Source organism: Bufo gargarizans, chromosome 7, assembly GCF_014858855.1.
Source record: "Bufo gargarizans isolate SCDJY-AF-19 chromosome 7, ASM1485885v1, whole genome shotgun sequence".
NCBI lineage: Eukaryota > Metazoa > Chordata > Amphibia > Anura > Bufonidae > Bufo > Bufo gargarizans.
In genome coordinates, this window is record NC_058086.1 from 17,248,934 (window position 1) to 17,393,112 (window position 144,179).

At 45.0% G+C, this 144,179-nt stretch overlaps 2 protein-coding genes across 3 annotated transcripts; one reads left to right on the forward strand and one right to left on the reverse strand.

Annotated features, from left to right (window-relative positions):
- The first annotated feature begins 5,015 nt into the window (after positions 1 to 5,015).
- TEX33 (testis expressed 33) lies at positions 5,016 to 33,854 on the forward strand. 2 transcript variants are annotated; one of them, XM_044300461.1, is made up of 5 exons: positions 5,016 to 5,098; positions 23,928 to 24,199; positions 24,281 to 24,431; positions 26,444 to 26,563; positions 32,173 to 33,854. In XM_044300461.1, the coding sequence occupies exons 1-5, from the start codon at positions 5,080 to 5,082 to the stop codon at positions 32,439 to 32,441; spliced, it is 831 nt and encodes a 276-aa protein (XP_044156396.1). In that variant the 5' UTR covers positions 5,016 to 5,079; the 3' UTR covers positions 32,442 to 33,854. The 2 variants fall into 2 exon arrangements, with proteins under 2 accessions (XP_044156396.1, XP_044156397.1); XM_044300462.1 differs by lacking the exon at positions 32,173 to 33,854 and adding an exon at positions 29,105 to 32,061.
- Positions 33,855 to 33,994: 140 nt separating this feature from the next.
- On the reverse strand, positions 33,995 to 112,625 carry CSF2RB (colony stimulating factor 2 receptor subunit beta). The gene is made up of 14 exons (XM_044300460.1): positions 112,504 to 112,625; positions 109,745 to 109,817; positions 106,481 to 106,610; positions 105,591 to 105,760; positions 104,106 to 104,260; positions 102,568 to 102,733; positions 100,674 to 100,830; positions 97,769 to 97,929; positions 95,614 to 95,744; positions 94,865 to 95,057; positions 86,610 to 86,700; positions 75,978 to 76,044; positions 65,287 to 65,369; positions 33,995 to 35,058 (listed from the first exon to the last, which is right to left on the reverse strand). The coding sequence occupies exons 2-14, from the start codon at positions 109,803 to 109,805 to the stop codon at positions 34,323 to 34,325; spliced, it is 2,301 nt and encodes a 766-aa protein (XP_044156395.1). The 5' UTR covers positions 109,806 to 109,817; positions 112,504 to 112,625; the 3' UTR covers positions 33,995 to 34,322.
- Positions 112,626 to 144,179: the final 31,554 nt, after the last annotated feature.

A 144,179-nucleotide genomic window follows, 5' to 3' on the forward strand; every position in this document is an offset into this window, starting at 1 on the left:
TCTGGTTGCCAGATATAGAGCTTCCTGCCTGGACATCTATTCTGACCCACTGGAGCTGTGTTGCTGCGTTCTCTGATTGTTGCTTTAGAACGCTACCCTCCGGATCCCTGTTGGACCTTTGTGGACAGTTGTTGTCGTCCACCTGGGTGTTTGTGTTTGTCTGTGTTTGTCTGTCCTCTCCCTGGTGTTTCCCTCTTAGTGCAGTGGTGAGGACTAGCGATCCCACCGGCCCGTTCATTATCTACGGTTCATTTCAGGGAAAGCCAGGGTTTAGGCACGTGATCGCCGCACGGGTGAGGAACCCATCTAGGGACGTCAGGGCAGTCAGGTGCCAGCCGCAATGAGAGTTAGGGGTCACCACCTTTCCCTCTCCCTTGGGCAGGACTTTCCCTTTTTCCTCCCTGTGCGTGTTGCCGGTCATTACACAGGGGGATCGTGACCGATAAGCGCACTCGCCTAGCTCACGACAGTGTGGGCTACCTCACATTTCTGAAAATGAATTGGGCATGTATCTCGGAGGAATTCAACATCTGTGAAGACCACTTGTAATTGAATTTCCTCATGCCAGCCCACACATATCCACCACCACACAGAACAAAGAATGGTTCTTGTCTTATATACACTCACCTAAAGAATTATTAGGAACACCATACTAATACGGTGTTGGACCCCCTTTTGCCTTCAGAACTGTCTTAATTCTACGTGGCATTGATTCAACAAGGTGCTGATAGCATTCTTTAGAAATGGTGGCCCATATTGATAGGATAGCATCTTGCAGTTGATGGAGATTTGAGGGATGCACATCCAGGGCACGAAGCTCCCGTTCCACCACATCCCAAAGATGCTCTATTGGGTTGAGATCTGGTGACTGTGGGGGCCATTTTAGTATAGTGAACTCATTGTCATGTTCAAGAAACCAATTTGAAATGATTCGAGCTTTGTGACATGGTGCATTATCAAGCTGGAAGTAGCCATCAGAGGATGGGTACATGGTGGTCATGAAGGGATGGACATGGTCAGAAACAATGCTTAGGTAGCCCGTGGCATTTAAACGATGGCCAATTGGCACTAAGGGGCCTAAAGTATGCCCAGAAAACATCCCCCACACCATTACACCACCACCACCAGCCTGCACAGTGGTAACAAGGCATGAAGGAAACATGTTCTCATTCTGTTTACGCCAAATTCGGACTCTACACTTTGAATGTCTCAACAGAAATCGAGACTCATCAGACCAGGCAACATTTTTCCAGTCTTCAACAGTCCAATTTTGGTGAGCTCGTGCAAATTGTAGCCTCTTTTTCCTATTTGTAGTGGAGATGAGTGGTACCCAGTGGGGTCTTCTGCTGTTGTAGCCCATCTTTCTTTCCCATTCTGACATTCAGTTTGGAGTTCAGGAGATTGTCTTGACCAGGACCACAACCCTACATGCATTGAAGCAACTGCCATGTGATTGGTTAACTAGATAATCGCATTAATGAGAAATGTAACAAGTGTTCCTAATAATTCTTTAGGTGAGTGTATATACAGCAGCATAAAAGGCCTTTTCTGTCAGGTCAATGCCTAATTTTTGGGGCCTCCACTAAAATTTTGGGGCCTACAGTAAAATTGTTATCAAGTGATCGCCTAATGTACCTCCAGCCACATAATCACTTGTCATTTTCTGTAAGGTGAATGCCTAATTTTTGGGGCCTGTACTCCACTGGACGACAGTAAAATTGTTATTCAGTGACCGCCTAATGTACCTCCAGCAACATAATCACTTGTTCTTTTCTGTCAGGTGAATGCCTACATTTTGGGGCCTGTACCCCCGTGGCCTAAAATAAAATTTCTCTAGGCTCCAGCAGGGCACATTTTTGAGAGTTTCCCTTTAAGGCTACTTTCACACTTGCGTTTGGTGCGGATCCGTCTTGTATCTGCACAGACGGATCTGCACCGATAATGCAAATGCTTATATCTGTTCATAACGGATCCGTTTGCATTATTCATTCAAAAAAAGTCTAAGCCAAAACGGATCTGTCTTGACTTACATTGAAAGTCAATGGGGGATGGATCTGTTTTCAATTGCACTATATTGTGTCAGTGAAAAAGGATCCATCCCCATTGACTTACTTTGTAAGTCAGGACGGAGCCGTTTGGCTCCGCATAGTCAGACGGTCATTAAAACACTGCAAGCTGCGTTTTAGTGACCGTCTAAAAAACGCAACGGAGACCAAACGCAGCCAAATTGATGCATTCTGAACATATCCTTATCCATTCAGAATGCATTGGGGCTGAACTGATCCATTTTGGGACACTTGTGAGAGCCCTGAAACGGATCTCACAAGCGGACACAAAGTAGCCTAAGACGCATAAAAATGGCCCCTGATTAAAATACATATTTTTTATGGGAATTTTTGTCATTGATCCCCCTCTGGTATATCACTGTCCATGTTGTGGGACTATTTGTGCACTTCTAATAAGTATTTGGTGGCTGCAAATATGACCTGAAGGTTATCACAAAACATCCCGTCCGATGTTCGTTCATCACTATTTGGCATTGGCAACTCACCAAAAACCAATATCCACATCCTGTTGGGAGAATATACTCAGGACACCCAGGACCCCCACCGATCAGCTGTTTGAGAAAGCAGCGGCGCGGCCTTCTCGCTGTTTACCGCTGGCCCAGTGATGTCACGACTAGTATAAACTAGCGTGGGCGGGGCTAAGCTCCATTCAAGTGAACAGAGCTTAGCCCCGCCCATGCTAGTTGATACTAGTCATGGCGTCACTGGGCCAGCGGTAAACAGCGAGAAGGCCGCGCCGCTCCTGGAGCGCCGCTGCCTTCTCAAACAGCTGATCGGCGGGGGTCCCGGGTGTCGGACCCCTGCCGATCAGATGCTGATGATCTATCCAGAGGATAGATCATCAGTTAAAACAAAGTGCAGAACCCCTTTAAGCAAAAAGCATAGATGTGGTAGGCAATAACAAGTGCTCGGCGGCACTAAATCAGGTGCTCATGAATCCCGGAGGTAAAACAAAAAACATCCATCCCTGGGCAAGATGATGATTTGGTATTGAAGGACAGGGTGGGCAAAGAGCTGTCCCTGATATTGCCCTACAGGGGGTGCTATTCTGGCCCTGATAGCCTAACCACAGACCACCAGCCCTGATAAGAGCGACCCCGTCCGGAACCTTACCCTATATAAAAATGGCCCCTGACTTCCAGGTGATCACTATATAGATCTATGTGTTTTTGACTCATTATAAAAGTATATTATAAGTATATCGCACCCCTCTGTGTATCACACCTATCGATAGCACACCTATACCAGTCCTTAAAAGGACTTTTTTGGCCCTATTAGCTAGTGATTTGTGTCCCTAACAGCCTGTCCCTGCTCCACACAGCAACCTCTCCCTACACTGGCAAAACACTGAATGTAAAATGGCGGCCAGATCGGGTTTATTTATAAGGTAGGGGGTATGTCCATGTGCTGAAACGTCTTAATTGGCTGTCCTGCACCACCTGATGGATGTGTCATGGGTCAAAGTTCTTCATAATGTAAAAGAATATGGCGGGTGCAAATTTCTCCATATGTTTGCATGTTCGGCAAATAGCGAACACGCAAAGTTCGCCGCGAAACGACCGCCGGGCAAACCGCAAGGCCATTTCTATTCAGGAATAGTGCCTCAACACAGCAACAGTAATCAACTTTGTGTCTGCACACAGTAGTAGTGCCACTAATACAGTAGGAGTGCCCCACACGGAGAAAGTGCGCTTCCCACATTAACAATGCCCCTTACTACCCCTACACAGAAATGGTCATCACTAACAAGACATGTGCCCTGTTTGTGAATATTGTGTGCGCTACATAAAAAATGTTCCAAAAGAACTAGTACTGTATATTGTAATTTTGTAATTACTAGTTATAGTTATAGGTCCTGAAGACCTTAACTGGTGGCAGGGCCATATTTAGGAGGGGTTTGGTGGGTCATTTGCTGTGTGTGCAGGGTGCTGGGGGTGCCAATAAGCCACTCTCTGTTAAAGGGGTTATCCAGGAAATAATAATGATGACTTATTCTCAGGATAGGACATCATTATCACATTGATGGGGGTCTGAGTCCTGGCACCGCCGCCGATCAGCTGATTCAGTGAGCCGTGGCGCTCACCAGAGCTCTGCGGACCCCCGTTAGCTTTCCAACCACATCGCTGTACACCGTATAGTGGCTGTGCTTAGTATTGCAGCTAAGCCTCATTCAATTCATGGAGCTGAGCTGCAACAAGGCGATGTGACCGATGTATGATGATGTTTCGTGACTCATGGATCGCCTGGCCTCTTCTAACAGCTAATCGGTGGGGTCATAGGAGTCGGACCTCCACCGACCTGATATTGATGACTTATCCTGAGGATAGGTAATCAATATTAATTCCCGGATAACCGCTTTAACCAATGTTTTTACATATATAGTGGGCCATGGGCACCAAGTAAAGGAAAGCGCCTAGCCCAAATGGTGGAGTTGCTGTTGCCTGACTAGAGTTTGCTGTACTAGAAGTGGACACGAACTCCTGCAGTGTCTACTGGATTCAGATGTATTTACAAACTTGTTGGGAGCTTAGGCATGGTGTTGGCGGTGTATGGAGACTTTCTAGCGATGCATCATCGGAAAAAAATATGCAAAGAGGTATCTCCCAGGGAAAAAGAACCATCTCACGAGTCTGACTAGTCAACAAGCCTTGAAACATGACAAACCTGTTGGAAAGTAAGTATAGCCTTACTTTCAGTGTGTGTGTTTTTTTGTCAAGTAACTAATAGACAAAATGGTTACTTTTATTAAAAGCGACTTAACTTTTAATAAAGTTTGGGGTTACAATTCCCAGAACAATCTTCTCGAGGTCTATGAGCAGTTGATCAATGACTCTGCCTTTTCCTGCTATGAGGCAGCGCCATCTAGAGGTAACTGAGAGAATTGTGCTCTCACCGACATTTATTCCTGTTCTGTCCTTTTTGCCGTAACAACCACAACAAAATGGTTTCCTAGCAACAAGCTTAAAGGGCAAAAGAGAATGAGCATTGTGCTGAATGTCTACAGACGTCGTCGATGGAGTCTAAAAGCTCAGGTGAGATAAGACTCTGGATCATACTGTCCCTCTCTTGTCTCAGTAGGAAAGCCTATGCGTGATTGAGTTGTAATGCTATCTGAACCAATGCTATCTCACGAACAAGTACATTCGCTCACACAAATGGCTTCATGTAAAGGTTCTCTATAAAAGGACATTGGGTATGCATGTCTCCACCTGTTACAGTCTTCAAAGTACCAGATTTGGTCAGTCTATACCGCCAAGAATCCTTGTATTAATATTTCAGACGCCGTGTGTCTATCCGTGGTCTACTGGATTTGTGTATGCTCGTAGAGATACTGTGGTTTTTATAACAAATCAATTAAAAATGTCCCCAATATACACCCCTCTTTTATTTGGTTTATTAAAGGGGTTGTCTCACTTAGGGCTCATGCACACGACCGTATGTATTTTGCAGTCCGCAAAACATGGATGCGCAAAAAATACGGATGACATCCGTGTGCATTGTGAACGGAAGAGCTGGCCCCTAATAGAACAGTCCTATCCTTGTCCATTATGCGGACAATAATAGGACATGTTCTATTTTTTTGCAGAACGGACACAAGGAAACGGAATAACTTCAGTTTTTTTGCGGACCCATTGAAATGAATTGTTCTGCATACGGTCCACAAAAAACCCGAACGGACACGGAAAGAAAATACATTTGTGTGCATGAGCCCTAAAGCAAATGCCATTTATTATGTACAGAAAGTTAATACAAGACACTCACTAATGTATTGTGATTGTCCATATTGCCTCCTTTTCAGGCTGGATTCATTTTTGCCATCTCATTATACACTGCTCATTCCCAGGGGTTCTGGCCACCGCTGCAGCACAGATATGATGTGGCTGGCCACCAGAGAGGCTGGCGGTTTTTCCTACAGTGTGCAAGCATGACCACCGATACTGGATTGTAGGATGGTCCTAACCCCTGGAAACGAGCAGTATATAGTGTGATGAAAAAATGAATCCAGCTAGCAAAGGAGGCAATATGGACAATCACAATACATTAGTAAGTGCCTTGTATTAACCTCTTCTACATGATAAATTCAATTTGCTGAAGTGAGACAACCCCTTTAATGGATTTCCTTAAAGGGTTTCTACCACCAGAAATACTGTTATGTAGCTGACTGACATTAGCAATTCGCTAATGTCAGCACTACATAACAGTATGTTTCTAACAGTAGTTCCTGCAGCCGTTTTTGTTAAAAACGTACTTTTATAGATATGCTAATGAGCCCCTAGGTGCTATGTGGGCGTCATTAGCACCTAGAGGGCTCCGTCCACTAACCATTTCAGCCGCCCATCGCGTCCCTCCAGCCTGCCCCGCTCCTATTGATTGACTTGAAACTTCTCAGTATCTCGTACCAATTCCCGCGCCTGCGCCGTGCGCTTCTGTATTCGGCACAGGCGCAGTGAGTGAATGCTGTGCTCCTGGTGCCGGCTTCCTCATTGTAAAGTAGTTGGCGCAGGCGCAGTGAGGAGGCCGGCGCCGGGAGAATACAGAAGCGCACGGCGCAGGCGCGGGAATTGGTACTCGATACTGAGAAGTTTCACGTCAATCAACAGGAGCGGGGCGGGCTGGAGGGACGCGATGGGCGGCTGAACTGGTTAGTGAACGGAGCCCTCTAGGTGCTAATGACGCCCACATAGCACCTAGAGGCTCATTAGCATATCTATAAAAGTACGTTTTTAACAAAAACGGCTGCAGGAAATACTGTTATGTAGTGCTGACATTAGTGCATCGCTAATGTCAGTCAGCTACATAACAGTATTTCTGGTGGTAGAAACCCTTTAACTAACAATAAGGACTCATGTTCTGGCCATGCCCGTGTTGCCCGTGTTGGTGCGTGTTGGTGCGTTTTGGTGCCGGATGCAAACAACTGCAAGCTGCGGTTTTGTCTCCAGTTTGCGAAACAAAACGGATCCGGCGCCCATTGACTTGAAACAAATGTATCCTGATGTATTAAATGGCACAGATTCATTTAATTCTAGTTTTGAGACCCTCCGCTGGAGGATTACAACGCAGATGTGAAAGTAGCCTTACTCAGTCATCCACAGGGACTAGAGTGTCTGCAGATGCACACCAGGAGGACCACACCTTCTGAAACTTCTGTCGGCATTTCCAGTTCTGGTATATTACCTTCTCAAAAGGAAAGATGTTATTAATCAGGGCCTGCCTTTGTGTCAAGAGTATTTGGTGCTATGATTGCTATCCATCAGAGGGCAATAGTCTTTCTGGCCTTAAACAGTGTTGCTCACAGAAATTCTTTTGGGTGGTACAACCATTAGATGTCACCCAGTAAGCAAAAAATGCAGAATTTAGCATCTAGTGTAGAGCTTGCCCCCATATTAGAGCTTAAACAGAGGATAAAATCCTCTCAGAATTGCGGGTAAATAGAGCCTGACTAACATCAGTCAGGGTCTACCCACCCGCTTTATTTGTGAATAGTATTAGTAGGGGAGCGCTGGGGCCTGACAGGTGAATCCCCTGGTGGGCCCCTGAGCGAGGTGGGCCCCTAGTCTCCCACTTCCTGCACAAGTGGCACATAACACAGTAGACTCACTGCACTACAGACATATATTCAATGTACAGCACCTCAACCAGCCTATGTTCTTATAAAAAACTTTATAGATTATTAAATAAACTCCCCAGTTTAATATTATAGACACGATCAGAGCTGAGATGACTTCTAGGTATAGAGGAAAGCTACCAGTATCCTCTTTTCTCCAGAACCTACCTTCTCTAAGTTTCTGCAGGGAGCCCCATATTCAATCATCTGCTAGAATCTTTCTGCTGTTTGAGCAGGTAATATTTGAATGTATCCGTATGGTGAGCTCCCCAAATAAATTTTACTGTTGTGCCCTAGGCACCCCAGCCTGATACTGGGCCTGACAGATACTGGATCCTGCAGCTGAGATGAGCGCTTTGATGGGGCCCAGCTCCGATGGGGCCTGTTACATGTGAATGAAGACTGGGGGCAGTGGAGGACATTACTGGGGCAGTGGGGGACATTACTGGGGGCAGTGGGGGATATTACTGGGGCAGTGGAAGGACATTACTGGGGGGGAGTAAGGGACATTACTGGGGACAGTGGAAGGACACTACTGAGGGCACTATAGGGATATTACTGTGTACACTATAGGTACATTGTGGCAGACACCACAAACACATGGAAGAAGGTTCTCAGATGAGACTAGGGGCTCATGCACGCAAATGTATTTTTTGTCCGTGCGTGTTCCATTTTTTTCTTGCTGCCCGTATGTGGAACCATTCACTTCAATGTGGCCGCAAAGTAACGGAAATGACTCTGTGTGCATTCCATGTCCATATGTCTGCATAGCTGTTCCTCAAAAAAATAGAACATGTCCAATTATTGTCCACATTACGGGCAAGGATAAGACTGTTCTATTAGGGGCCGGCCATTCCATTCAGCAAAATGCAGAAGGAACACAGTCGGCATCCGTGAAAATTTTTACCATCATGGAATGCTATGTGGGGAATACACTCACCTAAAGAATTATTAGGAACACCATACTAATACGATGTTGGACCCCCTTTTGCCTTCAGAACTGCCCAGGTAGCCCGTGGCATTTAAACAATGGCCAATTGGCACTAAGGGGCCTAAAGTGTGCCCATAAAACATCCCCACACCATTACACCACCACCACCAGCCTGCACAGTGGTAACAAGGCATGATGGATACATGTTCTCATTCTGTTTACGCCAAATTCGGACTGTACCATTTGAATGTCTCAACAGAAATCGAGACTCATCAGACCAGGCAACATTTTTCCAGTCTTCAACAGTCCAATTTTGGTGAGCTCGTGCAAATTGTAGCCTCTTTTTGCTATTTGTAGTGGAGATGAGTGGTATGTAGGTAAAAATACCGGCTCATGTTTTTTATGATATTTATATCCGCGTGCTCGGTGTCCTAGTTTTTTCAAAAACTCCTTTACAGGTATGCAGAAACAATAGACAAATTTTCAGACTCCAGCACTCACTTTTTGTTGAAGTTTCAAGTTCTCCGGCTTTATTATCAAACGTGCACAGATAATACAAGGTTCAATTCTCATAGGTGTAAGCTGTTGACGCGTTTCGAAAGTTCTTATTCGTAACAGTAGTGTGTTTGTGGTGTGCTCTGGTATATATGTAGGAAAGTCAGGTGTGCACAAACCCAAAGGGATTGGTGAGAAACTCCCATTTTTTGGGGGGAAGGAGGGATTAAATTTGATGGTATTGATTCCACCTTTGTGTGCAGCTCCTGACGTTCACAGATATCACCTGAGACACCCAATTCCTATCACTTTGTTATTCTGCCTGCATAAATAACTTTGTATTCTAACGTGATTTAAAATAAGCATGATCCAATATGAGTTCATTGGCTTTTTCTAACATAATAGTACTTTTCTTATCATGTAGCATGCAATAAAAAACGTGCAAATATTATAAAATACATAACAGTATTAGACATATAGGAAAAAGAGAAAGGAAAAGGAAAAAAGAAAAAAGAAAAAACCCTGTTTGTAAAATGCCTTTAGGATAGGTATTCGTTCACATTGCTATTGCGTTATTTATATCCTTGACTGAAGGGAAAAATGCTGGCAATGTATTAGAACATATAATATGTTGGTCGCTGGACACATATAAAATATTATTTATATATATAAACCTATTGGTTTGAAAAAAGAAAAAAAGAAAAAAAAAAAAAAACCATGAAGAAAAGAAACCATGAAGAAAAGAGACCAGAATCACAGTTTAAACATAACAGTGTGGATGGAAGGAACCTTTCCCTCTGGCTGCTTTTTGAGTAGGTGTCCATACACACTGATAATGCGTTACTTCCATTTTTATCCTCCTTAGTCTTCCCAGAAAAGGTCCCTAATTTCGCTCTTGAGCATGTTATGCAGTGATGCAGGAGCACAAAATATGGAAAGAATAAAATATATAATATATATACGGACCTTTATGGTAAGGGAAAAGAGGAGAAAAAAAAAAAAAAAAAAAAAAAAAAAAAGGAGAAAAAAAAAAAAAAATGACTCATAGGTAGAAATCTTGTATATAGTTTTGCGGTCATTGTTGGAATAGTCAGTAGAAGTGCATAATTTCTTTTCGCATATTCAAGCCTTTAGGGTATCTGGTTTCTAATTTAAAAATCCAATACGCTTCTCTTAAGTTAACTTGATGTTTTATGTCTCCCCCCCTTATATGGGTTTTGACCTGCTCTATAGCATACGTTTTCAGAAATTTGGGGCTACGGTTGTGTTTTTCTATGAAATGTTTTGCCACATTGGAAATATTGACATAGGCTGGGTTATCTATATAGTTTAGGTGTTCTAATAATCGGGTTTTGAATTTCCTTATTGTGCATCCTATGTACATTTTGTCACAATATTCACATTTAATGATATAAATCACTGCCTGTGAATTGCAGTTAATATATGTTTTAATATTGTAGGTCTGTGTATGACTCGTATTGTCAAAAGTTTTTGTATTTTGTGCATAATTACAGGTGCGGCACCGCTGACTACCGCAGCGTGTGAACCCCTTGTATGTAAGCCAGGTGTTTGTAAGTGGACTGGGCTCCTTTGTAAACAAGGAGGGTGACAGGACGTTTCCTATACTTTGAGGTTTTTTTGGCACTATCCTGCAACCCTCTTTTAGCACTGTGTTGAGTACATTATCCTCATAAAGTACAGGAAGATATTTTTTTATGATATTTTGAATTGTGTTATATTGTCGACTGTACGTCAAAACTAGTGTAGGTTTAGAATTTTTCTTTTGATCCTTCTGTATACTTATTTTGTTATTGTTATTTGGGCTTTCTTGTTCAGGGGATTGTTGTATTTCATTATACATTTCCTGATTTTTAGAGATGTTTGTATTTTTGTTTTTATTGTATTTATTGCTTTTATTTTTGTTTTTAAATACCAAACATTCTCTGGACTTTTCCCTTGCAATTCGGAAGCCTCTAAAAATCATCCATTCTGGATATCTTCTTTCTAGAAGTCGTTGCTGTATAATGCGACATTCTTTTTTAAAGGCTTCCAATGTGCTACAGTTTCTTCTAGCTCGTATGAATTCTCCTACTGGAATGGATTTAATAGTGTGGTGACAATGGTGGCTGTCTGCTCGTAATATTGTGTTTCCCGCAATTTCTTTTCTGTAAGTTTCTGTCTGAATTTTTTCATTTGGTGTACCCACAAGTTTTAAATCCAAAAAGTTTATCACACTGGCATGTTTAGTGTAAGTAAACCTTAGATTATAGGTATTATTTTGTAGGTATTGGATGAAATCTAGTACGGCAGGCACATCTCCACTCCATATTATGAGTAGGTCATCGATGTACCTGCCGTACCAGTTAAGACAGTGTGCATATGGATTGTTTGTACTGTATATGTATTTTTGTTCCCAGTACATCATTGTCAAATTAGCAAGAGCTGGGGAGTATTTAGCTCCCATAGAAACTCCTTGTGACTGGAGATAGAATACTTTGTCAAACAGAAAATAGTTATGGCACATGAGAAAGCGGGTTACATCCAGGACATATGTAATGAAATTGTCTCGATAGCCTGTGAGTCTGTGGAGATAATACTCCAGAGCCTCTAGGGCTATGGGGTGGGGGATCGACGGGTATAATGCTACCACGTCTACTGTCAGCCAGCTAAAACATGGTTCCCACTGTTTATCAAAAAATGATTTTAGAACTTCTGATGTGTCCTTGATGTAGCCCGGAGCTCTCCTGACCATAGGTTGTATAATGCAATCTAGCCAGTTCCCAAGTCTTTCTGTTAGTGACCCTATACCACTAACGATTGGACGCAGTGGTGGTGGATTAAGTTTTTTATGTACTTTGGGAACTGCATGCATTATTGGAGTAATGGGATATTTCACATTCATATAATCATATTCCTTTTGTGTGAGAAATGCATAATTTAAACCAATTTCCAAGATTTGCATATACTCTACTTGATACTTAATGATAGGGTTATGTGGAAGTTTGATATATGTGTTAGTGTCTCCCAAAATTTCCAATACTTGGTTATAATATACAACCTTGTCAAGGACGACAACTGAACCCCCTTTGTCTGCCGTTTTTATTATTATTTTTTTATTATCTGATAGCTCTTTAAGAGCTTTTTTTTGAGATTTGGAGACATTGTGGGATATGTTGTCGTCATTGAGAGAGTCATGGATCTGTTTCAGATCCTTCTCCACCAGATCTTGAAACAAATCCATGTTCTGGGTACGTGACATAATGGGGTAATAATATGGGTTAGATGTTTTAAACACTTGAATGGTATCTGAGTCAGACTTTTGTTCATATTCCCCCTGAAGATCCTCCAGACATGTCAGAGCAAGTTGTTCTTGAAAACCCATGCTTGCATATTGATTGTGCATGGGAGAAATGTCTGACACGCTTGGGGGGTATTCAGGGGGATGGGCATCAAAAAAGTGCCTGGCCACTGTAAGTTGTCTAATGAATCTATTTATATCCAGTAGTGTCAAAAATAGATCAAAGTTTACACTAGGTACAAAGTTCAAGCCCAGCTTTAACACTTGTATCTGTTCTTGTGTCAAAGGCTCTTGAGATAGATTGATCACATCATTGTTGCTTGTTGCTTGGGTTGAGGGTGCATTAGTTACCTCCTCCTTTGTCGCGTTGCCATACTGTGTCCTTTTTCTGTGTTTGCGCCCCGCTCTCCGGACTCGTTTTTTGCCGGTGTTGTATAGGAATTTTTATTCGGTTTATTCTTTCTATAATATGAGGTTTTGGGCGTTTTTTCATTGTAGCTTTCTTGTAAGGGTTCTTGTGTGGAGTCCTGTGATAGGTCACTGACTTCCAGAGTATCCAGTTCTGTTGTGAAGTTCACTCTTGAAGGATTCCCTTGTTTTTTGCCTTTTTTGTTGATTTCTTTCTTTAATATAGATTTTGGTGTTGAAAAGGGATTTTCTCTCCTCCCCCATTCGTATATCTGATCATGCCTATAGTCATATAAGTCTCTTTGAAACTTTTTGTGCTTCATTTCTATGATGTTTTCCTCCAATTCTTTTATACTTGTAGTTATGTTTTTCTGTAAAGTTTCATACTCCAATGAATTTTCTGTTTTATTCAACTTGGTTTTTAGTGCATTAATATTGAATTGTAAATCCTGTAGTTTTTCCCCCTCATATTTGACAATCAGGGTCATAAGTTTAGTGGAACAATCTGTGAGTATTTGGTTCCATTCCAATACAAATTGTTGTGAAAAAACAGTAGTTGGGATTTTCTTAATACGTAAACCTCTGGGGATCATATTTTTCTCTAGATATTTTACTAGTGTTGTGTGATCCCACCAGAGTCTGGTTTCTTGGTTCAAGGCTTTTTCCAGTTGATACATGTCCGTAGCATTCAATAGTTCTTGTGATACATATTTATCTGAATCAGAAAATACCTGATCTGCTTTTGATCTTCGTTCCGGTGACAGATAGTAAGCCATAACAGGGTTCACACTGATCAGCTTCACCAGGATTGTTTGAGGAACCTTGTAGGTCTGCTTGATGTAGCTTGTGCACAATGCTGAGAGATCTTACTTCATAGCGGATGGGTGAGTCACGGTACAAGGAAGTCCTTTTTAGGGATTAAGCATGTAGGTAAAAATACCGGCTCATGTTTTTTATGATATTTATATCCGCGTGCTCGGTGTCCTAGTTTTTTCAAAAACTCCTTTACAGGTATGCAGAAACAATAGACAAATTTTCAGACTCCAGCACTCACTTTTTGTTGAAGTTTCAAGTTCTCCGGCTTTATTATCAAACGTGCACAGATAATACAAGGTTCAATTCTCATAGGTGTAAGCTGTTGACGCGTTTCGAAAGTTCTTATTCGTAACAGTAGTGTGTTTGTGGTGTGCTCTGGTATATATGTAGGAAAGTCAGGTGTGCACAAACCCAAAGGGATTGGTGAGAAACTCCCATTTTTTGGGGGGAAGGAGGGATTAAATTTGATGGTATTGATTCCACCTTTGTGTGCAGCTCCTGACGTTCACAGATATCACCTGAGACACCCAATTCCTATCACTTTGTTATTCTGCCTGCATAAATAACTTTGTATTCTAACGTGATTTAAAATAAGCATGATCCAATATGAGTTCATTGGCTTTTTCTAACATAATAGTACTTTTCTTATCATGTAGCATGCAATAAAAAACGTGCAAATATTATAAAATACATAACAGTATTAGACATATAGGAAAAAGAGAAAGGAAAAGGAAAAAAGAAAAAAGAAAAAACCCTGTTTGTAAAATGCCTTTAGGATAGGTATTCGTTCACATTGCTATTGCGTTATTTATATCCTTGACTGAAGGGAAAAATGCTGGCAATGTATTAGAACATATAATATGTTGGTCGCTGGACACATATAAAATATTATTTATATATATAAACCTATTGGTTTGAAAAAAGAAAAAAAAAAAAAGAAAAAAAAAAGAAAAGAAAAAAAAAAAAAAAAAAAAAAAAAAAAAAAGAGAAAAAAAGAAAAAAAAAAAAAAACCATGAAGAAAAGAAACCATGAAGAAAAGAGACCAGAATCACAGTTTAAACATAACAGTGTGGATGGAAGGAACCTTTCCCTCTGGCTGCTTTTTGAGTAGGTGTCCATACACACTGATAATGCGTTACTTCCATTTTTATCCTCCTTAGTCTTCCCAGAAAAGGTCCCTAATTTCGCTCTTGAGCATGTTATGCAGTGATGCAGGAGCACAAAATATGGAAAGAATAAAATATATAATATATATACGGACCTTTATGGTAAGGGAAAAGAGGAGAAAAAAAAAAAAAAAAAAAAAAGGAGAAAAAAATGACTCATAGGTAGAAATCTTGTATATAGTTTTGCGGTCATTGTTGGAATAGTCAGTAGAAGTGCATAATTTCTTTTCGCATATTCAAGCCTTTAGGGTATCTGGTTTCTAATTTAAAAATCCAATACGCTTCTCTTAAGTTAACTTGATGTTTTATGTCTCCCCCCCTTATATGGGTTTTGACCTGCTCTATAGCATACGTTTTCAGAAATTTGGGGCTACGGTTGTGTTTTTCTATGAAATGTTTTGCCACATTGGAAATATTGACATAGGCTGGGTTATCTATATAGTTTAGGTGTTCTAATAATCGGGTTTTGAATTTCCTTATTGTGCATCCTATGTACATTTTGTCACAATATTCACATTTAATGATATAAATCACTGCCTGTGAATTGCAGTTAATATATGTTTTAATATTGTAGGTCTGTGTATGACTCGTATTGTCAAAAGTTTTTGTATTTTGTGCATAATTACAGGTGCGGCACCGCTGACTACCGCAGCGTGTGAACCCCTTGTATGTAAGCCAGGTGTTTGTAAGTGGACTGGGCTCCTTTGTAAACAAGGAGGGTGACAGGACGTTTCCTATACTTTGAGGTTTTTTTGGCACTATCCTGCAACCCTCTTTTAGCACTGTGTTGAGTACATTATCCTCATAAAGTACAGGAAGATATTTTTTTATGATATTTTGAATTGTGTTATATTGTCGACTGTACGTCAAAACTAGTGTAGGTTTAGAATTTTTCTTTTGATCCTTCTGTATACTTATTTTGTTATTGTTATTTGGGCTTTCTTGTTCAGGGGATTGTTGTATTTCATTATACATTTCCTGATTTTTAGAGATGTTTGTATTTTTGTTTTTATTGTATTTATTGCTTTTATTTTTGTTTTTAAATACCAAACATTCTCTGGACTTTTCCCTTGCAATTCGGAAGCCTCTAAAAATCATCCATTCTGGATATCTTCTTTCTAGAAGTCGTTGCTGTATAATGCGACATTCTTTTTTAAAGGCTTCCAATGTGCTACAGTTTCTTCTAGCTCGTATGAATTCTCCTACTGGAATGGATTTAATAGTGTGGTGACAATGGTGGCTGTCTGCTCGTAATATTGTGTTTCCCGCAATTTCTTTTCTGTAAGTTTCTGTCTGAATTTTTTCATTTGGTGTACCCACAAGTTTTAAATCCAAAAAGTTTATCACACTGGCATGTTTAGTGTAAGTAAACCTTAGATTATAGGTATTATTTTGTAGGTATTGGATGAAATCTAGTACGGCAGGCACATCTCCACTCCATATTATGAGTAGGTCATCGATGTACCTGCCGTACCAGTTAAGACAGTGTGCATATGGATTGTTTGTACTGTATATGTATTTTTGTTCCCAGTACATCATTGTCAAATTAGCAAGAGCTGGGGAGTATTTAGCTCCCATAGAAACTCCTTGTGACTGGAGATAGAATACTTTGTCAAACAGAAAATAGTTATGGCACATGAGAAAGCGGGTTACATCCAGGACATATGTAATGAAATTGTCTCGATAGCCTGTGAGTCTGTGGAGATAATACTCCAGAGCCTCTAGGGCTATGGGGTGGGGGATCGACGGGTATAATGCTACCACGTCTACTGTCAGCCAGCTAAAACATGGTTCCCACTGTTTATCAAAAAATGATTTTAGAACTTCTGATGTGTCCTTGATGTAGCCCGGAGCTCTCCTGACCATAGGTTGTATAATGCAATCTAGCCAGTTCCCAAGTCTTTCTGTTAGTGACCCTATACCACTAACGATTGGACGCAGTGGTGGTGGATTAAGTTTTTTATGTACTTTGGGAACTGCATGCATTATTGGAGTAATGGGATATTTCACATTCATATAATCATATTCCTTTTGTGTGAGAAATGCATAATTTAAACCAATTTCCAAGATTTGCATATACTCTACTTGATACTTAATGATAGGGTTATGTGGAAGTTTGATATATGTGTTAGTGTCTCCCAAAATTTCCAATACTTGGTTATAATATACAACCTTGTCAAGGACGACAACTGAACCCCCTTTGTCTGCCGTTTTTATTATTATTTTTTTATTATCTGATAGCTCTTTAAGAGCTTTTTTTTGAGATTTGGAGACATTGTGGGATATGTTGTCGTCATTGAGAGAGTCATGGATCTGTTTCAGATCCTTCTCCACCAGATCTTGAAACAAATCCATGTTCTGGGTACGTGACATAATGGGGTAATAATATGGGTTAGATGTTTTAAACACTTGAATGGTATCTGAGTCAGACTTTTGTTCATATTCCCCCTGAAGATCCTCCAGACATGTCAGAGCAAGTTGTTCTTGAAAACCCATGCTTGCATATTGATTGTGCATGGGAGAAATGTCTGACACGCTTGGGGGGTATTCAGGGGGATGGGCATCAAAAAAGTGCCTGGCCACTGTAAGTTGTCTAATGAATCTATTTATATCCAGTAGTGTCAAAAATAGATCAAAGTTTACACTAGGTACAAAGTTCAAGCCCAGCTTTAACACTTGTATCTGTTCTTGTGTCAAAGGCTCTTGAGATAGAATTGAACCTTGTATTATCTGTGCACGTTTGATAATAAAGCCGGAGAACTTGAAACTTCAACAAAAAGTGAGTGCTGGAGTCTGAAAATTTGTCTATTGTTTCTGAGATGAGTGGTACCCGGTGGGGTCTTCTGCTGTTGTAGCCCATCCGCCTCAAGGTTGTGCGTGTTGTGGCTTCACAAATGCTTTGCTGCATACCTCGGTTGTAACAAGTGGTTATTTCAGTCAACGTTGCTCTTCTATCAGCTTGAATCAGTCGGCCCATTCTCCTCTGACCTCTAGCATCAACAAGGCATTTTCGCCCACAGGACTGCCGCATACTGGATGTTTTTCCCTTTTCACACCATTCTTTGTAAACCCTAGAAATGGTTGTGCGTGAAAATCCCAGTAACTGAGCAGATTGTGAAATACTCAGACCGGCCCGTCTGGCACCAACAACCATGAAATGCTCAAAATTGCTTAAATCACCTTTCTTTCCCATTCTGACATTCAGTTTGGAGTTCAGGAGATTGTCTTAACCAGGACCACAACCCTACATGCATTGAAGCAACTGCCATGTGATTGGTTGACTAGATAATCACATTAATGAGAAATAGAACAGGTGTTCCTAATAATTCTTTAGGTGAGTGTATATCAAACCCTGCACTTCATAATTCTGGCTCAAAAGATGCAAAATAGGGCTTTTACAATGTTTAGGGCCTACTTGCACAAAACAATTGCAACTTTTTGTTGTTTTGTACTACTCAGTCTAGTTTTGAAAAGTGGGTGGGAAACTGGGTGTTATTTGCTACATTAATTATCTTCACCCCAGATTTATCATTTCAACTTTTTAAAAAGTTGCAAACTGGTTCTGGTAGTGGAGGGGTTGTGCAAAACACTGGAGTAACTTGGCACTAGAACTGGAGATCGGGTGCCTTAGGCTACTTTCACACTCGTGGCAAGCTTTTTCTGGAAGGGGAACAGCCTGCTGGACCCGTACTACCGTTTGCACACGTGTGCTGCCGGAAGTCCGGCCCAGTCCTATTCACTATAATGGGAACTGGCCGCAGCAAGACAAACATGCAGAGAATCTATGGCATAACTTGAAGACCGCTGTACACCAATGCAGCCCTTCTAGCGTGAAGGAGCTGTTTTACCATGAAGAATGGACAAAAATCTCAGTACCTAGATGTGCTAAGCTAATAGAGACCTACTCCAAAAAACTTAGGTGGGTACTCAAAGTACTGACTTTCAAGGGTTGAATACTTATGCACAGAGGTGTAGCTAGGCTTTCCAGCACCTGGAGCAAGGGTTCAGCTTTTGAACACCAGGAAGTCGCTGGTGTGTCTGCAAGATGTCCACTGGATCCTGAACAAGATCCAGAGCAAAAGGAATAATCACATAAGGAAGGGATGGTAGCTGCCCGTTTGAAATCCTCAGCGGGGGGACTCTGTGCTGCCCTGTAAGACCGAGCCATCCCAATGTATAACAAGGTAATCTAGGGCATTTACCCTTAGTGCTAGCACACAGTACTAATGACCACATTATGCCCCTCACAGTTAGTATGCCCACATAGTGCCTTCTTTACAGCAGAAATGCCCACATTGTGGCCCCTCTCAGTAGTTATGCCCACCTTGTAGCCCCTTCACGGTAGTTATACCCACCTTTTTACCCCTTTTAAAGTAGTTATGCCCACCTCTGTGCCCTTTCACAGTAAATATGCCCGCCTTTGTGCCCCATCACAGTAGTTATGCCCACCTTTGTGCCCCTTCACAGTAGTTATGCCCACCTTTGTGCCCCATCACAGTAGTTATGTCCTCCTTGTGTTCCCTTCACAGTAGTTATGCCCACTTTATGGCCCGTTTACAGTAGTTATGCCCACCTTTGTACCCCTTTGCAGTAGTTATGTCCACCTTTTTGCCCCTTCACCGTAGTTATGCCCACCTTTGTGCCCCATCACAATAGTTATGTCCGCCTTGTGTTCTCTTCACAGTAGTTATGCCCACCTTATGGCCCCTTTACAGTAGTTATGCCCACCTTTGTACCCCTTTGCAGTAGTTATGCCCACCTTTTTGCCCCTTCACTGTAGTTATGCCCACCTTTGTGCCCCTTCACAGTAGTTATGCTCTCCTTTATGCCCATTCACAGCAGTTATGCCCACTTTTGTGCCCCTTCACAGTAGTTGTGCCCCTTCACAGTAGTTATGTCTTCCTTGTGGCTTCTCACTGTAGTTATGTCTTCCTTGTGCCCCCCTTTGACCCCTAGTGCCCTCTCCAGCTCCATAAAAAAAAACACAAATACTTACCTGCTTCCCTGATGATGAGGCACACATCGTGCTGCTGGCTGTGCAGGAGGCTGATTCCCGGGCTTTGACAGCTCCTCCCACAGTCAGCAGCACGATGTGTGGACTGTTGGGAAGAGCTGGAGACCAGCAGAACGGTAAAGCAGCGAGTGGACGGCTCACCATGGAAATAAACCACCTGGTTGGTGTGCCCCCCAGCCTCTTCACCCAGGGCATGTTCCCCAGCTGCCCCCCCCCCCCTTTCCCTGCTTATGCACATTAAAGTCCTCTTTTTTTGTCTTAATTGTTGTTTGTGGCACAGGAGAAAATGTTTTGCACCTTCAGAGTGACAAAGTGATCACCCCCCCCCCCCCCCAAAAAAAAAAAAAAATAATAATAACTCCAGGTTGTAAGGCAACCAAAGAGAAAAAATGCTAAAGGAGGGGGGGGAGAAGTGTATACTTTTAAAACTATGTAGAGCTGGGTTGGCTTATTCATAGCTGCACAATCAGATGAGACCATAGTATGGAGGCAAGCATGTGCATCCTGCTGGAATTTGCTTGCACCTTTAAAGGGGTTGTCCCACTACAACAACTTATCCTCCATACACATAATAGGGGATAAGTGTCTGATCAATGGGGGTCCAATTGCTGGGGCCCCTGATGATTACGAGAATGGGGGTCCATGTTTCCTTGTTTGAATAGAGTAGATGACAAGCATGTGTGCTGCGATTCCATTACATTCTATGGAGCTGACAAAAATAGCTGAGTACTTGTACTCAAATGGGGGATTTGCCTCTGTTCTTGTGGTCAGCTGGAACCCCAGCAGTCGCACCCCCTCCGATCAGACACTTATCCCCTAAGGGATGTTGTAATGGGACAACCCCTCTAATTGCAGCTTATGGTTTTCCAGAAATCTAAAAAATTTAAAGGATCAACGAGTTTTCAAAAAAACTTCTGATATCAAAAGTTTTGATTGGTGATGGTCTGAGTGCTGAGACCCCCACTGATCCATAAAACGAGGAGAGAGAAGCGCTTGCATATCACTCTCTCCTCACTGCAGAGAATGGAATCAAGATGGGACCATAGACTTTCTATCAAGGCCATGTCCGTCAGCTTGGGGGGAAAGCACGATATGCGAGCGCTTCTCTGTCTTTGTCTTAGTGATCGGTGGGGATTACAGCTCTCAAACCGTCACCAATCAAAACTTTTCATATATATCTATGACATCAAAAGATTTTTTAACACTTAGTGACCATTTAAAAAGTATATATAGGGATATTTACTGATTATCTATGGAAAATGCCTGCAAAATACAAAGGAAATAGTAACAGTTTGTTATCATGATGTTCCTCGGGACATCATTTATTGCACATTAATAAATATGGCCTTGTGGTTCGCCTGGCAGTCGTTTTGTGGCGAACTTTGCACATTCGCGATTCGCCGAACAAGCAAACATATGGCGATGTCCACCGGCACCATATTCTTTTGCATTGCGCCGAACTTTGACCCATGACACACACATCAGGTGGGACAGGACAGCCAATTAAGACGTTTCTGGCAGCCATTTTACAATCTGTGTTTTGCCAGTGTAGGGAGAGGTTGCTTTGTGGAGCAGGGCCAGACTGTTAGGGACACCAAACGCTAGCTAATAGGGCCACAAATGTCCTTTTAAGGACTGGTATAGGTGTGCTAGCTATAGGTGTGATATACTGAGGGGTGTGATAGCCTTATAATATACTTTCTAACATAGAAAGTATATTACAGTGCATTTGTATTGTGCAGCAGTTGTGTGCAGTTCTGCTGCGATACCGCAGCTCTATAGAGGGACAAACGCTATTGGAATAACTATTTGCAACAAGTGTGATATACCTGTTGTCTCCCCCCCCCAAAAAAAAACTGATTGAGGGGTGTGATTTACCTGCTTCCACAAAATACTGATTGAGGGGTGAAATATACCATACCTGCTTCCACCAAATATTGATTGAGGCCTGCGATATACCTACTTCCACAAAATACTGATGGGTGCGATATACCTGCTTCCACCAAATATTGATTAAGGGGTTCTATATACCTGCTTCCACAAAATACTGATTGAGGGGTGCGAAATACCTGCTTCCACAAAAAAATGATTAAGGGTTGCAGCAGGACAGTTTCTGGGGAGCTTGGATTCTTTTTACCGAACCAGTGGCTGCTCATGCACGACGCATGCAGACTTCTGCAGCCATTTGATGAGATCACTCAAACTGTTCAGTCGCAGCCAGGGTAACATCAGTGACATTGTACCTTACACCTTCTTTATGAAGCATGCATTGCGTCAAGTCATTGATCAAGTCGTCGAGGAGCAGAAGCTGGAAGATATGGAAGTCGCAATGCTGAATGAATTCCCAAGGGGGGGCTACTCCATCTGAGACAAGTCAGCAGGAGTCTGAAGAGTAGTCAGAGGAGAATGGTGGCTGGGGGGGAGGAGGAGCAGGATTTGAGGGGGACTTTAAACTTTTCAGGGATCACTGGTGTTGTCTGTGGCTGGGGGGAGGAGACCGAGGACGACATTCTCCTGGGCGATAAGCAGGAGCCAGGGCGCTCCACTGCTTCCAATTTAGTGCAAATGGGGGCCTTCATGCTCCAGTGTTTGAAGAGGGACCCCCGTATAAAAAGCATAAAGGGCAAGGACCATTACTGGGTGGCAAGGTACTTAGACCCCCGGTACAAACACAAAATGGCAGACATGTTACCAGCATCACAGAGGGCTGTCAGAATGCAGCATTTCCAGGCCTTGCTGCAAGAGATGCTGCATTCTGCTGTTGTGGGTGCTGGCAGAGGAATTTCCACCCACAGCAAAACAGGTGCGGGTACCAATCCTACCGCGCCTGCAAGAAGAGGGCGGTTTGAAGATGCGTTCTTCACTTCGGATATTAGATCATTCTTGCAGCCAACCTATCGACAGCCGCCCTCCGGATCCAGCCTCAGGGAACACTGATTACATCGGGTTAAAGGCCAATGTGGACACTCCGAGAAGCAAGGAACCTCTGGACTACTGGGTGTGCAGGTTTGACTTGACAGAGCTGGCACAATTTGCCATGGAACTCTTGGCTTGCCCCTCGTCAAGTGTCCTGTCCAAAAGAACATTCAGCGCAGCAGGGGGATCGTGACCGATAAGCGCACTCGCCTAGCTCACGACAGTGTGGACTACCTCACATTTCTAAAAATGAATGAGTCATGGATCTCTGAGGAATTCAACACTGTGACACCAGGTGTTATTGAATTTCCTCATGCCAGCCCACACATATCCGCCATCTCCCAGAACAAAGAATGGTCCTTGTCTTATGTATATACAGCGGCATAAAAGGCCTTTTCTGTCAGGTGAATGCCTAATTTTTGGGGCCTGTACTCCACTTGCCTACAGTAAAATTGTTATCCAGTGACCGCCTAATGAACCTCCAGCCACATAATCACTTTTCTGTCAGGTAAATGCCTATTTTTTGGGGCCTGTACTCCCGTCTCCTAAAATAAAACATTTCTAAGCTCCAGCAGGGCACATTTTTAAGAGTTTCCCTTTAAGACGCATACAAATGGGCCCTGATTAAAATACATATTTTTGTGGGAATTTTTGCCATTGATCCCCCTCTTGTATGTCACTGTCCATGTTGTGGGACTATTTGTGCACTTCTAGTAAGTATTTGGTGGCTGCAAATTTGACCTGAAGGTTTTTCAGGTTCGCCTGCCATTAAAGTCAATGGGGCCTGCCGCAAATGCGCAGTGTGTGAATATTTGATCACTAACGCGCGTTCACAAATTGTCCCAGCCAATGTTCGTCCATCACTACACGTTACCCCCCCCCCCCATGTACTGAGTAAAAACTGTAGAATGCATATACAGTCCATTAGACTACAATCATTTCAGCACAGAATACCATTTTATTATTCAAGACATGTTTAGAAGTGCTGCATTCTCTTTCAGGAAACGTCCATCACTTACCAGTGAAGGGAAAATGTTCTGCAGCTGTGTGTGTCATTATTTATTGCTTGACTTTTAGATCTCAAAGCTTTTAAAACATCACATTTACAGTATTGCTAAATGGCACCGCATTGTCAGATTTCACTTGTGCCTTAAGTGACACATTGAAGTGTTTCATATAATTCAGAATCTCTGGTTATCCTTTGCTTCCAGTTAGCAAGTGCTATCCGTCTTTACCCACCACAAAATCCACACCCTCCCATGCAGTCCATCTTCCTAATGAGAAGCTTCAAATGAGCTCAGCAAAATTATACAAGACGAATCCACACTCTAAGAGAAGCCAAAGTGGAAACTGTGGTAGAAGAAGGAACACCTCTGAAGGTCATATAGAAGCTCAACAGGAGGATGTCATGAACCTGATACCAGCTAACATTAGACACAAGTATGGCAGCTCTGTGGTTGCCCAGCTTATCTCTCCAGAGCAGGTAAGATGTGTGGTGTAGAAACATTTCCTTAAGTCTGCTCCATAACTTTTTAAATTAATCTTTTCTTCTTGTCCCACATAGGCAAGAAGCTGTTTGAATGTGGAGGAGAGAGCACATTGCCACCAAGGGTATTGCATACCAAGAATGAGAATAAAACCATGTTTCATTGAGGACTATCGACATAGGATCTATTATGAACTGGGACATTGCCTCCGCAGTAATCTGTTCCCAGGTCTTGCTCAGTCTCTTGTCGCCTACCTTCAACTTTCCCTCCTCTTTGGACTTCTTGTACTTCTTATGATTTTGTGTTTTCATAATGTTCAAAATTGTTCCCTAAAGTGACCCTCTGGTTCAGGAGTAAAAAATCACATTAACTAAAGAACAAACAGAACACTTACCTGGTGCCTTCTTTTTCATATTTTTTTTCAGCAGATCCATCATTTCCCAGGCTCCACTACTGTCATCCAGGTTGTCCGCACCACTTCTCAGACTATCTAATGCATATTGTGTATTTGGTAACCCAAGGCACTTCCTGCTGCCCTTGGATTGGCTAGCACTGCTCACGTGAACAATGCTGACCAATCCAAGGGCAGGGCTGGACAAGTAAGATGTTTCTTGGGCTAACAAGTGCTCAGGGTGCATCAGGTAGTCTGGGAAGTGGTGCAGCCATTTTGGATGGTAGAAGAGGAGTCAGAGAATTAGCAGATATGCAAATAAAAAGATGAAAAGGAGGGTACCTGGTAAGTGTTCTGTTCGTTCCCCAGATAATATGAATGTTTTTTTCTTGAACCATACAGTCGCTTTAAAGGGGCATTGTGGTTATATCTAGTTATTCCCCACATAAAGGATAGGGAATTACTATCAGATCAATAGGGGTCTGACCGCTGGGACCTCTTCAGATTGCGAGAACTTGAGCCCCGTACCCCATGTGGCCCTCTAAATGAATAGAGCAGCCAATCAAGCATGCACACTGACGCTTCCGTCATCTCTATGGGACTGCCAGAGATAACTGAGTACAGTGCTTGGCAATCTTGGTCACATCCATAGACTTTAAATGGACGATCAGCGTCCATGCTCAACCACCACTCCATTCAATCTCCTCCTTACTGCAGTCATACAGTACAAAGGAATGAGGGTCTCCGAACCTCTGTTCTGCTGATCGTGGGGTCCTAGCAATGGAGTCCCTAGCAATCAAACATTTATTACCTATTTTGTGGATAGGTGCTCCATGTCGATTGTAGGACATCTCCTTTAATGCATTCTGCTATACATGTATGACATCACCTTGTAGTGAACATATGGAGCGGGCTCACACTTTGAGCTCACGCTGTACTTGTTGGGTACTGGCTTTATAATACAGCTGACACCCACTGGCAGTGATCCTAGATTGGTGATGATGTCGATCTTGTGCGGTTAGACAAAGGGAGGGGGCTCCCTCTGTCCTCCGATTGGAACCCCAGCCTTGAGAAGACTCCCAGCACTGCTATAGCAAACTGCCTGCTAAACTGTGCCTGTGCTTAGCAGGCAGCCTGTCAGAATCACATAGACTGCAATAGTATTGTACTGCAGTCTATGGTACAAGTGATCAGAAGATCGTTTATAAAAGTCCCTATAGGGGACTACAAATGACAGTAATTTTTTTAAGTAAAAATTTTACATATTGGTACTGCCATGTCTGAAAAATCTCCCAAAATATTTTTCCTGCATGGCAAAGGCCATAATAAAAAATTTTTGGTCACCTTGTCCACACAAAAACTGAATAAAAATGTGATCAAAAGTCATACATACCCAAAAATGGTACCAATAAAACTACAGATTGCCCAGAGAAAAAAGCCCTCACACAGCTCTATAAAAGGTAATATAAAAAAGTTATGGGTGTCAAAAATTGCGATGCAAAGAAATTTTTTATTTGTTTGCCTTTAGCCTCTCTCAGGCACTAGGGGCCAGGTGCAACATCAGGAGAGTCTATCTATTTTCAACCAGGATAGCATGCTGTCTCCAGTCAGTGGGTGACAGAGCATCAAAGCCTATGATAAGATACTCCTTTCTATTGCTCACTTGTTACATTTTGCAATGTTATTTTCTCAGCCGGTGTATGCGAAGCTGCCACTTGTCAGCGAGTATATTAAAAGCTGTCACTTGTCTGACTTGTGCTGTCTGATGTTGTAAATCAACCTCTGTTCTGACTTCCCAATCTAGTTCAGTTCTCCACTCTTGTAATATATGATGTCATACTTCTTGCAGGGGCGCCCGTAAAACATAATAGCTTGGTGCATGACTCCTATACGGGAGAAGTGAATGAGAAGGGAAGGCTGGAAAGACACAATACTCATCAGTGGTATGGAAGGAGGACCGACGAGTTAGGTATGTATCATTTTAGTTAAAACCAATATGTTTGAGACTTTGCTTGTGTGCCTAGAGACGCAACTTGAAGCCCCTGGTAGACTCTGCTTGTGTGCTTAGAGAAGTAACTAGAAGTTCCTGGAACCCGATGCTTAATCTGTACCAGGGTACCCAACTATCATGTGATAATATTGGATACCACTTGTGTGGTAGAGGGAATGTTTTGCCCTGTATGTAACTGCGACTTCTGTGCCCCCTATAGTGTGCCTATTATTTTATTAGGCTACTATACTTGTATTTATAATACACCTATCTATAGCTTTCTCCTCTGCAGTTACTGTAATTGAGCTAGGCGTCTTCATATCCTTGGGGAAAAGAATTGACAAAATAGACTGCTTAGAAAAAACTGCTGTGTAACAATAGAGGGTCCTGAGATACAATTGCACCCAGGTCCCTTTGCCAGCAGGTTTAGGAGCTTATACATAAAGTCATACTTTATTTCTCATAACTTCTTCATAGACATGAACACTCCTGACCCTTCATACCCCCTACATCTGTTACTGGGTGAGAATTAGACATCAGCATTAAACATAAAATTATTGGTGATCCCACTGAAATCAACAATCAAGAGTATTGTCCCAAGATCTATATTTATCTATATTCACAGGATCAGTGATAAATGTATGATCCCTGGGGGTCCCACCACTTCATTTTCACCACATGGCCGCAATGAGTACAAGTTTGAATACAATATTGGTCGAACGTGCTGGACTGCTACTCCATTTGACCTCCTCACTCGAGGGTTGGGGGGGTGGGTTAGGATGATGCACTAAAAAGGAACGAAAGATAAGGGCCATTGTTCTAGTGACCCAGCAATCAGACACTTATGGATAAGTGAGAAATGTTGATCTTAAGAGTACAGCCCCTTTAGATAGTGGACCCAGAAGCTTCAAGCGACTCCTCTGAATACCAGTACAGACTTACAGCTGCTGGGGGTTGCTGTATCAGCAGCACAAAGGTGCCTGGCAAAAGACAACCCCTGAGGTCTATATTGTGAAACATGGGGGCACATTTATTAAGACCGGCATTTTAGACGCAGGTCTTAATAAACCCCCTAAGCTGGCGGTGGTTTTGCCGAAGTTATGAAGAAGTGCTGATCCTCTGCCTTTTTCTACTAGCACATGAATACAAAAATTGGATTAAAGGGAACCTGTCATCGGGATTTTGTGTATAGAGCTGAGGACATGGGCTGCTAGATTGCCACTAGCACATACGCAATACCTAGTCCCCATAGCTCTGTGTGCTTTTATTGTGCAAGAAAAACGATTTGATACATATGCAAATTACCCTGAGATGAGTCCTGTCCCTGACTCATCTCACCTACAGTAGAGAAAAGAGGTTCTGCGTCGGCGCGAAATCACTGGTGGAAGCGGTCTTAAAGATGAATTCTTCTTTTATTCAGAAACAACGCGTTTCGGGGATCAAAGACTCTTTGATCCCCGAAACGCGTTGTTTCTGAATAAAAGAAGAATTCATCTTTAAGACCGCTTCCACCAGTGATTTTGCGGCGACGCAGAACCTCTTTTCTCTACTACAAATTTATTTTGGGGGACTGGACATCCCATCCGAGAGACTACAAAATCTGCGGCTGCAGTCCTGGTCTAGAGGTCTTATTTTGATTAAGCTCCAAGTAGAGTTGTGCCTGCCGGAGCACAACTTCGTAAGGTGAGTCTGGATATTTCTCACTTTGATATCCTTATCCGGTTAATCATACTACACTATTGTGCGCTCTCTCTCTTCTGTTTCCCTGCTCTCGAGGGGGAATTAGATTTGTCCGTGACCTACACTCATCTCACCTACAGGACCCATCTCAGGTTAATTTGCATATGTATCAAATCGGGTTTTTTTAGACAATAAAAGCACACAGAGCTATGGGGACTGGGTATTGCAGATGTGCTAGTGGCCATCTAGCAGCCCATGTCCTCAGCTCTATACACAAAATCCCGGTGACAGGTTCCCTTTAACACTCAAAAATTGGATTAGCCAACCCATCAAGTAGATATACTCTACTTTATCTACAATACATGTAGATGGTCATTTTATGCATTTTATTTTTATCCACAATACATGTAGATGGTCATTTTATGCAGATTTTTATTTTTATTTTCAGAACAGCATTACGGTAAATTGTAAAATAACCAATGAATATTTGTGAAGGTTTAGAGAATAAGGGATTTTTTATAGAGTGAATTTTGTGACTGTGAAGATGAGTAGAAATAGTACCTTCTATGTACTGATAGCAGCAAAACTTCTGAATTGTTTGAACCAGGTTTTCACTGTAATGTCAAAGGGCCAAAACAATTTTCCAGTTTTTCTAGTTTATCTATGTCCCTATTGACATGACCTTCACCGGACTGCAGATATCTTCAGTGAGGACAATTGGAAAGGCAACCACATACGCTACGGTATAGCAGAATTATAGTCTAGTGGGATAATTCTGCATGACGTCATTTTAAATATGGCAGTGATCCTGTGGCTGACCGGTGTCCTCTACTTTTCCAGGCAGGTGGCATGAGAGGAACTTTAATTACCTCAACCTAAAGAAGGCTGTAGAGCAGAGAACCAGGGAGACTCAGAAGTGATACATGACAATAAAACAACTTCCCAATCTGACTCTTTTTATAATGAATGCACCATATTTCAACTTTGACGTAATTTTTCTCAACCACTGTTTCACAATTGTTTCTCATTCTAATTGTATTTTGTCTAGTAGTTTTCTTTACCGTCAAGTATGAATTCAGGTTTTTGCCCATAAAGGGACTAATCTCCCAACCTAATCAACAAAAAAAATATTATATGAAACCGACAGTGGACATGGACCCACTGAGCCAACTAAGCAATTTGACTTTGGGCTAAACCCTTTTAACCCCTGTACAGAGATCTGGACTTCACTGCAGAGAACCAACCAGGCTGTTACCTCCTGGAGTAGTCCTGGTGTATTTGGAAGCTGACCCATGGTGGTTAGAAATGCCAGTGCGAAGCACAAGGGATCAGGCAAAAGGGTTAGTCTAAATTTAAACCAAGGTCAGGGCAGGCTGAGTATGCATATAATCTGGATAGCAGATCCAGTCAGGCGGCAAGAAGCAAAACAAGACACAGACCAAGGTCCGGACATGTGATGTGACAGCAGAATCAGTAGTCAGGCTGAGTGTGGTACACAGGTAGTCAGACATTAGAGCACACCTACCTGTACACTAGTTACTAAATACCAAAACAACCTAAAGCTCAGACACCCTTCTTCTAAGGAGGGCATCTTAAATACCCAGGGAGAACCAGCCTTTGGGTGAGTACACATTTGAAAGGCAGAAAAATGCGGTGTCCGTGGCCACAGAAGAGGGCAGGTACCGACTGCCAGCATATCAAATTGACTTTGAGCCGAATTTCAGGAAAAATATGATTGGCCACAAAGCCGAATTTCCTCCCACTTGGCAATTAATCAATTTTCCCTAAAATGGCATTAAAAATAAATAAATACATACTCACCTAATCCATTTGCGCGTGAAGAGGCTGTAGCGGCTATCTTGATTAAAGATATCGTACAAAATCTTGCGCGGGGAGATGAATGACTTCAACACACCAAGCACGGTGATGTCATCAGCAGTGTCTTCAATCAAGATGGCTGCGATGGCCTCTACATGAGCAAATGGATAAGGTGAGTATTTATTTATTTTTACCCTGATTAACCCTTAAAAGGCCTAAATGGTAGCCTCAGATGCCACATTGATGGGGGATAGCGCGAATCGCGTTCGCCGTTCCTCGTCATCGCGCCTGCTACATACAAAGAAATGCACTTTGTGACAAAATAATTTGTCACAAATTGAATTTCTTTGTGTAATTCAGCGAAGCAGCCAAATCGAATTTTTCATAACTTCGCTCTCTACCTATGATATTATGCCTTGAGGGACCCTAGGGAAACAGAATTTTGGAGATGATGAATATCAAGTTTGGTCAGACTCTGTCGTTTTTTTTTAACAACCATTACATACAATATATTCAATGTTCTCTTCAGAAATTGTGAATTTCCCCGAGAAATTCAGAACACAACTCCAGTTATATTCATGGGGTGTTGATTTGGGCTGCTCTATTTTGGATTTCCATACTGAAGAACCAAATTAGCTGAATTGATAAGGCAGGTAGCCACCAGCGAGTATGGTCAACTAAACTCAATGGGGGAAATGTATCAAGATGTGACTTTTGTAAGTGAGTTTTGCTTTGATGTAGGATTGGTGCAGGACTGCAGGGTGCAACAAATTTATTAAAAGTTGTGTGATTGATAATTTTGGTGCATTTGTAAACCATCTAGAAATGCTTCTCCACCTTTCACTTGCTGGTGTGCGTTTGCAACTTTCTTAGCAAGTTTGCAAGTTTTGCAAGTTTTTGCAAGTTTGATAAATGTGTAGAAAGCCATTACCACACCAAAGAATGGCAGCCTTCGTGACACTTTTCAAAAGTGGCGAACATGATGTGCAATGGCAAAAAGTCGCAAATTTTAGGGCAAAATTTGCAACTTTTGTACTACAGTTTTCCAGCATACAAAGTTGATGCCTTCCCTTTAGAAATTTTTGCTCATTAATCATGTATGGCCATTCATTTAGTAGACAGTGAAAAAATTCAGTGGTGAAAAACAGACATGGGTGTCAACTAAAACTGCCATTGAGTGAGGTTCCTTCTTACAGCATTACTGATCTCTGCGAGTATGACTGTGACAGTAGTGCCATATTGATTTTGGTGTCAGTAAACCCTTAGGGGGTCATTTATCAAACTGGTATAAAGTAGAACTGGCTTAGTTGTCCATAGCAACCAAATGAAAATGAAAGGAAGAATCTAATTGCTTGCTATGGGCAATTAAGCCAGTTCTACTTGACACCAGTTTGAGAAATAACTCCCTTAGTTGTTAGAGGGAGGTAGAGATGAGTGAATTGTTTCCACTGGTTCAAAATTCATTCAGAATTTCCCAAATAATTTGGATTCTAACGTACCCAAATTTCTGGTGAAGAACCACATGTAATACACCACTGGAAATGAGATTTGCAATCCAGTTCTTCTTCCGAAAGGACAAGATTACTGGGTGTCCCAGTATTATGCTTCTCTGAGTGAGACATGCACATACATTCTCCTTTCAAAAGGACAAGAGTACTGGGTGAAATTTGTCCTGGTTAGCTGAGTGGCCCTGGGGGTACTCTTGTGGGTGCTCTTTCTAATTAGGGAGACCAAGTATGCATGAGAAGTATTGTAGTCCAGCCAATGCTGCTCAAAGTTTCTAGAAAACAGTGGCGTTCTCTCTCTCTCACTTTCTCTCTCTCTCTCTGAGCATATTTCATTTGGACCAGAAACATCTTTCAAGACATTTGCTCATCTCCAGTGAGAGATATACTTTAAAATTAGGAACTCCATTTAAAATGTTTGAAATGTTTTATTAAAGAGATTTTTAATCTTATGTAATAAACTTGGTAAATGGGTTCAGATTATTTATTACGTTTTTTCTTCCCTTACTCTTCAGTGATCTTACTCTCATTACTTATCATCTTCTGATATCATGTCGCTAACTGCTTTTATTCTTATTGTGTAAGCCATTTGGTCTGAAATGTTAATGAGAAGGAAGGCCATAGCCAAGATCCTGCAGAGCCAACTTAAACCATCTTGTGCTTTCCCACTCCCCATCCGGACTAATGTTCCCAAAGATGTTCCTCCTCCAACATCTCCACCACTACAACAACCAAAGAAACCAAGAAAACAGAAACACCAGACAAAGAATGGGAAGCCAGAGGTGCATCTTCCTCCAGTCTCACTACCCAAAGAAGAGGATTACTTTTGGGACTTCTATGATAAATCTATTTAGTAGTCTCAGACAAACAGACAGAACTTTATTACCTGACAATCTTCAGGAACCACCATCAATGTTCATTTGGCTAAAAACTGGTCCTCGTCATATAAATGGCATATAGGTGCTTGGCTCATTACAAGACAAACCTCTGAACTATAACTCTAAGATTCCATTCAAATTATGCTGCTGATTTACATTTGGAGTATACTCCCGATGTGTGTGCATAACTTTAACTCCCAACATATACAACTGTATGCCAATTTTGAAAATTGAGCTATGTTCATGATATAATAAATATAGGCCAAAAAACCTGCTCTATAGAGAGGTTTCAGTAAACTTACTGCCTGTTGAGCTGCTCGAAACAGAAGGTGAATAGTGGCCACAATACTGATGTAGAGATTATGCTAGATGACTATTTATTAAAAATGTTCGCTGGGTATGATTTCAAAAGACCGCCAGCAACCTGTCCTAGAATGTTAGGAGGTCTGGTTGCCTCCACTTGCAGAGTTGCCTAGGGGTGTGTGAGGGAGTAGGGACTCGCCACTCACTACACTCTGGCACTTGCATATACTAAATATTGGTGAGTGTTACTGTCAGGCTGTTTAGCCATGATGGCATATAGTAGGCAGGATCACATCATTACCATCTATTGTAGAGCAGTGTAATGAGGACCCGGCCACTTACACTCTCCCAGGCAATTCTGGAAGCCGAGGCAAGCAGTTCTTTTCACATTCTAGGACAGGTTGCTGGCTGCCATCTGAAATCATTCCCAGAGAGCCCATTTAAGGTTGGTGCCCGATAACTGCTCTGTTGGAATATACAGTTATTTTGGCACATACATATTCATACATTCATATGCCACCATTGTGAAGTAGTAAGAATCCAATGTGCATAGCGTTATGCAGCTTCCAGATGACATTTTGACTGCACATTCACTGCTGACCCATGGCTGAATGTGACTGACCAGAATGTCCTATTGACTTTATTAGTCTCTGGAATACCTTACTGCATCTTATGGCATATTATTAGTGAAGTGCTTGATACTTCCCGTTCCCAGGCCAATACCATTATGTTAGAAGGGTTCCCTGAGACTATCACAGGGTGTCCAACTACTGGGAACCCATGCATTCAGCTGTAATCTGAGCTGGGCCAAGCAGCATTAGGTCTATTCCCATGCACAGGACATGCCATAAGTGTCTAACTTTGCGATCCGCATTTATCTCGACAATGGGGCCACCTCTCCACTCACAGTGACACTCTCCATTCACTTCTATGGGCGTTCTGAAAATAGCTGAACATGCTTATTTGGCTATTTTAAAAACTACCATAGAATGCAGTGGAGAGAACTGTGCGTGCCAGGCACCTCTCCACTCACAGCAGCCATGAGGCCGGACCCAATTTTCAAGATAGGTGCGGATCCCAGCGGTGGGGCCTATCAGACATTTATGGATTGCTCTGTGGAGATGACATGAATGTGGAGATAGGAATAATCCTTAAGTATTACACAGTTCTTACTAAGCCCTTCATGGCTCTGTCTAATAGATGAGAGTTTTGAATAGAGGACCCCCTTTATGAACACAAAATTCTTTAATAGGGTATTTGAAAAAGTTTTCCTTAAACCAGACAACATCTTTAAGTGTAGACTGATTTACATTAAAGCATGCATACAATAGGTACACTGTATAAAAGGGCACTTGCTGCCATGCTCTACCAGAAACTCTAAAATGTATGGTTTCTCATCTCACTGTCCATCAAGACATCTATGCAAGTTTTATTGTCTTGGACATATCTCAGCAGTAGTATAAAGTAATTTCTTCGGGCTATACTGTTCTACAAAATGCATTATTCATTCTTTGCTAGTTCTGAAGATATAGTACATAATTTCACCATAGCTTGCTAATTTTGTGGTAAAGCAAAGTAATCTCTTTGCATGACTTTGAATTCTTGCACAGCAGGAAGAGATGGATCTTTTGCCATCTGTGGAGGCACTTTGTCATTTACGGGCGTCATCTTCTTTTCTAAATTCTCTTGACTTCCATGAATTCCAGGGAAGAAGCAATAATCTCCCACCTGCTTCAACACAAGAGGACCAGTCCCATCAGGATTAGTGATCATCAAAGGTCCTTCTTGGGGAACTTTGACATCAGAGGGTGATGGAATGGTAAAGTAGCTGCTTTTCTTAGGATCATCATCCTTCTGGGGTGTCTGCAGAGTAGGATGTTTTTTCATATTCAACACGTAACACATTTCATTTACAGGGGATATAGTCTGACGAGATGGGATGAACTCCTTTGGAGGACTCAACATCTTGCTGTTACATTTAGGTAGCATAAAATAATCTGATGACTTTGATTGTTTTGCAATTAAATTTGACATTGATTGTGCTTGAGTAAAAATGAAGTATGGACTGTTGTGGTCCATCTTGGAAAGATGTTCTGTAGGTTGTGATAAGAGTGGTGCTTTTACTTCATGAGCAGCTTCAATGTCTAGCAATTTGCAAGAAGCTTGGTGATGCTGGACATTTTCTGCAGTTGGTGGAGCCATTGAGTATGGTCCCAATGGAGATGCATTAGGCTTTGCTGGTGTTTCCACTACAAATGCTTCTGAAGTGGATTCCGGTGATTCAATTGGACTGTGAAGGATAAAGTAGAACACATGTTTTTAAATTATTTTCACTTGAAAATACATGACACATCATAAAGAATGACACGCTGAGTTAAAGGTGTATTCCAACACAATAAACATGCTCTTCCATGACCTGCAAATGGTTAAAAAATAATCTGGTTGCCACTCAACCAATCACTGGCTGTAGCGATGACCCACCTCAACCAGCCAATGATTAAGCACTCCCAGTCAAGAACAGGAGAGGAGCAACTGGGACCTGTGCACTATTGGACTAGCAGTGATAGGGAAAAGTCAAGGTGTTTTTATTTTAACCATTTGCAGGCCATGATACAGCTTTTTGATTGTGCTGGAATACCCCTTTAAACTTTTGTTATCCTCTATATAAGACAACCAGTTTATATAGTTTACCGGTGAATGCAGTGCTTTATTAAATTGTAGGCATATTGGGTCATTGACTGTGGGAAGAGATTACTGATCATTTAAAACATTCTAAGAAAAGGCCCTGACACATATTTCACTGCACTGCACCTTACACTGGTTCATAATCGAAACTGAAAAAAAAAGTTCCTGGATAAACCTTTTAAGGTGGAAGTGTTTTTGTTTTATTAGTGTGGAAATATGCCATGGAGAATCGTACCATTGGTTGAGTGCCTATGTTCTATTCCCTTATGCTTGTGAGCTGCATATTACCTAAAGAGTTAATGAGTTTTGAGAAAACTTTTGATATGTCATAGAGAAACATCAAAAGTTTTGATCAGTGGGGGTCTGAGTGATGGAACCCCCAACGATCGCTAAAATTAGTAGAGAGATCGCATATCACTCTCTCCTTACTGCAGAGCACGGGGTCGCAGTGGACCTATAGGCTTCTATTGAGTCCGTCTCGCTTCCTCTCCTGCAGTTAGGAGAGACAGCACACGATGCCACCCCCGCCACCCCAAAAACCTATTTAAATTGTTTATAATTATTTAGTTAGAATTAATAACATGTATAGTATTTTCACAATTCGGTTTATTAGATATATCAAGGGTATTGATGTTCATACCTGGAGGTCTGGACTGTGGGAGTCACTGTGCCAGCTTATAACTGGCATAGATTTGTTTTACTGGCACAGCGCCCACAGCACATCATGATGGTGATTGCTAGTATCACTGCCATGGTTTCCTTGGCAAAGAAGATAATATTAACTGAGTCTGGTTCTGATTTTGTCTGTTGCCCCATCCCATGCAATGACTGTGTATTTTCATGCTTAAGTAATCTTGGCTGGAATACACAGGCAGTTCTGGAAGTTCCATCTGTTCACCCAAGACGCTGTATGCCCTGTGTTTGGGTTTTATGTACAGAACGTGTGTAGTTGGCATTCTTCATCTGGGAGTTCAGCCAGCAACAAAAAAATCTGTTCAACAGTCTAGATAACGTATGAGCACTGCGGCTTAGTGAAAACTGAGACCTACAACAATGGCTTCCTTTCTAAGGCTACTTTCACACTAGCGTTCGGGCGGATCCGTTCAGAACGGATCCGCCCATAATAATGCAGACGGAGGCTCCGTTCAGTACGGATCCGTCTGCATTATTTTAGCAAAAAAAAGCTAAGTGTGGAAATAGCCTGGGACGGATCCGTCCAGACTTTCAATGTAAAGTCAATGGGGGACGGATCCGCTTGAAGATTGAGCCACATTGTGGCATCTTCAAACGGATCCGTCCCCATTGACTTACATTGTAAGTCTGGACGGATCCGCACGCCTCCGCACGGCCAGGCGGACACCCGAACGCTGCAAGCAGCGTTCAGCTGTCCGCCTGTCCGTGCGGAGGCGAGCGGAGCGGAGGCTGAACGCCACCAGACTGATGCAGTCTGAGCGGATCCGCCTCCATTCAGACTGCATCAGGGGTGGACGGCTGCGTTCGGGTCCGCTCGTGAGCTCCTTCAAACGGAGCTCACGAACGGAATACCGAACGCTAGTGTGAAAGCAGCCTTATAGATATTCATCACGGAATGTGCATCTTTATACATTCAATTTCAGCTCTTTATAGACACATCCAACCTCTAATACATAAAGACACCTGCTCAGAGAAGAGAAAATAGATGGTTTTCCCAGCAACGAAATTTGAACACAGTTCATTTAAAAATTGTCAGAACCTATTGATGTCAAGAAAAAAAAAAAAACACATTTGAATGCTACGCTACATCCGCGTTTGTCCTTTTGTTGCTCCAGTGCATCTAAAAAAGTAACAAACTTTGCAAACAGCCAGGGTAAAAAAATATTCTGCTCTCTTCAGGGTACCTGCACACGGTGCAGATTTGTGTGCCAAAATATTCTGCATTAACTCCAAACACCAAAGTCGCGCACAAAAAAAAAACAGACATAAATCTGCACTATTTATTGTGGTTTTGGTGTGGTTTATGTTGTGGATTTTGTTCAGATTTTCTGTTTGTGTAAGCAACCCCATTGAAGTCTATGGAAAAAAAACATCCACGGAAGGAGTGGAATCGCACAAACAATTGACACGTTGCGATTTTTAAAATTCGTACAACAGGTCATTTTCCGCACCTAAGAAAAAAAGCATAGATGATTTTCTGCATTGTGTGCAGCCTCCCATAGAGTGCCTTAACGCATGACAGATTATGCTCCGAACATTTCTGCGCCTGAAAATTGGGTCCATTTAACTGAATGGGCCTGTTTTGGCAGCAAGCACATGGATTTCTGCAAGTCACATTTAAGTGAATGGAACAGATTTTCAGTTGTGAATGGAACACATTAGTGTTGTGACATAAGCTAAAAATAAAGGGGGTCATTTACTATGCTGATTTACGCCTAAGGGTACTTTCACACTAGCGGCAGGGCAGATCCGACAGGCTGTTCACGCTGTCGAATCCGTCCTGACGCTATTTCGCCGTGCCGCTCCGTCCCCATTGACAGCAGTGCGCGGTCAGAGGCCGCCGGACTAAAAAGTCAGACATGCAGTACTTTTAGTCCAGCGGCCTCTCGCCGTGCACTGCCGTGCTGCGCCGGAGCTCCGTCCCCATTATAGTCAATGGGGATGGAGTGGCAGTCCGGCGGCACGGCGAAATAGCGGCAGGACGGAGCCAACAGGGTGAACAGCCCATCTCATTTGCAGTTTTCTATGCCTTTTTCAAGTGTAGAAAAAGGTCTAAATGTAAGACAGCTCAGAAGCTGTCTTACATTTAGAACTGGCGCTGGATGTGCCGAAGTTATGGAGAGGCCTGGACCTCTCCTGGACCGCCAGGTTAGGGCTTTGTTAAGATCAGCGCCTAAAATGTCAGTCTTAATAAATGTGCTGCAAAATAATTATTTTAGGCCAGATTCACACATGACAGTTTGTTGCAATATTTGAGTTGTGTTTATTTATTTTTGTAGCTGATGGTGAATCCTTAAAGGGGTATTCCCATCTTAATGATCACTGTTAAATCTTTTAATGATTTAACAGTGATCATGACTTAGGGAGGTAAGACCTTTCCAGACCCTTCACACCACCCACCACCAACCAACCCCATAAACACACGTAGACCGTAATTGTTGGTGTAAAGGCCATAGCAGCCGTTTATTAAACAGCCAAAATACTCCACCATCATTTTTAAATATACATTAATACATATCAACCAATAAATAAAAACATATAAATACAATGTAATAATAACATTCACTTATTGGAAGGATCCTAGAAGGCAACCCTAGCAAGCTGCGATCTTCACTCCACACATCTCCATCCTTACCCTCGACCGCACTCGCCGACCCAAGGGCACCAAATCCTCCAAAACCATATATTCCTCTACCCCTGTAGGCCTTCCAGCCCAACAGGAGCCCCCAGCTTTCAGCTTACCGAACCACATAGATGCACGTTCCAACGTGTCATGCACCTACTAAACATAGTATTGCCTTCCAGGACCCCCCCGTTAACCAGCCACAGACGCAGATAGGAGACACCTCACTTATGGGCGTCCCGCCACACCCTGAACGCTGTCTCCAAACCATCCTGCAGCCCTAGTGCCCACAAATCAATGCCGATCTCAGTCAAATGCACCCCGTCCGATCTAAGGAACTGAGGCGACGCCACCTCCAACTCCCTATGTCGAACCACAAAACCACCTTGCCGCCGCACAAAACGCCCCACCTCCTTATTCAACTTCGCCCTAGCCTTGTTGATCCGGTCTACTGACCTCGCAAAACACCACGAACTCCTAGCTACCACCTCCGACCACACAACCAACAAATCTGGGAATTCCTCCATCAGGCGTAACAAATCCAGCTTGATGTCCCTGATAACATCCCTCGAGCGGCGAACGCCCAAGTCATTCCCGCCTACGTGAAAAACCACAATATCCGGGCACCTATCCAATGAGACAAAAGCATGAAATTCAGGCAACACGCGGCCCCACAACATACCCCGCACACCAATCCACCGGACCTGCAACACATCCAGCTGGAAACCCAACTGCCGACCACTTCTCCTCACATCCGCTCTCAACGCTCCCCAGTAAACATAAGAATGGCCAAAAATCCACGCCAAACAAGAACGCGAACCTGTAAAAAAACAAAAAAAAAACGAAAGGAAAACAGTTACCCCAAATGCAAGTAACATACATCACAACCCAGCTCGCTCCCTCCACCAACCTCACAACAAGTGAGGACGAATATATGAACGAAAACACGCAGACTCCCACCGGCCAATCCGCATAATAGCATCCTCGCCCAAACCCCATCTAGCAGCCTCCGTCACCGCACCAATGCGAAAAGAATGAGACGCAAACTCACTCGCCACAAAACCCGCCGCTGTCAAACATTTACGAAAAATCGCCACAAACTGATAACGGGACAAGGCAGAGCCATCCCGATGTACCAGCAATCCCGCTCCTCCAAGCGGTCGAAGGGCCACATACTCCTCCAAACAACGAACCGGGCACACCACTGACCCCGGCAAAGGTCGCAACAAAATGCACACCCCCTTTCCTACCTGATCCGTCTTAGACCTGCGTAACACAGACCGTAAACCCTCCTCACCAAAACTCACATCCTCACGTAATAAACCTCCTCCCCGCACCCGACTGACCGCTACCAGCTCCGAAACCCGGAATGCCCCAAAGAAAGCCAAGGCAAAAGCTGCTCGAAACAAACACACCTCATACTCCGACTCGCACACACTCCCCACCCGATCCCACAACAACTGCAGCACCTGAAAAGACACCGGACGCCGGGAATCCTTCTTCACCACACTGCGACGATACCCTTTCAAGGCTTGCCTCACCAAAAAACTCCGAGACACATCCTCCAAACCCCGCATCCGTAACTGCCCAGCACCACAGAGGCACCGGCAGGTGGCGACATCCTGGATCCACTACTCCGCCGCGCACCAGACCCCCGCCGCCGGCCAGTAGACAGGGACTGCAGGGCCGCCCTCCGACTCCTAGACGAATCCCCCGCCGCAGCACCCACGCCAGCTGAATGAGCCGCCTCCAGCTCTGGACTCCGCGATGCCTCCTGACTCCTCCCATGCTCGGCCGCCGCCGCCCGATCCTCACCTGGGGTAAGTGAGACCGCATCACCTAGGCCACCATCACCGCCAGCCGCTCGAGACCTGAGACCCCGTCCGCCTGCACGCGCCTCACACCGATCAACCTCACCGCGCCGCGCACTCCTAGCCAACCTGAATGTATCCTGACCCTGGCCCCTCCGAACCTCAGACGCACATGCGCGACGCTGCGCCGAACTCCTCCCGCTGCGCCGGCAGGCAGGTACACTCGCCACTCCAGCCGGAGCAAGAGGAGGGTTAACAGAGTGACTCCTAAGCCGGCGCCTTAACCGGGGTGTCACCTCCGGACTCAAGCGCTCCGGAGGGACAGATCTCCTAGCCCTCACTCTCCCTGCCACCGCCACCGAAGGAACAGCAGGAGCCCCTACCGCCGCCCGCAAACTACTCACCAGCCAGTCGGAGCCATGCTGCTCCGCTGCTGCACGCACCGCTACCAATAACTCCTCAAGCGCCGTCATGCTCCTAAACTTCGCCTGCGCCAATGCAACTGCTAACTTCACCGGAACAATAATGGCCTCTGGTGCCGCCCTCACCACAGCCTTGCATATAAACTGCCCGCGAAACTGCAGCACCTCCCCCCCTGCACGTCCCCAGCAACACTCCACCCACCCACTAGATTAACCCTATACTGATCTTCCACTTTCCCCCTCAGTCAGTTCTCACTGCGCTACGTCTGCGCCCCGCTCCGTTGTCCTGATTTTTCTAAATATATTTAATTAACTAATTCCCAACACTTGTCTTCCGTCTCCCCTGGTTACGACCACCGCTCTTCTTCGGAATCGCGGTGGCCGCGCTTGCGCAGACGATTTCTTCTTTTATCCCGGCCGGCCGTGCGCAGTCCCGAAAGCGCACGCCGAGGCCGCGCATGCGCTATGGTGATTTCTTCCTGGCCAGTATAGTGCACTTGCCAGGAAGAAGTCACCAGGGCGCATGCGCAGCGGCATGCGCGTTCAGCGCAGCGCGCGGCCCGGCCGGGAGAAGACTTCAATCAAGATGGAGCCCGCCCTCTGCCGAAACCAGGAAGTGGACAGCGCGCCGGGAGCAGGTAAGTATAAAACAGCGTGATGGGAATACCCCTTTAACAGAGAAAGAGTCTAAAAAATAGCACATCATGAAAAGCCCTGTGTTATTTACTCTTAGGCCTCTTTCACATGGGCGAGTTTTCCACACGGGTGCAATGCGTGAGGTGAATGAATTGCTCCCTCACTGAATCCAGACCCATTCATTTCTATGGGGCTGTGCACATGAGCGGTGATTTTCACGCATCACTTGTGTGTTGCGCAAAAATCGCAGCATGCTCTATAGTGTGCGCTTTTCACGCAATGCAGGTCCCATAGAAGTAAATGTGGCTGCGTGAAAATCGCAAGCATCCGCAAGCAAGTGCGATTTTCACGCATGGTTTCTAGGTGACGATCGGGATGGGGACCCGATCATTATTATTTTCCCTTATAACATGGTTATAAGGGAAAATAATAGCATTCTTAATACAGAATGCTAAGTAAATTATGGATAGAGGGGTTAAATTTTTTTTTATTTTATTAAACTCACCTCATCCACTTGTTCGCGCTACCCGGCTCGTCTTCTTTCTTGTTCTTTGATGACCTGGGAGGAAAAGGACCTTTGGTGACGTCACTGCCCTCATCACATGGTCCATCTATATTAGGAATGTTATTATTTTCCCTTATAACCATGTTATAGGGGAAAATAATAAAATCTACACAACACCGATCCCAAACCCAAACCCAAACTTCTGTGAAGAAGTCTGGGTTCGTGTCTGGGTACCAAACATTCCGCATTAAAACGTTTTGCACTCATGCGGAAAAATCGCACATTGTCCCGCGACGCACCCTCATCCTATCCAGCCCTCACATGCGACGCCCATGTGAAAGAGGCTTTATACTTCTTTTTATGCTGTAATGGCCCAATCTGCTGAATATATTGGGGCTGACCAAATTATCCGTGTCTTAAAGAGGTTTTCCAGGATTTTTTTATTGATGAGTCATAATAATAATCTTTATCATATTCTGCAGCGCCTTACAATTTAGAGGGTTCATGCACAAATCAAAAGACATCACAAAATGATGGTAATAAATAAACAACTAAAACACTAGGAGTGAGGGCTCTGCTCGCAAGAGTTTACAATCTATGAGGGAATATTGGGACACAAAAGGTAAAGTGGTTTACCCAACCTATGTACTAAACAGAGTTGTGTAGGCTGAGCTGCATGAACTACTGCATTGGACGTAGGGATTAATGTCAGAAGAAGTTGTTCAGTTCACAATGGGAGTTCGAGGGGGTAAACGGTGAAGAGTCAGTTTACTGAACATGATAACTAGAGATAAGTGAATTTCTCAAAGATTTGATTCGGCTGTTTTGCCGAATTTTCCTAAAAGATTCAATTCAATACAAATATATTCGTAGAGAATAGCGTTAGAAAACACCTATTTCCTGGCTGCAGAGAGCCTTTATAGTGCTGTAGATTTGTAGAACCCTGTGCCTTGCAGTAACACACATAGGGAGTCTGCTGTGGTAGTGAAACAATACTGTGAGTCAGTATGACACGCAGATCACAGGAGTCGCTCTTAGAATCAATGCACGCTCCACTTATTTGGGCAGTTACGGGGCCAAAACTGACCAAATAACTCAAGTGTGAACTCAGCCTTACAAGTCGATGTTAGCGTCAAGAAGAAGCGCACTCCTTTTACACCATCGTCAGCTGATTCCACATAGATGTCTACAGAATCTGTTCTAATAAAGGCTTATATAAGTAGAGCCCCCTCCTGACAGAGTGGAAAGGGTGTCAGCAGTAAGTTTGTGTTGACATCACTGATTATGTTGCCCTTCCTCTGATTTGTCAGAACAATAACCCCCAAAAAACAGATCCTGTCTGTTGATCATCCGCCATCACTTGGTCAGAATTTGGTCAGTAATCCATCAGTATTGCTAAAGCAAAAAAAACAAGAGTGGATCCAAAACAGAGATGACACGTAAATAGAATATTTGCATATCTTCTGTGTTTTGAACCCACTCCTGCTTTTGGCTATCAAATCATAACCCAATTCTGATGGGACCATACAGGCCTTACAGCTGCTACATAGACAGGATCCATTTTGCGTCAAATTTTTCCTTCCTTCTCACAGATCAGAAAGAAGGGTCAAATAAATGATGTCAACCAGGCCAAAAAGGCAAAATAGTGGCCCAGTCATGAAGTGGGAAAAGTAAGAACAGCACAAGAAGTCCACAGAGTGGCCCAATTACATAGGGGTGAGGTGGAAGCAGCATGAGAAGACCACAGAGTTGCCCAGTGACATAGTGTTGAGGTAGTAGCAGCATGAGGAGACCACAGAGTGGCCCAGTGACATAGTGGCGAGGTGGCAGCAGCATGAGGAGACCACAAAGTGGCCCAGTGACAGTCTTGAGGTAGCAGCAGCATGAGGAGACCACAGAGTGGCCCAGTTACATAGTGTTGAGGTAGCAGCAGCATGAGGAGACCACAGAGTGGCCGAGTGACATAGTGGTGAGGTGGCAGCAGCATGAGGAGACCACAGAGTGGCCCAGAGACATAGTGTTGAGGTAGCAGCAGCATGATGGGACCACAGAGTGGCCTAGTGATATAGTGGTGAGTTGGCACCAGCATGAGGATACCACAGAGTGGCCCAATGACATAGTGTTGAGGTATCAGCAGCATGAGGAGGCCACAGAGTGGCCCAGTGACATAGTGGTGAGGTGCCAGTAGAATAAGGAGGCCACAGAGTGGCCCAGTGACATAGTGGTGAGGTGCCAGTTGCATGAGGAGACCACAGAGTGGCCTAATGACATAGTGTTGAGGTAGCAGCAGCATGAGGAGACCACAGAGTGGCCGAGTGACATAGTGTTTAGGTAGCAGCAGCATGAGGAGACCACAGAGTGGCCGAGTGACATAGTGGTAAAGTGGCAGCAGCATGAGGAGACCACAGAGTGGCCCAGTGACATAGTGTTGAGGTAGCAACAGCATGAGGAGGCCACAGAGTGGCCCAGTGACATAGTGGTGATGTGGCAGCAGCATGAGGAGACCACAGAGTGGACCAGAGACAGAGTTGTGAGTTGGCAACAGCATGAGGAGACACAGAGTGGCAAGGTAACACAGTGTGGAGGTGGCAGCAGCATGAGTAGGCCACAGAGTGGAACAATGACAGAATGTGGAGGTGGCAGACCTGAGGGGTGAAGTGGCAGCAGCATCAGGAGACCACAGAGTGATCCGGTGACAGAGTGGGGAGGTGGGTGGCAATAACAGTACCCATTGACGATGGTGGGTGTAAGAAGGAGAAATTAGCATCCATCAGATGTGTGGCATCAGGCGGGTGGCAGCATCAGAATAGTAGCTGAGGCAGGTAGCCAGAAGAAACCAGTCTCTTTTGTCAAGGTTTGGATGAGGCAGCATGGATGATCTAATCTGATGCATCAGGCATTGGTGGATTGAAATCCTGGCTGATCTACGCCTGATTCATCTTGACAAAGGTCCACATTTTGGGTGGACAGACGAGTTCTCCTTGGGGTAACTATGGCCCCCGCCACACTAAACACACGCTCTGATGCCACACTACTGACTGGGCAGGACAGCTTTTCCAGGGCAAACTCGGCCAGTTGCGGCCACAAATCCAGTTTGGCTGTCCAGTAGTCCAGCGGATCTTTAATGTGGAGTGGCAGGGTGCTGTCCAAGTATGCCACCACCACCTGCTGGTTCAGGTTCTGCTCCAGGTCTAGCTGCTGGTGAGTAGTTTCTTCACTAGGCGGGTGAAGAAAGCTGCTTATCAGTGACTCTAGACTCAAGTTGCTGCTGATGGAGCTGGTGCTGCTATTACCCACACACCCACCCCGCCACAGCAGCCATGGCAGTGGAACGTGAGCGCAGAGGTCCCCCCTGGTCAGACCTGCGAGAGGACGGGCGATGGCGCACATAGGCAGCAACCAACTGACTACATAGGATGTCGCTATAGTTGTTCAGTTTATACTCACTCTCAGCTGTGTAAAAAAGGCCCCCATTTTGGACCAATAGCGAGTGTCCAACAAGGTGGAGAGACAGAAGTCATCCCTCTGCCAAATGGTGACAATTCTGCTGTCACTACCCAAGCAAGTGAGCATGTAGCGGGCATTTGCGCAAGTGACTCGGAGGGACTCCCTGTCTCTGTCTGCACTGCATACTGCCATGGTTTGCCTGGATCATCTGCCTCATCTTCCTCATCTCTCTCTTGCTCCTCCGTATGCTCCTGCTCCTCCTCTCCTGTCACCTGTGTAGAAAAAACACCCATTTCGCTACACATTGTTTGTGCTCCAATGTCCTCCTCCTTCAGTTCAGCCCCCACAGTGCTCATGTGGCTGTGAGATGTAGGCACCACGTCTCCAGTCCCCTGACCAGCCAGATTTACCAGCATCTGTTCCAGGATATATAGTAGTGGAACGATGTTGTTCATCCCGTAGTCCTAGCAACTGACAAATAACGTGGCATCCTCAAAGGACCTCAGCTTACGGCAGGTGTCACGCATGAGCTTCCACTGGCTAACATCGAAATTACACAGGGGAGTTGTCACGATTCGGTGTGGGAGCAATCAACTAACCAAAATCCTGACTGACTACCAGTATTAAAGGACCCCAAAGGTAGGTGAGTTCATATGCAGAAATACCTAGAGTCCTATCTAGCCCTATAGGACCCTGGTACTAATGGCAGGGACGAGACTACCTGTTCCTCCAAAAAGGAAGGACGACCAGGAGTCTACTTTAGACCTAATACAAACAATAGGAAAATGCAATGCACAGAAACAAAATGCAACAAAATACAAAAGGGAAAGGAAAGACTTAACTTCAAAGAGGCTATGAAAGCACCAGGATCTCAGCCAAAATCCAACCACAAACAATCCACAGGCATAGAAGCTATAAACCGCACAGCATATTGGGAGAAGCAACTATAAATAAGGAAGGTTAAATAACCACATAAGCAACACCTGGAGGCAAGGGGTGTGGCCATTACCAGAAACAACACAGACGCCTATTGATCCACAAGGAAAACCTGTCAGATCAATCTCCTGCCACTCACTGTCACCGAGACGTCCGTATGTCTCGGTACGTCCGTGACAGGAGCACCTCTGTCCGCCTGTATCATCAAGAAATGGTTTATGACCTTTCTCTGTTCATATAGTCGGTCCAACATATAAAGGGTGGAATTCCAACGAGTTAAAACGTCGCATATCAGCCTATGTTGGGGGATGCAGTTCTGCCGCTGCAGCTCAAGAAAGGTGTGCTTGGCGGTGTACGAGTGGCTGAAGTGTATGCAAAGTTTCCTGGCCATTTTTGGGATGTCTTGCAGATGATTGGAAGACTTCAGAAACCACTTGACAACCTGACTGAACACATGCACCATGTAGGGTGTATGGCTCAGCCTTCCTTGACACAGCGCCGACACCATGTTCTTTCCGTTGTCGGTCACCATTGTTCCGATTTTGAGTTGTTGCGGAAAAAGCCAGGATTAGATTTCTTGATTAAGGACGCAGAGAAGTTCCTCCCCCGTGTGACTCTGTTCGCCCAGGCAAATGAGGTGTAGAACAGCGTGACAACACAACATATGGTATGCTGGAGGGGCACTGTGAATTGTCCCTGCAGTGGAGGCTGAGGACACTGTGGAGGATGAGGAGGCGGACATTGTCAAAGGACCAACAGCGTGAGAACATGGAGGCGGAAGTGGCGTCACCTGGCCAAATTGCTGGTGTGGCTGTGCAGGAACCACATTTACCCAGTGGGCCGTAAGGGACATATATTGTCCTTGCCGTAGTTACAGCTCCACACGTCGGTGCTGCCGTGCACTTTGGCAGACACTGACAGGCTCAAGGACTGGCCCACCTTCTGTTCTACATATGTGTGCAGGGCTGGTACTGCCTTTTTGGCAAAGAAATGACAGCTTGGGACTTTCCACCTCAGCTCGGCACAAGCCATCAGTTCTTTGAAAGGTGAAGAGTCCACCACTTGGAAAGGGAGGGACTGCAGCACCAGCAACTTGGCCAGGAGCACGTTCAGCTTCTGCGCTGTTGGATGATCACACGCGTATTGCTGTCTCTTGCCAATCGCTTCGGTTATCGACTGCTGATGAAATGCATGACGAGGAGTAGGAGGATGAGGAGCAGGAGCATCAGGACCGGTAGATGATGGGAAGGACAGACAGCTCCCTTCGGCTGAGCTGGTGGAGCCTTGACAGCCTGAAATAGGGTGCATGCCACTGGGTGATGCAGCGGTTGCTGCAGCAGGCTGGACCACCACATTGGAGCTACGGTTCTCCCAGGCCACTTTATGTTGACGCTGCATATGTTGACGCAGGGCCGTGGTGCCAAAATGTTGGCACCCTGACCACGCTTCACCTTCTGCCCACAGATCCGGAAAATGGCTATGTTAACCTCCTCCGGCAGCTTACCCAAAAACTGCCACACCACCAAGTAGGTGATTTTACCCCCAGCACTACGCACTGACTGACTTCTACGGCTTCTGCCTCCGTGAACCCCTGCACCACTACTTTACGGGCAGGTAGGCTCCTGCGAAGCGGGTGGTCTACCCCGGGCACGTTTGGCTCCCGACCTCCCACTGCTGTCACCCTGCTGACTCCCGGCCACGCTACCGATTTGCTGGCTCTGCCGCTGTCTCACGCGCAAGCTGCCTCCCTCTTCTCTCGATGATGATGAAGCCCCTTCGTCACCCGGCTCCCAATTGCGATCGGCTACATCATTATCGAGTACTGTCTGCACGTCACTGATGTCCTCCTCAATGGTCTCTGAGCCAGGAGCCTGACCGCTCGCAACACCAGCTCCCACGCCATCTTCCTCATCACTACTTGCCAGCCTACTGGAGGAAGCGGCGGATGTCTCCTCCAGATGTTGGCTGGGCAGTAGCTGCTGACTGTCTTCTAGTAGCTCGTCCTCGCTGTATAGTGGAGCTGAGCCCACAGCATATAATACTTGTGTGGCTGAGGGAACAGAAAAGGACAGAGGCAGGTTGAGGACAGGTGAGGGCACAGGGCCTTGCCAAGTAAGGGTTGTGTCTGACAAACCCACCGACTCTTGGCTGGGGGTGTCTGATGTCACTTGGGATGAAGTGGATGACCGAGTCAACCATTTAAGCAACCCTGGGTTGCTGGTCAAGACACAACTGCTAGATGACACCGGGAGCTCAGGTCTCTCGAAGTGACCCCTGCTGCCATGCCCCCTTAATCTGCTGCGACCTGTCCCCAGTGCAGGGCCTGTCACTTCTCTGTCTGACATATAGTTAGATCAAATAAATTAATAAAAAGGAAATTAATACACCCCAAAAAAGGCTTTAGAACATATAACTGCACCGCTGAACGGAAAATAATACATTTTTTCCCCACTAATACACCCCCAAAAAGGTTGTAATTTTGTAACTTCACCACACAAAAGCAAATAAGCCCTTTTTTCCCACTAATACACCCGAAAAAAGGCTTAAGAACAGATAACTGCACCGCTGAATGGCTAATAACACTTTTTTTCCACTTATACACCCCAAAAAATGCTTTAGAACATATAACTGCACCGCTAAACATCTAATAAGCCCCTTTTTTCACTAATATACCACAAAAAAGGCTTTAGAACATATAACTGCACCACTGAACGGCAAATAAGCCCTTATCTTTTTCCACTTATACACACCAAACAGGCTTTAGAACATATAACTGCACCGCTAAACGGCAAATAATACTTTTTTTTTTACCACTAATACACCCCAAAAAAGTCTCCAGAACATATAACTGCACCACTGAACAGCTAATACTACTTTTTTACCCACTAATACACCCCACAAAATGCTGTAATTTTGTAACTAATACACAATAATTTTTGTCACTTCACCGTACAAAGGCTAATAAGCCTTTTTTTTCCACTAAGACACCCCAAAAAAGGCTTCAGAACATATAACTGCATCGCTGAACGGCTAATAACACTTTTTTCCCCACTAATAGACTCCAAAAAAGGCTGTAATTTTGTCACTTCACTGCACAATGGCTAATAAGCCCTTTTTTCCACTAATACACCCCCAGAAAACGTATTTGGGAAAAGGGATAATCAATTAAGCTTACAAAGACAAAACCCTCTAAAACATAACCTTTATTATGACATAACAAAAATCACTAATTATAGATACCCCCACAAAATATAACAAACATATAATTTAAAGTGTGCCCACAATTAAAGTGTGGCCAGATCCGAAAACAGATACTGAGGCATTTCCTGGACACATATGCATAGGTGGTACCTTACGATGGTAGTGTGGACCACGAGGGTCTTACTCACGGTTCCTGTGTTTTTTTCTGATAATACATTCAATTCACCGCAATAGATGTTGGGAGATGAATTGTCCCTGGGTGTCCCTCTTAGGCTATCCCTGCCTAAAAGCGGAGCAACCCCACTTATTGGTGGCTAGACCCTAAGTGACCCTGGAAATTCCCCATTGAAGAAAGTCATCGGTTCCTCAGGGGACAAAATACAGCAGATAAGGTGTAGATAGTGGCAACCAAGATGTTATGTTTTAGAGGGTTTTTTCTTTGTAAGCTACACTAATACACCTCAAAAAAGGCTTCAGAACATATAACTGCACTGCTGAATTGCAAATAATACTTTTTTCCCCACTAATAAACCCTAAAAAAGACTGTAATTTTGTCACTTCACCGCACAAAGTCTAATAAGCCCTTTTTTTCACTAATACACCCCAAAAAAGGCTTTAGAACAGTGGTCCCCAACCTTTTTTGCACCATAGACCAGTTTTATGCAAGACAATTTTCCCAGGGAACGAGTGGGGTGTGGGGGTTCTGGGGCAGGGCTTAGGGGGTGGGAGTGGCTTAGGGGTGCTGGTCGTCGCTAACTGATGTCCGATTAATATAATACACCGTTTTGAGGGTGAAACACACTTTGTGCTGGGCTGGTCACCTGTGAAAAAAAAGGCAGAGCAAGCAGAGAGAGACTGAGGCCAGCAGCAGCCATTTCAGTCAGATTAGAGCCAAAACTGCAGAATGGCTGTAATCTGACTAAAATGGCTGCTGCTGGCCTCAGTGAGTCTCTCTGCTGCTCTGAGTGCCTCTCACTCACACATCCCACTACCCTGCCCTGCTGCCCCAAAATTTACTATTGATGGAGATTTGGCTGCTGCTAGTCCTCCTTTTTGCTGCTTTCTTAGTTGCCACAATGACACTTCTAATCTGCAGCCGCCCACAGACCCAGCCGAAGCTGTGCTGGCACTGAGAAGACTGGGGATGGGCACATCGGCGCTGGTGGGCACAAAGCACTGTAGCTTCAACTTCTGTGCCGGATGTTGCAGAGCTGCCTGAAGTGAGTGACTGAGTCACGGAGCCCTCCTCTCCTCTCTTCCACCGCGGCGCTGATGAGGGTGGGACCAACCCGGCTGTTAGAGTCTGCAGCAGACAGCGGTAAGTGAAGCGGTGCTGCTGCAGATATGTAATTTGCTATTACTGTGGCGCAATCGCAATGTCGGTGATGGGCCCTTTTGCCGTGGCCCGGCAAACAATCTTCCAGGGCCCGGTCCTGGAAGATTGGTTGGGGACTGCTGCTTTATAACATATAACTGCACCGCTGAACGGCAAATAATACTTTTTTCCCACTATTACACCCCAAAAAAGGCTGTAATTTTTTCACTTCACCGCACAATGGCAAATAAGCCCTTTTTCCACTAATACACACAAAAAAAGGCTTTAGGACATATAACTGTGCCGCACAAGGGCTAATACAAGACGTACAAATATTTACTAGTGTAGTGTCCCACTAGGTATGGGTGGGCACTACACAAGGGTCAATTGGTGTGCGCATTACTCTTACTCACAAGGAACAGGAATGTCATATTTTATTCTGTATGTTTTACTGTGTTGTCAGATGCAATGTACCCCTGTCTAATGCAGTGCAGCAGGCCTAGTTGGGTGTAGTTAGACATCCCAGACACTAGAGGGAGATAGGGAGCCCCTAGTATAAATGTCCAGGCCCAGACAGGGAGAGTTAGTGCAGAGTCAGGAGTCTGAGAAGACACAGGTTAAGAAGCCTGCTCCTGACATGCAGCTGGATAGCCCTGGCTGCTAGTGATGTCCAGGAGGCTGTTGAGAAGCTCCAGCCTGCCTGAAGAACAAGAGAGCCTAAGTTAGCTCTGAAGAGATACCCCAGTTGCAGGATTCAACCTCCTGGGAGAAACCGACAGTTATCCACCTGATAGGAGGAGGCGTCCCAGGGTAAGCCACGTGCCCCTGATAGGCAGAGGAACTTAGGAACCATTGCAAGCAGTATAATACCTGAGGAAGGAAGTAACCAAGGATATAAGCCACCCTTTTAGGCATCCGGGCCTTGGGAATTATCAAGCCAGAGTAGGAGTTCTATAAAGGACAGTGTAAAAGTGCAACCTGCTGCTGAGTGCTTGTGGAATTTACCCTCAGTGTAACTTGCATGTCTATTGCCTGCCATACTTGTGAATAAGCCCCTTTTTGTGGAACTGTAATCTGAAGACTATACTACTCCCTGCTGTACAAAGTTGGATTGTCCAGTAAAGTTTACGTTTGGTTCACTGCATACTTGTGTACCGTTATCTTTCCAACCACCCACCGGCGTGCCACCGTCCAAAGGCACTGGCGTCACGAATACCACAGGGACCTTGCCCCAGGCACACAAAATACCTGTAACATCCAGGGCACCTCAACTACCATCCGGCCTGGTCCCTATCTACAGAGCGTGCCCCAGAGGAACTGTGTCCACCTCTCCTTCACTGCCACGCGCCTGCCCAGGGTTCTTCAAATATAGTGAGTACCCTCGATTGCCCATAACTGTGACCTCACTTCGTCCTACCCTGCAGGTCTGGCGTGTTGCATAAATTGGCGTCACGAACAGGATCCGAATATTCCTGCGCCATAGCGGATTTAAAAACTGTGTGCTGAAAGTTATCTTAAAGTGACAAGCCCTAATTATTTTATTGCAAATTGCTGGGCCAAAGTGAACTGTAATATTTGCGGTGTGAAGATTGCATTGTATGGACTGTTTTCTGCTTATTTAAGCCACCGCTTGCTGTCAGTGAATAGACAGCTATTTTGCTCAAAGATGGCCGCTGAGCTTGCTTGAAATTGTTTGCTGTGTCATCTTCATCATAAATTGGCGGTAAAAATTGGCGCTTTCTGCTAAAAAGTGCGGGAAGGCTGTATGCTGGCGCCACCGCCCTGTCTGGACATTTGCATGTCTGCTGTGATGGACTCCGCCTCCCCAATACTGGAGTACCTGGGGGGCGGCCTCCCAGTGCAATGGGAGGATCTGTCTGAACTTATTGGCGCCACCCTGTCGCTCTCCAGAGAAGGATCGAGCATGTTGAGGAGTGAGGACTTTTCTGATGATATGTCCGCGCCTGACTTATTAAACATGAATGTGACTGGTGTTGAGCGAGAGGACGCTCCACCGGCCTACTCTCCGGGACCGGAGAGACCCGCCTGCCCGCCACAGAGGACGCAACCGGAGACCTATTATGGCTCCTGGAGAGACTTCTTCCAACCCTCGTTCAAGTGGTCCGCATTGATGGCAGAGATCCGGGAGGCCGCCATAAAGAAGACAACCAGAACCAAGATTTACTACGAAGAACTGGCAAAGACCGTTCACGAGTGCCACACTGACACACAACCCCGCCTGGAAAGGAGGATGGGGTTGGTTGTGGCCTTTGACAAGGACCGAGGCTTCGGTTTTATAAAAGACTATGTCAACAGGAGGTCCGTCAAGCGGAGTTACCTCCCAGAACGTCTACACAACCTCCGCGAGGGAGAGGAGGTTGAATTTACCCCTGCTGAGGGCCTGCGAGGCCCCTACGCCACTGCCGTGTCCCGTCCTAAGAAGAAGACAGAGGACTGGGACTTTGATGAGGACTACTCTGGCTGCGAGCGTGAGTCTGTGCGCTCTCCGGAGGACAACCCTGGCTGCGAGCGTGAATCTGAATGCTCTCCAGGACCGGCCCATCACGCCTTCCAAGAACGGGGCTCTTTCATTGGCCCAAATGTGTTCTGGCAGCCGACAGTGGTAGAGAAGAGGGTTAGCCCATGGCCCTCACCTGAGTTGCCTCGCAGGGAGAAAACTGTCCGTGAGCTTCAGGATGCAGAGAGATTCAAAGCTGCCCTGGAGAATATCCGCAGAGGGAGGAAAGCGGACGCCTCGCCTGAGCCTGCAGCGGCTGCGCAGGACGAACCACCCACCGCCCAAGTGCCGACAACGACAGCGGAGACCAGCGATCCCGACTCCGAAAGCCTGGACGACCAGATCGTGCGGCTGGAGCTGAAACTGCGGGAGCTACGCCAGCTTGCCACCGCCAGGATCCGGACTCCACCTGGCCTACAACGTAAGGACCCGGACGTCTCCGGGCCAAAGGTGAGAGTACCTGTCCCTGCCAGTCGTCCCTCCTTAGTACCGGCACCTGCGGTGGGATCCTCTTACGCTGTGCACCGGCGCACAGAGCCAGTCGTCCCAGAACCCACCGGACCGCTTGCAGCAGCGGTACCCAGGCCAGTGCAGCAGCCTACGATTGTCATGCCTGCTCCGGTGAGGTCAGCGACTGTGATTACCCCTAGGCCTATGGGGCCTATACCTATTAGGGGTCCGTTTATGCTACAGTTGCCCCCCAATACTGTGTTGTGGGCACATCCATCGATTGAACCTCAGTACAGGCCCAATATACAAATGGAGCTAGGGAGCACCACTGAGATGCAAAGTGGATATGATATGCCCCTGTGAATTGGCCTGCTAGGCCCTTGATGTTTGCTTATTTTGCCAAGGGATCCTAAAGAAGAGTTAACCCTTTCAGGACAGGAGTCCTTCGTTGTTTTGGCCCTCTGTTGCTGCTGCCAGTTACCCACGGCTCAGTGGAAGGCGGCAAGCCACTGAAGTACCACGTGCAGCAAGGCCATCTTGTTTACAGGACCTCCTGCCTGCTTTCTCAGAGTGAAAACCCAGTTGTGCCTGTTTTCATGTTGCACCTTTTAACCCTTTAACCCCCTTTTCAGGTTGATTAAGGGTATTACAGCACTTGTTTTATATGTATGCCATTTGAATAATGTGGACTATTTTATGTGCTGTTATTTTATTATGCAACTGGAATTTAAAGGAATTGGGCCCAGGGATAGACTCAAATGCACATGAGCCTCTGAGATTTTGCTACTATTTTAAAGTATTGTGCCCAGAGATGGACTCCACCCCGTGAAAGCCTCTGTGATTCTTACTGCCCTTTATGGTCGCTTCTGCCTATATCTCTACTTAGCTGTGGAATGAACGAAAAGAAAAGAAACTGGGTACGGACTCATTTTAAATGCTTTGAGCCTCCAAAGAGCTGTTATTTAATGTTTTAAATTTTCCATGGACTACAACTGTTATATCATGGACAATTTGCACTTAAAAAAAAAGTATTATATGGACTATCCTGGTATTTATTGGTACGCTGTGCCAGGTCAGCGCCCCTGTTCCCATTGTTTTATCCTGAGAGAAGAGAACGACGCCCCTTTTCACCATTACTTGTTCCTAATCCAGTGGAACTGCCTAATATATGTATACATATAATGTATATTTTGCAAATGTAGATGTGTTTTCCTGCTTTGCTTTATTGTCCTCATTACAGGTGCAGTATCCAGCTGTGCAGGTACCCTCCATGTTGCGCCGAGGACGGGCAACGTTATAGCGTGGGGGTATGTAGTGTCCCACTAGGTATGGGTGGGCACTACACAAGGGTCAATTGGTGTGCGCATTACTCTTACTCACAAGGAACAGGAATGTCATATTTTATTCTGCATTTAATGTATGTTTTACTGTGTTGTCAGATGCAATGTACCCCTGTCTAATGCAGCAGCAGGCCTAGTTGGGTGTAGTTAGACATCCCAGACACTAGAGGGAGATAGGGAGCCCCTAGTATAAATGTCCAGGCCCAGACAGGGAGAGTTAGTGCAGAGTCAGGAGTCTGAGAAGACACAGGTTAAGAAGCCTGCTCCTGACATGCAGCTGGATAGCCCTGGCTGCTAGTGATGTCCAGGAGGCTGTTGAGAAGCTCCAGCCTGCCTGAAGAACAAGAGAGCCTAAGTTAGCTCTGAAGAGATACCCCAGTTGCAGGATTCAACCTCCTGGGAGAAACCGACAGTTATCCACCTGATAGGAGGAGGCGTCCCAGGGTAAGCCACGTGCCCCTGATAGGCAGAGGAACTTAGGAACCATTGCAAGCAGTATAATACCTGAGGAAGGAAGTAACCAAGGATATAAGCCACCCTTTTAGGCATCCGGGCCTTGGGAATTATCAAGCCAGAGTAGGAGTTCTATAAAGGACAGTGTAAAAGTGCAACCTGCTGCTGAGTGCTTGTGGAATTTACCCTCAGTGTAACTTGCATGTCTATTGCCTGCCATACTTGTGAATAAGCCCCTTTTTGTGGAACTGTAATCTGAAGACTATACTACTCCCTGCTGTACAAAATTGGATTGTCCAGTAAAGTTTACGTTTGGTTCACTGCATACTTGTGTACCGTTATCTTTCCAACCACCCACCGGCGTGCCACCGTCCAAAGGCACTGGCGTCACGAATACCACAGGGACCTTGCCCCAGGCACACAAAATACCTGTAACATCCAGGGCACCTCAACTACCATCCGGCCTGGTCCCTATCTACAGAGCGTGCCCCAGAGGAACTGTGTCCACCTCTCCTTCACTGCCACGCGCCTGCCCAGGGTTCTTCAAATATAGTGAGTACCCTCGATTGCCCATAACTGTGACCTCACTTCGTCCTACCCTGCAGGTCTGGCGTGTTGCACTAGTAATACACCCTGTAAATGGTTGTATCCTGTATCACACAGCACTTGCACCCCAATAACAAGCAAGGTTTGCTAGAATTACAGAGGTATCATCTATTGCAAACCTAAAAGCAGCAGAATAATTCCTCCCTATACTTTCCCTACACCTAGACTAATCTTTCCCTGAACTTCTAAATATTTTTTCCGCATAATAAAGTATTTCGTAGCACTGTCCCTAGCGCCTGCTGACGTCTCTTCCTGCACTAAGCAAACTGGAAAATGGCAGAATCAAAAATGGCTGAGGCTTTTTATAAGGGCTGTGACATCACAGGGACTGGCTGCTGATTGGCTGCATGCATGGCATTGTGGGTGATCCCTTGCTCCCAGAGCTCCATGTCCTAACACGTGCAGCAACCATTTTAGGAGAAAATGTGATTCGTTACCACAAAGCGTGAGGAAATTCGGATTTGGTGCAAATCACATTTTTCCTGAAACTCGGTTCTAATTCCACTTCGTCAACTTCGATTCGCTCATCTCTAATCAGTGGCGTAACTACCGGGGAAGCAGGGGAAGCAGCTGCTTCGGGGCCCGGCGCCCCAAGCAGCGTGTGTGACAGTTTATTTTCAAGTTAGATAAATATCGTGTTCAGGGCCCCTTCACAGCCGCTAGAGTGATCTAATTTTACTGTCTGCTAGAAGTCTCCTGGTTTGGGATTCGAACCCACAACCTCCAATCTATAAGTGAATCAGTGGCAAAGCATTTACCCTCACAGCCATAAAGGCTGCATTACAACTGACTGTAAAAAAAAAAAAATACATCTATACACATGACAGCTGCCCAAACACACCTAGCACTGCTATATCTGTATATGACAGCTGTCCCTGCACATTCAGCTCTGCTACATCTCTATATATGAACAGCTGACATGTGTATAGATGTACACTTAGCCAGCTATAACAGTAGAAGTCTCATATTTTTTCACTCAGCCTCAAGGCAGCTCTTATGGTCTAGTGGATAGCTGCTCTGCCTCTGAAGCAGAAGGTCCTGGGTTCGAATCCCAGCAGACTCTTTTCTGAAATACAAGCACTGACTCCATATAAGGGCATACAGGGCGGGACACAGGAAGAGGCTGCATCGCATCGCTGACATGGAGGTAAGTAGAAGTGTTTATTTTTTTTTTTTAATACCCGACTGTTACTGCCATGGGGGAGCGGAAGGCACCTGATACTGGCACATGGAGGGAGGGGGGTTGGCACCTGATACTGGCATGGGGGGGGGAGGGAGAGAGGCACCTGATACTGGCATTGGGGGGGGGGGAGGGAGAGAGGCACTTGATACTGGCACTTTTTTTGTGGTGGTGGTGGGGGGGGGGGGGAGATGGCACTATGATACTGGGACATAGGGGGGGGGAGGCACCTGATACTGGCACCTGGAGGGGAGAGGGGGGGTTGGCACTTGATACTGGCACATGGGGGGGGGCACCTGATACTGGCACATAGGGAGGGGGGAGAGAGGCACTAGATATTGGCACTTTTTAGTGGGGGGGGGGGGAGATGGCACTATGATACTGGGACATGGGGAGGAGAGAGGCACTTGATACTGGCACATGGGGGATGGGAAGGAGAGAGGCACTTGATACTGGCACATGGGGGGAGATGGCACTATGATACTGGGACATGTGGGGGGGGAGAGGCACTTGATACTGGCACATGATAGGGGCACTTACTGGCACATTATTGGGGGGCATTATGGGGGACACTAGGCCGGCAGCCTATCAGAGGCCGGACACTGAGCGGCATCTACTGGGGCACTATATATGGGGCATTTTATACTGGTACATTTTGGGGGGGCACTAGCAGGAAGGGGGGAGAGGAGCACTATGGGGGAAGTTACTGGGGGCACTATATAGGGGTATTTTATACTGGCACATTTTTTGGGGCACTATGGGGACATTAGCTCAACTGGGGGCATTACAAGGGGGTATTTTTTGCACTGTCACATTATAAGAAGAATTATTACTACTGGGGGAGGGGGGGGGCATTATGGTGGGTTTTATTACTGCCCCATGGTATGACCCCCTAGTAGCGGCACCAGCCTCTCCCTGCTCTGCTATCCCTCTGCCCCTTCTCCAAATCCTTATTATAAAATCTTTCTCATTAGGATAAAACACAACATCAGCTCCGCCGAGCCCCCGGCCAAAGTGTGGAAGTGGTGTCCGAGATCCCCAAGGACCAAGCCATGTAACTGTAAGTGTTCATGTGGAGTATGTTTATGTTATACACATATAGCCTACACTGTGCCACACAATATACAGTATACCGCTACACTGTGCCACACAATATACAGTATACCTCTATACTGTGCCTCACAATGTACAGTATACCGCTACACTGTGCCCCACAATATACAGTATACCGCTACACTGTGCCACACAATATACAGTATACCTCTACACTGTGCCTCACAATATACCGCTACACTGTGCCACACAATATACAGTATACCGCTACACTGTGCCTCACAATATACCTCAACACTGTGCCACACAATATACAGTATACCGCTACACTGTGCCTCACAATATACCTCTACACTGTGCCACACAATATACAGTATACCGCTACACTGTGCCACACAATATACAGTATACCTCTATACTGTGCCACACAATATACAGTATACCGCTACACTGTGCCACACAATATACAGTATACCTCTATACTGTGCCACACAATATACAGTATACCGCTACACTGTGCCACACAATATACAGTATACCGCTACACTGTGCCACACAATATATAGTATACCTCTACACTGTGCCACACAATATACAGTATACCGCTACACTGTGCCAAAGGAGTGGGGTTTACACAGGAGGAGGGAGGTGCGAAGCGCGCTGAGGGGGGCCCTTACAAATATTTGCTGTGGGGCCCAGTCACTTCTAGTTACGCCCCTGTCTCTAATGATAACTCTGCCTGAAAGGATGTGTTTTTAAGACACCTTTGAAGCTAAGGAAATTTGGAATTAACCTGAGTGTCCGGTGAAGTGCATTCCAGACAGCAAGTGCAGCTCGAGAAAAGTCTTGAAGACGGGATTGAGAGGTTCAAATTATGGAGGATATTAATCTTAGATCATTGGCAGAATGGAGTAGGGTGGTAGATGAAAATGAGGGTGGAGATGGAGGTGAAGCACTGTGGAGGGCTTTGAGGAACTGTATTCTGTGGTGGATGGGTAACCAAGTGAAGTGCCTGGCACAGACTAGAGGCATCGGTGTAGCAGATAGACAGATAGATGAGCCTGGCTGCTGTATTTAGGACAGACTGAAGGGGAGAAAGTTTACTGAGGGGAAGATTGATTAGTGAAGAGTTACAGTAGGGAGGACGAGGATGAATCAAAGCAACAACAAGAGTGATGATCAAGGTACTGTATGTCATCAATATCAGATTGGCAGCGGTCCGACACTCCGCACCCCCGCTGATCAGATTTTCTGGAAATAGGCACTGAAACTACACAGCTTTGTCAATTGTGAAGTGCATACAGCTGGTTACTGCAGCACTGTTCTCAGTGGGAGCAGCACTGCAGTAACCAGCTCTGTCCACTGCACAATGGACGGACCTGTGTTAATAGAGTTGTGCAGGCTGAGCTGCATCATAGTGCTTTGGGCTTAATGTCAGAAGAAGGTGTTCAGATCAGAATAAGAGTTGGAGGGGGTGTAGGTCCTTCACCGGGGATACTCAGGAACTAATTTATCACAGTGGTACCTGCTATATGATAGGTTTGGGGCATATCTTAGTTCATGTTAGACACTTTTCACTTTGTTTTGCTACTTCTTTGTTGGCATACTTTAGACCATTATTGTGAGCCCCTATTTTAGGACTCCACTTTGTTACGCCTTCGCCAATATAATAAATGTGGCGTACGGCATGTGCAGAGCGATGGCGTGCTAGATCTACTAGGTGAGGAATGGTTCATTCTTAAACTTTGCCTATTTCTCATCATTTCCTGCCAAAACCAGACTAACCCTTAAAGCTACATACTTTTTGGCTTCCTAAAGTGGTGGGTTCATATGTGATTGTGGTGTACTGTAAATTTGGTTATGTCAGACATTTAAAGGGGTTGGCCCATCTTGTACATTGGGGGCCTCCAATGTCTGATGCCTCCAGAGGCGTAACCCGCACCTATCTTTAGAACAGAGTCCGCAAAGTGAATAAGGGCGCACCATGCAAGTGTGGCCACCCTCCATTAACGTCTATGGGAGTGCCGAAATGAATAGGAAGCGCTCCGGGCAAATGTGACCGCTCCATTCATCTCTATGGGGCTGACGAAAATAGCTGATCTAGCACTGGACTATTTTCGGCAGCCCCATGGAAATGAATGGAGAGTGGCTACACAAGTGCGGTGAGCCTTCCTTCACTTTGGAGGCTTTGTTCTAAAGATAGGTAGGACCCGTACCTATCAGACATTGGGGTAATTTCCTAGAGATATGTACCCAATGTACAAGATGGGCCATCCCCTTTAATATTCTGATACTTACAGGTGTATAGTGTCCAAGCACCTCATATGGCACTGTATGGTGTCCCCATAATATGGCATGTGATGGAGCAACCTCCACGTGTTTTATATATAAAATTGAAGGCATACGATGGTAGAGTATTGGTCCATGGCAGTCTACGGTGCAATATTGGTTCGCAACAGTCTATGGACGCCGTAATAGGTATCGTCTGTAACGTTCGTAATATAGCCGTGAGCATAGGCCCAAAAGTCAATTACACTAAATCATATATCTCACTTTACAGACATACACTAGATTCAGTCAAGCAAGTCTCTGCAAAGTGAAAGGGGTGGCAGATTTCGCTTTTGTAACTGACCGTCAGGGGGACTCAGGGGGTCAAGTACCTTGTGGTGTCTAAGTGACAGAGAAATTATGCTATGAACTCACCTTTATAATGCTGTTAAAAAAAACTTAAGTGCAACATAACTAGGACTCACTTACTCCCCGTTTTTTTTAAATAATTATATGAACAGTGTGGTATGGGACTTGTACCCGTTTTTCGGCATGTATCCATCTGCACTGACTCATTTCTATAGTAAAGCGTCTTGTGAGAAGCTCTGTTCTGCACATCACATGACAGAACATGTTTTTATTTAAATTATTCAGTTTGTAATAGGTCATGCACTGCTGGGTGTGCGCTTCCGCTTGAGACTAGAAAAAAAGTACAAAATGTCACACGAGAAATGAAGTATGGGCCAAAAACAGGAACTTGTGAGTGTCAGGTTTCTGCCTGGTCCCGTGCTGTAGCTTGCTTTGCTTTATGACAGTATTATAGTATTATGCAGCTAGAGCAGCAGGTTGAGAAGAGGAGTGGAGGACAGGAGTGGTGGTAGCAACAATGGAGGTAGTAGACACATTGGTGGTCCTTACACTGGCGCTCCCTGGAGCTGTGCAGTGATGGGAAAAAGGGAAGTCTTGGTGGAGATGGCTTTTGAGGTGCATGACGGGGTTCCCTGCAGCTTCAGGCAGTGCTCTGACAATGCAGGTGTTGGTGCGTGGCATAGCAAGTAAGGTTCAAGTACATCAGTTGCAGTTCTCAGGATCCTGCATAGTTTTGGCCTATGGGGAGGGTGAAACATCTCCATCTAGCAGCACGTACACAGGAAACGCACAAAACACATTTTTCCCACCTAAAGAGGTTGTCAAGGCTTTTTCATATTGATGACCTATCCTCAGTGTAGGTCATCAATATCAGATTGTCTGGGGTCCGACACCCGACACCCCCGCCAATCAGCTGTTTGACATGCCGTCTCCCATCTCTCTTCCTGTTTGCTGCTGCTGTCCCATAGACATACAGCGGAGAGCAGGAAGAGAGAACGGAAACGTCACATGCGCACAGTACGCTCCGTCTCCTCAAACAGCTGATCGGCGGGGGTGCCAGGGGTCAGACCCCCGCCAATCTGATATTGATGACCTATCCTGAGGATAGGTCATCAATATGAAAAAGCCCTTTAAGCAATGGACCACTGCACTAGGAAAACAGTTCCACCTACCCACAGACCACGTTATCCTCTATCAATCACCTATATAAATATATGGCATCTATAATATGGCACCTTTAATATTGTACCAAGAATCCTCATTAGTAGGGCACATCTCCCTAGGTAAACAGGACTGTGCAACTGACAAACTACAAAACTTATGGCTGAGAACAATCACGGTAACATCTCCGTTCCTTGCTGGATGTAAATGCAACTGACAAGAGAACAATGATCAAGAACAGATTTTCTCATCCTCGATCAGTGCCCCCTTTGTTGGTCCGTGTAAAAGAGCCCTGAGGCCAGCCATACACATAAACATGGGCGGACTGGCCATAGACCCTACAGGAAAATTTCACGGTGGGCCGACACTCAGAGCGCCACCCAAGACCTGCTCTTGGCCGCCGGCCAGTTACATAAAGATCTGATGCTCTCAGAATAAGCTGCAGTGAAAAACAGATTCCATCCGGATGCAATGCGTTTTTCACTGATGGTTGCTAGAAGATATAGATTGTTATTCTTTTTTTATTTTACGTGCGTGAAAACCACATTAAAAACTGATTGCACCTGCGCAGAAAAAAAACAAAGACTGAACGTAATCGCACACAAACTGAACTTACGTGCAAAACCATCAGTTTTTTCCTGAACAGACCCTGACAGAATCTGTAATGTTGTGTGAAAGAGGAGTGCTGCAGCAGAAAGGACACCCCCCTGAGCTGTGATAAGGAGAGAGCTGCAGCAGAAAGAACATGCCCCCGACAGAGGCCACACACCCCTGTGCTGCCAGATTAAAATAAGGGCTTGTTCACACGACCGTTGCACCTCCGTGTCCGTGCTGTGGACCGCAAATTGCAGTCCACAATGCACGGGCACCGACCGTAGGCCAACCGCATGCGGATCGCGGACCTATTCACTTGGATGGGTCCGCGATCCATCCGTTCCGCAAATAGATAGAGCAAGTTCTATCTTTTTGCGGTGTGGAGGCATGGATCAGAAACCCAGGAAGCACTTCCATTTCGTTCTGCACCCCATCTCCAGATTTGCGGACCCATTCAAGTGAATGGGTCCACATCCGTGATGCGGAATGCACACAGCTCGTGCCCCGTGTATTTCGGACCCGCCGTATGCGGGCCGCAATACGGCAATGGAGGGGCATGGGATGTGTGAATGAGCACTAAATCTAGGAGAGCAGTTGGAGCAATGAATGAGGAGATCTCTGGATCCATGTGAGGTACAGGGCTGGTTCTAGCTTTGTTAGAAAGAGGTTGTCATGTGATATATGATGTCTGGTTTTCATTTTTTACATCAGTCATTAAATAACCCCCTGTGAGGAATATGGATCATTATTTACTGGCAGCCATGATTTTCATCTGATTCACCTTTGTCAGTGTACATGCAAAATAAGTTCTTCTCACTTCAACCCTCTGCTTGTCAGATAGCGGAGGTAGTGATCTCCTCAGGGGTTCTGGCTTCAAGGAGGCCACATGCGTACGAATTCACACCTCACCCAGTCAGCAAGGAACCAAGATGATGTGACAGGAAGAATCTCTCAGCATGAGGTCTAGTCCATTCCCCAATTCAATCAAATCTAGAAGACCCCCTTTAGGGTACATTCACACGACCGTGTGTAATCCTTTTCCGTTTTTCGGTCTGCAAATAACGGAACCGTGTGTCCGTAATTTGTTTCCGTTGTGTTTCCGCATCCGTTCCGTGTGTTTCCGCATTTTGCAATAGTAATATCAGAATATTTTGCACCAAGGTCAGGGAGCAGGAACTTCAATTACACGGAAACAGATCCGCAAAAAACAGATGACATACAGAATGGTTTCCATATGTCTTCCGCAATTTGTGGATCCATTGACTTGAATGGGGCTGCGGATCGATCTGTGTGGACAATAGTAGTACAAGCTATTCAGACAACTGAATATTGTCTGCATATTTTATTCACCCATAGGAATGAATAGATCCGCATCTATTCCGCAAAATACGGAACAGATGCGGATCAGAGGCGGATAAAATGATACGGTCATGTGAATGTACCCCCGTAGTGTATAGTGGATCGGAAAATTGCGGATCCATAATACACCCGGCCGGCACCCCCAGAGAACTGCCTATTCTTGTCTGCAATTGCGGACAAGAATAGGACATGTTCTATTTTTTTCTGGAGCCACGGACCGGAACATCGTGGGCACGCTCCGAAAATGCGGATGCGGACAGCACACTGTGTGCTGTCCACATGCATTCCTGCCCCATAGAGAATGAATAAGTCTGCACCTATTCTGTAATTTGCTGAACGGATGCGGACCCATTCTGCGGCCGTGTGAACCCTTAAGACCAGCAAATGGCCCTTTTACGGGGCGATAGAGAAGCAATAATCAGGAATGAAAAATGTTTGTTCCCAATCACTATCTGTTCATTAACTGTAATGAGGCTACAATCGTTGGATGGAATCTGATTGGTTGCGATGGGCAACTGAGTTTTTCGTTACTCCAGTTTTGATAAATCTCTCCCCATGTTTTAGGGTCCATTCACACATCTGTAGTGTATTGCGGATCCGCAATACACCCGGCCGGGACCTCCATAGAACTGCCTATTCTTGTCCGCATTTGGGCACAAGAATAGGACATGTTCTATTTTTTGGGGGAGCCGCGGACCGGAAGATTGGTGCCGCACTCCAGAAATGCGGATGCGGAGAGCACATAGTGTGCTCTCCACATCCATTCCATCCCCATAGAGAATGAATGGGTCTGCACCCGTTCCGCACAATTGCGGAACGGATGCGGACCACACTTGCAGACGTGTGACTGGAGCCTTACAGTATAGGAAATCTCCACAATGTTGGTTTCTTACCTGATTTGAGATACCAATGGCCCTTCCACATCTGCAAAGAAATCCTGACTAATGAACGGGGGGAAATTTGTACCTCCGTATCCCTTATAAATATAGAAAAAAAGCATTAATTATTATTTCCATATTCATATACTTTCAGAACCTATAGTATGTATACATGAAGCTAATTCAGCATTTCCAGAATATCATGAACATGGTTATGAGAATATATGAAACACAGGAGATGACCCAATACTAGACTCCATACTGGAATATTTTTGGGTCAAATCAGGGACAGGAATTAAATAAAATCCCCCAAGGCTTTAACTATCAAGTTTAATCCTTTGTCATATATTAGTAGGCCTGAAAACGGTGGTGGAAACACAATGGGGGAGATTTATTAAAACTGGTGTAAAGCAAAACTGGCTTAGTTGCCCATAGCAACCAATCAGATTTAACCTTTCATTTTTCAAAGCTGCCTTGGAAAATGAAAGATGGAATCTGATTAGCTGCTTTGGGCAACTAAGCCAGTTTTCCTTTACACCAGTTTTGATAAATTCCCCCCAAAAAATTTCATCCAAATACCTATTTACTATTCTAGGTCCATCAGCTATGCAAACCATGTGCTTGCAGGGCCATTATTAGGAAACTCAGAAATGAAGGGGGCGTCACCGAGAACTTAAAGGGCTTGCTTGGCTTAGGAGAGGTGACAGGTGCTGTTTTACCACCAAAACCACAGCTGGAAATTATCAGTAAACTTTTTTTTCTTGGGGTCTTAAAGTACTAGTATAATAGTACTCCAGAGAATGTCAAACCTAATGTGATAAAAAAAGATTATTTAAAGGGGTCGTCCAGCATTTTGCTATTGATGGCCTATCCTCAGGACAGGTCATCAATATCTGTTCAGTGAGGATTTGACTCCAGGGACCCCCTCTGATCAGCTGTTTGAAAAGGGCGATCCGGTGAGTGCTGTGGCCTCTTCCTAGGCTCCAGTCAAATAAATGGGCCTGAGCTGCAATAACAAGCAGAGCCACTATACACTGTACGGCGCTGTCACTGGAGTATAGTGGCCTCTTTGAACAGCTGATCGGAGGGATGTTGGGAGTCAGACCTCCACCGATATTGATTGTGCCGGCATACATACATAATTCCTCTGGGTAGCCATCTTATATGCTTCTGGCCTATGTAAAAAACTGTGAACTCTCATCTTCATAAAGCCTGGGTCGCCTATGATATAGATGGACACTTTTATTACCACTACTCTTTGAGGCCAGCAATAAAAGGTCATAAAGGCTACACCAGGCCCAGCTCATCCTGTCCTATAAGATAAGATCAGCTCGCTGTCAAGCCTGGCTGGAGCGTGACGTCATTAATTTCCAGGTCTGGTTTGAGGAGAGCTGATAGCCCTTAATTAGCTCTGGGCATAAAACCAGTCCACTTTCATATTTCATTTATGAATCAACTTATGCCCTTTCTGACACCAGATCCAGGCTCTACAGAGTATTGTGGTTAATTGGGTATCAAATATGACTAGAGGATGTGATTCCTTAGCTGACCTATGGGTGGTAGAAGAACTACAGGTCCCAGCATTACCGTGTGTGGTCTCATTCTGTAGGTAAATAAATAAGGATCGCAAATATGTATTCTGTATAAAAATATGCCGATGTATCAGGGAGATACGAGCTTAAGTATAATCCTCATTGTAGGAACTGAACTTTGATGGGGTCATAAAACACTTGGAGGCCAATCCCTAGGATTGACAGTCACTCTGCTGCCATTGGCTGACAGGAGTAAGTCTCCTGCCCATGGGAGAGTTCATAAAAATCTGTGCACAAGGACAGAGGAGAGAGACCCATGGAACATCACCAGACACTTAATTGGACATTGACGGCATATCCCTGTATCAGAAGAACTTTGAGGGTCTCCCCTGATACATACTGAAAAGGGGTTTGCAAGGATTCAAAAAGGACATATGAACGACCATCTGAAACCCTCCAGAGAAACTAAGTATTCTTTCATCTTTTTCTCTTTCATTTGAACTGTCGTGATTATTTATATTGTTATTATTATTCTGTAGATTTATAGTCATTGTCATTAGACTTGTATGCACTGCTTTTTACCGCTTATTAAAGATTATAAAATCTAAATAGCCAAGTCTTCCATATTCTAAGCTGCTGAACAACGTACCTTGCCTTTGAAGAGACGTTACCAGGTAGTTAGTTAAATTGTATTTAGGAATTGTAGCTGGGGGTGATTGACTGTGGTTGGTCAGTAAGTGATATCCGGTTCATCCACTGATCTGTGTGATAGTGAATGACCCGGATAGTCGGCTCGTGGACCGGGAACCCACGTGGTGGCAGTTACCGAAGTATAGTGGGGGGGTGTTAGCCGAGTGGTAATACCCCGGTCACGTGAGGTCTCTGTGTGTGCGCAGACTCCGTCACAGACCACTACGTCAGAGCTGTGGGATCCGGAGCGATCGGATCCATAGTTCGTGACATTTTTCTGGTGGCAGCTTACGGGATTCTGTATGCTTAGAATATTAGTGCATGAAGTTATGTCCATAACTCTGTACTAAAGGATTGAAAAATTCTGGAAGACGAAGCACAGTGCATTAGTTTTGATAGAATAATAATTCACGACAGTACCCTCCCCTCTCTCTTGTTTTCTGTCCTATCTTTTATTTGGCAATAATGTCCGAATCCGTGAATTATGACGCCCTGAGCGTGGCTGATATCACAGCTCTGTGTGAGCACAAAGGCATCCAAGTATATGGGAAAAATAAGACTGTCCTTATCCAGGAGTTATGTGCACGGAGGAGTCAAGAGTCATCCCTGCAGGATTCAGAGAATGGAGGAGACTCTGGGGCCCCTGAGCCAGGTGACCCCTTCCAGAATGAGGATGATGAACTGGGAGGAGGACAGCCTGCTGGGGCTTGCAGTCCTCTAGCTGGACATAACTCTGTCTCTATGCCATCCCAAAATGGTCTGGACCAACTAATGCTCAGTAACCCGGACTTATATTTTCGGCTGCTGGAGGCACGTCGTGCAGAGCGTAAGGCTGAGCTCGAGGCTGCAGAGCGCAAGGCTGAGCGCGAGGCTGCAGAACGAGAACGGGAAGCTGTCCGCAGGCATGAACTGGACCTGGCCCGAGTACAGCTTCAGGGGTCCGACCGGCATGCTACATCCACAGGCCCATCCCTGATGGTCAAGCCAAAACTGCCTGTGATGGAGTCTGAGAACTGTGACATTGATCTTTTCCTGCATGCTTTTGAAACCTCATGCCAGCAGTACCAGGTACCAGAGCCACAGTGGACGGGACATCTAATGTCCGCACTGAAGGGCAAAGCTATGGAGGCCCTGGTCGGACTACCATTAGCAGAGCGTACCAGTTACGCGGTCATCAAAAAGGCTATTCTGGTCAAGTACCAGCTGACTCCAGAGACTTACCGTTTACGGTTCCGGTCCCTGCGGAGAGGGCCCGGAGATACTTTTATGGACCATCTGGGCAAGTTGCAGACCACCTTCCAACAGTGGTCTGATCCCCTCACAGAGGACACCAAGCAGTCCCTGGCGGATCTGATGGTCCGAGAACAGTTTGTCTCCAATTGCCCCACAGATGTGCAAAAATATGTATGTGAGCACAAGCCGAAGAGTGCGCGAGAGGCGGCTGAGCTAGCCGATGAATACGTCGCCATGCCCAGCACTCGGGCATTCAAAGACACTCTGTCCCGTCTGGGAGGAACCTCTTCATCTGCTTCTTCCTCACGGCCAGCTTTGTCGGTTCCTGTCCAGCGACCCTTTCACAGGCCTGCACAAAGACCGGAAGGAGTCAAGCCAGCACCGACAGACGCGCGCAAGTGCTATGCGTGCGGCAAGCCAGGACACCTCAGCCACTCGTGCCCGGAGAAGAAGACAGCACCTCCTGGCAAGCTTGCCCGCAACCCATCATCTGTGCTGTTAGTGAATGGAGCTGCAAGACACACCGCAGACAACCTACAGTCGGTTACTGTGGGCAACCGGTGCACCACAGGCTTCCGCGATACAGGAGCCGAAGTCACACTAGTTCGGCCTGAACTAGTGGATGACGCAGACCTTATTCCCGGCAAAAGCCTCACCATCACGGGAGTTGGGGGGGTGAGCCCTAATGTTCCCCTAGCTCGTGTTTTCCTTGATTGGGGGGCTGGGAGTGGAGTAAGGGAGGTGGGAGTCTCTGCGGAGATCCCCACAAATGTTTTATTAGGCACTGACCTAGGACGATTGGTCTCGTGCTACGTGCCCCCTGGAAGCACACAGGACTCACCCGTCCCTATGGAGGTCCCTGGACATCCCGAGGTACTGTGCAAGGATGTTTGCGTAACATCAGATAACCTTGGGGATGGACCGCGGGAGGTGGGAGGTGGGGTGTGTGGGAGCAGTTCTCCTATGACAGGAGATGTAGAGGGGATGGCGGGTGTATGTACACAGGTAGCAAACATGTGTTTAACTGATTCAAGTTGTGCAAATGTTAAATGTGATGACAGTATTGTGCCTGTGTTGCCCGTCACTCGCAGGGCTGCAAAAGCCGCAGCGGAACGCTCCATTGGGGAAAAGCAAGTGGAAGTGTCCCCTTCCACCGGTTCGGACCCCGTGGACTTAACCGCGTCAGAGCCTCAGCCACTGTCCCTGTTCGCCACAGGACAGCTGGCTGGGACTTGTAGTGCCGCCTTTGAGCAGGCCCTGCGAGATGACCCTACCTTGGAGCAGCTAAGAGGGTTAGCTGCCAGCCCTCCCACTGAGGGAGACAAATACCGAGTGTGTTGGGACAATGGGAAACTGTATAAGGAGGACATCTCCCACAGTGACAGTAGGGTGGGGCCACTCAAGAGGCAGCTCATTGTACCTGTGCAGTTCAGGGAACAATTACTGCAAGTGGCTCATGAGATCCCCTTAGCTGGTCACCTGGGAATAACCAAAACAAAGTCCCGGGTGATGCAGAATTTTTTCTGGCCTGGCCTCGGGGCAGATGTCGCCAAGTACTGCAGGTCCTGCGACACCTGTCAGCGAGTTGGCAAAGCAGGAGACCGTCACCGAGCTCCATTGAATCCCTTACCAATAATTGATGAACCCTTCAGGAGGGTGGCCGTGGACATCAGTGGTCCCCTGGCCATCCCCAGCTGTTCGGGTAAACGGTTCATATTAACCCTGGTGGATTACGCGACGCGCTACCCGGAAGCAGTGGCGTTATCCTCCATTAGGGCGGACAAGGTTGCAGACGCCCTGCTGGGGATCTTCACGAGAGTGGGGTTCCCAGCTGAGCTTCTCAGCGACCAAGGACCTCAGTTCATGTCTGAACTAATGCAGGGGCTCTGTAGGAAAATACAGGTGAACCATATCGTAGCCAGCCCTTACCACCCACAAACAAACGGCCTCTGTGAGCGCTTCAACGGAACGTTGAAGCAGATGCTGAAGACGTTTGTGGAGGCGCAAGGGAAGGACTGGGAACGATATCTACCTCACCTGCTATTTGCCTACAGAGAGGTTCCCCAGGAGTCAACCGGGTTTTCGCCCTTTGAACTCCGGTATGGTCGACGAGTAAGAGGTCCCCTAGACCTAATCAGAGAGTCTTGGGAAGGCAGGGTTGCCGGAACTGAAGTCTCAGTAGTAGACTATGTCCTCAGGTTCCGAGACAAAATGGAGTTGCTGGTAGGTCTGGTACAGGAGAATATGGTGCAGGCCCAAAGCAAACAGAAGCAGTGGTACAACCGCACTGCCCGAGAGAGAATCTACCAGGAGGGGCAGAAGGTCTATGTCCTGCTGCCAATGCGGCAAAACAAACTGCAAGCTGCATGGGAAGGGCCGTACCCCATTGTCAAATGTCTGAGTAAGGTAAATTATGTGGTGGGCCTTGGAGAGGGAGGTAGGAGACAGAAGACGTTTCACGTCAACATGCTCAAGGAGCATCACGAGAGAACGCCACATGTTATGCCGGTTTGCAGCCTGCCCGAAAGGGAGGAGGCCGACCCCCTACTAGATCTGCTAGCTGACACTCGAGAGTTGGAGGTGGACTTAACCCTCAACCCTCAACTCTCGTCCCAGCAGAGATCTCAGCTCTTAGAAGTGTTGACGGCTCACCGTGACACTTTTACAGGGAAACACGGGAGAACTCACCTTGCAGTCCATCATGTGGACACAGGTACACATGCTCCCACAAAGCAGTCCGCCTACCGTGTCTCACTGGAGGTCCAGGCAGACCTCAGGAGGGAGATCGAGGAGATGAAGCAGCTCGGGGTCATTCAGAAATCCCACAGCGCTTGGGCCTCACCGGTGGTTCTGGTCCCGAAGAAAGATCAGACAACCAGGTTCTGTGTGGATTATCGGAAACTGAATGCCATCACAACCTCGGATGCTTACCCCATGCCCAGGATTGATGAACTGTTAGATAAGTTGGCAGGAGCCAGCTACCTGACAATCATGGACCTGAGCAGGGGGTATTGGCAGATTCCCCTGACCTCGGAGGCTCAGGAGAAGTCGGCCTTCATCACCCCTTTCGGCTTATACGAATTTACTGTAATGCCGTTTGGGATGAAGAATGCGCCAGCCACCTTTCAAAGGCTTGTGAATGACTTGCTGGAAGGACTAGAAGAATGTGCTGTCGCCTATTTAGACGACATTGCCGTGTATAGCCCCACGTGGAAGGAGCATCTGGTGCACCTGTCGCAAGTACTGGACAAACTTGCTGCGGCTGGACTAACTGTTAAGCCTAGCAAGTGCCAGCTGGGCATGAATGAGGTCACTTACTTAGGACACAGAGTAGGAGGAGGCACACTGAGGCCTGAAATAGAGAAGGTGAAAGCCATTACGAGATGGCCAACACCTTCACCAAGAAGCAGGTCATGTCTTTCTTGGGAACGGCCGGGTACTATAGGAAGTTCATCCCGAACTATAGCGCCCTGGCCAAGCCTCTGACAGACTTGACCAAGAAGAAGCTGCCCAGGATGGTGTCATGGACGCCGGAATGCGAGCAAGGCTTCCAGGCCCTGAAGGATGCACTAGCCAGTGCTCCTGTGCTTCAGGCCCCAGATTTCACTCGGAAGTTTGTGGTCCACACGGATGCTTCCGCCTTTGGTCTGGGTGCAGTCCTGAGTCAGGTGAACCAGGCCGGGGAGGAGCATCCTGTACTATACCTGAGCCGTAAGTTACTGGCCAGGGAGACCAGCTACTCCACAATAGAGAAGGAGTGTTTAGCTATTGTGTGGTCCCTGCAAAAGCTACAACACTACCTGTATGGACGCAATTTCACAGTGATCACTGATCACAATCCCCTAAGCTGGTTGGCACGTCTCGCAGGAGACAATGCGAAACTGCTGAGATGGAGCCTGATTTTGCAGCAGTACAACTTCACCGTGCAGCACAGAAAAGGTAGTTTACATGGAAATGCCGACGGGTTGTCGCGGCAGGGAGAATTGTCCGGAGACGGCTGGGTTGCTGGGGAATAGGCTTGTGGCCATTTCCCCAGGCAACCTTTTAAAAGAGGGAGGTGTGCCGGCATACATACATAATTCCTCTGGGTAGCCATCTTATATGCTTCTGGCCTATGTAAAAAACTGTGAACTCTCATCTTCATGAAGCCTGGGTCGCCTATGATATAGATGGACACTTTTATTACCACTACTCTTTGAGGCCAGCAATAAAAGGTCATAAAGGCTACACCAGGCCCAGCTCATCCTGTCCTATAAGATAAGATCAGCTCGCTGTCAAGCCTGGCTGGAGCGTGACGTCATTAATTTCCAGGTCTGGTTTGAGGAGAGCTGATAGCCCTTAATTAGCTCTGGGCATAAAACCAGTCCACTTTCATATTTCATTTATGAATCAACTTATGCCCTTTCTGACACCAGATCCAGGCTCTACAGAGTATTGTGGTTAATTGGGTATCAAATATGACTAGAGGATGTGATTCCTTAGCTGACCTATGGGTGGTAGAAGAACTACAGGTCCCAGCATTACCGTGTGTGGTCTCATTCTGTAGGTAAATAAATAAGGATCGCAAATATGTATTCTGTATAAAAATATGCCGATGTATCAGGGAGATACGAGCTTAAGTATAATCCTCAATGTAGGAACTGAACTTTGATGGGGTCATAAAACACTTGGAGGCCAATCCCTAGGATTGACAGTCACTCTGCTGCCATTGGCTGACAGGAGTAAGTCTCCTGCCCATGGGAGAGTTCATAAAAACCCATGCACAAGGACAGAGGAGAGAGACCCATGGAACATCACCAGACACTTAATTGGACATTGACGGCATATCCCTGTATCAGAAGAACTTTGAGGGTCTCCCCTGATACATACTGAAAAGGGGTTTGCAAGGATTCAAAAAGGACATATGAGCGACCATCTGAAACCCTCCAGAGAAACTAAGTATTCTTTCATCTTTTTCCCTTTCATTTGAACTGTCGTGATTATTTATATTGTTATTATTATTCTGTAGATTTATAGTCATTGTCATTAGACTTGTATGCACTGCTTTTTACCGCTTATTAAAGATTATAAAATCTAAATATCCAAGTCTTCCATATTCTAAGCTGCTGAACAAAGTACCTTGCCTTTGAAGAGACGTTACCAGGTAGTTAGTTACATTGTATTTAGGAATTGTAGCTGGGGGTGATTGACTGTGGTTGGTCAGTAAGTGATATCCGGTTCATCCACTGATCTGTGTGATAGTGAATGACCCGGATAGTCGGCTCATGGACCGGGAACCCACGTGGTGGCAGTTACCGAAGTATAGTGGGGGGGTGTTAGCCGAGTGGTAATACCCCGGTCACGTGAGGTCTCTGTGTGTGCGCAGACTCCGTCACAGACCACTACGTCAGAGCTGTGGGATCCGGAGCGATCGGATCCATAGTTCGTGACCGAACTGGTAAAACCCTTTAAATACTGCTTTCCACTAAATTGACACATTGAATGGACAATTAGGTGCGCAATATGCCGGATGCTATAGACCATACAGCATGTGGTGGCTTCCCCCTATCTAGCAGCCAGAAACACTACGAAGACTCACTATAGTTACTAGGAGCATCCTTGTGACTCCTTCATTCATATGACTGATAGGGATCCTGAAACATCACCCGATCACATATTTATTGGCCTAGTAATATATCATCAACTACTAATAGCACCAAATCCTTCCTTTAAAGGGGTTGCCTCATCTCAGACAATGGGGGCATATTGCTAGGATATGCCCCCATTATCTGATCGGTGCTGGGACCTTCACCTATATCGAGAACGAAGCCCCGATAGTGGTGGAGGGTGCACAGCACATGCGCAACTGCCCTCCATTCATTTTCTATGGGGCCGCCGAAAATAGCTGAGCACTGGCTGGGCCAGGGGCGTCGTTAGGTCAAAACATTCGGGGCTGGAGCTCCGGATCTTTTGTCCAGTGCACCAAATGCAGGGCTGGCGGGGGCCCCCGGCACCGTCAAGTGAAGTGCTTCCAACGCACCTCGTTCGACGATGCCTCTGCCAGTGCGCCTGTGCGAGATTAAGGCGCTTCTCTGCAATTACACAGAGGCAAGTGAAGTGAATAAATTAGCTAGGAGGCGGCGCTGGGCAGGGAGGGGATCTGTGGATGACACTTAGGGGGATCTGTGGATGACATTTATGGGGATATGTGGTGGATGGCATTTATGGGGGATCTGTGGATGGCACTTATGGGGGATCTGTGGATGACACTTATGGGGATCTGTGGATGACACTTATGGGGATCTGTGGATGATATTTATGGGGGATCTGTGGATGACATTTATTGGGGATCTGTGGATGACACTTATGGGGATCTGCGGATGACACCTATGGGGATCTGTGGATGACATTTATGGGGATCTGTGGATGACACCTATGGGGATCTGTGGATGACATTTATGGGGGATCTGTGGATGACATTTATGGGGGATCTGTGGATGGCACTTATCGGGGATCTGTGGATAACACTTATGGGGGATCTGTGGATGACACTTATGGGGGATCTGTGGATGATATTTATGGGGGATCTGTGGGTGACATTTATTGGGGATCTGTGGATGACACCTATGGGGATCTGTGGATGACATTTATGGGGGATCTGTGGATGACATTTATGGGGGATCTGTGGATGGCACTTATGGGGGATCTGTGGATGGCACTTATGGGGGATCTGTGGATGGCACTTATGGGGGATCTGTGGATGGCACTTATGGGGGATCTGTGGATGACACTTATGGGGGATCTGTGGATGACACTTATGGGGGATCTGTGGATGATATTTATGGGGGATCTGTGGATGACATTTATGGGGGATCTATGGATGACATTTATGGGGGATCTGTGGATGACACTTATGGATGATCTGTGGGGTTGCCCAGGTGGCTAGGCCCTTCACTGTAGTTATTAACCCCATTCAGCAGTCCCCCATTCACTGAAGGGGGGACTGCTGAAAGGTGTTAATAACTACTGTGAAGGCCCCCCTCCCCGGTGGTGATAAGGGCATGGCTTCATGGGATGGGGGGGTGGCTTCATGTGGATCTCTTCAGACTCTACCAACGCCCCTGGGCTCGGCTATTTCTGTCAGGCCCATAGAAATGAATAGGAGCTGTGGCTGCTCATGCGCAGTGATCTCTCATTCACCCATATGGGGAGCACGCTTGGGATGAGACAATCCCTTTAAGATGTGCTATTCATCTAACTTCGCATACTTACCAGTAGAAACTTGCTGAGTTTACTTTTTTTGGGGTCCGGGATGGAATTCTCCCACTGCTGTTTTAGTCTGAAAAAAAAAGAAAGCACAATAAGTCTGGATGAAGCCCACCGTCACACGGTCAGTATTTGGTCAGTAGTTTGCATCAGAATTTGGACGCCGAAACCAGGAATGAGTCTTAAGAACAGAAGAGGCGCAAATGTTTCCATTTCAGGATTTCTCTGTTCAGGTTCCACTCTTAGTTTTTGGCTTACAAATATTTACAAAACACACAGGTGTGAAAGGGGGTTGTGTCACTTCAGCAAACAGTGTTTATCATGTAGGGGAAGTTAATACAAGGCACTGGGCTCTTTCACACTTGCGTTCTTTTCTTCCGGCATAGAGTTCCGTCGTCGGGGCTCTATGCCGGAAGAATCCTGATCAGTTTTATCCTAATGCATTCTGAATGGAGTGAAATCCGTTCAGGATGCATCAGGGTGTCTTCAGTTCCGGAACGGAACGTTTTTTGGCCGGAGAAAATACCGCAGCATGCTGCGCTTTTTTCTCCGGCCCAAAATCCTGAAGACTTGCCGCAAGGCCGGATCCGGAATTAATACCCATTGAAAGGCATTGATCCGGATCCGGCCTTAAGCTAAACGTTGTTTCGGCGCATTGCCGGATCCGACGTTTAGCTTTTTCTGAATGGTTACCATGGCTGCCGGGACGCTAAAGTCCTGGGAGCCATGGTAAAGTGTAGTGCGGAGCGGGGGAGCAGTATACTTACCGTCCGTGCAGCTCCCAGGGCGCTCCAGAGTGATGTCAGGGCGCCCCACGCACATGGATGACGTGATCGCATGGCACGTCATCTATGCGCATGGGGCGCTCTGACGTCATTCTGGAGCGCCCCGGGAGCCGCGCGGACTGTAAGTATACTGCTCCCCCGCTCCCCGCTCCTACTATGGCAACCAGGACTTTAATAGCGTCCTGGCTGCCATAGTAACACTGAAAGAATTTTGAAGACGGATCCATCTTCAAATGCTTTCAGTACACTTGCGTTTTTCCGGATCCGGCGTGTAATTCCGGCAAGTGGAGTACACGCCGGATCCGGACAACGCAAGTGTGAAAGAGGCCTTACTAATGTATTGTGATTGTCCATATTGCCTACTTTGATGGCTGGATTAATTTTTCCATCACATTATACGCTGCTCATTTCCATGGGTACGACCACCCTGCAATCCATCAGTGGTGCTCGTGCTTGCACACTATAGAAAAATGCACTAGCCTATGCATGCTTCCACAGTCCTGGCCACTAAATACGCCAGTACTTTTTCCTGTAGTGTGCCACCACTGATGGTTGCAGGGTGGTTATAACCATGGAAACAAGCAGTGTATAATGTGATGGAAAAATTAATCCAGCCACTAAAGCAGGCAATATGAACAATCACAATACATTAGTAAGTGCCTTGTAGTAACTTTACATACTAAATGCTATTTGCTGAAGTGAGACAACCCCTTTAAGAGTTCCTGCTTTAGATGCCATTTAGTGATTGAGTAAATATTGACCCAGTGATAGGTTTGTTCCAATTACCACAATTACTCAGTGCTTTGTATGAGCTTATTAGGTTTCCAAATACGAGTAACCTCTTTTAACTGTTTATTAAGGCCTAAAATCAAGAGTGAGGTACATTTTATGGCCCGATCAAATCACTTTCAAGTGCTTCATTTACAAATTATAAATGCTCTGCATATTTTCTCATACACAAGGCCTATTATGGCTTTGTTCAATCTCAGAATTTTATGGAACTGTAATATGGTGCCCACAGAGTTCCCTCGTCTTTCATTTGAATCTGACAATCAATTTCCCCATCAGATGCCATGTTACAGAACTGTTCTCCTCTAGAAGCATTGTATTCCATATTCTATAGGACAGCGTAAAGGTGTCTAGAGCTCCAACGTACGAAGCCTCAGAGGTAGGGATGAGCGAACTCGAACTGTATAGTTCGGGTTCGTACCGAATTTTGGGGTGTCCGTGACACGGACCCGAACCCGGACATTTTCGTAAAAGTCCGGGTTCGGTGTTCGTCGCTTTCTTGGAGCTTTTGTGACGCTTTCTTGGCGCTTTTTGAAAGGCTGCAAAGCAGCCAATCAACAAGCGTCATACTACTTGCCCCAAGAGGCCGTCACAGCCATGCCTACTATTGGCATGGCTGTGATTGGCCAGAGCACCATGTGACCCAGCCTCTATTTAAGCTGGAGTCACATAGCGCCGCCCGTCACTCTGCTCTGATTAGCGTAGGGAGAGGTTGCGGCTGCGACAGTAGGGCGAGATTAGGCAGATTAACTCCTCCAAAGGATTTGATTATTGATCGATCTGCAGCTGTGGGTCATTGAGCTGCTGAAATTCAATTGCTCACTGTTTTTAGGCTGCCCAGACCGTTTGTCAGTCACTTTTTTCTGGGGTGATCGGCGGCCATTTTGTGTCTTGTGCGGTGCTGCGACCAAGTGCATCCAAGCTGCGACCAAGTGCATTTAACCCTCAATGGTGTGGTTGTTTTTTGGCTAAAGCCTACATCAGGGTGAAGCTGTCACACCAAGTGCATTTAACCAGCAATAGTCTGTTTATTTTTTGGCCATATACTAAATCAGGGGCAAGCTGCGCCTGTCACCAAGTGCATTTAACCCTCAGTAGTGTGGTTGTTTTTTGGCTAAAGCCTACATCAGGGTGAAGCTGTCACACCAAGTGCATTTAACCAGCAATAGTCTGTTAATTTTTTGGCCATATACTAAATCAGGGGCAAGCTGCGCCTGTCACCAAGTGCATTTAACCAGCAATAGTCTGTTTATTTTTTGGCCATATACTACATCAGGGGCAAGCTGCGCCTGTCACCAAGTGCATTTAACCCTCAATGGTGTGGTTGTTTTTTGGCTAAAGCCTACATCAGGGTGAAGCTGTCACACCAAGTGCATTTAACCAGCAATAGTCTGTTAATTTTTTGGCCATATACTAAATCAGGGGCAAGCTGCGCCCGTCACCAAGTGCATTTAACCAGCAATAGTCTGTTCATTTTTTGGCCATATACTACATCAGGGGCAAGCTGCGTCTGTCACCAAGTGCATTTAACCCTCAATGGTGTGATTGTTTTTTGGCTAAAGCCTACATCAGGGTGAAGCTGTCACACCAAGTGCATTTAACCAGCAATAGTCTGTTCATTTTTTGGCCATATACTACATCAGGGGCAAGCTGCGCCCATCACCAAGTGCATTTAACCCTCAGTAGTGTGGTTGGTCAAGCTGTCACACCAAGTGCATTTAACCAGCAATAGTCTGTTCATTTTTTGGCCATATAGTACATCAGGGGCAAGCTGCGCCTGTCACCAAGTGCATTTAACCCTCAATGGTGTGGTTGTTTTTTGGCTAAAGCCTACATCAGGGTGAAGCTGTCACACCAAGTGCATTTAACCAGCAATAGTCTGTTCATTTTTTGGCCATATACTACATCAGGGGCAAGCTGCGCCCGTCACCAAGTGCATTTAACCCTCAGTAGTGTGGTTGGTCAAGCTGTCACACCAAGTGCATTTAACCAGCAATAGTGTGGTTATTTTTTGGCCATATCCCAGTCTAATTCTGTCACAAAATCCATACCGGTCACCCAGCGCCTAAATACTAGGCCTTAAATTTATATCCCGCCAAATCTGTCGTTACCGCTGTCCTGTTGTGGATGGGCAAGTTATTTAGTGTCCGTCAAAGCACATTTTTTGTTCTGGGTTGAAATACAATTCCCAATTTAGCAATTTCATAATTTAGTGGTTTCTGCTATATCAGAGCTATTTGAAATCTATCCCTAAAAGGGTATATAATATTCAAGGTGCACATAGGGTCATTCAGAATAACTTCACACACACGCTACTGTGCATTTCCAAGTCTAATTCTGTCACTAAATCCATACCGGTCACCCAGCGCCTAAATAGTAGGCCTCAAATTTATATCCCGCCAAATCTGTCGTTACCGCTGTCCTGTTGTGAATGGGCAAGTTATTTAGTGTCCGTCAAAGCACATTTTTTGTTCTGGGTTGAAATACAATTCCCAATTTAGCAATTTCATAATTTAGTGGTTCCTGCTATATCAGCTACATCACCCCCATGCATACCAGGGAAACTGTCTCAGCCTCAAGTTATGCAGCAGTCTCTTATGCTGTTTGAAGTCTCCGCTGGCAGGGTTTCCCAAGGGCATCCACCTAGCCCTTCCCCAGCGGTGAAAGACATAGAATGCACTGACGCACAACCACTTATGTTTCCTGATGATGAGGACATGGGAATACCACCTCAGCATGTCTCTGATGATGACGAAACACAGGTGCCAACTGCTGCGTCTTTCTGCAGTGTGCAGACTGAACAGGAGGTCAGGGATCAAGACTGGGTGGAAGACGATGCAGGGGACGATGAGGTCCTAGACCCCACATGGAATGAAGGTCGTGCCACTGACTTTCACAGTTCGGAGGAAGAGGCAGTGGTGAGACCGAGCCAACAGCGTAGCAAAAGAGGGAGCAGTGGGCAAAAGCAGAACACCCGCCGCCAAGAGACTCCGCCTGCTACTGACCGCCGCCATCTGGGACCGAGCACCCCAAAGGCAGCTTCAAGGAGTTCCCTGGCATGGCACTTCTTCAAACAATGTGCTGACGACAAGACCCGAGTGGTTTGCACGCTGTGCCATCAGAGCCTGAAGCGAGGCATTAACGTTCTGAACCTGAGCACAACCTGCATGACCAGGCACCTGCATGCAAAGCATGAACTGCAGTGGAGTAAACACCTTAAAACCAAGGAAGTCACTCAGGCTCCCCCTGCTACCTCTTCTGCTGCTGCCGCCTCTGCCTCTTCCTCTGCCTCTGGAGGAACGTTGGCACCTGCCGCCCAGCAAACAGGGGATGTACCACCAACACCACCACCACCTCAGTCACCAAGCGTCTCAACCATGTCACACGGCAGCGTTCAGCTCTCCATCTCACAAACATTTGAGAGAAAGCGTAAATTCCCACCTAGCCACCCTCGATCCCTGGCCCTGAATGCCAGCATTTCTAAACTACTGGCCTATGAAATGCTGTCATTTAGGCTGGTGGACACAGACAGCTTCAAACAGCTCATGTCGCTTGCTGTCCCACAGTATGTTGTTCCCAGCCGCCACTACTTCTCCAAGAGAGCCGTGCCTTCCCTGCACAACCAAGTATCCGATAAAATCAAGTGTGCACTGCGCAACGCCATCTGTAGCAAGGTCCACCTAACCACAGATACGTGGACCAGTAAGCACGGCCAGGGACGCTATATCTCTCTAACTGCACACTGGGTAAATGTAGTGGCAGCTGGGCCCCAGGCGGAGAGCTGTTTAGCGCACGTCCTTCCGCCGCCAAGGATCGCAGGGCAACATTCTTTGCCTCCTGTTGCCACCTCCTCCTTCTCGGCTTCCTCCTCCTCTTCTTCCACCTGCTCATCCAGTCAGCCACACACCTTCACCACCAACTTCAGCACAGCCCGGGGTAAACATCAGCAGGCCATTCTGAAACTCATATGTTTGGGGGACAGGCCCCACACCGCACAGGAGTTGTAGCGTGGTATAGAACAACAGACCGACGAGTGGTTGTTGCCGGTGAGCCTCAAGCCCGGCCTGGTGGTGTGTGATAATGGGCGAAATCTCGTTGCAGCTCTGGGACTAGCCAATTTGACGCACATCCCTTGCTTGGCGCATGTGCTGAATTTGGTGGTGCAGAAGTTCATTCACAACTACCCCGACATGTCAGAGCTGCTGCATAAAGTGCGGGCCGTCTGTTCGCGCTTCCGGCGTTCACATCCTGCTGCTGCTCGCCTGTCTGCGCTACAGCGTAACTTCGGCCTTCCCGCTCACCGCCTCATATGCGACGTGCCCACCAGGTGGAACTCCACCTTGCACATGCTGGACAGACTGTGCGAGCAGCAGCAGGCCATAGTGGAGTTTAAGCTGCAGCACGCACGGGTCAGTCGCACTACAGAACAGCACCACTTCACCACCAATGACTGGGCCTCCATGCGAGACCTGTGTGCCCTGTTGCGCTGTTTCGAGTACTCCACCAACATGGCCAGTGGCGATGACGCCGTTATCAGCGTTACAATACCACTTCTATGTCTCCTTGAGAAAACACTTAGGGCGATGATGCAAGAGGAGGTGGCCCAGGAGGAGGAGGAGGAGGAGGAGGAAGAGGGGTCATTTTTAGCACTTTCAGGCCAGTCTCTTCGAAGTGACTCAGAGGGAGGTTTTTGGCAACAGCAGAGGCCAGGTACAAATGTGGCCAGACAGGGCCCACTACTGGAGGACGAGGAGGACGAGGATGAGGAGGAGGTGGAGGAGGATGAGGATGAAGCATGGTCACAGCGGGGTGGCACCCAACGCAGCTCGGGTCCATCACTGGTGTGTGGCTGGGGGGAAAGGCAGGACGATGACGACACGCCTCCCACAGAGGACAGCTTGTCCTTACCCCTGGGCAGCCTGGCACACATGAGCGACTACATGCTGCAGTGCCTGCGCAACGACAGCAGAGTTGCCCACATTTTAACCTGTGCGGACTACTGGGTTGCCACCCTGCTGGATCCACGCTACAAAGACAATGTGCCCACCTTACTTCCTGCACTGGAGCGTGATAGGAAGATGTGCGAGTACAAGCGCACGTTGGTAGACGCGCTACTGAGAGCATTCCCAAATGTCACAGGGGAACAAGTGGAAGCCCAAGGCCAAGGCAGAGGAGGAGCAAGAGGTCGCCAAGGCAGCTGTGTCACGGCCAGCTCCTCTGAGGGCAGGGTTAGCATGGCAGAGATGTGGAAAACTTTTGTCAACACGCCACAGCTAACTGCACCACCACCTGATACGCAACGTGTTAGCAGGAGGCAACATTTCACTAACATGGTGGAACAGTACGTGTGCACACCCCTCCACGTACTGACTGATGGTTCGGCCCCATTCAACTTCTGGGTCTCTAAATTGTCCACGTGGCCAGAGCTAGCCTTTTATGCCTTGGAGGTTCTGGCCTGCCCGGCGGCCAGCGTTTTGTCTGAACGTGTATTCAGCACGGCAGGGGGCGTCATTACAGACAAACGCAGCCGCCTGTCTACAGCCAATGTGGACAAGCTGACGTTTATAAAAATGAACCAGGCATGGATCCCACAGGACCTGTCCGTCCCTTGTCCAGATTAGACATTAACTACCTCCCCTTAACCATATATTATTGGACTCCAGGGCACTTCCTCATTCAATCCTATTTTTATTTTCATTTTACCATTATATTGCGAGGCTACCCAAAGTTGAATGAACCTCTCCTCTGTCTGGGTGCCGGGGCCTAAATATATGCCAATGGACTGTTCCAATGTTGGGTGACGTGAAGCCTGATTCTCTGCTATGACATGCAGACTAATTCTCTGCTGACATGAAGACAGATTCTCTGTTACGGGACCTCTCTCCTCTGCCTGGGTGCTGGGCCTAAATATCTGACAATGGACTGTTGCAGTGGTGGCTGACGTGAAGCCTGATTTTCTGCTATGACATGCAGACTGATTCTCTGCTGACATGAAGCCAGATCCTCTGTTACGGGACCTCTCTCCTCTGACTGTGCTGTGCCTAAATATATGCCAATGGACTGTTGCAGTGGTGGCTGACGTGAAGCCTGATTCTCTGCTATGACATGCAGACTAATTCTCTGCTGACGTGAAGCCAGATTGTCTGTTACGGGACCTCTCTCCTCTGCCTGGGTGCTGGGCCTAAATTTATGAAAATGGACTGTTGCAGTGGTGGCTGACGTGAAGCCTGATTTTCTGCTATGACATGCAGACTGATTCTCTGCTGACATGAAGCCAGATCCTCTGTTTCGGGACCTCTCTCCTCTGCCTGTGTGCTGGGCCTAAATATATGCCAATGGACTGTTGCAGTGGTGGCTGACGTGAAGCCTCATTCTCTGCTATGACATGCAGACTAATTCTCTGCTGACGTGAAGCCAGATTGTCTGTTACGGGACCTCTCTCCTCTGCCTGGGTGCTGGGCCTAAGTTTATGAAAATGGACTCTTACAGTGCTGGGTGACGTGAAGCCTGATTTTCTGCTATGACATGCAGACTGATTCTCTGCTGACATGAAGCCAGATCCTCTGTTACGGGACCTCTCTCCTCTGCCTGTGTGCTGGGCCTAAATATATGCCAATGGACTTGTAGTGTCCCACTAGGTATGGGTGGGCACTACACAAGGGTCAATTGGTGTGCGCGTTACTCCTACTCACAAGGAACAGGAATGTCATATTTAATTCTGCATTTAATGTATGTTTTAATGTGTTTTTACATGCAATGTACCCCTGTGTGATGACGTAGCAGGCCTAGTTGGGTGTAGTTAGACATCCCAGACACTAGAGGGAGATAGGGAGCCCCTAGTATAAATGTCCAGGCCCAGACAGGGAGTGGGAGTGCAGAGTCAGGAGTCTGAGAAGACAGAGGTTAAGAAGCCTGCTCCTGACATGCAGCTGGATAGCCCTGGCTGCTAGTGATGTCCAGGAGGCTGTTGAGAAGCTCCAGCCTGCCTGAGAACAAGAGAGCCTAACTTAGCTCTGAAGAGATACCCCAGTTGCAGGATTCAACCTCCTGGGAGAAACCTACAGTTATCCACCTGATAGGAGGAGGCGACCCAGGGTAAGCAAAGTGACCCTGAAGGGCAGAGAACCTTTAGCCAGTGCAGCAAGAAGTATAATACCTGAGGAAGAAAGTAACCAAGGATTTAAGCCACCCATTTAGGCATCCGGGCCTTGGGAGATATAAAGCCAGAGCAGGAGTTCTAGAAGGGACACTGTACATTGATTCTGAGAAAGGTACAACCTGCTGCCTAGTGCTTGTAAAGTTTACCCTCAGCGTATCTTGCATGACTATTGCCTGCCATATTGTGAATAAGCCCCTTTGTGGAACTGTAATATAAAGACTGTGCTACACCTGCTGTACAAAGTTGGATTGTCCAGTAAAGTTTACGTTTGGTTCACTGCATACTTGTGTACCTTCATCATTCCAACCACCAACCGGCGTGCCACCGTCCGAAGGCACTGGCGTCACGAATACCACAGGGACCTTGCCCCAGGCACACAAAATACCTGTAACATCCAGGGCACCTCAACTACCATCAGGCCTGGTCCCTATCTACAGAGCGTGCCCCAGAGGAACTGTGTCTACCTCTCCTTCACTGCCACGCGCCTGCCCAGGGTTCTTCAAATATAGTGAGTACCCTCGATTGCCCATAACCGTGACCTCACTTCATCATACCCTGCAGGTCTGGCGTGTTGCAGACTGTTGCAGTGGTGGCTGATGTGAAGCCTCATTCTCTGCTATGACATGCAGACTAATTCTCTGCTGACATGAAGCCAGATTGTCTGTTACGGGACCTCTCTCCTCTGCCTGGGTGCTGGGCCTAAATTTATGAAAATGGACTGTTGCAGTGGTGGGTGACGTGAAGCCTGATTCTCTGCTATGACATGAAGACTGATTCTCTGCTGACATGAAGCCAGATCCTCTGTTACGGGACCTCTCTCCTCTGCCTGTTTGCTGGGCCTAAATATATGCCAATGGACTGTTGCAGTGGTGGCTGACGTGAAGCCTCATTCTCTGCTATGACATGCAGACTAATTCTCTGCTGACATGAAGCCAGATTGTCTGTTACGGGACCTCTCTCCTCTGCCTGGGTGCCGGGGCCTAAATATCTGAGAATGGACTGTTCCAGTGGTGGGTGACGGGAAGCCAGATTCTCTGCTATGGGACCTCTCTCCAATTGATTTTGGTTAATTTTTATTTATTTAATTTTTATTTTAATTCATTTCCCTATCCACATTTGTTTGCAGGGGATTTACCTACATGTTGCTGCCTTTTGCAGCCCTCTAGCCCTTTCCTGGGCTGTTTTACAGCCGTTTTAGTGCCGAAAAGTTCGGGTCCCCATTGACTTCAATGGGGTTCGGGTTCGGGACGAAGTTCGGATCGGGTTCGGATCCCGAACCCGAACATTTCCGGGAAGTTCGGCCGAACTTCTCGAACCCGAACATCCAGGTGTTCGCTCAACTCTACTCAGAGGCCTAAGACAAAAGTTAAAGATTCCACTAGGTACCAAACTCTGTTTGCCATCTTCCCAACTCTGTTGGGAATAGAATCTACATGAAACCAGTTTCTGCCCAATAGATCCACAACAGTGCAGAAACCATTAAAGGGTTATTCCCAATCGGTCTTTCATGCTTGAGATGGAAATAACCACAGTAAGCCCGAGTAGCTCCCATTCACTGCTATGGAAGTAATTGGAATCAGCAGACCGCCAGCTGTCCAGATGTTTCCATAACTCTGACCACCTGCTGGTTACTGTGATTATTCCCAACTTATCCATGAAAGACTGAGAAGGGAATAGGCCTTTAAGTCATGATTATATAGATATTTATTGCTAAAGAGATTGAACGTGCTGCACCCACACATTTTGCTTAGCGTGTGTGATAGTTACACAGTTGATAAGGTTGAAAAAAGACACTGGTCCATCAGTGTCAACCTGTAATGCTATCATATTGATCCAGTGGAAGACCTATACCGGGAAGAAAATCCTTTACCAAACCAAATACGGCAATCAGAATAAATTCCTCACCTTTTGAAATACGTAATCCCAAAATACAAGCCAAGCAAGAATCCTACAGAAGTAATAAATGTAGTAACACCTATGGCCACTGTATTCATGGCTGGAAGAAAAGAAAAAAACATGAATGTGAGAGAAAAAAATTAAGCATCAGCTATTAATATTTAGATTTGTTCTCCCATTATACATTGTAAAAACTTTCTTCATCTCAATAGGTGAAGGGAGACAAGCTGCTGCCAGACACATCTAAACAAAAGCGTCCACCATGTTTAAGGCATTTAACTCAGTTTTTGCTAAAAATCACATTTTCAATTGGCCTTTATTAAAAATATTGAGCTGTTCTGTCACAAAGGGTTAACTAGCTGTTTTCTAGCTGTGTGACTGGTACTTTTACTTTCACTTTGTGCCTGTCATTAGAGATGAACGAATTTCTCCAAAATGCGATTCGGCCGGTCCGCCGAATTTTTCAAAAAAATTTGGTTCAATCTGAATTTATTTGTGGCGAATCGCGTTAAAAACTGCTATTTCCTGGCAGCAGAGAGTCTTTATAGTGGTGTAGAACACTGTGCCTGGCAGTAACACTCATAGGGAGTCTGCTATGATAGTGAAAGAATACTGTGAGTCAGTATGACATGCAGATGATAAGCGTCGCTCTTAGAACCACTGCACACCTAACTTATTTGGGCAGTCATGGGGCCAAAACTGACCAAATAACTTAAAGGGGTTCTGCACTTTGTTTGGGCCAGCGGTAAACAGTGAGAAGGCCGAGGCGCTGCTGGAGCGCCGCTGCCTTCTCAAACAGCTGATCGGCGAGGGTCCTGGGTCTCGGACCCCCGCCGATCAAAAGCTGATGATCTATCCAGAGGATAGATCATTAGTTTAAACAAAGTGCAGAACCCCTTTAAGTGTGAACTCAGCCTTACAGGTCAATGTTAGCGTCAAGAAGAAGTTTGGCTGCCCAGCCAGTTTGGCTGCCCAGTAGTCCAGCGAATCTTCAACTTGGGGTGGCAGGGTGCTGTCCAAGTATGCCACCACCTGCTGGTTCAGGTTCTCTATGTCTACCTGCTGCTGGTGAGTAGTTTCTTCACTAGGCGGCTTAAGAAAGCTGCTCATCAGCGACTCTAGACTTAAGTTGCTGCTGATGAAACTGCTCCTACCCCCACCCTGCCAAAACAGCAATGGCAGAGGCACGTGAGGACAGAGGGCCCCCCCCAGTCAGACATGCGAGAGGATGGACGATGGTGAAGATAGGCAGCGGCAAACTGACTACATAGGGTGTCTCTATAGTAGTTCAGTTTGTCCTCTCTCTCAGCGGGTATAAAAAGGCCCCCAACAAGATGGAGAGCCAGAAGTCATCCCTGCCGAATGGTGACAATTCAGCTGCCACTACGCAAGCAAGTGAGCATGCATCGGACCATTTGTGCAAGTGACACGGAGGGACTCCCTGCCTCCATCTCCATTGCATACTGCCACAGTGTTTCTGGGTCCTCTGCCTCGTCTTCCTCATTACCCTGTAGATTCTCTGACTGCTCCTGCTCCTCCTCTCGTGTCACCTGTGTAGAAAAAACACCCATTTCGCTACACATTGCTTGTGCTCCAATGTCCTCCTCCAGTTCAGCCCCCACAGGGCTCATGTGGCCATGAGATCTAGGCGCCACGTCTCCAGTCCCCTGACCAGCCAGATTTACCAGCATCTGTTCCAGGACATGAAGCATTGGAATGACATTGTTCATCCCGTTGTCCCGGTGACTGATAGTCAGTCCAACATATGGAGGGTGGAATTCCAACGGGTGGAAACATCGCATATCAGCCTATGTTGGGGGATGTCGTTCTGCCACTGCAGCTCAAGGATGGTGTGCTTTGCGGTGTACGTGTGGCTGAAGTGCATGCAAAGTTTCCTGGTCATTTTTAGGATGTCTTGCAGATGGGTGGAAGACTTGAGGAACCGCTTAACAACCAGATTAATCAGGTGTGACATGCAGGGCGCATGGCTCAGCCCTCCTTGACGCACCGCCAACACCATGTTCTTTCCTTTGTCGGTCACCATGGTTCTGATTTTGAGTTGTAGCAGAGAAAGCCAGGATTCGATTTGTTGATGAAGGACACTGAGCAGTTTCTCCCCTATGTGACTCCGTTCAACCAGGCAAACGAGGTTCAGAACAGCATGACACCGCCGTGCCCTGCACATGTGTTATGCTGGAGGGGCACTCTTAATTGTCCCTGCAGTGGAGGCTAAGGACATGGTGGAGGATGAGGAGGTAGAGGTGGATATTGTTGCAGGGCCAACGGCATGAGAACATGGAGGTGGAAGCGGCATCACCTGGCCAAGATGTTGGTGTGGCTGTGCAGGAACCACATTCACCCAGTGCGTAAAGGACATGTATTGTCCTTGACCATAGTTTACAGCTCCACATGTCGGCGCTGCCGTGCACTTTTTGAAGACACTGACAGACTCAAGGACTGGCCCACCTTCTGTTCTTCATACGTGTACAGAGCTTGTACCGCCTTTTTGGCAAATAAATAACGGCTGGGAACTCTCCACCCCAGCTCGGCACAAGCCATCAGTTCTCTGAAAGGTGCAGAGTCCACCACTTGGAAAGGGAGGGACTGCAGCACCAGCAACTTGGCCAGGAGCACATTCAGCTTCTGCACCGTTGGATGAGTGCACGCATACTGTTGTCTCTTGGCAATCGCTTCGGTGATCGATTGCTGACGGAATGGCTGATGAGGAGTAGGAGGAGAAGTAGGAGCATCAGGACCAGCAGATGATGGGAAGGACAGACAGCTCCCTTCAGCTGAGGTGGTGGAGCCTTGACTGCCTGAAATCAAGTAACACTCATAGGGAGTCTGCTATGATAGTGAAAGAATACTGTGAGTCAGTATGACATGCAGATGATAAGCGTCGCTCTTAGAACCACTGCACACCTAACTTATTTGGGCAGTCATGGGGCCAAAACTGACCAAATAACTTAAAGGGGTTCTGCACTTTGTTTGGGCCAGCGGTAAACAGTGAGAAGGCCGAGGCGCTGCTGGAGCGCCGCTGCCTTCTCAAACAGCTGATCGGCGAGGTTCCTGGGTCTCGGACCCCCGCCGATCAAAAGCTGATGATCTATCCAGAGGGTAGATCATTAGTTTAAACAAAGTGCAGAACCCCTTTAAGTGTGAACTCAGCCTTACAGGTCAATGTTAGCGTCAAGAAGAAGTTTGGCTGCCCAGCCAGTTTGGCTGCCCAGTAGTCCAGCGAATCTTCAACTTGGGGTGGCAGGGTGCTGTCCAAGTATGCCACCACCTGCTGGTTCAGGTTCTCTATGTCTACCTGCTGCTGGTGAGTAGTTTCTTCACTAGGCGGCTTAAGAAAGCTGCTCATCAGCGACTCTAGACTTAAGTTGCTGCTGATGAAACTGCTCCTACCCCCACCCTGCCAAAACAGCAATGGCAGAGGCACGTGAGGACAGAGGGCCCCCCCAGTCAGACATGCGAGAGGATGGACGATGGTGAAGATAGGCAGCGGCAAACTGACTACATAGGGTGTCTCTATAGTAGTTCAGTTTGTCCTCTCTCTCAGCGGGTATAAAAAGGCCCCCAACAAGATGGAGAGCCAGAAGTCATCCCTGCCGAATGGTGACAATTCAGCTGCCACTACGCAAGCAAGTGAGCATGCATCGGACCATTTGTGCAAGTGACACGGAGGGACTCCCTGCCTCCATCTCCATTGCATACTGCCACAGTGTTTCTGGGTCCTCTGCCTCGTCTTCCTCATTACCCTGTAGATTCTCTGACTGCTCCTGCTCCTCCTCTCGTGTCACCTGTGTAGAAAAAACACCCATTTCGCTACACATTGCTTGTGCTCCAATGTCCTCCTCCAGTTCAGCCCCCACAGGGCTCATGTGGCCATGAGATCTAGGCGCCACGTCTCCAGTCCCCTGACCAGCCAGATTTACCAGCATCTGTTCCAGGACATGAAGCATTGGAATGACATTGTTCATCCCGTTGTCCCGGTGACTGATAGTCAGTCCAACATATGGAGGGTGGAATTCCAACGGGTGGAAACATCGCATATCAGCCTATGTTGGGGGATGTCGTTCTGCCACTGCAGCTCAAGGATGGTGTGCTTTGCGGTGTACGTGTGGCTGAAGTGCATGCAAAGTTTCCTGGTCATTTTTAGGATGTCTTGCAGATGGGTGGAAGACTTGAGGAACCGCTTAACAACCAGATTAATCAGGTGTGACATGCAGGGCGCATGGCTCAGCCCTCCTTGACGCACCGCCAACACCATGTTCTTTCCTTTGTCGGTCACCATGGTTCTGATTTTGAGTTGTAGCAGAGAAAGCCAGGATTCGATTTGTTGATGAAGGACACTGAGCAGTTTCTCCCCTATGTGACTCCGTTCAACCAGGCAAACGAGGTTCAGAACAGCATGACACCGCCGTGCCCTGCACATGTGTTATGCTGGAGGGGCACTCTTAATTGTCCCTGCAGTGGAGGCTAAGGACATGGTGGAGGATGAGGAGGTAGAGGTGGATATTGTTGCAGGGCCAACGGCATGAGAACATGGAGGTGGAAGCGGCATCACCTGGCCAAGATGTTGGTGTGGCTGTGCAGGAACCACATTCACCCAGTGCGTAAAGGACATGTATTGTCCTTGACCATAGTTTACAGCTCCACATGTCGGCGCTGCCGTGCACTTTTTGAAGACACTGACAGACTCAAGGACTGGCCCACCTTCTGTTCTTCATACGTGTACAGAGCTTGTACCGCCTTTTTGGCAAATAAATAACGGCTGGGAACTCTCCACCCCAGCTCGGCACAAGCCATCAGTTCTCTGAAAGGTGCAGAGTCCACCACTTGGAAAGGGAGGGACTGCAGCACCAGCAACTTGGCCAGGAGCACATTCAGCTTCTGCACCGTTGGATGAGTGCACGCATACTGTTGTCTCTTGGCAATCGCTTCGGTGATCGATTGCTGACGGAATGGCTGATGAGGAGTAGGAGGAGAAGTAGGAGCATCAGGACCAGCAGATGATGGGAAGGACAGACAGCTCCCTTCAGCTGAGGTGGTGGAGCCTTGACTGCCTGAAATCGGGTGCGTGCCACTGGATGATGCAGCGGTTGCTGCGGGAGGCTGGACAACCACATCGGAGCCACGGTTCTCCCAGACCACTTTATGGTGACACTGCTTATGTTGACGCAGGGCCGTGGTGCAAACATTGGCACCCTGGCCAAGTTTCACCTTCTGTCCACAGATTCTACAAATGGCCATGTTCACCTCCTCCGGCGGCTTAACAAAAAACTCCCACACCGCCGAGTAGGTGATTTTACCCCCAACACTACGCACTGACTGACTGCTCCCGCCGCTACTTCCTTGAGCCCCTGCTCCACTACTTTCCGGGCAGGTAGGCTCGTGCGAAGCGGGTGGTCTACCCCGGGCACGTTTGGCTCCCGACGTCCCACTGCTATCACCCTGCTGACTTCCGGCCACGCTAGCGAGTTGCTGGCTCCGCCGCTGCCTCACGGAGAAGCTGCCACCATCTACTCCCAATGATGATGAAGCCCCTTATTCACCAGGCTCCCAAGTGCAATCAGCTACACCATCATCATTGAGTACTGTTTGCACGTCACTAAGGTCCTCCTCAATGGTCTCTGGGTCAGGAGCCTGACCGCTCGCAACGCCTGCTCCCACGCCACTCTCCTCATCACTACTTGCTCGTCCACCGGAGGAAGCAGCGGATATCTCCTCCACATCTTGGCTGGCCAGTAGCTGCTGACTGTCCTCTAGTAGCTCGTACTCACTGTATAGTGGAGCTGAGCCCACAGCATATAATACTTGTCTGGCAGAGGGAACAGAAAAGGACAGAGGCAGGTTGAGGACAGGTGAGAGCACAGAGCCTGCTCCTGGGCCATGCCAATTAAGGGTTGTGTCTGACGAACCCACCGACTCATGGCTGGGGATGTCTGATGTCACCATAAACCGCTGGGTTGCTGGTCAAGACATGACCGCTAGATGACACCGGGAGCTCAGACCTGTACCTGCACCAGAAACATTTAGGCCTCTGCCAGTCCCCTGTGCAGGGCCTGGCACTTCTCTGTCTGACATACTGTTAAATCAATTAAATAAATAAAAAGGAAATTAAAACCCCCTTAAAAAGTCTGTAACTTTCTCACTTCTCCACACAACGGCTAATAAGCCCATTTTTCCCCCACTAATACACGCCAAAAAGGGCTTTAGAACATATAACTGTACCGCTGAACGACAAATAGGCCCTTATTTTTTTCCACTTATGCATGCCACAAAAGGCTTTAGACCATATAACTGCACCGTTGAACAGCAAATATATATATATTTTTTCCACTAATACACGCCAAAAAGGGCTTTAGAACATTTAACTGCACTGCTGAACGGCAAATAATATATACTTTTTTGCCACTAATACACGCCAAAAAGGGCTTTAGAACATATAACTGAACCGCTGATTGGCAAATATATAGTTTTTTGCCACTAATACAAGCCAAAAAGTGTTTTAGAACATATAACTGCACCATGGAACGGCAAATAGGCCCTTACTTTTTTCCACTTATACACTCCACAAAAGGCTTTAGAACATATAACTGCACCGCTGAAGGCAAACAATATATATTTTTTTGCCACTAATACACACCAAAAAGCACTTTAGAACATATAACTTCACCACTGAATGGCAAATAGGCCCTTATTTTTTCCACTTATACACGCCACAAAAGGCTTCAGAACATATAACTACACCGTTGAACGGCAAATAATATATTTTTTTTGCCACTAATACACACCAAAAAGTGGTTTAGAATATACTGTACTGCTGAACGGCAGATAATATATATTTTTGTGCCACTAATACATGCCAAAAAGGGCTGTAATTTTCTCACTCTCGCTAATAAGTCCTTTTTTTCCTACTAATACAAGCCACAAAATGCTTTAGAACATATAACTGTACCGCACAAGGGCAAATAAGACATATAAATATTTTCTTGTAATAAACCCTGTTAATGGCTGCATCAAACAACACTTGCACCCCAATAACAAGAATGTTTTGCTGGAATTACAGAGCTGTATAATGGCAATTAGGATCTCCAGTCGGTGCGGCATTGTGGGTGATCCCTCATTTCCAGAGTTCCTTGTTCGATGTCTTAACACGTGCAGCAGCCATTAAAAAATGTGATTCGTTACCATGAAGCGTGAGTTAATTCGGATTCGGTGCAAATCGAATTTTTCTGAAATTCGGATTGAATTCCACTTCGTCACCTTTGATTCCCTCATCTCTACGGGTCATCTAATAAAACTTCTCTCTAAACTACTAAGAGGTCATAAACACTTATTTAAGCCACATTCTTAGGCCCCATGCACACGGCCGTGTTTCACAGCCGTGTGCGGGCCGTGGAACCGCGGCCTGGATCCCTCCTGAGAGCAGGAGCGCACGGCGTCACTGGTTGCTATGACGCCGTGCGCTCCCTGCTGCCGGCACAGTACAGTAATACACTGGTATAGATCATACCAGTGTATTACTGTATTGCGGCGGCAGCAGGGAGCGCACGGCGTCATAGCAACCAGTGACGCCGTGCGCTCCTGCTCTCAGGAGGGATCCAGGCCGCGGTTCCACGGCCCGCACACGGCTGTGAAACACGGCCGTGTGCATGGGGCCTTATCAGTAAGATAAGAACTGAGCTATAATGTGTGTTTAGGAGCTCAGAGATCAGAGATAAGGAGCCTGTCAGTTCCCCAAATGACAGAAGAAAAAAAAATGAAAATTCAGAGGTTGCTTCTAGAGCATCTCAGCTCTGTACAGAAAAAAGGGCTCCATATTTTTAATAAAGACCAATTGAAAAAATGATTATTTTTAGCTCAAAATGAGTACAATGCAATAATTTAAAAAAATTGCCCTAAAGGTACATAACCTTTAAAACTAACATGTGGATCCTGATATCTGTCATTAGGGATGATCTGAAGGCCTCTTAATAAATTAAATTGTCTATGGGACAAGAAACTAGCTATACATTAAAATAGGCCACATTCCAACTTCCAATGACCAGTAGGAGGCAGCATACTCTACTGTAGATTTGGCCACCAAATTATTTTTTGTCCCCTGCCAAATATAGATTAGTGGCTGTTGTGTGAAGAGAACAATGAGACTGTTACTATGTATGTTATGATTATTATTATTCTTTGAAGCGTTACATGACCATTAATTAGAGGTAAAGAGGATATAATGTGGACATCATGTCAGCAATTGACCTCACCTGTGTCAGTTGTCCATGAATAGCTCTGACTCCAGTCGCTCCATGGCCCATTGTATCCAGAACCATCATCAGGCTTTGCTCGCACCTTAGCTATGTAATTAGTTGAGCTCAATAGTTCAGAATTTGGAATGTAATATTCAGGCACATTACCAGACACATTAACCAGTAAGAGATCAGGACATTCTTCATCTCCCTACAGGTAAAAACACGATTAATAGTGCCACCTTACATAGTATATAATGACAATGACTAGAGGCACCCTACAGGTATAAAGTGTCACTCTACAGGTAGAGTGACAATGGCTACAGTCACATTACAGGTATAAAGTATCACTCTACAGGTACAGTGACAATCACTACTTTCACACTACAGGTATAAAGTATCACTCTACAGGTATAATGGCAATGAACAGTCATGCCACAGATATAAAGTATCACTCTGCAAGTATAATAGCAATTACTGTAGTCACTCTACAGGTATAAAGAGTCACTCTGCAGGTATAATGACAATGAACATTCACTCTACATGTATAAAGTATCACTCTACAATTATAATAGCAATTACTTTACAGGTATAAAAAGTCACTATAGCTAAAATGACAGTGACGAGAGTCACTCTACAGGTATAAAGTATGAATCTACAGGTATAATGACAATGATTATAGTCACTCTACAGATATAACGGCAACAAATTTGTCAGAATCACCACCAGAAAAGTACAGATAAAGTGATAATAATCTGCGGGATTACTTGCTTCCAGTAGTACAACTGGTACGTCAGCTTGATGGTGGAATATGCAACCTCTGGTGGACTCCACCCCAACTTGTATTTATGGTGTATCGGTTCCTTTAGCCGGAGATGTGTGGGAGGGTCAGTCTGAACTAGAAGACATGAAAATACACTAATGTGTTAAACTAAATATAAGAAGTGGCTCTTAACTGTAACCCGACATATAAAAGTTTCTGGTTAAATTGCGATCTGCCTCATTAGACAGCTGCGATCACAGTAAGTCTGCCGAAACCAGCAGAAGCGGTCTCACTGCTTGGCATCATTGTAGCAGGGTGCTGCAACAATCCATCGCAATATAAATTGTTGTAAAGGCTGGCAGGGGAGCTCTCTTCTTCATATGAGAGCACCTCATGCTGGTCCATAAAATGAATTATAAGCCTGCACTCTCTGAATTAACCCCATACTGCCCTGACTGTTTTTCATAAAAAAAAAGTAAAAAAAAAATAATGCAAAAAAAAAAAAAAAAAATGAAAAAGTGAAATAAATGAAATAAAAAAGTACTGTGAAGCTGGCAAATCAAATTTTTCTAAACTTTGCTCATCTATAGTTATAATTATTCTTGATTTAGTCTTTTTATATTCTTGGGGATTTATCATGTGTGTATAAATTGCCTTTTCTTTGGATGTAGGGCTATTTTTTAAAATGTCTTTGATCCCCCTTAGTGTCAGATAGTTGCCGGACGTGCACCTATCTCCAGAACGGGCATGCTCAGCTATTTTCGGAAGTCCTATAGAAGCAAATGGAGAGCTCTATTTACTTCTACAGGACGGCCAGAGATAGCCGAGCCAGCACTCGGTTATTTTTCGGCAGTCCCATAGAGATTAATGGAGGGGGTCATGCATCCGTGGCTCACAAATGGGTGTTCCATTTTGGAGACCCGCACCTATCTGACATTGGTGGCATATCCTAACGATACAGTCCCTTTAATGGGTTAGATGATAGGATGATAAGAATAAATGTAGTTGCTGTGATTTAAGACTTGTTTAATGCAGTTTATAGCTATGAGTTGTTGTTTTTTTGCTTTCTTTGCTTACAGCACCAGGATGGCGTGGGATGGGTGTATTGGGTTGTGTGTTTTTTGAGACTATATATTAATTATTTTTTTAATTAAGTAGATTTTTGTGTTTTTCAATGACTCTTGCCATAAATGGCTGAAAACTTATATAGGGTCATATCTCCACTATACCAAAATTTTGAAATGCCAACCTACAGTTGTAGCAGTCTTTAATGCAACACTTAAAGTGCATTAGAGTGCATTAAATACATAATTGCAGTAGACTTTAAACTGACACTTAACACAACAAAAGCCATTGAAAGCCAAGATAACGTCTATGGTATCTTAAGTCTTTTTAATGCAGCGCAAGTGTCAAATTAACCAGTGCTTTATCTGTACACAGATCCAGATCTGTTGGCAGATAAAACCATTCACTGGAGTCTGTCCTAAATGGACCATATGTGGTCATCAATCATCTCAGCAACACGGTCCACCTTGAATATGATAAATATCAGAATTGTTCTGAATGAACCGATACCACCAGGTACCGTTGGTAGAGTTTGTGGCTCTACAATGGGAGATTACTTCAATGGTGCTATTCATGTAAAATAGAATATGTAAACATATGTATAAAACAGTGTAATGAGAAAATAATGTAAATGACAAAAGAATGACAGAGGCCATTATAAAAGAAAAAAAAGGCTCTGTCCCTAGGAGCCTGCCATCTAAAGGTAACAGGAGAAAGAGACAGAAGAGGGGTCGGTAGGAACTATATAAGAATTATGTATGTTGTGCTACTGGAGAGGTAGGTCGTACGCTTGTCTGAAGAGGTGAGTATCTTGGTTGCTTCCGAAAGCTTAAAGGGTAGGAAATAGTCCTATGGGTTGGGGTATTGAGTCCTGAAAGCAGATACAACAGGAGGAGTCCTGGAGACGAGAATGTGAGGACCAGACAAGGAGAGGAGACAAAGACAGCAGTGGAACGTGAAGATGTTGCAGTAGTCTAACTGAGATATGATCAGGATAATATGAGTAAGGAGTGTACAACCATACAGTGTATTATAACATTTCACACATTTTCTATCACTATATCACAGTACCATATAAGTAGAAGATAACTCACTATGTTCATAAGGTCTGAAATTTCTCAGTTCCTCCTGTGGTTGGACTTGAATATGAAAAGATCTGTTTGCTTGAGAAGATGGGATTTGGAATGTACAACTGTACAGTATGTAAGGAGTTCCATCTTTCATTTGACGTGACAGGTTATTGCATGGCTTCCTCCTGCACAAAAAGACACACATCCTCTATTAAAGAAAAGAGCTAGAATTATGTAACTACATGTCCCAACATTCATTGATTTCTGCAACTTTACAGTAATTTGGTGTAACATCAAAAAGGATAGAGCTTATCAAAGATGTTATATATGAATTTACACAACTAGAAAATGACAGGCTCCTGCATACAGTTGTAGATTTTCAAAGAGATTTACAAACATGAATAAACTCCATAAGCTCCTGAGCCCCAGTGCAATTTTCTTTTTGCGGATCCGCAAAACACGGATACCAGCCATGTGTGTTCCGCATTTTGCAGAACAGAACGTCCTGCCCTCTATAGAACTGTCCTATCCTTATCCGTAATATGGGCAAGAATAGAACATGTTCAATTTTTTTTTTTTGCGGGGCCACGGAACGGACATCATTGAAGCCAAGGGGTCCGCATCCTACCCCCAAAAGTCTACCCACATTGTAGTCTGTAGGCTGGAAGTGGTCCAGGACAGTGGCGTACGTAGAGAAGTAAGGGCCCATAGCAAGGATCAATCCAGGCCCCCCCACACAGGACAGAAGGGTTTCTGCCTAAACCCTTTTCAATGACCCTTGAGCCATATTTACACTACTTCATTTGCTAAAAGTTGTTACTTTAGAGGGTAGAGTCCTGACCAAGTTTTCACCTCCAGTAGAAGAGGGCACCATAGCAGTCACATGGTCTGCCACTATGGTAGTTACACCCCTGGTCCAGGACTCCAGAACCACTTGCATTATCCAGGGTTATGTCTATCTTTGGAGCAAGTACTTTTTTCAACAGGTCCAATCAGTGACAGAAGTCTGTAAGAGGCAGCCCTGATCATCCAGCAACATTTCCAACACATATATATATATATAGCAAACTGTCATGTTTCCCTCCAGCCACCAGAGGCCACTGTGGCTGAGTAGGACAGTGAGAGGAGTTGTTTCCAGAGGACAAGGAGTTAAGTGTTTTTCCCGGGCTGAGCAGAGAGCCTGGGCTGAAGGTGTCTGAGTACACAGGAAGAAGGATGCTGTGCACTGAGAGGGAGATCCACAGGGAAGATTAGAGTGATTGCTCCCTGCCTGCTGACACAGTATCTGGGACATTAGAGTGTGTTTGCTCTCTGACTGAGCTGATGTGTCCTGGTGTAGAAGAGAGACTGCTGTAGTGTGAGGCACTTACCAGAGGAACTGTGAGTGAATTCCAGGCCCTGCCTGATTACACGTCCAGAGCTGCTGATTATCTCTAACCAGAGTTACAGAGACTACAAAGAGAGGCCAGAGCTGAGCCACGCTGAAGCAAGCAATCAAGCAAGCAAGCAACCAGATCGGGACCCAGACTGTACCTGCCTGCATGTGCGGACACCGAACTGTGAGTGCACTGATGCTAACCTGAGCTAGGGCATAGTGGAATAGGATTTAGTTTAGTGCACCGTAGAGGTGCACCCCGGGTAGCGGGGACAGATAGGACTACCTAGAAGAGAGTAGCCTGCTATTGTCTGTACTTGTGTTTGTGATTCATTTGTGTTCTTTATGCAAATTTCCATTATCTTTATTGTGAATTCCCAAGCTGTTCATATTGTAAATCTGCTTCTCCGGCAGTTAGAGTTCTCTTTTAATAAAGCCGGTTTCTACTTCAGCCTCCTTGTCTGCTGCACTGTACTTGAGTCCTGCTCTACGGTCTCTTCCTCTGCTGACCGTTACAAGTCCACAGCAGGTCTATGGTAAAGGCAGTGGTCCATAACCACCCTGTTGCATCTCAGGGTCACTACTCTTCTCAGCAGGCCCAACTAAAGCCACAAATCCTCCTCAATGGTAGCTAGCTCAGGCAGGTGTGCCTTAGGTCAACAGCACTGTGCCATACATTGACTGACCATTAGGAGCTGGGAGCTCCTCCTATTTATGACCTAGCCTCATCTAGAAAGCAAGCAGGAGCGTAGCTATAGGGGAAGCAGGGGAAGCGGCTGCTTTGGAACCTGAACTCAGAAGGGGCCCACTTAGGAGGAGAACTACAGTAACAGATTTTACTGTCAGGGTCCCCTAAGCAGTATGTACACAATGACATTATATACAGTGACATTGTAGGAAATGGACGGACCGGCTGCCGGGCCTCGTCTGAGAGGGCAATCTTGACTAGTCACAGGAGTGGGGGCTGCACAGGAGTCGGGAGTTGTGAAGAAGTTGCTGGGGGAGAAAGGCTCATTAAAAAAATTGCTGGTTACGCCCCTGAAAGCAAGTAAACCCTGCATTAGCGCTTCTTCAATTCAATGTGCTTTTATTCCCATAACATAAATCGTTACATTAGGACACATTTTGGCCCATCCTGATCCTTTCTCAGCATATTGAAGTGAAGAAGAGCCAGTGCTGGGATTACTTGCTTTTTGAAAAGACGAGAAATGCATCCCTTCTACGTGCACCGCCAGTCCCGAGTGCAAACCCATCCCATTACTAGCCCCATCTAGACACAACCTGTGATGTGCAACACTAGTGCATTGGCACGTGTGACCCCTAACCTCAACGAACCTGTGTGCCTACAACTACACAGCATTATCACCTTAAGGGCACAGAACACACCAATTGACATATAAGGCACCACCTTACTCACCTACCATATGCCATTTATAACACAGGTTTCTTCTTATGTGGAACATGGGCCAATCTCAAGCACCAGAGCCTAGGTGCGGCTGCTACGACTGCACCCCCCATAGCCACAGTACATCTCTGAATAAACTCATAACTTACTCATGAATAGACGTCTTGGTTGTACCATAATCAGCACCATCCGTGTAGTATAACACATAGGACATGGACCTCAGCTCTTTTCTCACTTCCCAGCTGCACTTCATCTGTGTAAGGCCATCATATTCACAGTGCAGGTTTTGAGGGCTAGCTCTGTCCTCTGAGGAAACAACACATTCTGAAGAGTTGTGTGGTAAATCAATAACTAACTAATAACTAAATAAGTAATAATTAACAATAAAAAATGAAATGTGTAATTTCCCTATGACTGATGTATAATATCTCTTTGGGCACTATACGTCTTCAGAGTACATTACCAGTTGCCAACACAACGCATGGACACGGGTGGGAGTCACTCATCAGGAGATTTCATGATTTCATTACATGTATGTGGATGTCTCCAGAAATTTGGTAGTTTGTTAAAGACACGGATTGACATTAATGTATTCAAGGGCCTATGTTGGAGGTAGTAGTTTACTGTAATCAGTATTCAATAATTCAATACCATTCACAGGGGCTCTCGGGTTTCCGAAGATGACAGCAGCTGAGACTGCATTATGAGTCCCTCACCCTTCATATAACAGCATGAATAATAAGTCTGCATTCATTAGGGCTGGCTAATCACTTAATTTACTTTAGGGTATACACAGTAAAGAAAAACTTGTCCTGGACTTCTGCTCACATGATGATGGGGATGGTCACCACAGGAACCAACATGAGGACCAGCAGCAGACAATCTCGTCTGAAGCCTTCAGTAGAACAGGACTCACTACGGGAGCTTATCACTTTTGTGGGCGATTTCACAAGTAACTTACGGAATTGTTTCATCAAGACAACCCCTCTCCATACGTTATATAAGGGCATATGGACAACATAGAGGGGGAGGGTCAGTAACTCTCTAACCTGGTTCATTCTTTAGACAGTTATTCATTTGAATGGCTGTGTGTAGATAGAACATTTTCTTGTAGAGAAATGTGCAGCCAACAGCAACAAAATAGTTTGTTTTGATGGGTGTCAGACCTCATTAAAGGGCATCTATCAGCAGATTTGTACCGGGCTGCCCCCGTTGCTCCTTAAGCCTCATTTGCTTATATTAAAGGCATAATTTTTCTCAGTAATGCGGACACATATGAACATGGAACTAACACAGATGTCTTCAGCTGCCAAGCGCACATGTAACAGGTCAGCTAAGATGGCACAACCTCTGAGCATTTGTTCTGGAGGGTCACTATATCCCAGCTGACACCACTTTGGTGGGAGACTATAAATACAAATAACATCTAGAAAAGAGTAAAGAGGTTCTCCAGGACTTTGATGACAATCCTCAGTAGGAATCCGGCCTCCGACCACCCTGTCTCCACAGCTGTGTCTGACCCTCCTTTTCCAATAACCCACTGAGGTTTGTAAGGTCTAACATTGTCCTTTCTATGGTTGTCTGATAAACCAGAATATTTAACCCAGGTTCACAGACTACATACCGTACATGCGAAATCTACCTGGTTATACAGAAATATGTTGTCCACGTGTTGGATAAACTGCAGATAAAAGAAATATCACATCCACACACTGCAAGCTTCAGAAATGGAATCCACACATAACTTTACATGCGGTGTGTATTTCAGATCTGCAATGCAGAGGGTGAAATTCCTTGCAAACCCACAGCAATTAGGCTGTGAATTCTGAAACATGATCCATACTATCTGGTTCTGATTGTTCGGAATACCTGCAGATGCGCTGTGGATATTTTCCGCTGTGGATAATCTGCAGCTGACCCATTCTGTGTGGACATACACTAACAGTCGTGATAAGATTTGCAGAGCAGTAACTGGGAATATGTTTTTAGTTTGTACTGGTAGTATTGCTCTTTGATTATATGTCTGTTTTGTCCAAAAAATACCTTCTTCGGGCATCATCCATGCTATATGGTTACTCCAGGCACTCCGATACAGTTGTTCTTGGTCTGGTACAGAACGGACTCTGAATAGGTAGGTGCTCCCTGGAACAAAAAGCTGAGGACTGAAGCTGATTTCTGTCTTTCCCATAACATTAAGTACAGCTGCATCCTGAAAAGTAAAGATTCAAATTATATACCGCCTGCAAATAGGAAAAGTCCCACTAATGAGACAATTATTAAAGGAACACTGTCACCTGGGTTTTGGGTATAGAGCTGCGGACATGCGCTGCTAGATTGTCGCTAGCTCGTCCGCAATATACATTCCTCATAGCTCTCAGTGCTTTTATTTTGCTAAAAAAAAGATTTTTTATATATGTAAATGAGGCAAGTAAGGAGCCCAGGGGGCTGTTACTAACGTTTCACGAGCCCAGTCACAGCCACTTTGAAGAAGCCAGCACCGCCCCGCATCCTCCGAATCTACTCCTTACTCCCCTGATGTCACATAGTTGAAGCGCCGCAATTTTGTGCGTGCCCACTGCGCATGCGCCACCTCTCGCATCGCGAGATTACGGCGCTCTAACTTTGTGATGTCGGGGAGCAAGGAGGAGATTCGGAGGATGCAGGCGGTGCTGGGCGCCCTTTACAGTGGGCATGGCTGGGCTCCTGAAACGTAACAAAAAAGTAACAGCCCCTTGGGTTCCTTACTTGCCTCATTTACATATATATAAATCCCTTTTTTAGCAAAATAAAAGCACTGAGAGCTATGGGAAATGTATATTGCGGACGTGCTAGCGGTGATCTATTTTTTTGGCTACCAAGGGGGCCCTCAGGTCGGGGTCTGGCACTGCGAGCACTGCCGCCATTTTACACAGAAGTCGACTAACAAGTGGTGCTGTCCTGTCTTCACTTTCACGAGCGGTGATCTAGCAGCGCATGTCCGCAGCTCTATACCCAAAATCTAGGTGACAGTGTCCCTTTAAGATATACAACATTGTGGAGGTTAAATGCTTCCTTTCTACAAAAAGGGTCTGTGTCTGGTTCTAATCTTGTGTCTGTGCACTGTACCTGGTACTATTATTGTGTCTATGTACTATGCCTGGTACTATTATTTTGTCTGTGTGATTTTCCTTGTACTATTATCGTGTCTATGCACTGTGCTTGGTACTTTTATTGTGTCTATGTACTACACCTGGTACTATTATTTTCTCTATGTACTTTGCCTTGTGCTATTATTGTGCCTATGCAATGTGACTGGTTCTATTGTTATGTCTATTTACTATGCCTGGTACTATTATTTTGTCTATGCACTTTGGCTGGTATTATCTTTGTGTGTATGTACTATGCCTGGTACTATTTTTGTGTTTATGCACTGTGGCTGGTATTATGCTATCTATACACTTTGTCCATTACTATTACTGCACTTGTGTATTATGCCTGGTGCTGTTATTGTATCTCTTCACTGTATGACAATGACTGGCACTGATGTGGTTCCACATCACCCCCAACCCAACTCCCAGACCCCATAGCAGTTATAAGCATACCTCCCAAGTCTCCCAGTCCTTTCTATAGTATGCGATTTGGTACAGTAGAAGTCTAGGGTAGGAAACATTATCAGGCATCCTCCAGCGTAGAGTTATTGAACTGTTTCTTGAGCCAGACTTTTGGACCATTAACCCTTCTGGTGGTAGCATCCGAACTGGAAAATAAACAAAACATGATTTATTGTTAATGGACGATATGCAACTGGTGTGCTCCTTCTTTCTACAATGTTCATCTTTTACAAGCCTTCCATAGCTGTATTTTGTGAATTTTCCCAAATCATTGACAGGTGACTTTAGATACCAGTCCACCAGTCTTGGTTCCAATTTAGTTCAGGTAAAAATGTGGTTAGCGTTAGATTTTTTTCTTCAAGGAAGTCAATGGTGTATTGAGAGGATATGCCATCTATGTCTGATTGGTGGGGGTGACCAACCATGTGGCCTCCTGAATAGACAGGAGAAGTAATGGCATGTCTCTTTCCTAGCCATTAGTGGAAGTCACTATGGTCAGACCCTTACAGATTGGACATTGATTCCATATCCTAGCTCCCAATGCTTGTTTTCAAGCAACTCATTTAAAGGGAGTATTTCACCTATACTGACCATTATAGAACACTAACACCATTACCAGCATTATAGTCCCATATTAGAATGCTACTTACTGTTTAGCTGTCCGTTGCTTATTTTCTTAAAAAAACACTTTTATTCAATATGCAAATTAGGTCTGAAGGTGCCCAGGGGCGGCGTTCAAGCGGCCGGTGGCCAGGCCCCTCGTTGCTATTCATATGAAACCCCTCCCCTTTCGCCCCTCTGGCCCGCCCTAGGTCCTTCAAAAATCTAGCGCCAGCGCCATTCACAAGATTTCCTACGCCTGCGCACTTCATTCCCCATTCCGGCACAAGCGCATTAAACGCTCTTGTGCCTCTGCCCATAATGGGGAATGAAGTGCGCAGGTGCGGCGAATCTTGTGAATGGCACTGGCGCTGGATTTCTGAAGTACCCAGGGTGGGCCAGAGGGGTGAAAGGGGAGGGGTTTCATATGAATAACGACGAGGGGCCTGGCCACCGGCCGCTTGAACGCCGCCCCGGGCACCTTCAGACCTAATTTGCATATTTAATACAAGTGTTTTTTTAAAGAAAATAAGCAACGGACAGCTAAACAGTAAGTAGCATTCTAATATGGTAATGGTGTTAGTGTTCTATAATGGTCAGTATAGGCGAAAGACTCCCTTTAAGCAAATGGATTCTGAAGTTCATTTTCATTAATTCACTAATCTAATTTATCAGTGCAAACTATCCTTTTACATTGGGCCTCTTCTTTGATTGACCACTGGGTGTTCATTTCAAAGTGGTGTCACTGTACTGTTATAGGGGCTGGAGCTTCATTTCTGTAATACAGTTCTCTCATTCACATGCTCATCTTTACAGCCAGCATCACATATAATATTTATTTTCCATTGCCTATGGATTTGTTGTCTATTACCTTACCATTTGAGTTAGGGATGATGTGAGTATTTCTACTCACATCACGTTTTGGTAGGAAGGTGTATGTGGTAGTCATTGTATAGATGAACTTTTCATTTATTCGACAAGTCATATATAATTCCCCATCTTTTATCTCACCAGAGTCATCTGGTTCACAGAGCGGACTTCCACTGCTGCAATTGGGAAGAAAGAAAATATAGAAATTATGATCTTACTTTATATAATTCCCCTGCTTAACAAATTGTGTATGGTGGGTTTCAAGTTATTTCTCGCTAATACTTATAGGAGTGCTGGTGATTATGGATGGTGATTGTCTCCTGGAAATTTAGAAATTCCACCCAATTTTGACATGATACCATGACTACAGCCCAGTTTTCCCCTGGAAGGGTTGGGCGGGAGGCGTACCAGTTAAAGGGGTCAACTGATCCCCATATGTCTGGCACACTGATGATTTTTTTCTAGTAGAGATTCAGCAATCTATGCACTTTGCCAGCAGCCGCAGGAGAAATGCAGTATTACATGGCAGCCATTGAGATCAATATCAGTGCACATAATAGATGAGCAGCTCTAGTCCATCATGGAGACCCTCTGCTCGTCATCGGCTTTCTGCTCTGGTTCTTGGAGGAGGGTCCCAAGTGGAAGACCCATCAGTATGAAGTACATATAGTCTTAAAAGAAAGTGGACAAGGCACCGTCATCGGACAACACCTTTCACAGACACAATGTAAATCCCCATGGTTCATGAGCAGATTGGCCCAACAGAGTACCGTAGAATCTTCCAGTGGTCTTACACAAATGATAACTAACATTAGCTACTGTCCAATCATGAAACAAAGCCATAATTGCTTCCAAAGCTTCCTCTGGAGTTTTTAAGTCTTTCACACAAGAAATACCTGGTCACATCACTCCAGTAGATTAGGTTCATGGGGAGCAGTTCATGAGCTTCTGCACTTATTTTCCATTGACACCGCCAGTGTGTTTTGTAGTTGTTGACACAAGTAAGAGAATCCAGAACTGCAGAACCTAATAAGTAACGTAAGGCAGATGTCTAAATAGGAACCAGGCTCTTATTTATTAAGTGCTATGATAGAATAGGCAGAAAGAGTGAATAAAATATGGCAATCATAGTAACATATATGGACAGTATATAAGGCAGAAAAAAGACATTTGTCCATCCAGTTTGACCTGTCATCCTGCAAGTTGATCTAGAGGAAGGCAAAAAACAACAACTTTGAAGCCAATTTTCCCCACTTAAGGGGAAAAAAATTCCTTCCCGACTCCAATCGGCTCAGTTATCTTCTTCTAAGGCCTCCTGCACACGACCGTTGTGTGCACCCGTGGCCGTTGTCCCGTTTTCCGTTTTTTTTCACGGACCCATTGACTTTCAATGGGTCCGTGGAAAAATCGGAAAATGCACCGTTTTGCAGCCGAGGCCGTGATCCGTGTATCCTGTCCGTCAAAAAAATATGACCTGTCCTATTTTTTTGACGGACAACGGTTCACGGACCCATTCAAGTCAATGGGTCCGTGAAAGAACACGGATGCACACAAGATTGGCATCCGTGTCCGTGATCCGTGGCCGTAGGTTGCTTTCATACAGACGGATCCGAAGATCCGTCTGCATAAAAGCTTTTTCTGATCTAAGTTTTCACTTCGTGAAAACTCATTTCCGACAGTATATTCTAACACAGAAGCGTTCCCATGGTGATGGGGACGCTTCTAGTTAGAATACACTGCAAACTTTGTACAAGACTGCCCCCTGCTGCCTGGCAGCACCCGATCTCTTACAGGGGGATATGATAGCACAGTTAACCCCTTCAGGTGCGGCACCTAAAGGGGTTAATTGTACTATCATATTCCCCTGTAAGAGATCAGGGCTGCCAGGCAGCAGGGGGCAGACCCCCCCCCCTCCCCAGTTTGAATATCGTTGGTGGCACAGTGTGCGCCCACCATCGCCCCCCCCTCCCTCCCTCTATTGTAATAAATCGTTGGTGGCACAGTGTGCCCCCACCATCGCCCCCCCTCCCTCCCTCTATTGTAATAAATCGTTGGTGGCACAGTGTGCGCCCACCATCGCCCCCCCTCCCTCCCTCTATTGTAATAAATCGTTGGTGGCACAGTGTGCCAACCCCCATCGGCCCCCCCTTCCTCCCTCTATAGCTCTATAGCAGTAACAACATTGGTGGCAGTGTGCGGCCTCCCTTTTCCCCCCCCCAATCATTGGTGGCAGCGGAGTTCCGATCGGAGTCCCAGTTTAATCGCTGGGGCTCCGATCGGTAACCATGGCAACCAGGAAGCTACTGCAGCCCTGGTTGCCATGGTTACTTAGCAATAGTACAACAGTATAAGATTCATACTTACCTGCTTGCTGCTGCGATGTCTGTGAACGGCCGGGAGCTCCTCCTACTGGTAAGTGACAGTTCTTTAGCAATGCGCCGCACAGACCTTTCACTTACCAGTAGGAGGAGCTCCCGGCCGTTCACAGACATCGCAGCAGCAAGCAGGTAAGTATGAATCTTCTACTGTTGTACTATTGCTAAGTAACCATGGCAACCAGGACTGCAGTAGCGTCCTGGTTGCCATGGTTACCGATCGGAGCCCGAGCGATTAAACTGGGACTCCGATCGGAACTCCGCTGCCACCAATGATGGGGGGGGGGAATGGGAGGCCGCACACTGCCACCAATGTTGTTACTGCTATAGAGGGAGGGGGGGGCCGATGGTGGTTGGCACACTGTGCCACCAACGATTTAATACAATAGAGGGAGGGAGGGGGGGCGATGGTGGGTGCACACTGTGCCACCAACGATTTATTACAATAGAGGGAGGGAGGGGGGGGCGATGGTGGGCGCACACTGTGCCACCAACGATTTCTAACATTAGAGGGAGGAAGGGGGGGCCCGATGGGGGGCGCACACTGTGCCACCAACAATATTCAAACTGGGGAGGGGGGGGGGTCTGCCCCCTGCTGCCTGGCAGCCCTGATCTCTTACAGGGGAATATGATAGCACAATTAACCCCTTTAGGTGCCGCACCTGAAGGGGTTAATTGTGCTATCATATCCCCCTGTAAGAGATCAGGTGCTGCCAGGCAGCAGGGGGCAGTCTTGTACAAAGTTTGTAGTGTATTCTAACCTGAAGCGTCCCCATCACCATGGGAACGCCTCTGTGTTAGAATATACTGTCGGATCTGAGGTTCACGAAGTAGCTCATATCCGACAGTATATTCTAACAGAGGCGTTCCCATGGTGATGGGGACGCTTCAAGTTAAAATATACCATCGGATTGGAGAAAACTCCAATCCGATGGTATAAAAGAACTCCAGACTTTACATTGAAAGTCAATGGGGACGGATCCGTTTGAAATGGCATCATATTGTTTCAACATCAAACGGATCCGTCCCCATTGACTTGCATTGTAATTCAGGACGGATCCGTTTGGCTCCGCACGGCCAGGCGGACACCAAAACGACTTTTTTTTCATGTCCGTGGATCCTCCAAAAATCAAGGAAGACCCACGGACGAAAAAACGGTCACGGATCACGGACCCACGGACCCCGTTTTTGCGGACCGTGAAAAAAAACTGTCGTGTGCAGGAGGCCTAATGCTCCTATAAATTGACATAACTGTTATACAACTGTACAATGAGCAGATTTTGCATTATGCACAATTGTCTTGTATAGTTATAGATGGCAATGAAGACAATCAGGACGTGCATATACTTGGTACATGGTCCGAAATATGAAATACAGAGTAAGAATAAATCATGTGAGATTGTTGTGGCCATGCCCTGTGGTCTGCGCAGAGGTCATTGCGCAGGGATTGGGAAGAGATGAGCTGTGGCCATCATCTATTGTACATGGTGTGATCCTGTTTTATCTATAAGTAGGTGATACCTTTCATTGTAATCCCGCTTGTGAAGATAATGAGGTGAATGCAGAAAAGTGATCTCCACAGAACAGCAAGTGTCAGTCTATTATAAGGCTTAGTGACCAAAGTGAAAACAAGCAAGATTTCAGGAGTATGAAATGAAAAATTCAGGAAGCCCTATATTGTCAGACACATTAATACAGTATAACTTTAGTCAGCAGAGTTAATCTTTCTGTTCAGCTTGATATCAGCTGCATAGACATTTTACTAGCGAGAAATATTAGACATACCTTGTATCCCCTGTATGTATTGCAGGGTGCAGAGTAGCACAAATAGCCCCCTTGTTCCCATTTTCACTTCATCCTTAAAAGCATGAAAACGTCAACAGAGTTACAAATGTCCCCACTAAATCAGAACATGAGGACAATAAAGAAGTTATAACTTTACTAATCTCTTCCAGTCTTGCATAAAACGATCTTCCCTTTTTGTGGGTTTGTTGATCATAGAGAATTTTGTAACACAAAAACAAGAAAAAAGCAAAAAAAAATTAAGGCAAGATTTTAGTTTTTTGTCTTCAATAAATTAATAGATTTCAGTCTCGCTGTTTTCACTTTCTAGGTGGGACGTTGAGTGCAGAATAATTGGGGGAAAAATTGTCTTTTATTTTATTTTAGCACAAGGCCGCAACATAAAATGTGAAAAAAAGTGAAACGGTCTGAAGATTTTCAAATATTTGATAAAGTGCAAGGTATGTTATCGCAGCATTTTTATATGTAAAAGACTCTGGAATGTGTTGGACAAAAACTTTGATCTTTTTCATGGACCTTTTACCATTAGATTTATCTACGTGACCTGAGTAACGAAAAATAAAAGTGTACAATTTCAACAAGGTAAGGAAATTGAAGGTGAGCGGCACTGCAGGTTTTGTCAGGCTGAGTTTGCATCTAGGTTAAGGTCATGAGGTTAAATGTCTCCTTTTCTTAGGTCCCTCGCAGACGAGCGTGAGCGGATTAGGTCCGGATGCGTTGAGGATGCGTTCAGTGAAAAATGCGCGATTTCGCAAGCAAGTGCATTCAGTTTTGTATGCAATCGCGTTCAGTTGTTCAGTTTTCATCACATCGGTGCAATGCACATTGATGCGTTTTTCACGCATGTGATAAAAAACTGAAGGTTTACAAACAACATCTCTCAGCAACCATCCGTGAAAAACGCATTGCGTCCGCACTTGCTTTTCACGCAGCCCTATTCACTTCTATGGGGCCAGCAATGCGTGAAAAACTCAGAATATAGAACTTGCTGCGATTTTCACAAGTGATGCGTGAAAACCAACGCTCATGTACACAGACCCATTGAAATGAATGGGTCAGGATTCAGTGCGGTGCGCAATGCGTTTGCATCACGCATTGCACCCGCGTGGAATACTCGCTCACGTGAAAAGGGCCTTACAGACTCTTTGTACTGCACATCAATTACTGAATGAGGCTATGGGTACACTTTTCTCAACCTGTTTTTTAGAAAAGGCGCAACAAGAAAGGTAATGTTAGCCAGTCCGCAATTTACATCTCAGAAGCCTGTATACGCATTGTCTGACACCTTAGACCCCACCTAGGCCATGTACAGCCATGTAAGTGACATGTAGCAATAAAATGTTTGTCTGTTGTTACAGTATAAGGCCTTGTTCACATTTCCATTTTTCACTGATGTGTGCTGTCCGCATTTTCTGCAGACAGAACACGTACCCATTGATTTAAATGTGTCTGTTCACATTTGAGTATTTTTTTTACTGACCGTAGTTCTGTAAAAAAAAATCACGGGGACATGTCCTACTTTGATCTGTGATGCGGACCAGGCACTCCTATTGAAGTCTATGGGTCCGTGAAAATTACTGAGACAACACAGATAGCATCCGTGTTGTGTCCGTGTTGCGTCCGTTTTTCACTGAAGACTAATAGGAGAATCTTTGGAAATACATTTTCAGCTGAGCAACTTCCGTGAATTACAGATGACACATGGATGGTAAAAACAGCCCAACCACGGATCCTTCATGGACATTTTCACAGATAAAACACGTGCGCTTTTTTCATGGATGTGACACTAACACGGAAAAGTGAACAAGGTCTAAAGCAGAACAATGTGGAGTGTCATGTCATACAGCACTCTCTAAGCCGTCTCCTTCCTCTCCAGGTGTCGCATTGTATCAAATAAAACAAAAAAATTGAAACAAACAAAGTACCATGTACATCACATAAATGAGTCCAGTCCAAGAGACATATCATTTCATTGCACAGGCATTTGTACAGCATATACATCAAACATATATAAATGTTGCATATGTCACTGGGCCACGTGCCACATGGAGGACACGTAACCACCTCAGGCTACTGTTCCCCCAAACAACCCAATCAAACTGAATGTTGACAAGTGGGACAAGACGGCTTCAGTGGCTACGGGGGACCAAAAGAGCAAAAACCTAGCAACGGGGAGCAGGTATGCTTCCCTCCACAGGTCCAGCGATATGGTGGAGGGGGTATTGGCCAAAGGCCCCAAAACCTGGACAACCCTTTTAAGACTGTGAGGAAAACAACGATAATCTTTTTAATTTCTCAAATTAGTATGCTGCTGATTGTGGTTATTATGGTATGGGGGTCTAGTACCAATTTTTGACATCTGGCTCCATGCTTACTTATTATGTTGAAGACAAGCCCCTTGTGTGCAGAAACTATGCCACCAACCCAATTTTCACCTTCTATACTTTCTCTGGTAATGAAATTACAGGTGGCAAATTATATAAAACCTGACTGATTTTATGTATATAACGTGAATTCTATAAGGTTCACACAGTTCACGACATCTCACAGAATAGAAGAGCAAGTCATAGGCATGATACAAATAATAGCTATATATACAGTGTTACAAAGATGGCCGCCTTCTATTTTTACTTGAGCAAAAAAATATCCACTCTCTACTACCAGTTAGCACGTGTATTCTTATCCAATCTATTAGACAATATCATATTGTCCACTATAAGTTCCCTTATTCTTTATCTTACCTGTTTTCATCTCAAGGTCTTGATTTCTAGATGTCTATACACAGATAGCGTCAAGTAAGAATTGTGCTTGATCAGTCTTTGTGTGCGTGTACAAGAAATATGTGGTTAACTGTTTCCTGTTTGTTGCATCCACTTCTAGGAATAGGGAAGTGGCTTTATGACATTTATGATCACAAATAGGTGGGAACTTGGAAGAGAATTCTCTTCAGAATGGGGAATTCCAAGGGGTACAGTCTTATTTAAAGGGGTTGTCTTATAACTCTAGTATCGCATATGTGCAGCGAGTCCCGGAGGAGACGGTGCAGAGGATGGGAGTGGTAGGGGCCCTGATGAAGTGCTGTGTCTTGATGTACTCCCTCAGGCCATTGCTCCCTGGGGGAGCAACATATAACAGTCTCTTTTTACTAAGTGCAACATATAACTTTTGGTACGGACTCAAAGTGCAAAAATGTCTGGCACCAGTAAAGGAAGTATGGAGGCAAGTTGGATGGATGCAATTTAACACTTGTGGGTATAAATGTCCACTACTAGGTCTAGACTTGAGCTTTCACAGACCTAGTAGTTGTCTTGGGTGATGGGGGTCTTAGCTGTAGTCCCTCAACTTGCAGCAGTATCTTCAGCTGTTTATCTGCTGTCTGATTTCTCAAGTATTTGCTTGAGGATGACTTTAGTTGTTCTTTCTGGAGAATCCTTTACAAAAGCAGGAGCTCTGGTGTGTGCTTCCTCTCCTCACTGTCTCTGAACAGTAACTCCCGCTCCTGAAAGGAAGCAAGACCAGCCCACTCCTACCAAGAGGGCAGAAACAGGGTGATTAGCTCTGTTCCTGCCAACCTTTGCCAACCAAACCTTTACTGTTAGTTACGGCCAAAACATACAATTACAATACATAACAATTTGCAATGTTAGCAGATACCCCCAGGTCAGGGGTACTGCTGGACACTTTGAACTCCCTCTATGAAGCAGAAAAGGATGCAAATCTGTAAGAGTGGATTCTGATCTAGTTGGAACCTGTCTATCTGTGAATGGATGGTCAGCCTCTCCAGGGGGAAAGTACATTCTGGTGAGATGTGGCTTCCTCTAATCACATTTTTTTGCCTTCCTCTGGATCAACTTGCAGGATAACAGGCCGAACTGGATGGACAAATGTCATTATTCGGTCTTATATACTATGTTACTATGGCTCATCACTAGGGTGTGTATTAAATGAAACGGGGTGGCACTCTGCTGGAATGTTGTATTCTAATTTATCCAAGCATTTATTACTTTACTCACACTGAAGCACAAACCTCTTGATGGTTACTATCACTTTAAGGGTCCATTCACACGTCTGCAATTTCGTTCCGCATTTTGCGGAACGGAATTGCGGACCCATTCATTTCTATGGGGCAGCACGATGTGTACGCAATTCCGATCCCCCAAAAATATATAACATGTCCTCTTCTTGTCCGCAATTGCGAACAAGAAAAGGCATTTTCTATTACGTGCCGGCGGAACGCACATCGCCGATGTCCGTGTTTTGCGGACGTGTGAATGGACCCTAAGTGGTACATAAATCTCCGTGGGATGTTAAATTTGAACAGCTGAAGAACAGATGAACCGCTGCAGAACTGTAAACCTTAACTCAGTCTTGGTTATGTTTCACAGTTTTGATAGCTATAGACATCAGATGTCAGGTAGTCACTAGTGTAACTTAATTATAATGTAATCACAGAGTACCTTCACCAGTGTAAAACGTAACCTTTACTGATGATCATTAAAAATCACCCAATTTGTGCCCTTAAAAAGCAATTAACAATGAGGCTGGGCAGGACAAGGAAAGGAAAATGGACTCACCCTCACACTTGCCCTATCAAGCCTATAGGCCCTGCTTAGCAAAACGGAATGGCCATCCCGATAGGGACGATCCCGTGTCAGGAACCTCCTGATAGGCCCTATATGTCCCTGACAAGGGATAGATACTGCCACCCGAGAAGAGACCTAATATGACTACAGTCCAATAGTAATGTCATAAGTCAAGGCATGTATCAAAAAATAATAAAGTTACAACAAAAATAATCGCACATAATACATATATGCTCCAAAATAAACCAGTGGCGTCCAGGTTTTGTTAACCAGTGGGAAAAAAAGGAGCATATACCATATGTCCCAGGAATGCAAACTTTGTCCCGACGCGTTTCTCTGAACCGTTCTCTAGGGTCAGTTCATCAGGGGACCACATAAAACAAAAAAACTCTAAAAGAAACAAGCGATACAAGAATAGAGGCAATAATATGTGTGCGAATCAGATTATATTCTTGTAGTAATACCTAAATGATAATGGTAAATCTCATGGCCATAAAGAAAGACAATTCCAACATATTTGGGACCAAATATAATGCATCTGCATCACATACCAAATGTCCACAGTGCTGCTACTACTAAAAAAATATACCACACACCATTTAAATACTCATAATCAAAGTCTGGCTTTCAATTAAAAGCGAAATAACAGCAGGATAGGCCAATAAACATAACAATCGCTATCACAGAAAGGGGAGGATATAATTATACTTCCCTAAATCCCAGATGAAATGCCAAGCCTGGAGAGGGCATGATAAGTCTGTGTCAGCACAGAAGCATTGGTGGTGCAGTGGTGGCCATCTTGATGGAAAGTCTGGTCTCTGCCCATGGTCATGGTCAGATTTTTCCCAAGATTACAGCTCTTGTCTGACCCAATAATGCCCTTGTGTATCTGTGGGAGGCTACCCCCTACTACAGCTTGTATCACCTTGACTTATTCCATGAGGTTGAACAACCATCTTGTTTATGATAGTTCTAGTGCCTCCAAGAGTCTTCATGGCCACTTTCATCTTTCTCAGGAATTTCCTCAAAGAGAGTTAACTACATACTCTGGTTTATGGTTCAGTTTGAAACTGGTTCAGTTTGAAACCAGCTGCAGACATCTTCCCTTACTTTCACTATTCCAGGAAACACATTAGCTGTGCACTTTAGTCAGTCCTCAATACATGCTGTACATGTCTACAGTCATATATAATACTCTGTCCACAAAACAATATTTTCCCTTCCTTCAGGCTCTCATCATTCGCTGTCCCATTCTTCCGGCCCTCTGACTTGGTCCTTGATGTCTGGTCCTATGATGCTTCAAGCTGCACCTTTGAGTTTGAGCATGGTTATCCCTGGGTCTCCCACTCTAACATAACTGCATCAAATGAACTCAAAAAACAGAATCACGCTCATTAAAATGGCCAATAATGCAATTATTACCTTATCTATCCCCCAATGATCCAGCCTTGATGCTCTGGTGGTCCCCTCTAGTCTATGTGTATATGTGGCCAGGACTTTACTACTGAAGCCAATCTGTATCCTTAGCAGCCACATGCTTTACTACTGGCATCATGGCAAAGTGGTGAGATAGAGCTCTGGAGGCTATTGAGCACGCATGAATATGCACACTGATGATGACCAGGCATGCTTAGTACCATGCAGATTACATTTGCACCAAATGTCACGTCCTTGATGATCTTATGACTGCTTGGTCACTGGACCAGATATAACATCATCATCTCTGAGAAATTGTGGTGTCCCAGTGTTACAGAAGGGGGAATGTGGCAAGAGAATGCCAAGAGTGTGCAAAGCAGTAATCAAAGCAAAAGGTGGCTACTTTGAAGAACCTAGAATATTACATATTTTCAGTTGTTTCACACGTTTTTGTTATGTATATAATTCCACATTTGCTAATTCATAGTTTTGATGCCTTCAGTGTGAATCTACAATTTTCATAGTCATGAAAATAAAGAAAACTCTTTGATTGAGAAGGTGTCCAAACTTTTGGTCTGTACTGTTTATATATATAAACACAAGACAAATGGCAGCACCGACTGAAAAAATTAAAAAAGAGGGTGCAAAGCCCAATGGGAATAAGCTTACCCAGTAGAAGACAAAAAGTGGGAGGCACTCCAATTCGTAAAATAGTGTACTCAAACTTTATTCACCCATGTGATAAGGCAACGTTTCAGCTCACTACCTGGGCCTTTCTCAAGCAAAGATACAGGACAAAATGACCAGTATTAATTAAATCATTGCATCATGTGATCAATTAATCAATCCACATCAGACATAATATTTCATTATTCATATAAAAACCTGATTAAAACAGTGCATAAAAACAACATATCGTGATTAAAGTGTGTGAATAAATACAGGTGGATAATGTACAAAACAATTGTGCAAAAAATTCCAAATGTGATCAAGGACAAGCTCATATGCATATGATGAGCAAAGAAGTCATGACGCATGAGTGTCTGTGGAGTTTGCGCACTGTATACCTCTCGTCTCCCACGGCCATATTGGAAAAGCATGCGCCGAACACCATGGATATCCAAATGCCTAATTCCACACCGGTCGGGCAGCCATATTAATGGTACAATGTAACGAAATACCAGGGCAATAGGAAAAACAGACCACAGAGTTCGATGAATATCCATCTGTCAAGCGGGCATCACCCTCTCTTCATCAGGGAAACAACGGGCGGAATTCCGCATATTACTGTGGGCTCCACCTCCATCATCCCTGTGGATCCAATCCATAAGCCCATGAGGGTTCTCCTCAAAACGTAACATCACAAAACATTAACTTTTCTTTTTGTCATGGCGCAACCTGGGTATGATAGAAAATAAAAGTTATAAAAACGAAGGGGTCGCAGACGTTTCCGGCCAGTGCATCACATATCCATCCTTTCTCTTGTCCCCCATCAGTATATCATCTATAAATAATGAAGAAAAAAAAGGAGAAAAATCGTATTAGTGCAATAATAATAAAAATTATATTAAATATATATTTTCCTTCTAAAATAACTACCAAATAAGCAGGAGAAGTCCCTATCACACCTGCAGGGACCGAGGGCAAACCACCATATCACAATACATTTCAAATTTTATAATCCACATTCAGGCCATTGGGCCTGAGACTGTTAAAGGATAACTGTCACCTTTAGACCCTAATTTCCATTTTCATATATGTAGTTACTAATAACATGATATTCCAGAATCAGTTACTATTAGACTGACTTACCCCATATTTAATAAGATTCAGCCCTTAGCAACCAGTCTGTATAAAACTGCAATTTCACTATTCAGTTAAGATGGCTGCCACTGCCCTCACCCTGAGGCTAATCCCGCCTGCCCTCACTAGCCAGTAACAATAGCCCCCCAAAAGTGTCAGTAACCAGAGCCCTCCCCCTAAAGGGTTAATCTCCTGCAGCACAAAGGAGTCCTCTTACCACATGTTGCCTTCATTTATACACTGAGCAGATGGCAGATCTCCGTTCCCTGGTCTGCGCTGCTTCCACTCTGCATTCTCCAGCTCTGCTGAGTGAGGGAGCGTCTGCCAAGTGCAGGGACAGGGAGAAGTGCACACAGCCCAGGCACTGTTACCAGCTGCTGGGGAGGACATGGCTCTAATCATTTACTTACAGTCCCTGGCTGTCAGTAATGTGAGCCTGCAGGCTGCGTGCTTCTGCATCCTCCGTCCTTCAACACATAGACGGACCCTGCATAGCAACCTTATTTTAAGCAGAGGTAAAAGTAGGCAGTACAGGGAACAAAACTGTGGAATTAAGGGGTAATTGAATACACAGTGAAAAGTTGAAATAGGGCCACCAAGGAGATATTAATCACCACAATCCAATACTATGGATACAAAAAAATAAAATAAAATACGACAGTTATACTTTAAGGGTATGTATCCATTGTAATTCTTTTTTCTTAAGAAGATTTAATCTATCCCCCCCCCTTCTGGGCCTGGGGATGTGGTCAATATATATATATATATATATATATATATATAATTTTTTTTTTTATTTTTTGTAGATACACATGTATTTTGTGCCATACATTTTTACAATTACTAAAAAAATATATAAAATATATAAATTTTATCTCTGCAAGGATTCAAACTCCCAACCTTGTACATTACAATATTCTTCTTTGTAGAAAGAAAGCGGGCGGCACTCACCATCGTCAAGATATAAGATATTCCTCTATTGCTGCATTAAGCAAAACATGCAGAGTCACTTCCCTGCACACTGAATGCAGCGACGGCCGTTTCACTGCAATATGCGCTTCGTCAGGCTCCTACAGGTGTGTGCACCTGCACTCCACCTCTTAAAGCACTTCACGTCAAAGCATCAGCTGTGCAATCAGTGACGCTCTCTTGGTGCTAATACACATTGGTTACAATTAAGAACAAATTGCTACATTTAATATATTTGTCACAGAGCATTTATATAAGTTACAACAGAACACTGTAATCTAATCTATCATTCAGGCCTGAGTTTCCTGTTGCCTGCGTCCGCAATATCCATCGCGCTTCACACTGCAACAACTGGCGATGTCTGTCTCCTCCATTCAAAGGAGGAGAGACGGACTCAATCCCTGCAAATCTTAATGAACTTGCATCTCCAGCGTGCACTTCCCTAAAATGTTCAATGAGTCTGGGGGATCCCTTCCCTGTGTCGACTGAACTCAAATGTTCTCTAACACGTTCATACATGCAGCGAATCGTCTTGCCAATATAAAATCGGCCACAACCGCAGGTCACCATGTACACAACATATGTGCTGCAGCAGTTCATAAAGCTGCGGACTCTATAGTTCAAACCAGCCACCCTGATGAACTTAGACTGAGAGTTCCGTCTACACAGGGAGCAGCCCCCACATCTAAAATGTCCTACTGGGATATTCCTAGTGAGCCAAGTGGCATTTGGGGAGTGGCAAATCTGCTTCTCACTATTTTATCTTTATGGTATGGTACCTTCTGAAAGAAATACGGGGCTTATTATTAGTGATCATTGCTAGGGATGGATCCCTCCCCAAGATATTCCAATTACAAAAAATGGCTGACTGTATTTTTTCAGCCATCGGGCTGAACCTAAAGGTAAATTCTTTGTCCTCTTTCCCATGCCCCTTACTCGTCAATTGTTTATTATTACCACTCGGTTTTTTCAATAAATCATGCTGAGAAAAATCACTCAGCACTTTGTGCATTCCTGCACTCACATCATGCTCCGGGTCCCCTCTAGACACCGAACGCTGCTTCAACTCTGTGGCTTGGTGGAGGTAACCACTTGTATGACTATTGATTCTCCGCAATCTAATAAACTGTCCATATGGAAGGGACCTTTTCACCCAGTTAGGATGGTATCTGTCATGGTGGACCAAGGGAGGAGTTGGTCGCCATGGGCTTTCTGAAGCCCTCCGTGACCAACTCGTCGTCCCTCACCACGACAGCCACATCCAAAAATTCCAAGTACGTGCCACCAAAAGTCAGTGTAAATTTCATTCCTATATCATTATTGTTCAAATACGCCACAAATTCTCCACATAACTCTTCAGTTCCTGACCGCATCAAAAAGACATCGTCCACGAAACGGAGGAATACTTTGATGTATTTTAGATATGGATTGGATAGAGAAAACACATATCTATCTTCTAATCTAGCCAAATACATGTTGGCAAACGTACAGGAGACCGGGGTCCCCATGGCCGTCCCTAACTTTTGCGGCGGACTTACAACACAGTCACACTCACAGTGTGACACACACTGCGCTCCGGTCCGGACTGAAGGAGTGAGGAGGGGGCGGGGCTCGCGGCCGCTCTGAGCTCCGCTTTGCTGCCTGGCTGGCCTGCCTGTCTCTTTAAGAGAGCAGACCAGTGGCTGCTGGAGTGTAGCCACTGAGCTCCGCCCCCAGAGAGAAGACAGAGCGTCCCCAGCCAGCAGACACAGCAAGGTCCACGCGGCAGCACTAGTCTACAGCTAGAGAACAAGTAGGTATTTTTTATTTGGAGAAATGATTATGATTTATGTGAATGTGCCAACAGTGCCATGGGGGATGGGGGGACGGGACAGAGATGTGCTGATGCTGCCCAAGTGGAGGGGACAGGGAGAAGTGTGCCAATGCCATGGTGACTGGGGGTGGGGCAGAGTCTCTGTTGTCCCCCTTCCCCCAGTCACCATGGCATTGGCACATTTCTCCTCCAGAAGTGTGCCAATGCCATGGTGACTGGGCGGGGGGATGTGCTGCTGCCAGCCCACTGGCACATCTGGAGTGGGAAAAGTGTGCAATGGGTGAGGGGGGGGGGGCTCACAGAGGACCAGGGGGGGCTCATAGAGGACAGGGGGACAGTGTGCTTTCCTGCTACTACATCAACCCCCCCCCCCCCCCAGGGATTTTGGGGGCCATTAAGGGTTGGACTTTAACTCCTGTCTGCTGATGTTGAGTGTGCACATAGCCACCAATCATATTCCTCTCCCCCAGCACATCAGTTACCTTTAGGAGGGGGGGGGGGGGATATGATTGGTGGCTATGTGCACAATCCGCATCATCCAACCACTAATGCCCCCCAAAATACCCGTTGTGGGTATGACAGGCAGGAGGAGCAATGTGTATGCGGGCCCTTGCCCTGCACTCGCTCAGCTGTGCTTGCATACATATCATGCCCTGTGTCCACTGTCCTGTGCCCACTCTGCTAAAGCCTGGCATAGCCCAGCTTTACCAAAGCAGACAGGCAGGAACTGTGATGTGATCATATTTATCATATGTATGTGTGTGTGTCCGTCCCTGTGTGTGTGTGTCTCTTCCTGTGTGTCACCATCACCATGCCCACTGTTCCTATGTCTTGACGCAGCTGCATCAGGACGTTCTGTGCGGAGGAAGAAGGAAGAGGAGGCAGCGCCGCCAGCATGGAGTCCGTGCGATAGACACAGGAAGGCACACTAAGGACTAAGGTAAAACTACCACATGATCTACACTAGTGTTATCTGTGGTTTTACATAGGACTGCAGGTAACACTACCACATTATCAGCACTAGTGTTATCTGTGGTTTTACATAGGACTGCAGGTAACACTACCACATTATCAGCACTAGTGTTATCTGTGGTTTTACACTCTATTTTAGTTTGACATTTATTGTTTACCACTTGATTGTCTACTGTTATTTTATTTAATATGAATGATTATATTGTGCTTACATGTTTAATACCTTTTGAATAAAAGTTGTATTTTTATCATAGCTTGTAATCTGTTTTTTGGGGACTTAACGGAATGGAAGGTTTTAAATTAAGCAGATATTGGAGAAACGGGTGTGACCACTGAAAGGGTGTGGTTACTGAGGGGTGTGGTTACTGAGGGGCGTGGTTACTGAGGGGCGTAGTCGCTATGGGGCGCTGTAAAGCTTTCTCGCACAGGGCGCCTAAAGGCCTAAGGCCGGCCCTGCATTCATGAGTATGGATTGGATCGCCTCCACACCCGCATCATGAGGGATGCAGGTGTAGAGGCTCTCCACATCCAGGGACACTAAATGGTCACCTTTCTGCCAATAAATTCCCTTCAACGCAAGCAAAAATTCATTGGTGTCTTTCAGGTACACCGGAGCACAAGGTAACAGCGGTCTGAGTAACCAATCTATGTATTTTGACAGGGGCTCCATTACTGAGCCAACCCCCGAGACGATGGGACGTCCCTGGGGGTGGCTCAGCGACCTTATGGATTTTTGGGAGGAAGTACCAACAAGGCTGGATAGGAGTAGCAGGAACCAATTTTTCCAGCATGTTTTTCCTTAAAAAAACGATGTCTATAAAGCCTTGAATCAGCTTCCTTAATTGCATCTGGATACTCATCACTGGGTTCCCCTCTATCCCTTTATAGACCTCAGGATCTGTTAGTTGCCTCATCACCTCCTCCATATAATATGAACGTGACATGAGTACCACGTTGCCCCCCTTGTTCGCAGGCTTTACCACGATATCATGCCGAGTCCGTAACCAGTCAAAAGCCTGACGCTCTTCTCGACTAATATTAAATGGTGCCTCAGGATATATTATCGCACGGACATCTCTCATCACTTGTTGCTGGAAAATATCGATGCTGCAGCCTGCGGGCATAGGGGGACAAAACGTGGACTTCACACCACCAGTAAACAATTCTGAACTCTTTTCTTCCACTGGGTTTTAATCCCCCACTAGAAACTCGAAACATTCCATTTCCATTTCATCAAACCTGGTGGATACATTAAAGCCCATAGGGTCGGGACAGACAGGTATTTGTCCTTCCAGACACGGTGCCTCAACATTTTATGAAGGTACATTTTTCTAATTGCTTTAAACAAATCTACCTCAAATCTCACGGGGTCGAATTGCTCAGTCAAGCTGTATCCGAGACCCTGACTGAGGGCCCTTATACAGCCCGAGGGCAACTTGTCCCCCGTGAGATTCATCACCACCAAGTTATCAGACATAAGAATAGTCTCATTGGCACTAGAGTCGGTTATTTTTTCCACAAGACCTGTTTTCTCATCCTTCTCAATTTCCTGACGCTTTGGGGTCGCGGTCTTTCGCCGGCCTCGTTCATATTATGTGGAGGAGGCGATGAGGCAACTAACAGATCCTGAGGTCTATGAAGGGATAGAGGGGAACCCAGTGATAAGTATCCAGATGCAATTAAGGAAGCTGAATCAAGGCTTTATAGACATAGGTTTTTTAAGGAAAAACATGCTGGAAAAATTGGTTCCTGCTACTCCTACCCAGCCTTGTTGGTACTTTCTCCCAAAAATCCATAAGTCACTGAGCCACCCCCAGGGACGTCCCATCGTCTCGGGGGTTGGCTCAGTAACGGAGCCCCTGTCAAAATACATAGATTGGTTACTCAGACCGCTGTTACCTTGTGCTCCGGTGTACCTGAAAGACACCAATGAATTTTTGCTTGCGTTGAAGGGAATTTATTGGCAGAAAGGTAACCATTTAGTGTCCCTGGATGTGGAGAGCCTCTACACCCGCATCCCTCATGATGCGGGTGTGGAGGCGATCCAATCCATACTCATGAATGTAGGAAAGAGTGAGCTTTTTTGTAGATTTATTGGTGAGGGGTTGACATTCATACTCACCAACAATGTCTTCAAGTTTGACAATAAATGGTTCAGGCAAAAGTTAGGGACGGCCATGGGGACCCCGGTCTCCTGTACGTTTGCCAACATGTATTTGGCTAGATTACAAGACAGATATGTGTTTTCTCTATCTAATCCATATCTAAAATACATCAGTATTCCTCCATTTCGTGGACGATGCCTTTTTGATACGGTCAGGAACTTGAGTTATGTGGAGAATTTGTGACGTATTTGAACAATAATGATATGGGAATGAAATTTACACTGACTTTTGGTGGCACGTACTTGGAATTTTTGGATGTGGCTGTCGTGGTGAGGGATGACGAGTTGGTCACAAAGGGCTTCAGAAAGCCCACGGCGACCAACTCCTTGCTCCACTATGACAGCTACCATCCTAATTGGGTGAAAAGGTCCCTTCCATATGGACAGTTTATTAGATTGCGGAGAATCAATAGTCATACAAGTGGTTACCTCCACCAAGCCACAGAGTTGAAGCAGCGTTGGATGTCTAGAGGGGACCCGGAGCATGAAGTGCTGAGTGATTTTTCTCAGCATGATTTATTGAAAAAAACGAGAGGTAATAATAAACAATTGACGAGTAAGGGGCATGGGGAAGAGGACAAAGAAATGGACAGGCTTACTTTTACCTTTAGGTTCAGCCCGATGGCTGAAAAAATACAGTCAGTAATTTTTTGTAATTGGAATATCTTGGAGAGGGATCCATCCCTAGCAATGATCACTAATAATAAGCCCCGTATTTCTTTCAGAAGGTACCATACCATAAAAGATAAAATAGTGAGAAGCAGATTTGCCACTCCCCAAAATACCACTTGGCTCACTAGGAATATCCCAGTAGGAAATTTTAGATGTGGGGGCTGCTCCCTGTGTAGACGGAACTCTCAGTCTAAGTTCATCAGGGTGGCTGGTTTGAACTATAGAGTCCGCAGCTTTATGAACTGCTGCAGCACATATGTTGTGTACATGGTGACCTGCGGTTGTGGCCGATTTTATATTGGCAAGACGATTCGCTGCATGTATGAACGTGTTAGAGAACATTTGAGTTCAGTCGACACAGGGAAGGGATCCCCCATACTCATTGAACATTTTAGGGAAGTGCACGCTGGAGATGCAAGTTCATTAAGATTTGCAGGGATTGAGTCCGTCTCTCCTCCTTTGAATGGAGGAGACAGACATCGCCAGTTGTTGTAGTGTGAAGCGCGATGGATATTGCGGACGCAGGCAACAGGAAACTCAGGCCTGAATGATAGATTAGATTACAGTGTTCTGTTGTAACTTATATAAATGCTTTGTGACAAATATGTTAAATGTAGCAATTTGTTCTTAATTGTAACCAATGTGTATTAGCAACAAGAGAGCGTCACTGATTGCACAGCTGATGCTTTGACGTGAAGTGCTTTAAGAGGTGGAGTGCAGGTGCACACACCTGTAGGAGCCTGACGAAGCGCATATTGCGTGAAACGGCCGTCGCTGCATTCAGTGTGCAGGGAAGTGACTCTTAGCTCCAGTAACGCGTATGTTTTGCTTGATGCAGCAATAAAGGAATATCTTATATCTTCACGATGGTGAGTGCCGCCCGCTTTCTTTTTACAAAGAAGAATATTGTCCTGGACTAATTGTTGTTTGGGCTCGTGCACCGCTGAGATCAGTGGTATTAGAGGAGAACCGTGTGGGATCTGCAATTTCGGGTTAAAGTTAAAGGAGAAACGTGGAGTGTGCCGCTCATAATTCTATTTAGAGTGTGACTTGTACATTAGAGGTAAGGACCTTATCCACTCAGCTATAAAGCTGAACACTAAACTGTCTCAGAAAAACCTCATAGTAGTTTCTAATGTAGTGAGTATTCCTACCTAGCAGATGACTTATTTTATATTTCTGGGCAGGTTAACATGTAACTCTATAGTGTAGTGGTTAACGTTCTTGCCTCTAACATGCAAGGATGGGAGTTTGAATCCTAGCAGAGTCATTTCAGTAGAGATTCAATTTAATATTTTTTAAAAATTGTAAAAAATGTATGGCACAAAATAAATGTGTAATTACAAAAAAAAATATATATATATAATCATACTTCTGATATATATTCTAAATATATAATAATATATGTAAATATATTATGGCTAAAAACTGATATATATATATATATATATATAAATGTTTCTGACAGGTTTCAAACTCCTAACCTTGTACATTAGAGGCAAGGACGTTAACCAGTACACTATACAGCTACATGCTAACCTGCACAGAAATATAAAATTAGTCTTCTGCTGAATAGGAATACTCACTACATCAGAAACTACTATGAGGTTTTTCTGACACAGTTTGGAATTCAGTAATACAATATATCAATCGGCACTGCGGTTTGAAGTAGAGTAGTGGTGCACGTGTCTCAGGGACGGCGTCCACTTGTAGATAAGGAGAAAAGAGACCTGCACTCGCTTGTTTAGATAATCGACACGCTTCGGCATACAATCTGCCTTTGTCAAACTGTGAACAAACAGTGAAAGAGCACCCATTTAAATAACCCGCCAAACCTCAGACCTTGCATGAGGTAGTCATGGCAACCAAGTAAATGTTTTGTTTGTTCACAGTTTGACAAAGGCAGATTGTATGACGAAACGCGTCGATTATCTAAACAAGCGAGTGCCGGTCTCTTTTCTCCTTGTCTACAGTTTGGAATTCATCTTTAGAGCTGAGTGGATAAGGTCCTTTCCTCTAATGTACAAGGGGTTGGGAGTTCAAATCCTGGCAGAAACTTTTCAGAAATAGATGCAAAATTATATTTAAATACACTGACTCGAGCACACGGTGTGTTCGGCTGAACTCCGTGATGTGCCGAGTCGAACTGGTGTTTGGCTGAGCATGCTCGATCAACACTAGAATGAGACTGAACTGTTGTGTCATCATGACTAATCATTGTAATGACGAAAAAGAGAATTGATATCTTGCTGCGTTTTAAGGAAGTTACTTCACTGACAAATCAGTAATATATTTTTTTTCAGTATTTTTATGTTGCTAAGGCAGCTTTAACATGATGGCTATATTTCCCAGACCAACCACGGATCATGTGATCCAAAATCACAGCATCATAGTGATCTCTAGCTTTTAAACTTCTTTGTTGAAAATGTTAATAAACTGCTTAGATAATGAACCCCAAATATCAGCATTTGTAGCACAAACATATTTCAAATAACTGAACACATACTGTACCTTCCAGCGCTCCCTTTTTGTGGTACTCCCCTGCAAATTAGTAAATTGGGGGACTTATGCAAAACTAAATAAAAATGTTCATTTTTTTTAATTGCTGGATGTGTTCTTCGACAGGTTGGGAGGTACGTGCACAGATTGTAATAAATCTCTGTCTTCAGCGGAGCTCACACTCTAATCTCCTCGTTTCACAGACAATGTTAGGGGCATAGCTATATGGGTACTGAGATAGCAGTCACACCAGAGCCTTTGTACCATAGGTCCGAAGGCCACATAAAGACACCAGTATTATAAGTGGCATGTGGTAGATGGAGCCTTAAAAAGTCAGTTTGCCTATATAATGCAGTATAGGCTTTTTTTTTTCAAAATAATGTAGAGGATGTTGTGTATGCCTTGTGCCTTGTGTATCCTGGATTTATTATATGTATAGTTTGAAGATTGGCAGTAGAGATGAGCGAACCATTCAAGATCCATTTTGGGTCTGGTTCACCAAATCTTTCAAAAAGTAAAGTTCAGGCTGAACCGAAGTTGCCCCTGAAAGTTGGTACTGATATATAACCCCCTCTAGCCTCCTTAGGAAAACTTATCTCTTTTAGTTTATTTTTAATGATTTTTTCTTCCCCTGCACCATTGGAGCACTGGCAGCAATGAGAGGTCTATTGATCGCATTCAGCCTGCCTGGACTGTGAGAAAATATCTGTATTAATACAATAATGATGTAATTATGAAATTTAACCCCCCCCAAAAAAAAAAAAAAAAAGATTATACATTTCAACCGTGTGGAAAGTGAGTACACGGAAACTGCCCCTCAAGCATTAGTGGCAGTGGCATAATGCAGACCCCAGCATTGCCTTGACTGTGAGAAAATGTCGATATTGATGCAGTAATCACGTACATTTATGCTGCGTCTTAAAGAAATTTAACCACCCCCAAAATTAATTTTTATTTATTTATTTTGATCTGTAAGCAATGACATACAGAATTTAAGCATTTCAACCGCGTGGAAACTGAATACATGGAAACTGACGATTGGGAGGCATTAGTAGCATAATACAGGCTGCAGCAGCAGCTATGCAGAACGTGATAATAGGCAGACAGACAGCGTTAGTGGCAAGATGGGGCACCGCCAGCAAGGCGCGGTGGGCAAGGTCTATACAGTGGAACCAGCCGGAGGAGTGTGAAAATCCTCCTGAATCCAGGCTTACTTCATTTTGACAAAAGTGATGTTTTGGACACTGGTGGAGGACAACTTGGTTGGTTTGGGTCACTACGACCCACACTGAGATGACACTGGAGGCAGGGCAAGAAAGAAAATAGAGAGCGTGCTGTGCCAGTTCGGGCCACTGTTCCAGTCTGCCTGCCCAAAAATCCATGGTATCAGGCAACTGGGTATGCTACAGAGACTGGCCATAGTTTAGGTAGACCTGAACATGGGCGTTGAGACAGGAGCTGCCTCAGCTGGGCGCCGCATGTGGAAAAACTGCTCGATCATGTTGAGGAGACTGAAATGGCTCCTGCTGCTTCGGCTTCTGCTGCTCGTGACACAGGATGACTGTGGAGGGCTTCCCTTTCAGACACAGTGGCGGCAGGCATCTGCTCGCCATAAGTTGCGGCAAGCTGCATAAACAATGTTTCCTGGTCGTAAAGTAATTTGTCCTCCCTTTTTTGACAGAGGAAAATATTCCCCCATTTTGCCAGCGGGAGGTTTGCTGCTTGATGCACTTGAGCAACTGCTCGACTGTGTGGCTACTCTCTCCTAGGTCAATCAGCTGCAACACAGCGTGGCAAAGCTTGACCTGACACGTTATAATAAGGAGGGGTAGTGCGAACGACCCTGTGCCCAATTGCTGTTGGGGATGGGAAAGTGTCCATGGAGGCAGATAATTGCCTGGTGTGGGAGTCAGGCTGACACAATCATGGGGGGTCAAAAGAACCTGGCCTCATTGCTGAAGTGCTGCCCTAGCCAGACATGTACTGTTCCTGCCCGTAAGAGCTGTCAGGTATCCATCATGGCGTGAAACTTTCTGTCCATCCAGAATAGCATGGAGCAGTCCACGTTGTCCACCACGTGACAGTACAGGCAGGGATGGCTTTTTGGGAGAAATAATGCTGGCTAGGAATCTTCCAACAAGGCTAAGCAAAAACTATTAGCTCCCTAAAGGCAGTAGACTCGACTAAGGCTACTTTCACACTAGCGTTTCACTTTTCCGGCACTGAGTTCCGTCACAGGGGCTCAATACCGGAAAATAACTGATCCCTTCAGAATGCATCAGGATGTCTTCAGTTCAGTCACTGAACTGCCTTTTTGACGGAGGAAATACCGCACCATGTTGAGGTATTATCTCCGTCCAAAATTCCAGATCAGTTGCCGTAATCCCGGATCCGGCATTAATTTACATGTGCAGACCTTTAAAAATGTGAAAAAATAAATAGAAACAATGCCACTAAGTGTATGTCCTGTGCAATGTATGCATGCCTTGAAGAGCCGTTCAAGGGTGAATATATTTGCACTAGATGCAATCATGTTGCATATTTGGAAGCCCAGATCTTGGATCTAAATAAGCAGCTTGAAATACTTGGGGCATTGCAAAACTGGAGAAAGGCTTAGACCTCACTGTGCAGGCACTGGCTGGGGTCAGTGAAATGGAGGTGGGTGGAGGAGGGCAAGATCAGGACTATCAGATTAGCAGTTGGGTTAATGTAGAAATAAGGGGTAGGGGGAAAACTGCCAGGGAGGCTAGTCCTGAGCAGGAACGCCCTAGTAAATATGCCTGTTTGGCTGATATTAGGGATAAAAGCCCAGGGCCAGCAACACTGCAGCAGGGCATTTCTCCTAGCAACCAGGAGGATGACCGCTGCAGGAAGGATGGGAAAAGGAGTGCAGCAAAGGTCAGACAGATGCTGGTGGTAGAGGACTATTATTAGGAGGACAGACAGGATCATCTGTCGCCGAGACCGTAAATGCAGAACAGTATGTTGTCTGCCGGGTGCTCGGGTTCGGCATATTGCAGATCGGATTGACAGATTGATGGGTGGGGCTGGGGAAGACCCAGCAGTCATGGTACACATTGGCACCAATGACAAAGTCAGTGGGAGATGGAAGGTCCTTAAAAATGATTTTAGGGAGCTAGGTGAGAAGCTCAAGTCCAGGACCTCCAAGGTAGTGTTTTCAGAAATACTACCAGTGCCACGAGCATCACTAGAGAGACAATGGGAGCTTAGGAAGTTAAATAATTGGCTCAGAAGCATGTGCAGGAAGGAAGGGTTTGGGTTCATGGAGAACTGGGCCGACTTCGCAGTCGGTTACAGGCTCTACAGCAGGAATCCGCTGCACCTCAATGGGGAGGGTGCACCTGCCCTGGGGGAAAAAATGGTTAGACGGCTGGAGGAGCTTTTAAATTAGGATCGGGGGGGGGGGGGTGTCATACTAATAAGGGGGTAGATAGTGTAGATAGAGAGTGGGTTATAGAAGGGGACAGTGGGGATTTAGTGGGGGCTGGGGTTAGCAAGGAAAATAGGGAGAAGACTGGACATAACTATACATTTATAAAAAATAGAACTGCTGGTAACAAGAACCTGTTACATACAAAAATTAACCAAGGTTGGTACCTGCATCCCTTGTAAGTAATGGAGGCTATAATGGCACCAAAAATGGTAAAAGGCAGAGTGCATGTGGAACCAACACTTCCTGAACTTTATGGCGGCCATTATGGCTCATAACAGGTAGTATTTAGTGTTATTACCAGTCTTACAGAGATCGCCTTGACGTTCGGCAGACGGGCTCAGATGGTTTTGTACAAAATGCATTTGCCAAGCATCTCATTTTATAAATAAGCGTAGCATTAGCAGTATAACATTTTTTGTGACTATGGCATTATTGTACTTTATCTGGTATGCAGGGTGCTGTTGCATTGTCTTTTTTTCTCTATGTTTTTAGCCATGGCAGCGTGCACCTGCACATTGGGATGTGCTGACTAACCTCTTTTGCTTTGCAGACAATGCAAAAGACACCATACTGCTCATGGATGCGGCCTGGCTGCCTCAAGCTGGGAGGGGAGAAAGAGGGAATTCCTGCCTCTGTTTGCCCATAGGATGGGGTGATGCTGCTTCATATGGTTTAATAGCACTGTAGTGCCTACATTTGTGTTTGCCTCTCTACGTTGTATTTTGCTCTTGCACAAGGCAATTTTTTTAGTCTTTCAGCAACATAGAGAAAAACTGTCAGACGGGAGATAGAGGGGTAGAGGCATCAGTGGCATCACCAGATCCCAAAGCAGAAGTGGCCCTGGCTGTTCTTTGGGAGGTACGTGGCCTCTGCTCTTTATTGCTGCCACTATCACCCTCCTCCTCTGATGTTGCCTACTCCTCAGGACCCTAATGCGGTTCCCAGGTCATCGGAGTCCTCATCCTACCTTTCACTTCTATCAGACTGTGGGATATCATGGTTGGTTCTTTGTCCCCCCTACTGGGGTCTGCATCCTCCTTCTCTACCTCCTCCTCAGGGCAGTACAACCAGTGACTCAGATCAGCCCCCCATGTCTTATATGAGCCCCCCATGTCTTATATGAGCCCCCCATGCGAGTTATCAGCCCCCATGCCATTTACAGCTCCCATGCCATTTATCAGCCCCCCATGCCTTATATCAATCATCCCCTATGCCATTTATCAGCCCAAATGGCTTATATCAATCAGCCCCCATGCCATTTATCAGCCCCCATGCTATTTATCAGCCCCCATGCCATTTATCAGCCCCCATGCCACATAGACAATAAAATAAAATAAAAACTTACGTCTCCTGTTTCGGACACCGCCACTCCTCACCTCCAGAGTTCTCTCTATTCTTACTGCTGTCAGCTGTGCTGTGACCCGACGCACACAACGTGAGGTCACAGAACGCCCTCACGCTGTGCGCAGCCACAGCACAGCCGAAAACCGAGGCCTCCATGATGTTCCAGCCTAAAATAGTATGAAGCTATCTTAAAAGGTGGAATTATAACCTATCAACATTTACAAAATGGAAAAAAATTAAAAACAGCAAAAAAAAAAAGACACATTGTATTTTATTTGCTGACTGTATAGAATTGTTGCAATAGTGGAGCTCCAATTTCATTTATAACTTTCAATTATCATTATTATTTTGGCACCTCTCTCTTTGCAGAGCCAGGAGGCTAATTAGAATTTAACATAAGGTTAAATTTATGTGAGGATTGTGGCAGCAATAGAATCACTAAAAAGTCTAGTATTTTAAGACTGAAAAACGTCTGATAATCTCAGTGCGAGAAATGAATGCTCCTCAAGCTTTAAGGCAAGTGTCACTGGTGACATGCCCCACTAATTGTTGGTGAGACATGGCTGGAAATGTAGTATTAAAGGGGTTTTCCAGGATAACCATATTGATGACCTATCCTTAGGATAGTCCATTAATATGAGATCTGCGGGAGTCCAACTCCCAGCACCTCTGCCATCAGCTGTTTGAAGAACAGTGCTGTGGTGAGGGATGTCCATTGGATAGCGGCTGTGCATGGTATTTCAGCTCAGCTCCATTCATTTAAATAGGACTGAGCTGCTCCTAGGCCATGTGACTGATGAATGTGATGTCACATGCCTAGGAAGAGACTTAAACTCTTATGGAGCACCATGGCATCTTCATACAGCTGAATGGCGGGGATGCCAGGAGTTGGACCCCCACAAATTTGATATTGATGACCTGTCCTGAGGATAGGCCATCAATATGAAAATTAAGTTATTACAGTATTTTATTCACATGCATTTGTCCAGCTTCATAAAGAAGGAAGTACAAAAAAGTCAATTAGTAATGTGATTACATGTCTTGATTTATAATTTTTTTGTGTTTTTGTATTTCTTTCAATGTTATACTGAGTTCAGTAGACAAATGAAGGATAAATTCAGACAACTTTTTAATTTCAGCATGGACTTGACCACTAGTAAGAGCCAGACATCGCTACTTTCCAGTTAGTGAGGCCCAAGCTAAAAAAAAAAGAGTAAAGAATGTCTACTATAGAATTATTATGTGAAAGCGCAGAGCCTGAAGTTGGCCATAACAAATTAGATAGCTTGTTTGGCCAACAGCTACCTCTCCTGATCTGCCCATACAGCTACAGTGGTGTTTGAAAGTTTGTGAACCCTTCATAATTTTTTATATTTCTGCATACGTTTTGCCTACAACTACATCAGATTTTAACACAAGTTCTAAATGTAGGTAAAGATATCCAAATCAAACAAATTAGTCAAAAATATTTAACTTGGTTATTTATTTATTGAGGAAAATGATCCAATATCATATGTCTGCGATTGGTAAAAATACAGTTGCAAGAAAAAGTATGTGAACCCTTTGAAATGATATGAATTTCTGCACAAATTGGTCATAAAATGTGATCTGATCTTCATCTAAGTCACAACAATAGACAATCACAGTCTGCTTTAACTAATAACACACAAAGAATTAAATGTTACCATGTTTTTATTGAACACACCATGTAAACATTCACAGTGCAGGTGGATAAAGTATGTGAACCCCTAGACTAATGACATTTCCAAGAGCTAAGTGGAGTGAGGTGTCAGCCAACTGGAGTCCAATCAATGAGATGAGATTGGAAGTGTTAGTTACAGCTGCCCTGCCCTATAAAAAACACACACCAGTTCTGGGTTTGCTTTTCACAAGAAGCATTGCCTGATGTGAATGATGCCTTGCACAAAAGAGCTCTCAGAAGACCTACAATTAAGAATTGTTGACTTGCATAAAAGTATCTCCAAAAGCCTTGCTGTTCATCAGTCCACGGTAAGACAAGTTGTCTATAAATGGAGAAAGTTCAGCACTGCTGCTACTCTCCCTAGGAGTGGCCGTCCTGTAAAGATGACTGCAAGAGCACAGTGCAGACTGCTCAATGAGGTGAAGAAGAATCCTAGAGTGTCAGCTAAAGACTTACAAAAGTCTCTGGCATATACTAACATCCCTGTTAGCGAATCTACGATACGTAAAACACTAAACAAGAATTGATTTCATTGGAGGATACCACAGAGGAAGCCACTGCTGTCCAAAAAAAACATTGCTGCATGTTTACAGTTTGCAGAAGAGCACCTGGATTTACTGGCAAAATATTCTGTGGACAGATGAAACCAAAGTTGAGTTGTTTTGAAGAAACACACAACACTACGTGTGGAGAAAAAGAGGCACAGCACACCAACATCAAAACCTCATCCCAACTGTAAAGTATGGTGGTGGGGGCATCATGGTTTGGGGTTGCTTTGCTGCGTCAGGGCCTGGACGGATTGCTATCATCGAAGGAAAAATGAATTCCCAAGTTTACCAAGACATTTTGCAGGAGAACTTAAGGCCATTTGTCCACCAGCTGAAGCTCAACAGAAGATGGGTGTTGCAACAGGACAATGACCCAAAGCATAGAAGTAAATCAACAACAGAATGGCTTAAACAGAAGTCCTGACCTCAACCCGATTGAGATGCTGTGGTATGACCTCAAGAAAGCGATTCACACCAGACATCCCAAGAATATTGCTGAACTGAAACAGTTCTGTAAAGAGGAATGGTCAAGAATTACTCCTGGCCGTTGTGCATGTCTGTTCTGCAACTGCAGGAAACGTTTGGTTGAAGTTATTGCTGCCAAAGGAGGATCAACCAGTTATTAAATCGAAGGGTTCACATACTTTTTCCACCTGCACTGTGAATACTTACATGGTGTGTTCAATAAAAACATTGTAACATTAAATTATTTGTGTGTTATTAGTTTAAGCAGACTGTGATTGTCTATTGTTGTGACTTAGATGAAGATCAGATCACATTTTATTACCAATTTGTGCAGAAATCCATATCATTTCAAAGGGTTCACATACTTTTTCTTTCAACTGTATGTGAACCTTTAGGATCAGCAGATAATTGGAAGGTGAAATTAGAGTCCGGTGTTTTCAAACAGTGGGATGATAATCAGGTGTCAGCAGTAGTGATGAGCGGGAGGTGCCATATTCGATTTCGCAATATTTCGTGTATATTCGATTGAATATTCGTATTATATTCGTCAAAATCGAATATTCGGAATTATTACATTTATCGCGAATAATATGCGATTAAATAAATCGCACAATTTTTTTTTCCTGTATAAGGCAACGTTCCTATGACTATTGCTAGGCTAATATGTGTATTTTACAAATATTCCTAATATTGCTCTAACTTCGTCTTTTAGAATATTCGTAATATTCTAAAAGACGAAGTTAGAGCAATTTTCTAAGAATATTCGTAAAATACACATATAGATTGTAATTTAGCTAATATGGTGCTATAATTTTTTATTTTTTTTTGCCTCTTCTGAACTTCAGTTTTGGAAAATATATACACTATTAAAAAATTACTATAGCACTCTATTAGCTAAATTGCAGTCTATATGTGTATTTTATGAATTTTCATAATATTGCTCTAACTTCGTCTTTTAGAATATTACGAATATTCTAAAAGACGAAGTTAGAGCAATATTAGGAATATTCGTAAAATACACATATAGACTGTAATTTATGTGTACTGTTATTCCACTTTGGCATACTGCTCCCCGACAAGCGTCCCTGTAACCATGGGAACGCCTGTGCGTTAGAATATACCATCGGATCTGAGCTTTCACGATCTCAGGGAAAACTCAGATCCGATGGTATTTTCTAACCCACAAGCGTTCCCATGGTGACGGGGACGCTTGTCGGGGAGGAGTATGCGAACAACTGTACAGATAGGAAAAAAATAATGCCAAAATTCTAAATAACGAATATATTCACTATATTGCTATGTATTTGTTTTTTAGAATATTGGTCATTTTATTTTCCATATGAAAACATGATTCCCCCCTGCTTAAGTTGCTTTTGGGTCAATGGCTTAGAGAAATCATATTTCCAGATGAAAAAAAAATAATGAATATTCGATTTTGCGAATATATAGAACTATATTCGAAATATTCGCGAAATCTCGAAGTTACAATATTCGAGAAAATAATTTGCAATTCGAATATTCACGCTCCACACTAGTCAGCAGGTGACCTGTTTTATTTAAAAAGCAGGGATCAATCAAATTCTGATCATCCCTACCATCACAAAGACAACAGAGATTTCTGAGGACCCCAGAAGAAGATTTGTTGATGTTCATCAGGCTGGTAAGGGTTACAAAACCATATCTACGGAGTTTGGACTCCACCAATCCACAGTCAGGGAGATTGTGTACAAATGGAAGAAATTCAAGACCATTATTAATCTCCCCAGGAGATTAATGCCAAGAGCAAGGTGTGTAATAATCCACAAGGTCACAAAGCAGCCTTTAAACAACTAAAGGCCTTTTGTACATTATCTAAAGTTGATGTTCATGAGTCCACCATCAGGAGGACACTAAACAACAATGGTGTGCATTGCAGGATTGTAAGGTGAAAGCCTCTGCTCTACAAAAAGAATGTTGCTGTCCGTCTGCAGTTTGTTAAACATTACTTGGACATGCCAGAAGGCTATTGGATGATGCCAAAATAGGAATATCTGGTTTAAATGAGAAGTTTCATATTTGGAGAAAGGAAAACAATGCATTCTAACATAGAAACCTCATTCCATCTGTGAAAAAAAGGTGGTGGTAATATCATGGTTTGAGCCTGTTTTGCTGCATCTCTGCCAGAACGGCTTGCCATCAATGATGGAACAATGAATTCTGAAGAAAATATCAGGACATCTGCCTGTGAGCTGAATCTCAAGAGGTCGTGTGTCAAGCAGCTAGACAACGTCCCTAAGCACACAAGTCGTTCTACCAAACAATGGTTAAAGAAGAATAAAGTCAAAGGGTTGTCTCATTTTTGACGTTGGTGTAATATCGCTAGGATATGCCACAAATGTCAAATAAGTGTGGTTCCTACATCTTGGACCCACTCCTATCTCCATAATAGGACCCCTGAAGTGAGTGAAGAATAGCTGCACTTGCTTGGCCACCCTCCATTCATTTCTATGGGACTGCCGTAAATAGCCAAAGGCTGACTCAGTTATCTCCAGGGGTCCCATAGAAGTGAATATAGCAGTAGCCTCACTCGCTCGGCTATTTTTGTAACTTCCATAGAAATGAATGGACAGCATGCCGCGCATGTGCTGTGCCCTCTCCATCACTTTAGGAGGACTTTTCTGGAGATAAGTGGGGGTCCCAGAGGTGGGACGTGCACCTATCTGACATTGGTGGCATATCTACAAATGTTTAAGATGAGGACCCCTTTAAGGTTTTGGAATGGCCAAGATAAAGTCCTTTATCCAATAGAAATGTTGTGGAAGGACCTGAGCAGTTTATTGGAGGAAAACCATCTATATAACACAGTTGAAACTGTTTTGTACAGAGGAATGGGTTAAAATTACTCTAAGCCGATGTGTGGGACTACGGTAATCAACAATTACCAGAAACGTTTAGTTGCAGTTATTGCTGTACACGGAGGTCAAAATAGATACTGAAAGCAAGGTTTGCATACTTTTGCCACGCACAGACATGTGATATTGGATCAATTTCCCCAATAAACAAATGACCAAGTCTCATTTGAAAAGGTATGGCTTATCAGTGTATGCATACTTCGGAGTATCATCATATGGTACATACGGTATGCAAAGCAAGAACATTAATGACCAATATATTGTGCGAAATGAGGTCCCTGTAACACATACCGGTAATTTTTTATCTAATACAAAAATTCAGTGTTAATTTAATAGGCTTAGTTCACATGAATATATTCTCACCATTCATCCCAGCAAATATGTATTTGTGAATCTTTCCCATAAAATAAAGTTTTACTAGATTGTGTATTCTCTCATTTTGGTGCAAATTAATCATCATCTTGAGTCTGTACAGAATGTTTAGCTCAGTAATATGCAGCAGGTAAGTCAAGTTTCACACTAGCGCTTGCATATCCGGCAGGGAACAGCGTGGCGGATGGTTCTGCGTTCCAGGTTGCATGTTCCAGTCCGGCATTTAAAGTCCACCATTCCTCTTCCTGCTTTCTCCTATAGGACATTCTTATTCACCATATAAAATCTATATTCATTACATAATATTTAATAACCAATTATTACAAATCAAATTATGGCACAACAGAACCAATTGCATTTACAACACAAGGGTGGAAATTGTGATTGGTTGTCATGGGCATCTAAGCCAGTTTTCCTTTACACCAGTTTTGGTAAGTCACCCCCAAGGTTTATAAAGTTTAAAAACATTGCGTTCTTCTTTCATTTCTTACCTCATGAGTACAGTACATACCTTCAATCATATCTAGGATTCCCTGTTCAGTCTCTCAATCATACCACATGTGCATCAACCAACCAATATCTTTGGAAAAGCTCTTTACATCATTTTATCACATGATATTCCCCAACCAGTCACCAAAGGGATCCCCCCCATCATACAGAATGTTTAGGTTGGTAAAATCAGGGCATCCAAAACTCAGTCCTGGGAACACCCAATCCTGACAGGAAACAGCCACAAATGGGCTTGGTTACCATTAGCCCCGGCCATTTTCAGCCCGGAACAGCCCAAATTTGGTGGGACTGTCTCTGAAAATCAGGGACAGTCCAAGAAAATTCAGTACAGTTGGTGACTATGCAGATTCCTTTGTGTTTTTACAGTGACTAAGTGAAGACTTAATTGCAGCATCCTTTTGCGACAGACTCCATCTAGGATTGCATTTTGTGTTAGATTACCTATGAAACAAAAGAATTTGGCTTGCCATACATTTAGGATAGCTGTTGGTTGGACGCTCAGTTGGCCAACAGCAGTTCCTCCCTACCCCACCATGCACATGCACTGTGATGGCAGTTTATCTTTGTTGAAAGAAGATAAATGAAAATGAAATATGTTTGAATTCAACAACCTGATTGTGAGGAAGTGATATCCCTCACACTGATCCTCCTTCTTTTACCCTGACATCTGCCATCGGGATTGAAATCTGCACTGGATCTTCATTGGACTTGGCTATCAGTAATCTAATGTGTATGGCCAGCTTTAGTCTTCTGAGTAGAGGGAAGTCCGCTATTGTTACTATCACATCAAGCATGGATTTCTGAGGACACATGCAGACCTTTGGTCACCACTGTGCCTTAGAGTTAAACAGTAGAGATGAGCAAAGTTTTTAAAAATTCTACACAGCAACTTCGCTGAAGTTTGCCCAAAAATGTGTTTTGTTCCGAATTAATTTGTCACTAATCGCTATAAACCAGGTATACCCTGGCCACTCTGCCTTAGAGTACGGTCACACAGAGCGGCCGTGCTGCGGATGGGTTGCGGCCATGCAGTGAATCAGCTGAGGCATACCCGCTTCTCCAACACCAGCGCTCTCCTGACGTACAGGTGGGAATTCTTCTTCTGCCCCCTGCTTTTCCTCCTTTTACACATCATCTAATACCAATGAAAATGTAATCAGGAACATCCAGGTCCTTCTCTCTGCATCTTGATGACTTTTATAGGAAATTGAGAATTTGAAGGGTGGATTGAAAGAAGTAAAGCCAGCAAAAAATGAGGACAGTCATTATTAAGACCTGGCCCCTATAAGGGGTCCAGACTGAATGGTATTGGTTGGCATTAGTGATGAGCGAAGCGAGCTTCGGATGCTACATCCGAAGTTGCTTTGCTCATAACTTCGGATTAATGCTATACGTCTCCGCACAGCATTAAAAATGTACAGGCACCAATGAGCCAAAGTCAGTTATTCGTGAAGTCGCACAAGACTTCGTTGAATAACTTTGGTAGTTGATTTTGAAAGCAGAAAACCACTTTAAAACTTGGAACCAAACTCATCACAGCTCGTAGATTTTAATACTGTACAGAGACAGAACTCCATATAGCATTAATCCGAAGTTTTGAGCCAAGCTACTTCAGATGTAGCATCAGAGGCTAGCTTCACTCATCACTAGTTGGCATGCTGGCACTGGAATAATAAAGGCTTCCATCCTTTTGGTATTGAATTACATATCTTAGTTTACAGCTGATGTAGGAATAAATAAATAAAACTGACGCAGAATACGTCTCCCTGCACTCTGCCTCTCCAATATTCTTCTATTAATCGTTTTCAGCAACACTGTCCCTAGCGCATGTCTTGCCATGTCTCTCCCTATACTCAGCTCACAGGACAATAGCGGAGACCGCGCAGGATGGGGGTTTTATAAGGCTGTGATATCTGCACAATGGCTGGCTGCGTGGCATTATGGGTGATCTTGCGTTCCCTGGCTTGTCTCCTCTACACTTAGTTTTGATTTCTAACATGTGCAGCTGCCACTTTCGGAAAACTGATTCATTAACATGAAGCGCAAGGAAATTTGATTTTATTTAGAATCGAAGTTTTCCTAAACTTCGGACCGAATTCCGCTTTGGATGCTTCACTTTACTCAACATTATTAAACAGTATCAGAGTGATCATATCCAATAGGATGTGCTTATACTGTATTTGTTAAATTCTATTATCTACTTAGCGAGGAATACATTTGCTTCTGTTGCAAGGCAATATTAATATAATGAATATCATTATTAAAGTGCAGGTTAAAGTACACTACTCACTATTTTCAGGCCTTAAAGGGGTTGTGCCATGAACTACTTTTCACTCTAAAGTGTATTTTCATCCATTACTCTAGCTCCCATTTCTCCTTCAATTTACCTCATTATCAGTTTTGAATCCTACTTCCTGGTTTGTGTGTGACTACTGTCTCATCATGTGTTAGGGCAGTGAAGTATGCCCTGACATCAGCAGGACATGTGACACTAACCACACCCCTTACTGGATGTAACCAAAAGCAACTGAAAATCAAAACTGATTTGCCACAGGGTGCAATGGTAGGCTTATAACTTTTGAAAAAGGCAGTTTTTCAAAAGTTATATAACAGCGATAGCTGTTGGGCGAGATATATTTATATCAGTGGAACAGAGGGTGAGGAGAGGATAGAAAAGGAAAAATACTATTTTTTTTCTCTATTTTCTTTTAGATGAAATTCTTGGAATGTCCAAGGGTTAAATAATAAAATAGAAACTAACCCCTACATGTAATACATTAAGAAAAGAAAAAACATTGGATGTTCATTTACAAGAAACACATTTGATGGTTGAAAGATAAGATTTTTCATGGGTTGATTGGGTGGGACACCAGTTTCACGCGACTGAATCTCACTTTTCTAGAGGTGTTACAATTATTATTAATAGAAATATAAAAAATGTCCAATTAAAAGATAAAGTGATTGACACTAGCGGGTGGTATATTTTTCGTACTGTTTTATGAATTGAATTGAATGTATAATTGGTTCACTAGTTAATCTTTACCAGGTAGGGAGTTTTCAGGATTTTTAATTAGGTAGAGAGGAGGTTTCATTTTACTTGATGGGGGATTTTAATATGCTGTTGGATGGTGCTTTGAAAAGACTTGGTAAGGTAAGGACGCAGGATCGGAAACTAAATTGGTTCGGGAAACTTTGTCATAAACTGGGTTGGGTTGATATTTGGAGAGAGAGAAATAAAAAGGAAAGAATTTACTCATGTTTTTTGAGCACATATATGTCTTTATTTAGAATACATTTTATTTTGGGAAATAGTTATGCACAAGGACTTACACAAAATATAAGTTAGTCTACTTTCAAACTGGCGTTTTGGCTTTCTGTTTGTGATATCCGTTCAGGGCTCTCACAAGCGGTCCAAAACAGATCAGTTTTGCCCTAATAAATTCTGAATGGAAAAGGATCCACTCAGAATGCATCAGTTTGCATCAGTTCAGTCTCCATTCTGCTTTGGAGACGGACACCAAAACGCTGCTTGCAGTGTTTTGGTGTCGATCTGATGAAACTGAGCCAAACGGATCCATCCTGGCACACAATTTCAATGGAGAGGGATCCGTTTTCACTGACACAATCTGGCACAATAGAAAACAGATCCGTCCTCCATTGACTTTCAATGGTGTTCAAGACAGATCCGTCTTGGCTATGTTAAAGATAATACAAACGGATCCGTTCTAAACGGTTGCAGACGGTTGTATTATCTGAACCGATCCGTCCATGACAGATCCGCACAAAGCACGAGTGTGAAAGTAGCCTTACAGAGGTCTTTCTGATCATGCAATGATAAGGTTAGTAGTTGAGGTAGAGCCATATAGGGTAAAATGAAGTTGAAAATGAAATCCATTTTGGTTGGATATAGTGGATCTAGATAGGGAAATTAATGAGGAATCAAAGCTTTTTCTAAGGAGAAAATAGGATTGGCATTGAGAGGTGTGGTCTGGAACAGAGAATTAGCTGGGATTAAAAGAGAAGAGAAAAAAATGAAGAACATAAACTTAAGCTTCAGGAACCAAAAAAAAAGGTATATAGTACAGTCCTGATCAAAAGTTTAAGACCACTTGAAAAATGGCAAAAAATCATATTTAGCATGGCTGGATCTTAACAAGGTTCCAAGTAGAGCTTCAACATGCAACAAGAAGAAATGGGAGTGAGACAAAACATTTTTTGAGCATACAATTTCATGAAAACAACGAATAAACTGAAACAGGCTGTTTTTCAGCTGATCAAAAGTTTAGGACCACACCTGTTCTGTCCCCACATGAAGGCGAATGAAGGTGTAACTGATAATGACCTTGTGACTGTCCTACCTTCGTATCCAAGCAGTGGAGCAGACCGGACCGGCAGATGCTCAGGTTAGATGGATCCAGACGTAGACATGAGGATGCAATCACACGGGGGTTTATTTGATCCGGAGCAGCAACATACGGTTATACAATACAGGGATGCAGTAGATGCTGTGATGTGGATGTCTTTCCTGAGACTAACTGCTGAGGCAACTGCTGGTCAAAAACTGATGCCTTCACAAGCCAAGATGTGTGTCTCCAGTCACAAGGAGTGCAGCACTGAAAATGGCTACAGGAAGTGACCAGAACCAAGGCTGCTAAAACCACGCCCAGCAGAGAAAAACTTTATAGATAAGGAACAAGGCGTGCAGCATACAAATTCCGGCCAGCAGATGGCAGCAGAGAAACAATACGTAGAAACAACATAGTAAAAGGAGATATAATAATACAGTGCATTAATTAAATTTGAAAGAAACAGCACACTCCCCGTCTGAAATTCACTTTGGGGATTTCACTATGACGAATGTCCATAAAATATAAAACAACCTGTAAAAAGAAACATGTTAGAACGCAAACATAGATTAGTCCAGTTTTCCAAATTGGAATGGAGAAGATCTGCGAACCTAGATACAGTCCTGTTCACCCGTCAGGGACGTTCTCGATGGGTCTCATCCAACTGGAGAAACGTTCAAAGCGCTGACAACCAAAGCTGGCTGTTTGCTTAGTTCCAGTGACTAATGCACTAACTTCAACGCAGATTTCTGGATCACTATCCGGATCCTGGATGCTGAAAGCTTCCTGTACATATTTGTCCGCCTCTTCAAGCAGAAACTCTGGACCTGTAGGCCAAGTAGAGTTAGTAAAAGAACCTATAGACATAGACCTAGTGGCGTGATCTGCTGGATTAAGTTTGGATGGTACATAGTGCCATTGTTCAGGTTTGGAGGATCTCCTGATTCTCTCTATGCGGTTACTAACGTACACATAAAAACGCTTGGTCCGGTTGTGGATGTAACCCAAAACGACCTTACTGTCGGTGTAATACTGGACTTCAGCTATGTCGACACCCAGTTCTTGTTGTATGAAATCCGCAATCTCCACTGCCAACACAGTCCCACAAAGTTCCAGTCTGGGAATAGTATGATCGGGCTTAGGGGCTAACTTAGCCTTACCAAAGACGAATCCAACGTGATTCTGGTTGTTGGGTTCTGTCACCTTCAGATAGGCAACCGCTGCGATGGCCTCCGTGGAGGCGTCTGAGAACACATGGAGTTCTTTCTTTATGCTAGAGGAAAGTGAGGTTTTAACATAGCATCTCGGGATGTGGATCTCATCCAAGGCACACAAGGATCGCTTCCAGGCTTCCCATTTTTGCTCTTTCTCTGAGGGAAGTGGGGTATCCCAATCCTTGACTGTTTCAGAAAACTGTCTCAGTAGAGATTTACCTTGTATGGTGATGGGCGCTACAAATCCCAGTGGATCGAATAGGCTGTTTACCACCGATAGGACACCTCGTTTTGTAAATGGCTTGTCTGCGCAACTTATCTGAAAACCGAAGGAGTCAGCAGAGAGATCCCATCTGAGGCCCAAGCTCCTCTGCACAGGTGGACTGTCCAGTCCCAAGTTAATGTCCTTGAATCCTGAAGCATGATCACCTGATTCGAAGGCCCTCATAACGGCCAGGCTGTTTGAAGCAATTTTGTGTAGTCTAAGTTTAGCTTGGTACAACATACTTTGAGTCCTTTTGAGCAGATCGATGGCCGCTTCTTCAGTCGGTAGTGATTTGAGTCCATCGTCTACGTAGAAGTCCTTTTCTACAAAGTCTCTGGCGTCTTTACCGTACTCGGATTCTCCCTCTAATGCAGTGCGCCGAAGGCCGTAAGTTGCCACGGCAGGTGAAGGGCTG

Coding starts and splice junctions, on each gene's coding strand:
- CSF2RB (XM_044300460.1), bottom strand. CDS start 109,805: ATGGGAACAAGGGGGCTATTTGTGCTACTCTGCACCCTGCAATACATA. Junction 106,611..109,744: donor ATACATACAGGGGATACAAG/GTATGTCTAATA, acceptor GTTACTTATTAG/GTTCTGCAGTTCTGGATTCT. Junction 35,059..65,286: donor CCATTGGTATCTCAAATCAG/GTAAGAAACCAA, acceptor TATCCTTCACAG/TCCAATTGAATCACCGGAAT.
- TEX33 (XM_044300461.1), top strand. Junction 24,432..26,443: donor CCGCAGTAATCTGTTCCCAG/GTCTTGCTCAGT, acceptor TACTTCTTGCAG/GGGCGCCCGTAAAACATAAT. Junction 26,564..32,172: donor AAGGAGGACCGACGAGTTAG/GTATGTATCATT, acceptor TTATTGTGTAAG/CCATTTGGTCTGAAATGTTA.